This window comes from Trachemys scripta, chromosome 7, assembly GCF_013100865.1.
Source record: "Trachemys scripta elegans isolate TJP31775 chromosome 7, CAS_Tse_1.0, whole genome shotgun sequence".
NCBI classification, from domain to species: Eukaryota; Metazoa; Chordata; order Testudines; family Emydidae; genus Trachemys; species Trachemys scripta.
Window position 1 is genome coordinate 110,046,436 of NC_048304.1, and position 132,827 is coordinate 110,179,262.

The window sequence follows — 132,827 nt, forward strand, 5'->3', positions numbered from 1 at the left end:
GTGAATAATGTCATTGAAATAAAATGCTGACTGTGTAAAAACCATGGGAACATCTTTCCTTGTATTTTCTGATAACTAAGAAACAATATTATTTGCTCATGAAATGTTCTGGCTTGACAGCCAGGGAGACAAGTCCCCTATCTGCAGATCAAGTAGAGCACAGAAGGATCAGAGCAAACTTCTTCACACCACTGTCTGGCTAACGTGACTCTACTGTCTTTCCAGGCAGCCCCCTTTACAGGTATAAGGTTTCCTTGCTTTTCCTGAAAAGGGTATTAGTGCTAAACGTGATGGCAGCTAAACTGAGAATGCAAGCTAGGTTTTCATAGACACCAAACAACCATAAGGTGCAAGTAATTTTTGGTCACCAAACTACTGACTTAGGGTACACTTACATTGGTAATGTACTGTAGAGGTAAAATGCCATATATCTTATTGCCCATCTGTGACACTGGCAGACCAGGTGCCAGATCTTGCCAAAGCTTTAGGCCTCAGCCGAGCACGAACAAATTCATTGCTGGAAACCAGTCTATTTCACCTGTGTGTTAGTATGGTTAAGAGGAGTATTGGACTTATACCAATGTGTTTAGTGTTTTGACTTTATGAAATGTTTGTAAGATGCTGCATGCATTAATCTCACTTATAATACCTATATCACATGCTATAAGGTAATATTTCAGTTTTTGCTTTGTATCTTTAAAAAATGTTTGCTCTGAAACTGTGAACCTAGCAGGAGTGATCATGTCCTGCCCATCAAGAAGGCCTGTCTAAACTAAATGGGCCACTGTGGGACATCACAATACAAAGACTTTGTTAATTACCCCTTCATCCCATGAAGAAGCTATATGCCAAATTGCAGGCCCCATCAGCTTGAATTCTGAGAGAAGGGAATAAAAATAGCTGACAAAAAACTTTTTCATCTATTTTGCTGTTTGGACTCTCCCAGGGCTGGAGCTATGAAACAGAAACAGAGATCTCTAGAGTCAAGCTGGGTTATCCCTAAAACACATTCAGAGCTATGACAACTCCATTATCTTTTGAAACCATAGACTGTAACTCATTTGTGTGTATGCCAGCTTTAACCTAGTAATAACTCATTTATTTTCTTAATTAATAAATCCTGAGATAGGATTGGCTACAAACATTGTCTTTGGTGTGAGATCTAGGGTGCAAATTGACCTGGGCACCAACATTCCCTGTCTTTTTCCGTGGCTCCCTGCAGCAAATCCAGCCAAGCCAAACTCCTGTGCCCCTTGAAGGCAGGATGCTGGTAGAAATAAACTTAGGGGGTCTTTCATGCAGGTCCCCACATCTGTACCCCAGAGTTCAGAGTAGGGAGGGAACCCTGACAGCCCCTTCTTCCATACACCTGACACCTCTGCTTTCCAGCAGCTCATGAATCCCGCCTGCTGAGGTTTCCTGCTCTTAGCTGTTGATAGTTCAGTCTTTGGAGTATCCTTGTGTCTTGCTGGACCCTCTGTTGACTTCAGCCAGTTTCAATCAGTTCTTTAATGATCCTATATCTCCCCCACTTCCCTCAGCAAGGTCACACACACCCCTCCTGCCTCCTCTGCTGTTCCAGGAATAGTGTTAACTCATTTGCACCCACTGGTTAGCAATGCCACGGTCAGAGGGAAACTAAGGCATGGATTCGTACAAGTATTGCAGAAAATTCCCCCTTTGTCACATATGCATTAAATAGACATTCTGCAAAGTCTGTCTTTAAACAAGAACGTCCTGTGAAGAAAAGTAACACTGTAGGCTGTCCTGATTAACAAATCTCTTTTCCTCTGCTTGCTTGTCAAAGTTATTCAAAGTATTTAGGTTCCAGCCATAAAACATACTTTTTAAGCATTTGTAAAGGGGTATTTTAAATATTTAATGCTGTGAATATCTGTTGAATTTCAATGTTTTATATCAGAATAATACTAAAGCATTAGTATCAACATCAGCACCTGACGACAACACAAAACCTTGCTCAGCAAAAGGTGAAAAGTGTTAGATGTGAGACTCTTGCTCTGAAGTTTATCTGTTGCTTATTTCCATTTAAATGTTTTGAAATGTCAGGGATCAGAAACATTATTAAATAAAGGTGAAAAATCCACATTTTTCCTTCCTTCCTCCCTCCCTCTCTACCAAACCTTTGTAATGACCCCACTCAAAGCCAATGGGAGTTTCCGTTGTCTTCAGGGGGCTTTGGATCAATGCCTAGAGAAACAAGGTAACTTTTACATGTATGAAATGACTTTCCCAACTATTTTATTCCTTAAAAGTAATATGCATATTACTAACATTTGTGGAGTATTGTGTGGATTGGTTTCCATGTGTTGTATTCAGTTACTCAAATATTATTTAAAAGGAAAATATATTATATTAAGCTTAAGTCAATGTGTCAGTTTGCACAAATAAGTGAGAAGGATTTGGCCCTGTATGATCTGCTTCATGCTCTCTTTCTACAGTCTAAAATTACCAGACTCTTGCAAACTCTGCTATCCAGTGTATTCACAGGCATAATGATTACTTGGTTTAATTATGAATATTGGTCTTAGTTCGGCATCCTTGACACACACATAAAGGACTACTGGCAGGAGTAAGATACTGCCAGCAATACTTGAGGGACTACGCATGTGTGGAAGGGTTTCAGGATTGGTCCTTTATCTGGATAGTGGAATGTACTACTGGACAGAAAAGATGCAAATAACTTATCTCACGAAAAAAGATTCAACAATGTAGTTTCATATGGTACAGTAAGGCCAGGGCAGCTGGCATTCTGTGGAGCTTGATGTCAACTTTAATTGACTGCATAGGGCTGGGTTTTTCTTCAGTCTTACTGCAATAAAGTTCACAGAGAACTTACACCAGAAAGTCATCTGTTTTTCCTAAATGGGTTACCCAGGGAATACAAAATAGTACAATACAAAACAGTAAGCTGATGAGTAGCTCATCTTGTCTAGCAACGAACACAAAGTCCTTTATGAAGTGAGAACTAATTGTTTGATCAATAACCCTGCCTCATTATTCTTTCTTTAACACCTGCATGAGGGTTGAGTAGGGCATTCATGCCTTGATTATTGCTGGAAACAGGGCCGGCTCTAGGATTTTTGCCGCCCCAACCAAAAACAATTTTGGCCGCCCCACCCCCGTTTTTTTCTTACTCCACCCCCGGACTCGCCTCAACTCCGCCCCTTCCCCAAATCCCCAGCCCTGCCTCCTCCCCCCAGGCTCTCAAGCCTAGGAGGGAGGGAGGGAGGGAGGGAGAGGGAGAAGCAGCGTGTGCGCTGCGGCCACTCGGGGTCTCCCCCTCCCTCCCAGGCTCTCAAACCTGGGAGGGCCACTTGGGATCTCCCCCTCCCTCTCGGGTTTGAGAGCCTGGGAGGGAGGGCGAGCAGTGGCACACGAGCGGCAGCAGCGGAGGTGAGTTAGGGCGGCTGGGGCACATTTTTAGGGCCGGCATGGCCCGCGCCAGAATGCCGCCCCCAAAAATGTGCCACCCCAAGCACCAGCTTGTTTTGCTGGTGCCTAGAGCCGGCCCTGGCTGGAAATCAAGTAGGGCCTCTGCACCCTTTCATCGAGACATCCCTGGTTTAATAGTAGCTCTGTAACTGCTTCTCCCTACACTATAAAGAACAGGAGTACTTGTGGCACCTTACAGACTAACAAATTTATTTGAGCATAAGCTTTCATGGACTAGAGCCCACTTCTTCAGATGCATAGAATGAAACATATAGTAAGGAGATATATATACATACAAAACATGAAAAAGTGGAAGTAGCCATATCAACTCTAAGAGGCTAATTAATTAAGATGAGCTATAATCAGCAGGAGAAAAAAAACGTTTGTAGTAATAATCAAGATGGCCCATTTCAGACAGTTGACAAGAGGTATGGGGATACTTAACATGGGGAAATAGATTAAATCTGTGTAGTGACTCAGCCATTCCCAGTCTCCATTCAAGCCTAAATTAATGATATTTGTATATTAATATACATTTATAATATTTGTATATTAATATACAGTATATTTGTATATTAATTCAAGTTCAGCAATTTCTCGTTGGAGTCTGTTTTTGAAGCTTTTCTCTTGCAAAATTGCTACCTTGAAGTCTGTTACTGAGTGACCAGAGAGGTTGAAGTATTCTCCTACTGGTTTTTGAATGTTGTGATTCCTGATGTCAGATTTGTGTCTGTTTATTCTTTTGCGTAGAGACTGTCTGGTTTGGCCAATGTACATGGCAGAGGGGCATTGCTGGCACATGATGGCATATATCACATTGGTAGATGTGCAGGTGAACGAGCCCCTGATGGCGTGGCTGATGTGATTAGATCCTATGATGGTGTCACTTGAATAGATATGTGGACAGAGTTGGCATCGGGCTTTGTTGCAAGGATAGGTTCCTGGGTTAGTGTTTTTGAGGTGTGTGGTTGCTGGTATGTATATCCTTACACACTTGCCTGATTAACATACCTTTGTACCAAGAGCCTCACACACACCACCCCTTCTACATTAAAGGCCTGAGGTCTTGTCTACACTACCAAGTTTTGTTGACAAAACTTATGTCGATACCCAAGAGTTGACAAAACAAAAATCGTCAAACGGTGTTCACACTTGCTCCCTCTGTTGACAGATCATGTCCACATTGGGGACACCATCATCGACAGGGTGAGCAATACACTGTGGGTATGTATCCCACAGCGCAGTGTTGTGGAAAGGAAGAGCTGATTGCTGCGCGACTTCTCCAGAGCCCCCTTAGCTGTGGAGAGTAGCCAGTAGCAGAACTGGGGGGGAGCAGGGGGAGCGGCCACTCCCACACTGAGCACACTCCCAAAGGTGGCACCCTTTTTAATTTTTACACTCACGCGGACGACTTTGCGAGGTGAGACCTTGGAAGGGCCTCTTTGCTCGCAGTTGTCAGCTCGCGGCGCAGCGGCCGCGCCTGTCCCTTTAAACCACGCGGGAGGGGGTATTCCCATGTTGCCTAGCGGCAGGCAGCTTGGATCCTAGCAACCAATGGGGAGCGCGCTGGGGGCTCGTAACGCTCCCGCTCGAGGTTTGAAATTGTTACAGTGTCAGAGTGGCCGGCGGCGAGAATGGGGCCCGGAGCAGCGGGGCGAGGGCAGTGCAGGAGCTGCGCGGGGAGCCGGGCAGGGTGCGGAAGCCGCAGGCAGGAGTGAGCATGAGTGCGGTGGCTGGGAAGGGAGTAAAGCCGGCGGGCGCCGCGGAGCCAGGGAAGGCGGCCGGGGCCGGCGCGGGGGCCAGGGTGGTGGCAGTCAAGGAGATCCCCAAGGTGCTGGTGGATCCGCACACCCGCCGCAGCTACATGCGTGGGCGCTTCCTGGGCAAGGGTGGCTTCGCCAAGTATTACTAGAGATCACGGAGCTGGAGAGCCAGCAGGTGTTCGTGGGCAAGAACGTGCCCAAGTCGCTGCTGGTGAAGCTCTGCCACCAGAGGGTGAGGGAGTCGCGGGGGGGCGGCTCGTGGCTGGAGGAGCAAGGGGGGGCGCAGCAGGGCAGCCGGCAGCCAATGGGGGGGCGGCGGGCATGGCCGGAGGAGGCAGAGCGAGGGGGGGGGGTGCAGCAAGGCAGCCAACAGCGTGGCCAGCACCCGTGGCCGTAGGAGCAAGGAGGGGCGCAGCATGGCGGCCAGCAGCCAATGGGAGGGGTGGCACAGCCGAAGGAGCCAGCCAAGGGGGGGCGTGGAGTGGCCGGAGGAGGAGCCAAGGCGGGCGTGGCCAGAGGAGGAGCCAAGGCGGGGGCCCCTTTTTTATGTTTGCTCCCCCTGCTCTTAGATCCTGGCTACGCCACTGAGAGCAGCATCATGAGTAGCTCTGTGAGCTCGCCATGCTGAGGAATGGCAAAACAGCACAGCAGTCTGTCCCCCTCCCCCTGCAGCAGCCGTCTGCCTGCCGCTGTGTTCCTAGTGCCGGGCAGAACAGGAGCATTCCAATGAGTTGCTCTTTGTTTGCTCTCCAAACAGAGCGCACACAGATACTTCCCAGAGCTTTGAAAGGGGAGGGGCGCATGCCTGCAGGGCAGCAGAGATCAAAACACAGAGCAGAGCAATCAGGGCAGGCATTGTGGGATACTGGCAGAAGCCAGTTCTGTGGACAAAAAAATGAGCAGTGTCTACACAGGAAAGAGAAAAGACAAAAGTCTTTAAAAAAATAAAGGAAGGGGAAAAGACAAAAGTCTCTTGTAGGAGTGGAAGTTTTTTGTCGCCAAAACTGGGCATTTTTCGCGACAGAAGTCCCATTGTAGTGTGTACGCGCTTGCTGGTTTGTCGTCAAAAGACAGAGCCGAAGAGTCAGGGGAGGAGCACAGCAGCCGGAACCCAGGAGGGGAAGTGCCCGGCGGGGGGCGCAGGGTCCAGAGGCATGGGGGCTGCCCGAAGCCCGAGCGCTACCGGCTTCACAGTTTGCCGAGCAGCCTCCAGACCTTGCGCCCCCGGCTGGGCGCTTCCCCTCCCGGGCTCCAGCTGCGCTGGGGAAACGCCGGCCGGGGGCACAGGGTCTGGGGGCTGCCCGGCAAACCGTGAAGCCGGTAGCACTCAGGTAGCCCTTTTCACGTGGCTGGGAGGGAGGAGGGGGAATGCAGGGCGCTCAGGGAGGGGGCGGAGTTAGGGCGGGGACTTTGGGGAAGGGGCGGGGAATGGGCAGAGTTGGGCAGGGAAGGGGTGGAGTTCGGGCAGGGCCGGGGGTGGGAAAGGGGCAGGGCCAGGGCCCGTGGAGTGTCCTCTTTTTTTATTTTTTAAATATGGTAACCCTATTTTACATGCATTTGGCACTCACTTGGTATGGGTGTGCGTGACTACACAAGGTGTAGGGCAACAGAATCAGGCTGAGGAGCTGCTCAGAAGATTATTGCTGCCTCACGAATACACACAAACTGCCCTCTAGCAGAAATCACAGTTACAGAACCTCAACTTTTATTTAGCAAACAAACACATCAACATTTGGCAAGACAAATACAGACTGTATAAAAGTTCCAAGAGGAACACTAGACCTCCTCTCTAAAAGTGGAATCTCTACAGCTGTAAGTGCTGTTTAATGTCAATTGTTTTCCATCAGCTTTTTCCCCCATAGTGCATAAAAAGCCATGTCTGAGAGCTGTGACTGTTGGAACACTTGCTACAGAATTGAGTCAAAGGACTAAACCAAAAGGTTAAAAGAACAGTGTTTTCCTCAGAGATGAAATGTTTTGTACTTGCATAATTAGAATAGAGGATCATTGCTATATGGAGACTAACATTATTTGTTGCTGGCCTCTGCATTTCTTGTGCTATTATATGTAAGTTATTATGCAATGTAGGGAAAGAAAATGGTCTTGTGTTTAAGATGGAGGGCTGAGAGTCAGAAATTTTTAGTTCTATTCTTGGCTGTGTGACCTTGGACAACTCACTTAACTGTTCTGTACATCAGTTTCCATAGTATACAAGATAAAAACCAGGGGTATTCTTTAAGGACATGAGCAGATCCCTTCACCCACACAGAGCCTCCTCGAAGTCAGTGGTACTAGACATAGGTGCAGAAGACTGCCTGCAGGGAGTCAGTTAAAGAATCAAGGCCTGTATAAAACTTTTGTTTAAATATATAAATCATAGTCTTTTGCCTTATGCCTATTGTCAGGCAGTCTAGAGCAGCTCACAACTGAGAGTGCCAGTCTCAGGTCAGGCTGTCAGAAAACACGGCAGACACCCTAAACTGGAGATATTCTATCATTAAATTTTACCAAGCCAGTAACAAATGTGTGCTCCTGGATTACTATAGTCTCCAGGAGCTACAAACAGTCCACTTAGGCTTTCCAGTGCATCTTGCTGCCCAGACAAATTAGACTTTGATGAGAGGTTATTAAAACCAAAATCACTTCACATTAGGTTACTCCCAATCCCAAAGGATCAGTCACTTACCCTGGTCAATGGATACTCTTGATCTTAGACCAAAAACAACACTGGCAGCCAATTTTTCTAGTAAATTAGAGTTTATTAGCTAAGACAAAGAAATGAGGTAAAGTTTATTAGTAAGAAAAAGAAATGAGAATTAGAGAGGTTAAAGCAGGTAAAATATATCAACAGATGAATCCAAGTGTGTTAATCCAAAGTGGTAGCAGAAATATAATAATCTGATAGTTTTCCATAAATCTCTCAGGATTACCTAAAATAACTTTGGGGATCTCTATCTTACATCTGGAATGCTTCCTGAAAGTGTCCAAAGAACTCAGAGATACAGGATTGATCCCTGGATCCATTCTTCTAGCTGCTTTCCATGCAGAGCAATCTGGCAAGTGTTTTCATCACAGCATAGGCTCTTCCTTTGTTGATTAAATGCAAACTGAGTTTGTGAAATTCCATTGTCGAACACAGTGACCTATGCTTTGAAAAAAGAACAGGAGTACTTGACCTATGCTTTGAAAAAAGAACAGGGCACCTTTATCCCCACTTTGAACTTTAGGGTACAAATGTAGGGGCCTGCATGAAAACTTCTAAGCTTAACTACCAGCTTAGCTCTGGTCCGCTGCCACCATCCCCAAAATTCCCATGCCTGGGAAGCCTTGAGAATCCTTCACCAATTCCCTGGTGAATACAGATCCAAACCCCTTGGATCTTAAAACAAGGAGAAATTAACCATCCCCCCTTCTTCCTCCCACCAACTCCTGGTGAATACAGATCCAACCCCCTTGGATCTAAAACAAGGAGAAATTAACCATTCCCCTCCTTCCTCCCACCAACTCCTGGTGAATCAAGATCCAAACCCCTTGGATCTTAAAACAAGGAAAAATCAATCAGGTTCTTAAAAAGAAGGCTTTTAATTAAAGAAAAAGGTAAAAATCATCTCTGTAAAATCAGTATGGAAATTAACCTTACAGGGTAATCAAACTTAAAGAGCTCAGAGGACTCCCCTCTTAATTTGTTAGTCTCTAAGGTGCCACAAGTACTCCTGTTCTTTTTGCGGATACAGACTAACACGGCTGCTACTCTGAAACCTGTCACTATGCTTTGAAGTTAGCAACCTTCTTCATTTACATTTCCAAGGCTTCAATTGCATTTGATGGACAAATGTAAATTGTAATTACATTTGTCCATAACATATATCCCAGTAATTCACCCACGAAAGCTTATGTTCCAATACGTCTGTTAGTCTATAAGGTGCCAAAGGACTCTTTGTTGCTTTATCCCAGTAATGTAACCACATAAAACAATCCTTCATTAGTTTTCATGAAGTTCACACATTAAGTAAATTTTCATCTTAACGAAACACACACTTTTGATCTAGGGTTGTGGTTTGAGTATTGGCCTGCTAAACCTAGGGTCATGAGTTCAATCCTTGAGGGGGTCACTTAGGGATCTGGGGCAAAAATCTGTCTGGGAATTGGTCCTGCTTTGAACAGGGGGTTGGACTAGATGACTTCCCGAGGTCCCTTCCAACCCGGATATTCTATGATTCTAAGTACAGGGATATAAATAATGTAAATTGATAGCAATCAACAGGTTGAGACAATACATTTGCATTTCCTTTGAACTAAATTAAGACACACTTAACATTCCTTTGATATGCACACACAAGTTAATTGGCCTGTTGCTCTGACCTGAGCTGGCCTGTCAGTGTCACACATATTTTTTTGCATACCTTTCCCTCCATCTATCAGTTCAATTAGGCCACAATACCACCCATCTACATTACCTATACCTTCCAGATCCATCACACAGAAACTAGAGGTAATTATAAAACCTGATTTGTCTCTACAGTCTGTGCGATAAAGCTGGGAGTACTTTGTTATTTTAGCAGCCTGAGTCAACCTTACCATGGAGGATGTTTTAGAGACAAGGTCAAAGACATCCCTGAGCAAAATTTAAAAGATATGAATAGACTTGTTTGTCCAAGAAACTATTGATAAATTGTCATTTTCTTCCTGGGAAAGAGAGAGACAAAGTATTTAGGTTACAGCCATAAACCATACTTTTGAAGCATTTGTAAAGGGGTATCTTAAATATTTAATGTTGTGAATAATATCTGTTGAATTTCAATGGTTTATATCAGAATAATACTAAAGCATTAGTATCAACATCAGCACTTGACGACAACACAAAACCTTGCTCAGCAAAAGGTGAAAAGTGTTAGATGTGAGACTCTTGCTCTGAAGTTTATCTGTTGCTTATTTCCATTTAAATGTTTTGAAATGTCAGGGATCAGAAACATTATTAAATAAAGGTGAAAAATCCACATTTTTCCTTCCTTCCTCCCTCCCGCTCTACCAAACCTTTTTAGCATCCCCACTCAAAACCAATGGGAGTTTCTATTGTCTTCAGGGGGCTTTGGATCAATGCCTAGACAAACAAGGTCACTTTTACATATAGGAAATGATTTGCCCAACTATTTTATTAAATATAATTTAAAACCCCCTTTATGGTTCCCTGTTCCTCAGGCTACCAAGCATATTTTATTAGGTACAAGCTAGGACTCCTTTAAGCAGGATGGCCAGATCAATCTAATGAGCTCCCATAACTCCAACATTTTGTGTGCTTTTCCTTCCACATGTTCTCTCTGAATATGCTCCAACCTTCTCATCTGACAGAGCTCACTCTTTGTCCAGTCCAGCTCTGCTTCTCCTTCCCCATCCACCTCTCCCCAATCTACTTCTTTGTTCCCCTCCCACCAGATCACATCCCTCTCCTCCACTGTGCATAGCCAGCAAATGGACACAGCTCCTCCCCTAGGCAGGCCAATGCACTTAGGGTGGCTAAATACCTCTTAGCCAGCCAGATGCTCAAGGTCCTTCTGCCTAGAAGGCAGGCAGCCTAATTACTCTTGTTGCTGCTACTTGCTTGCCTGCTTGACTGACTCTAAAATGCACTTCCTGACATCATAGGCCCAGGACTTTTGAGGCTGACTTGCTAGGTGTTTCTAGCATATGACCTATTTATAGACCAAAACATGCAAACTTGCGTGCCTGAAGTTAGGCGGCCAAATCAGTGGCCTGATCTTCAGAAGAGCTGAAATCAGTGAAATTTGCTACTGCTGAGTACTTCTGAAAATCAGACAAGTTCTTAAAGCCCTTACCTATGGATTTAGCTATTTAATTCATAAGCACCTAGTTTTAAAATTTGGGCCATGTTGTCTTAATTTATTGACCTCTTTCAAGCCTTCGTGAAAGTTATATTTATTGCTGAGCTCAATTCACTGCCCCTTTCCTTTTGGGCATCTGTTTTTCAGACACTTGACTTTAAACAGATTTTTTTTTTCAAGAATGTTTTGTCCAAAAAGCAATGATTAAGCAGTGCAAAGAAAAATGTTCACATCCAAATCACACAGGAAATAATAGTTGTCATCCTGTTTCTCCACTCAGCCAGCCCTACAGCATATCAGAAGCGCTATCTATGAAGATGTCAAAAAAGGAAACAAACGTGCAAGCCACCAAGTAGTATTTCTCCTCTGCAAATAAAAAATTCTAAAATGAGGTTTCTGAATCTCTTTAGCTTGTGCAGAGATATTGTGCTTGAATTAATTTGTATAAACATAGGGTAGTGGTATCTGTTTATAATATTCTTAGCATATTTTCAATACTGAATTTGTATTCATCCTTTTCACTTTAATTAACACTGGAGGCCTGAGGCTGAGTTATCAGCTAAGAGAAAATTTCAGTGGATAATGTTCATTTTAACTCTGACCAAAGCAGGAGAGGTCATGGATTAGATCCTCAGTTGGTGTAAATCAGTGTAGCACTGTTAGCTCCATATGCTTTGTTCAATCTGCATTTGCTGCCTCTGGAAAGCAAAAGACAATGATTTTCAGTCAGTGTGGTGTGGTTGGTATATAGGGCTGGGAGTCGGCTCTGCTGGGTTCTGTTCCTGACTCTGCCAATGAGTTACTGAACAGCTCTGCCTTTACACGTCTGCAAAATTGGAATAATGTGTCCCTCAACCTGGTACCTGTGTGATGTTTTGGGGCTTAGTTCATTCAAGTTTGTAAAGTGGTTTGAAATCATAAAATCAAAAATGCTATGCAAGTACAAAGTACAGCCCGTCAATTACATGGCACAGCAGGAGAGCTGCTGAGGAATAACTCCTTTCATTGGGATGAGAAGGGAAATTTTGGGTGGACATTGCTTAATTACCCCCAATTGGAATGGTGATAGGACACCAAAATGCCATGGGACCAGTTGCTTAGGGTTTCAGTTTTATGTCTCATCTGAACTGCGAAGTCAAAATTAAAACGTCTACAAACAGGATGAGTGGAATGGCTGCAAAAATGATCATTAGGCTGATGGAAATGTGACCTTGTAATTGTTGTTCTATTTTCCAATCTCTTTGACTATTGATTCACTCCTTTGACCTTGTCTAACACTAACTTGTCCTCTATTTGCAACCCCATCCCTTTGAGGAAGGGTCACATCAGCTATTCAATCAAAAAAGACTGGAGCAGTGTCATGGGCTTGCTGGCCCTGCAAGGGGAATCTGGACCCAGGCCACCCATGACAAATTAATTTAAGAGAAGGAGCTTCTAATTGAAGACAAGCACCTGGGCCTGATAAAAGGCCATCAGGGACCAGTTGCTGCAAGCTGAGCTCTGATGGCCTTTTATCAGGCTCAGGTGCTGTTATCAGGCTTTGGGTTAGTGGAGTGACTTGGAAGCTGATGTGGAAACTGTTTGGCTCCAAGGAAAATGAGCCAATTGTGGACAATGGACTGGCCTTGGTAAATCATGGTAATGACAAAATAACATAATTCTAAAGGGATAACTACATAATTGGTTGTGCTTTTATAGTATCCGGGGAATAAACAGGTTGTCCTGCTCAGTGCTGTTCTTCAGAGGAGTCTGTCATACTCCCAGCTGCCATTGTGTACGATGATACTGCTGCCATGCACGTCTTCCTCCTACATATTAAGAGTGATGTTTGGCAATGGTCTACTGTCTACAGTGCTTCTCAAAGTTGGGCCGCCACTTGTGCAGGGAAAACCCCTGGCCCGCGTCCGCAGGTTTGGCTGATCGCAGCTCCCACTGGCCGCAGTTCGCCGTTCCAGGCCAATGGGGGCCGCGGGAAGTGGTGGCCAGCACATCCCTCGGCCCGCACCGCTTCCAGCAGCCCCCATTAGCCTGGAGCGGCGAACCGTGACCAGTGGGAGCTGCGATTGGCTGAACCTGCAGATGCGGCAGGTAAACAAACCGGCCTGGATCGCCAGGGGCTTTCCCTGCACAAAGCGGCGGACCAGCTTTGAGAAGCACTGGTCTACTACACATGTCTATTTTAAGAGGGTACTTGCAGGAAATTAAAATATAGAAACATGAGTGAAGAAGGCTGGAATCCTATGCTCCCACTGGTCCTCTGCAGCATGCAAGAATCATTCCAGCTCATTAGAGGAAAAATTGACCCCTGTGCAGAGTGCCAGAACATGGCCTATGCACTAGTTAAGTTCTGCTTGTTTTATTTTTGTAGACTAATGGGATTCATAGGCCTTGTGCTAACCCTCTGCCCAGGGGTGAATTTCACCTATAATGAGCTGAGAATGATGCTTGGATTCTATTACGGGTAGGGGTGTAAACACCACTTGCTCTGCCCTGGCAGTGGTTGCATCTGGGGTCATAGTTGCTTTCACGGGTCTCAAGATGAGATGATTCAAATCTTCAGGCAGCCAGGTAAGAGTTAAGATCCCATATTGTTGAGAGTTATTATGGATGTGAGTAAGAGAAACAAATGGGGTTTGCTTGTTTCAAGAGAACCCTCCAAGCAATGGTAGGCTGTGGAGGTGAAATTCTGAGGCTGCTGGCAAGTTTCTCCAACATGGAAGCATAACGTGGTATCAGCACAAATTACTTGTATTATGTCACTGATCATTAAAGTGGTTGTGGAGCAGAATTAAGCTTTGAACCCATCATGTTTCCTTACAATGTATGTATTAAAAAACTGTTCTTGACACAGATGTGTGAGGCTAACCTGGCCTCATAATAGCTCCTCCAAAGCAGCTCTTAATGAGGAAGGACCCCAGAGGTTAACCCAACAAATATTCATCCTTCATTTTGTCTACTCTGAAGTGAGACACTCAAGCTTCGTAGTTTAGGAGTCAAATCTCCAGAGAACAATCTGAAGAGAAAATTGTTGAGGAGCAGGGTCAGAGTAGTGAAAGGAAGAAGTCTCTTCCAAACAGAAATGCATATGTTACAGAATATCAGTGGTAATAAATTGCCCTCTGCTGGTTACAATGGTGCAATTCTCCCTTCCCACATTCAGACTAGTTGTTAATGTCTTAAATACATTGTAGGAGCCACATGATGGCTAAGGGTGCGAGACAAACTCTAAATCTCCCATGAACAGAGTGGGTAATGATTTATAAGCGTTTTATTCAAATCAGATTTAAGAGGGTAAAAATTGTATGTGAAATATTACTTGATGTCTTACAGCATAAGTACTATGCCTCAAAAATTACAAACCGATCGGCGGGTTTTACATCATTTTGCCCAGCAGCACCAGCTCTTGGGTTTTTCCCCAAAACACCACCTTAAACTTTACAATACGGCTAATACAAGGAATTAAAACCCCCTGTGATGTCTGCTGAGAAGGGGATTTTTTGGACGCTGCGCTTGGGGCCCAAACCCGGAATGTTAGCTAGTTCCCCGCTGGTAGAAAACATATAAGTAAAATTGGCGGATTTAAGTCTAACTTTTCTACCCACAGGGTCGTAGTTCATGACCACTTCAGGCGGTCAAGGATGATGGGCCACAGTACTGTTCATATGATTCAGTAATTCGGGTATGGACGAGTAATAACCTCGTCATAGGATGAAACTCCACGCCATATTTCCAAAGGTGATTTCAAAAGGGGTGTCTTTGTTGATAGTGTTCCAGCTGTGCGGGTATTGTATTTCCACTAACCCCACCTCCCAGGCACCAGGGAGATCCCAGGGCTTAATTAGCCGTATTGTAAAGTTCGAGCTGGTGTTTTGGGAGAAAACCCCAGAGCTGGCGTTGCTGGGAAAAGTGATGTAAAACCCGCCATTGCTCATTTCTCTCTCTCAACTAAATGTCCCAGAGTCGAGAAGCTTCCATCCAGCTGTTAAACTTATCAGGCCACCCCAACCATTTCAACAGTAGCTGCTTTTTTCTCCCTTTTCCTTTCTCCACTAGACCTTTTTCAATCCTGTAAATCCTGTCACGTTTGGGGTTTACTTTTTGTAATTCTTCAGGGTAAAAAGATCCAATAACGGTCTCACCCTTGTAATCTTTTAATCAGTATACAGGTCTCTGACCCCTGGATAAGGCTTCATCCACTATGAATATCTCATCGGTAAATGTTTGTTCATAACCTTTTTCAAAAGCTCCTTTGGTTTTAGATAGCTAATGTGCTCACCTTTTCTAAAAGGGGAAGAAACAACCGGTTTTATTTTAGAACTGTCTCTGTAAACCATTTTCCATACCTTCAGAGAATTTGAAGAGTTAACATCAGCGGGTCTGGTACATATAGTTCTGTGAAAGCTCTGGTTGTAACTCTTTATAAAGTCAGATAACATGTCGATGTAGTGAAAGTTGTAAAATGGGCTGTAAAATATCTCCACATCCTAGTGTTTAAAGTTCTGTTAAATCGCTCCACAACCCCTGCTTTGACTTCGTTATTAGTAACAAAATGGTGAACACCATGCCACTTTAACAATCTGCTTAAAGGTTTGTTTAAAAATTCTTTCCCCTGATCGGTTTGTAATTTTTGAGGCGACCTTTGCTGAAAATAGCTTTAGAGACCTTGGATACTTCACCACCCGTCTTGTCTTTTAGGCCTAAGGCCCAGGCATATTTGGATAGAATATCTATCACTGTTAAGATGTACTTAAAACTGCTTTTGAGTTTGGAGAATTGGTGCATATCCACCAAATCTGCCTGCCATTGTGCCTCCATATCTGAAACAACGGTCTTGTTTCTTTTAAAATGTATTAGAGCCGGTTTGTGTAAAGTGTAAGCGTCCTGGTCTAAAAGCCAAGCTGTTACCTGTCTTCTATTCAAAGTTTTATTATGCTTTTTGGACGTTTCAAAAAGAGGGTTCACCCCGCCATAGCTCCCAAGTTCTCCGGGGGTGTAATATATTTTCTTTAACAGAGCCGTCTGCATAGACATGACTGTTACTTGTATTGTCTTTTACTAACACAAGTATGGAGGGGATACATTCATATTGACAAATTTAAACAAGTTTTATTAATCGCCTGTTTTAACACGCCATTTTACAGACGCCTGTGAAAATGAATGCCATGACCCCTACCATTAGGGAGTCTGAGCTGGTTCATTCTTCCATTTTGTCCTTTTCCGGATTTTCCTCTTGAGATCTGTGTATCAGACACGAGCAAAAATAGCTGATGCATGATATATTTACTCCCACAGGGCTACCAATGTGTAAGTTCTCAAAGGCTTCTAGAAAGGCATTGTTGAGCTGTCGAGAGATTTTCAGAAAAGAAACAGTGTAAGTCCCCCCTCGGCTTGTTTTTAGATTTATGTAACCCTGGATTGGTTTCTAACCCCATTATACCCCATCCTTGACCAGCAATTCTTAATCATTCATTTACCTGAGCAACGTCTTTTCCATTCACCTTGTTCACTGGTGACTCCCATGAGCCATGATCACCTTCCTCCATAGGGGTGGACAAAGAGAGGCCATCACACTCATCGGGCTGCTTCACGAATGCTTGGGTTTCAGGATCAGGTTCCAGCATATCCATCAATGGCTGGGCCAAAGAGCTCCCTAGGGCCACTCCCTCCTCCTCCTCGGAACTGTTGCTGATGTAGTGCTTCCTCCACGGGTAGTTGAAGACCCTCAGAGCTCAAACAAAGTCTGGAGTTCTCACTGGGGTGGTGAAGGAGTCCATGTTTTCTCTCAATGTTTCCATGATTTCTAAAACATGCATTCTTGGAATGAAATGGCCTCTTCCATGTGGTGCTAGGACTTCTGGGGTGGTGCTGCACTCTGATTGGTAGAGGACAGTAGGGGGAGTACTTAGAGGGGTCACACAACCCTCTCTGGGTGGTCCAGGGGTCACCCCACCTGGAACTCCCCCCGATTGGTCAAATCCGCTCTCAGGGAGGTCCTCTGTGGCTGAAATCCATCCTGATTGGTAGAGGGTGGTGGGAAGAGTTCTTAGAGGGGTCACATAAACCCACTTCTGGATGGATCACAGAATACCCCCTGTTTGGTCAAATCTCCTCTTGAGGCAGTACTACGGAGGGTGAAACCCATCCTGATTGGTAGAGAGCAGTGGGAGAAGTTCTTAGAGAGGTCACGTGACATCCTTTGCTTCCAGTCATGCGTCTGTCTTGACCCCGGAAGTAATATCCACAGGGGCCGAGTCTGAGGGCTTGTCTACACCATGCAGCTTTTAGCAACAAGGCTGTGTCGACATAGCTTTGTCACTAAAGTCAGCATGTGTAAATGCTTTTTGTCAGTACTTTGTCAGCACTTTTACTGACAAAATACTTCCAGCCCCGTGAGCGGCGTTAGCTTTGTCAGCAGGAGAGCGCTCCTGCCGACAAAGCCGCGTTCACACTGCCACATGCGTCGGCAAAACTTTTGTCTTTTGCAAGGGGACTTTTTTAGGTACCCCTGAAAGAGAAAAGTTTTGTTGACAACTTTGCAGTGTAGACAAGGTGGGAGGGGTGTGAGGGGACGGAGAATACTTTTGATTGATGGTAGGCCCCTTATACTACTAGCATAATTAGTAAGCACTCACCAATTTCTAAGGACATAGGGCCATATTCTCCACTCAGTTACACTCGTGCAATCCCATTTCAGTTAATGGGGTTGCAATGGCATAACTGAAAAGAGGATTTTTGTCCATAGTATAAAATTATATAGAAGACATTTGTTAAGTATGTTTTAATAGTCAATTGTTCTTTATTTAACTGTTGGCTAGACAATGAATACTGAACTAAATACATCATAGTAATCTTCTCTCACTGTTTGGTTGCTGTCCTAAATGTCTGCATTGTCAGGGTAACCTGCAGCAAATAAAGTGCACTAGAAATTTGCTACTTCACTCACACACACGATTGACTTTCAGTTTTTTAGGTTTTGAACTGGAAAGCCCAGGAACTGATTTGCCAAAATATATCTGAAGCACATCATCCACTTAAAGACTCATAGTCAAATGGCAATAAGTGCTGTCACTAAAAACTGTCTCCACTCTGCTTTACTGCCATAAATTTACGTCAGGTCAATGCCAGCATCTGCCAACATAGGCAGCTTCTGCTATGGGACAATGGAGGCAGAAAATCTGCAGGGGTGGGGGCAGGAGCAAGGTGAGAGATTGTAGTAGTAGAAAGTGATCCCGACCTCCCTTCCACTGAGTGGGAGCAGGCCTTACACAGCCAGTGCAACCCAGAAAGTGGGTGGTGCTAGGCAGCCAACAAGGGGTATAGCAAGTGTGACAAAGGATGCATTGATTTGGTGCACTGTCTCAACAATTTCTGCTGGTAGGATCCTGTGGAGTCCCCAGCAGAAAATCTGTTGGAGAATACCATCTGTCTCCTCTAGGGGAGCACTCGCCCTCTAGTGGAAGGTGCTACAGGGAGAGGTACCCAAATCCTATCAAAACAAAACACTCCACTGCACACACAGTGCTGTCCCTGGGCAGAGGATCAGAGAGAGAACAAGCTGTGACCAATGTTAGTCACATCCCTTAATGCACTACAGGAAGGTACTCGGATACTGTGGTGATACGGGGGTTAAAAGAGCCTATATATAACAGAATAGGGTCAGAAATAAGGGGTAATGTTGGCACAGCTGTAGTGTGTGATGAATCCTAGACTTACTTGTGTGGATGGCTGTGAAACTGAAGCACAGTAAGAAACAGATTTGTATTCAAAATATAACTTTGGAATGCTCACCAGTTATAATTAAATGATTATTGTGAGAGTCTGGTGCATGACTCCTGCTCCAATTTAGCAGCTCTGACTTGGTGAGTGTGCAGTATGCTGTCTTCCTGAAAGATACTGGGATATGAAGACTGGGTGGCACTTAAAGAGGGAAGAGCAAGAGAGCAAGGTCATTAACTTCAACTTTCCTTTCATGCAGATTTATATTTATTTTTTATGTTAATCTGAAACAGGTGAGGAGGCAGCATTGGACAAGAGAGAAAAGAGCTGGAGAACAACCCAATAAATGTGACGTTTTCTTCCATATTTTACGCGTATATTAGGGATAAGCAAAAGGAGAGAGAGTTTTGAGTCTGTCCAATCAGAACCAGCAGTGGTTCAGATCCAGGTTCCATTTTATCAGGACCACCAAAGTTCAAGGGTAGTTTGGGAATTATATAACAATTTGTAATGTTGTAAAGTGCTTTGGAAAAAGGGCACTGCTGTATAAAAACCATAGATTATTCTTAGTGAATATAATATATTTTAGGGAAGAATCACTTAAATGAATGGAACTGACTTATTGAGAAAGCACATTATTCATGGTAAATAAATACATTGTTGGCTTATCATGAGATGGCCCCCATATAAAATTATGTTTTCTTCTGAGTCTATTATAGTATCTTTGTGTTACACCTTTTGCACATCAAATTGAGGCCTGTCTCCTGGTATGTGTATGGCAGTGCTTCCATCCTAGGAACCACACCGCAAGAGTAGTAATGGAATCCCACGAAAGCCTGGGGACTGGCCCTGTTGATTTATGGGACATCGCAGAGTAGTAACAACATAATCCCACTCAGCATGTTTAAGAGGCTTACTCCTGTGGATCCTTTGAAATGACACACTATGACAATGGTTCTGATGGGAAATGCTGGAGATGAATTCATTTAGTGATGTGTTCAGTCAGTAGACATTTGCTTACAGGAAGTGAGTAGATAATCATCACTGTTACAGGATGACATCTGCAAGCATAGGGGCACATCAAAACTAGAGAGTAATGAGTAATAGGGTATTTTGATTATAGTGAATGCTTTTCTATATCAGACGTAGGTGCAATCTCCATCCTTATGGATGAATTGACATCAGGCACTCAAAACACACTAGCCCTTTATAATATTGGTTGCCCACCCAGTATGTTGTCTAGCTATACCTAAAGGAGAGCAGACACTTGATATGGTTTTAATCAGACTGCAACTTTATTATTAGATGTCTGGGACTACCAGATAAACGTATACAGTGCAGGTAACTCCATGTTCATTCAATAACTATCTTGGTGGTTTCTGCCAGCCCCCACTTTTTTTCTATCCACATGCCCCAGCCAACCCACTGCTGGGATCTTACCATCCATCCCCAACTCGTACAGGGTTAAGGTGGGCTATAAGAAAGAGGGGTAGGCTCCCTGCCATACCATTCATAGTAGTCCTGAAACACCCCCGTTCCTTTAACCAACACCTCCTTTTAAAGCCCTTTACCAAACCATTTATCTGGTCACTGTATCCCTTCCCTAAGGAGTATCTGCACTGCGCATCCACCCCACATTTACATCATGAGTTGCAATGTATAACCTAACTCCCTTCACTCCTCACCACAACAAAGCCCTCCCAGAACCTGCTGTGAAGAAGGCAAAACCCCCACCCCCAATCCACCTAAGCCAATCTGGTGGTGAGGGAAAAATTCCTTCCCAACCCCCCTAAAAGAAGCAGCTAGCGCAATGCCCACAGCGGGTTCTGACCAAACTCATGGGGAGGGAGGGAGAGGGTGTGTGGGTGATTCCTCACTAGCTCCATGGAAATTGCCAATCCAATATATTATTCTGTTATGTATACCAGACAAACTGTCTCTGTTTAGCTCCTATCTGGTGGAATGTCCTCATGTTTACTAATGGTCCAAATCCTACAGAACTTATTCCGCAAAATCTCTAATTCAAGTGACTGAGTAAGGACTATAGGCTTTGGCCCAGTAAGCATTTATATAGGGCCTGATTTTCAAAAGTATTGATCACCTTCCCCTTCTATTTATTTCCATAGGAGGTACGGGGGCTCAGCACTTCTAAGGCCCACTGTGCTTTACTTTTTCAAAGCCCCATGTAGATGTTAACTCATCCTCACAACACTTTTGTAAGGGTTGTAAGCAGGCATTATTATCCCCATTTAATAATAATGAGGAAACTGAAACTAGAACCTGGCTCAATATTTTTCAATTTATATTTGCCATTTTTCCCCTCGTCACTCTGAAATGTGCCTTTTAATTGCTGCTGTAGGTTTCCTGGAAGGCTCCTTGATCCTTATGAATGCCATGATTTCATTCAGTTCCTAATAATGCAATGTTGCATCAGAACTACATTTGGCACTTGATTGTGATTCTTCTTCTGGTAAATTAGCCCTTGGCCCTTTGGAAGTTTCTGTAGCAATTTTAAGCTGGGATTTGAAAATTCCAGCCTTAATTCACCAGTGCCAGAGATCTAGGTTCCAAATATGCATTTAGAGACAAATGTCTAAGGAGACCTCAACTGGTCTCTAATTTTGTGCCCTAAATCAATAGCCATTTCAAACTGATTGCTGTCTAACTATGGGCTAAATCTGAGAGGTGCTGAGTATCTGTGTCTTCCACTGGAGTCATCAGGAACTGCGGGTGCTTTGTAAGTTTAGTACCTCTGAGACTTGTCCCCAAATGTACAGGTAGCTAGATATCTAGCTTGTATCACTTTTGTATCACGATTATAATGCAGAAAACTTAATTTACTATAAACTACTTCATTCTCAGGGCCAGGATTTCTTACACATGTGCTTAATGCATTAGCCCTTGCCAAATCTTAGCTCTGGGGTGAGGATAGGCTGGCTGGGGGCTGATTCAGTGCTTCAGCCTAGCAACGTCCTCTAGCAGGACTCCTAGGGAGTCCCAGCTGGATTTTAAAATTTCCCTGCTGAAACCCGCGGTGGAAGATGGCAACACGACTGCTGTCTGACGTCCCTTGGGGTGAATCTTCCCTGGTTATAGCTGACCCATTTTCAGCAGATCATAGAATCCTATCCGGTCAGGCTGGAAAAGCCCCATTAAATAATCTTGTCACTACCCCCAGGACAAGATTCTTCCCTTTAATTTTCTACCATTTTTCCAGTCTGATTTTAACTGTTCCAAGTAATGGTGCTTCCACTCTCTCCCTTGAGATGCTATTCCATAGCCTAATTAATTACTCCATCAGGGAGAGCTTCATGATATTCAGCCTAATATTTTCCTTTCTTAATTTTATAGTATTACTCCTGGCAATTCCCCTTGTACTAACCTAAAGTATAGGCAGGTGCTGAGATGATAATTGACCAGCGGCAGTAGCAATCTACTGCTTTATTTTAAGAAATATAATGAAAATAACCACCGCCCCTCCCCCCCACGAATCTTAACGGTAATATAGTGTCAAAGATTTTCAACAAGAGTGAAAAGATTATTTTCAGTGAAAGTCATTTTACTACCTGTGGCAGAGTGGAGTTTTTAAAAAAGTTCTTCCAAGAATCCTGGTGCAACCTCAGGGCAAGATGATGTTCCCATACTTCACATTGGGTCTGATGTGCAAGCTTCAGGGAAAGACTAGTGTACACTCCCAAAGCTTCTTTGCACTTGTCTGGCAGAGAAACCTAAGCAAACAGCCATGGAATGGCCCACACGACGAGCCAGACGAGCCATAATAAGGGGGTACAATTTGCTGCCCTTACTCTTGCAGGCAGGCTGTGCCAGGGAAGATTCACCCCAAGGGATGTCAGACAGCAGTCGTGTTGCCATCTTCCGCCGCGGGTTTCAGCAGGGAAATTTTAAAATCCAGCTGGGACTCCCTAGGAGCCCTGCTAGAGGATTTGCTAGGCTGAAGCACTGAATCAGCCCCCAGCCAGCCTATCCTCACCCCACTCCAGAGATGACCACCTCCATTTCGGCAGGTGTAGATGCTGGCTCTGGACCTGGCAGAGCAAGGTTGCGGGAAGCTTACGCTGCCATGCTACCAGTCCTAGTACAGGTCTGTCTCATCTTACGCTGGGGTCCCGTTCCGCGGTCAGCGCGTAAAGTGAAAACTGCGTATCGTCAAAATTACATTGAGTGTAATAGCGGCGGAATCGCCCGCACTACAGGAACAGTATTTGAATTGTTATTTTTCTCTTTTTTGGGGGTTTTGTTTTGTTTTTGCCAACCGCGTAAAGCTGAATTCGTGCATGTTAAATGTGCGTAAGATGCAACAGACCTGTAAACTTTCTGCCAGCAGGGGACCAGAGCCGAGGTTCCACCACTTTATTGGATATCCAGGAAATGAATCTGGCCTAATCTCTCTCTTCTGGGGGGCGAAAAGGTGAAAATTAGGCCTGCATGTGAAGGCCATTTTGGTGGCCATGATCCCATGGATAGTTTTAGGTCTGTAAGTTAGTGTTAGTATAAAAAAGCATCTTCATGTATTTTATTCATTGACACGCTTCACTGCAGCCTCAAAAGAGAGGGTTAGGATAAATGAACAGGAAGACTGAACCCATGTCCTTGCACCCTATCCAGTCACTGCCTTAATGAACATACATGGGCCTAGAAAGATTAGGTACTATTGGAAATCACCAAATTTTGTTTATTTTAACACAACACATTGGGCTGCTCTACGAATATTGTGGGACAAATCTTATCTTTGGGCCATGAGCCTGACCAGAGAGGGGATGCATTGGGAATCCTGACAGCTCAAGGCAGGGTTCTAGACAGTGAACCATAACAATACATCCTGGGTCACTTATTACTCCTGGTGGTTGGTAAATATTGTTCACTGGCTTGTTGGGCAAACCATATCCATGTAGCCCACAAACAATACTGCCCCAGGCACTGGTGCTTGCATCAGATGAAGGTACTCAGCCAGGCATGTTCATTGAACATAATTCCAGTTCCTAGTACAGACGTGCACCCCGGAAGATATTTACTTTGTCTGTAAGTGTAGATGTGGGCGGGACCTTCTTTCTGTTTGTACAGCACTTGACATTGTGGGATATTGGTCCAGGGCTGGGGATGCTAGTTGCTACCACAGAACAAAATAATAATTTTGCCAGGTGGTTAATATTATTTATATCACTGTACCACACAGGAGCCCTAGTTATGGCCCAGGACTTCATTGTGGTAGGCATTGTACATATAGAACAAAAGTGTTATGCTGACTACAAAGGATTTGGGGACTGCCTACGCCCTTTAAATCCTTGTGTCATAGCACAGCCTACAGCAGGCTCCAGCTCTGTGTAGTTGCATCACAATGGAATCATCTACCTAATTTCTTAGTAATTATACTTGAATGTTCCAAGAAGCTCAAAGATGCATCATCACAGACCTTGTAGTTTTAGATCTCAGGGACAGGTGTGGGTTTGGAAGGCATGATAATAACATTTGGTCTTATGGTGCCTTTCATCAATGAGTCTCAAAGCACTTTACAAACACTAATTAAAACTTTCAACATGTCTGTGATGTAGCTGTATTAGCCCCATTTTACAAATGGGGTAAGGCCAGAATTTTCAAACTTGGATGCTTAAAGTTAGGCACTTACTGTAAATTTATGTTTAGGCACCTAAACAAAAGCAGCCTGCTTTTCAGGCACACACTGACATCAGTGAGTGCTGTAGGTGATCTGCACCACTGAAAACCAGGAATAGGGATTCTGATACCTAATTGTTGGCATGACAATTTAGACTTCAGTGAATTGCCTAAGGCCACATGGTAATTCAGTGGCAAAGCCAGAATGTAAATTCAGTGACTCTGACAACATTTTCCTCTGTTTTAACCATTAGTCATGCTCCCTCCCAAATATTTAATGTCATAGTCAGCGCTTGTTGGTTTCTGTATGAGACTGTAAACTCTCCAAGACAGGGACTGTGTCTCCAGATGTGTTTGTACAGTGCCTAGCACAATGAGGCCCTGAGCCTGATTGGGTGCTACTGTACGAAAAATATTATATAATGATAATTAGGGCTGCAGACATGCCATGGCATTATTTTTTATCAACAATCACAGAAAAGCCACCTTGGTAAAAATCATGGATGAATAAATTTACTGTGACTTCTTTAAAAAGTGGCCTCCTCCTTGCCTGACAGATTGGGCACCGACCACCCACAACAGCACCCTTTCCTGGCACCGCAACCTGAGTGCTGGTTTTAGGGGGGATGGGAGAGCAAGCCTTGGCAGTGGTGGCTCCTGCCCCATGGGTCTGGGCCTGGTGCCCCACTCTGGGTGTTGTGACCTAGTGTATGATGGAGGGATCATAACAGGGTGACTGGGCCAAACCTGAGTGCTGCTGTCACCCCATGTGCCAGGTCTCAATGCCCAGAGCAGGGCAGGCTCTGGGTCCAGCGCCCCAGGACAGGAAATGCATGAGCTATCCATGACGTCTTTCCCACAATGACAAACCTGCAGCCCTAATAATAATGATTATTGTTATATCTTCCTTCAAGTAAATACCATACACTCCCTTCCAAATGACTGGGAACTTGTGATTACATGGCTAGTTTCTAAGGTACGTTAAATATTTTAATATACCTATAACTGCAGTATCTAGGCAGCAGTATTTGTTTGTTATAATTATATAATCCTTTCCGCCCTGTAAATTAACGCAAAACTGAAATCCTTTGCCCAGCCTAATAGAGATAGGGCATTCTGAGCTCTATGGATTTTTAATTTCCAGACCTGGTATTTTAAAATATAGAGATTACTTTTATATTTCCATAGTGTAGGGTGACTAATGGCATGTAGTGATAATCATCATAAAATATATGCTTCAGGTTGAGGATTTACTCTATGGTCAGACATCTTGTGCTGCTTTGCATGGTGCTATGGATGTTTGAGGCCCAGACTAGTGTGTGCTTTCTTTTGGGACGCTATCGCAATAGCATGTTCTGCTGAAACCTTAGGGCTGGGGGAGGTTTACAGGAACCAGAATAAGGACTTGTTAAAATTGATCAGGTATATGTGCCTCTCCACCATCTATTGCCAACATTTTCTCTCTCCCTTTCGGGACATTTTGTGTGTGTGTGTGTGTGTGTGTGTGTGTGTGTGTGTGTGTGTGTGTGTGTGTGTGTGTGTGTGTGTGTGCGCGCGCGCAGAATGCAGAGTACAAAATTCTGGTGTCTTCGAGTAATTCAGCTGAGAATAAGGGCCGAAACCAGAATCCTGATTCTGAAACCCCTCAGTTGCTTCCCTAGTTGTCTCCAACCACCTCACTTCAAGCCCCAGGAGCAGCTCTGTTGCCCCTTTTCTGCTGCTGCTGCTTTGCTGGCTGCCTGCTACATCGCAGAAGAGGCAATAGAGAATAGCTCTAGCTGCTCCATTGCGGCCGCTTTGCTGGGCTGTGGGAGCCCCAAAGAGAGCAGGATAGGAACTCAATTGGCTCTGCCTAAGTCATGAGGAGTGCCTAGCAAAAGGTGGTGTTCCTCCCCAACATGGTCACCCAGAGCAACCAGGGGGGAGATTGGGAGGGCGGGCTGGGGCGGGGTGTAGAAATTGAGAACCCACAACCAATTACAATTCTCTGATTGTCTGTCTCCGCCATGTTGCAGGTTAAAGGAGCCTGGGAGCCAAGATAACTTGCACAGGTGTCTATGGCCACTCTCCCTTCCTGTCCCCTACATGTTCTCCTGCCGGGCAGAGCCGGCTCCAGGCACCAGGCAACCAAGCACATGCTTGGGGCGGCACCTGGTAAGGGGCAGCCAATCTTGGGGTGGCGGGGGGCAGCGCGGCACGGTGCAGCATTCCGCGGGGGGGGGGGCTGCTTGGGGCAGCAAAAAAGTTAGAGCCGGCCCTGCTGCCGGGAGTGAGGCACAGAAGTGAACACTGCTGCTGGGGAGCTCCGAGCAGAGGAACTGTATGCAGATAGTCTCTCCTCCCTTTGCATGCCTGAGCAGCACAGGACAGAGAATATGCACCGAAGCACTGATCATGGATCCCTGAACCTTTTTGAAATAATATTGTGATAAATCTGCTAAGCAGTAATAGGTCAGCAAAGTGTTGGATTAAGGGTTCACTTACTCAGCAGATGGGTCTAACAAATATTTATTAAGGCAAAACACTCGGTGAGTAGTGATCATTTACAAGTGGGAATCTCATTACAGTCCCCCCCCAGCATTGGACAATACAGCTTCAGCTTCCCTTTGTTGCACAAACTTATTTATAATTTTTTCATCTTTTCTTATACATATGTATTAGTCTCTCATTTCCATGTTAACTCTCCTCCCCTGTCAGTACAAGTTTAGTGTTAGTTCAAACCTGTGTTTTCTAGCTTTTTAGCTACTTTGTCTTTTCTTGTTCTCACAAACATGATTACTCAGCAGTTTCTTACACATGCACAACACTAAACATGATTATCCTGCAATTTCTTACGCATACACAGTTCTACTTTTGCTTACGCTGTTAATTGTGATCAGAACAGACTCTTAAAATCCACAGCAAGCTTCTGTCAGGCCTAAATATGCCTTCACTCTCAACACAAAGGGCCACTTGATGAGTCTGCTATTGATAGGGTGACAAAGGCTTGGTCTACACTACCTCCCCCAATTCGAACTAAGGTACGCAACTTCAGCTACGTGAATAACGTAGCTGAAGTCGAAGTACCTTAGTTCGAACTTACCTTGGTCCACACGCGGCAGGCAGGCTCCCCCGTCGACTCCGCGGTACTCCTCTCGCCGAGCTGGAGTACCGCAGTCGACGGCAAGCACTTCCGGGTTCGACTTATCGCGTCCAGACTAGACGCGATAAGTCGAACCCAGAACTTCGATTTCCAGCCGTCGAACTAGCTGGTAAGTGTAGCCAAGGCCAAAGGGTCACTTGCTGCAGGATTCTCTGCACCTTGAAGTCTTTAAACCACAAGTTGAGGACTTCAATAGCTCAGACATAGGTCAGGGGTTTGTTACAGGAGTGGGTGGGTGAGATTCTGTGGCCTGCATTGTGCAGGAGGTCAGACTAGAAGATCATAATGGTCCCTTTTGACCTTAAAGTCTATGAGTCTATGAGATGTCCCAATTTTATAGGGACAGTCCTGATTTTTGGATCTTTTTCTTATATAGGCTCCTATTACCCCCAACCCCCTGTCCCGATTTTTCACATCTGCTGTCCGGTCACCCTAGCTGTTGGTCTTCTCGCTTCTGACTGGAGGCTGGTGATCCAGGAGGGAGGGAAAGGTTCCATGGCAGTTGAGAAGACAGTTGGGAAGAATAGGTAGAAGGTCTTGGGGCAGAACATGGCACCGATGGAAGTTGGTGCAGTGCTTCCTGGAGACCACCCAGTCTTAGTGCCTGAGGAAACATTTGTCTGAGTAGTGGTAAGCCTAACAGCATGACAGCTCTCCGGTAATCCACAGGAAGCAACAGTTACAGTATGTCTGGCGATTGATACCACTGTTTATGCTCAGTGCTTACTGAGGTAAAATTCAAAACTCCCACTGGTCCAAATCCTGTGGTCCTTACTACTGGCTAGATCTCTTCCCCCCAGATCTGTGTGTGGAGATGATCCTTGGCAAGTGAGATCTCCCTGTTTTCCAGGTAGGAGGGGGTGTCCAACCCCTCTTCATATATCTTGTCCTAGACCTGCAGGTGTGGAGGGAACATGGTTGAGGGGGATGTATGTTGTTTGCTTACCATCCCTGTGGGAAAATTTTCCCAAGAGAGTTAATGCAACTGAGCTAGCTTGACAAGATGGAAATGTTGGGCACCTGAAGTCTGCCAAATAATTAAAAGCAATAAATCAGGACTCTTATGCAAATAAGATCTATTGGTTGTTGAGTGCTGCTGGAAAATACCAACCAGGCATACAGTTCTAAGTCTTTTAGTTACTAAATATGAGTTTCTCCTCCTTGATTTAAGACTGAGATAAATACCCATGAATTTTTAAAAATGACTTTTGTGAAGCCCTGGAGATTGTGATCCTTTATTTAGCCACCGAACAGATACAACACTGCAAGATTCTTCATACTGCCCTGCCCATGCACTTCAACTCTGAGTGGAGACACCATTTCTAAGGGTGAGTGGCTATTTCATTTTCAGGTCTGTTCATTCGGTGGCCTCTCTGCTGAGCCTGTCAACGAGGGTATCAATTAATGCAAATTTTAACTGTTTTTGTGTGTGCGTGATGTGGCGTTAGAATCAGACCACTGACTCATTTCACAGAACACTGTACAACCACTGCATAGTGGTGATGGTAGGAGACTCTCATCCCAGGCAGGATTTGAATTCCTGACCAAATGTTGAAAAACTCCATAGCCCAAATCAATCCCAAATCACGCAGTACCCCTTTATAAAATCAGTGCTTATGTCAATAGGATGGAGTGAGCATGGAAATAAGTGGTTTTTGATCTCAGATGTAAAAGAAATGGAATATTAGGATCCTGTGCATTTGTTCAAAGTGAATTGATAGTTGATGTGTAGAAACTTCTTCTGAACTCTCGGTTTGAGAGTGTCCATCCTTTGTTTTTCTGAAAACTGGTAATATAATAATAGTAACATTATTTGGGGAAAAAACCTAAAGTGGTTCCAGTTCTGCAAAGGACTGTGGGTATTCAGCACCTAGCAGTACTGGGCTCCAGAAGATCAGGCCTGCTCCTACATTTTGCACATGCCCAAATTCCCAGTGGCCATAGTGTTAGTCTGAGTGTGCAAGAAATGCAGGACTAGCTCTCAAATCCTCTCTTTTTTGAGTCTTTGAAATTAGTGATTACTTTGAAACATTCTAGAACAAGGAAAGAAAAGTATTCGACAAAGGGAGTCAGGACATGTTCGCTGTTTTCCCACTAGGCTCCTGCCTTTCCTAAAATAACTCCCACTTGGGATTCCATTCATTGGCATATGATTACATTTGTATCTAGTGTTACAGAACAGTGGACAAACCGTTCAATTTGCATAGTGGCCTATGGGATGATACATGAATACAGTATTAAGAATGTGCTGCTTCTGTAGAGTTAACTGCCAAGAAATTCTACAAAGAATCTGATTTAAAGAGGTATAGCTTTCCGAGGCAGCATAAATAACATGTTTTATGGTGTTCATATGTTCTTCATGCATAGGATCCCTTTTTAAGAGGAAAGTCTTTTGCATAAACTTTTTGTTTCATGTGGACATGCTGAGATCTCTCTGTCAATACAAATAGGAGGGAAAAGTGTTAATAGGATGATTTTATTTGTGGCTAAAACTATTTTTAAATATAGTTTTAAATGCCAGCTACATTCAACTTTTTTTTTAAATCCACGTGACTTCTACTTGAGTTATCACATTAAAAATACTAAATCATGACCAATGTTACATCCTCAGGCAGGGAAGTAAGATGTAAAGTGCTCCCCTTGGTCCCCTATGAAGGCTGCCCACATCCTGGGCATAGGGTGGGGGAGAGAGAGAGCGCTTTCTGTAGTAGACTGCCATGCAGCTATGAGACTTCCTCTCCTTGTGGGTGAGGAGTGGAAGTAGCTTCCAAGCACAACTAAACATGGAGGCGAGGAAATAATCGGCACTAAGAAAAGGGCTGGTGAAATTTACTTCCCCTCTGGGGAGTAAGGGGGAACTAGGCGATGAATTGTGTCACAATGTGCTCCCTAGTCTGCTCTTGGGCAGCATTAACTGCAGGCGGCCCCTCGTTCAGGGTAGATTGGGAGTATACGGTGTAGCCATATGTAAATAGTCAAAAGGCTATATTTATGAGAAACACAATGCCTGTCTGTGGTGGTGGTTTAAATATAGAGAACAGGCCACTACTGGCATTTAAAATATCACTGGCTGGACAAGATAGTGCAATCAGAAAATAGCCCAAGCCTTGACTGTGATTCTGTCTACAGGCTTCATATATTCTTATCACTACTCTTTTGGGGGGGGGAGGTGGGGAGAAGCATACTGGAACTTCTCAGATTTGGGGGTCTGTTTTGGAGAGTTTGGTTTTGGTTTTTAACAAAATTAAATGTAGTGGCCAGTAGTTGATAGTAAATACTAGGCAACTTTGTATTTGTTACTGAAAAACCTCTGGATATTTTCATTTTTGAAAATGATTATTGCATATGGAGAGTAACCCTTTAACATAAATAACCACATACACTCTGCATTCCAAAGCACATTCCCAGTTTGTTGAGCATAGCACTACTTGGAGTGTACTGTGGATTGAGCGGTGAGGGCAAGTGTATAAGTACCTGATACTGCTGCTTGTGGAATTCAATAGCAAACTTCCATAACTAATCATTTAGCAGGGTCACACTCTGGCCCTAGTATGATAGCACAGTCATAATGGGATGTAAGGCTCTCCTTTACTCTCCTGTGCTGGCTACCATCATCATGGCTATTAACCTAGGAACTGAAGCAGGATCTGCAGAGCTGCAAGTGAGCAAGAGGGACAGAGTTTGACTTGGAATGGGTGGTTTGGCTTCCTCCCCTATGCTGTGTAGTTGGTGTGTCAGGCTGCATATGCTCATGCTTGGTGCAGTTTACTCCCTCTTTAAGCAGCAGGGGAATGGGGGGGGGGGATGGCTACACATGGACAACACAATGCCCTGCCCCTCATTCAGGACAGATCCTTCTTTCATGATATAGGCCAGGGGTTCTGTCAGCCTTCACCCCAAACCCCACTTTGCCTCCAGCCTTTATAATGGTGTTAAATATATTTAAAAAGTGTTTTTAATTTATAAGGGGGGGGGTCACACTCAGAGGCTTGCTGTGTGAAAGGGGTCACCAGTACAAAAGTTTGAGAACCACTGACTACAGCCAGATGATCAATACCATGAGTAGTATTATTGACATTAATGGAATTATATGTGGAATAGAATGCTATTCATTATGAATAGGGGAATCAAAGTCTGGCTCCTGCTCCACTTGTCAATATATTTGTCATGAAGTTTTGACTCTGCATACTCTGAATAATCTTAAATAGCATTACATGACTCATTACACGCTTCATGGGCTGCGTAATGCCTCTATTTCAAAGGTAATTATAACCTTAATGTATCTAACTGCCAGTGAAGAAATAATATGCTTCAGTAATGACAACAGCCTAAATTCTCAGATTACCTTCTCAGCTAGCTAATCAATGACATTTAATATCAAGATTTTTTTAATGTCCCACTGAGGGGAAAAAAAAGGGGGAGTCTAACTTCAAGGACTCTTGTTTATAGTTGATTTTCTAGAAGCATCCCTGATTTAAATATTTGTGTTTTATGATGTCAGAGGTATGTCTTCTCAGAGATGTAATCCTGCAGGAGGATGTGCCATTGAAGTGAGTTCCTGCCAGAATTATGCAGGCAGATTACTTTAATTTGCACCTCTTTTACCGGAATGACTACAGTGCTGGTCAGAAAGCTAAGATTAGCCAACTGGTTACAAATTGTTGTGCATATTTATGTGGTGGGGTTGATTATCAAAATGAAACTAAAGCAAACATCAACAATCTGCCTATAGATTAAAAAGTCAGTAGACAGATCATAGACTTTAGCTTTGATTTTTTTAAGAGATCTGTTTACTGCAATTTACAGGCTACATAATTCTGTTGGAATAAATTATGTAATGACAACTCCAAATTCTTAATGGCTACAAGCCTTTCATAGCCAGGATTTGAAATCGATTTAATTTATGCCACAATCTTAATTGACTATCTAATCTCCTTCCAACTTCGATCAATTGATTTCACACTAATCATTTACACTAGATGAAATACAAAATGTTAGCGTATATAAAAAGATTTTTTCTTGTCCATTTTATAATTTGAAAGAACAAGTCATAGACAGTTTGAGAATAGACAGCTGAAAACTCATTGGGCCTGAATCTCTTCTCACTTGCAGTGGTCGGACTCTGCTGCCTTTAGTGGATTTACTTCTGATTTACATGGTTGTAGCTGAAAGAATAATTAGGCCCCTTGTTAAATTATACAGGAAAGCTGATTGCTTGGAAAAGTGTTTGCATTGTATTGTTTTGCCAGATACAATGTGCGTAGCTGGCCCTGAAATAAACTCACCGAACAGAAGATGGATTTTTGTTGATCCCATTGATTGCTGTTATAGAAATTGGATGTGAATACAGTGTGTGGAGTGATAGTGAACTTCAATAGTGGAGACGACCGTATAGTGACATGATTTGCTTTGGCAAGGTTTCATATAAATATACTCTAAAAGCACTAACTCTGTTAATACCTGCAGGTCAAGCAGCAAATCTGAAGTCTCCATACAACAAAAAGTGCAGACAGCTGATAAATACAGCGGAAAGAGGGAATTGGGCGAAGGCAAGTCATTGCCCTCATCAGAAAGTAGGTGTAAGCAGACATTACCTAAACCAGAATAGGATATTAAAAAAATATATCTATTTTTAGAAGGCAGTAATTGTTTCCAAATACTCAGCTTTCTAGTTTATAAACCAAAAGACTAAGTCAGATTTCTATATTATTTTATTTCCCTTTTAAAATATAGCACTGAAGTCCTTCACACATATAAATAGCTCTACAATTTCTTACACGCTTTCTATGCATCTTTACTTAAAGTGCCCATTTATGAACATTAAAAATAAAATATTCTTGCTAGAGTGGCTACATTTGTAGAAGGGTTTGATATTCTGGTGAGGCAGGGCTTTGATTTTACAAAAATTACCTGCAGAAGAAACATTAAAATACAACATGTATCAATGTTAACCCAGAGGCATTTTTTGCATCCAGCTGGCACAAAAGTATCTTAAGAACAAGACTCGTTCTTGAAACATGTCTCTTTATAAAGTGTAAGAATATAGGATAAATGCATCATTTTCTTTATAGCCTCTCCCCCCCGGCAAGTGTGTGTCCCAAGCTGCTATGTTGATTTAAAAACCAATTGATGAAAAGCTTCTGAAATGCATGCAACTTAAAATTCACTTAAAACACACTTCAAGTTATAAAGTCTGCGAGCTTTAAAGTTCAGTATGTGGCTATGGTTCAGTTGGGTTATTAACTGTGTTTGTTGTGCTGGCAAGATTGGTAAATACTTCTTCCTTAGTTTCAGGTTGATGCCTTTCCATTTTGGTTTCCTTTTTGGCATCTTCGTTACTTGTATCTTTCCTGGTTTTGTCCGCCACAGGATCAATCTCCATGATTTCCTGTGGTGGCTTATTATTCTCCATCAAGGTTGACTGAAGTCCATAAACTTGAACTACCTCTGGGACGTCTTCTGCTTTCTGTTCAAGTCTTTCCAAAATATTCTGGACCTTCCTTACACCATCTCTCCTGGCCTGGCGCACATCTGCACGACCCTCTGGGTCAACTGAATCTAGGGCTAGCAACTCTTTGGTCAAATACTCTTCAATCATCAAATATTTTTTGTCATTTTTCTTGCCTTTGAAAGAATCAACTGCCTGTTCAAGCATTTGAACATTCTCTAGAATTGCTTCTACTTTCAAGACACCAGGATGCTTCTGGGTCTCTTCCACTTCCATCATCTTCTGTGGTGAAGTTTCTTCAGAAGCAAGCCATTCCTGTGGAGGTGCACTCGCAGCAGGACAGGGAATCTTTTTATCAACCTTTTCATCAATCTTTTCTGCAGTGGGTGGAGGTTTCTGTGGTGGTGGTTTAGAATCTGGTTCTTTGTGAAAGACTTGAATTGGGATATAAGATGAAGGCATCTCAGTTCCTGATGGGCTTGCCTTGTTTTCAGGTATGCTTTCATGTAGTGTTTCTTGGGGTGGGATTTGTTGCTGAGAAGCCTGAAGAAGGAGAAAAGTTTATTATTGTGAGACATGAAAACAATGCTACTTGGTTGTAAACAAAAATTACAATTGTCAGGCCAAAAGATTTTCAAAGGTGACTAGTGATTTTGGCTGCCCAATTTGAGACACCTTAAACAGGCCTGATTTTCAGAATGTGATGAGCACCAATGCTCTGAAAAATCAGGCCTTTTTAAGGTGTCTCAGGTCAGGAATCAAAAAAACTCAGGCACCTAAAAATCACTAGTCCCTTTGGAAAAATCTAGGTCTCAAATCTTTTCCATCATACTGAGGCTTAATTGAAAGATGCTGCTTAAAATATCAGTATTAACACCAACTTCTTAATAGACAACTAGCACTGGTAAAATCCAATGCAAACATCGCCATTACCAACCTAAGACTATTTCCAAAGGTCATTTGCTTTAACTTGGTCTTTTCATTGGGAGATTTGTTCTCCTACTCAGATCCAATCCCCTTGCATCATTTAGGAGGTGCAGTGGGCCCAGACATGGACTGCAATGGGCCAGCACAGAATCCCCCTATCCATTCTGCAAGACCTGGGCCATGCATCTACCCCCAATCTCAACTCAGCATAGGGCCTGGGGGGAGGGAGGGGGGTGCACCAAGGGCAGGAAGGAATCTGGTGGATCTCAGCTACAAGAAATTAGTAAGCTCATATTCTATAATTAAGGCTACATTTTAGTCATGGGTATTTTTGGTAAAAGTCATGGACAGGTAACGGGCAGTAAACAAAAATTCACGGACTGTGACCTGTGACTTGGGGGTGGTGGGGCAGGGCCGGCAGGCTCCCTACCTGCCTCCGCGCGTCCCCACCTCAGCAGCAGCAGAGTTTGGGTGTGGGAGGGTGCAGAGGGTTGCGGCACAGGACGGGGTGAGGCAGGCTCTGGGTGGCGTTTACCTGGGGGGCTCCCCAAAAATGGCAACATCCCCCTCGCTCAGCTCCTAGGCAGAGGCATGGCCAGGCAGCTCTGCACACTGCCTCCACCTGCAGGCACCACCCCTGCAGCTCCCATTGGCCGTGGTTCCCAGCCAATGGGAGCTGCAAAGCCAGCGCTCTGGGTCGAGGCAGCAGTCAGAGCTGCCTGGCCATACCTCTGCCTAGCTTCTATCAAGTTATGATGCAAAACCTTGAATAGTTACAACACTGAAGTTACAATCCCTGACCATAGATTAGTGTTGAGTATTTTATTTAGAACACTACTGTAGAATACTGTCACTTTTACAAGAGGAATCAGTGACTTATTCTATGTAGTCTCAATATTAAAATTTTTTATCTGCAAAGTTGAAATTATTCCATTCTCTTGTGCCCTGGTTTTAGATGTTTTAGTCAAATTTTACCTAAAATCTAGTTTCCTGTACTTTGAAAAACAACACTTTGAATGCAGTTTATCCTTCCAGAGGACTGCTGCATTTTGCTGTTTGAAAAATACTACTCAAAGGACTGCCTTTCAAAGTAAAGTTGTTAGAGATTATTATACAAACCAGTTCGAAGATATTAAGGCCCAGTCCTACAAGCTTTCCTCATGCTGAACTCACGTTGAAACAATAGATTTCAATGAGAGGCCCTAGCAAAGGGGGTTTGCTGGATTGGGCCCTTAGAGTGAAATCCTGACCCCACTGAAATCAGTGGGAGTTTTGCCATTGACTTTAACAAAGTCAAAATTTTACTCTTAATTTCTAACAAACTGACGCTATGTGCACACTACCACTTACGTCGGAATAAGTTAAGTCACTCAAGGTGTGAAAAAGCCACTCCCCTAAATGACGTAAGTTACACTGACCTAAGTGCCAGCATGGACAGCGAAACAGCTACCATCCCTTGCTGGGGCTGGAGTAGTAAGTCGACAGGAGAGCTCTCTCTCATTGGCTTAGAGTGTTTGCACTAGCAGTGCTGCAGCTACCCGGCTGTAAGGTGTGTAGTGTTGCCACAGCCTGAGATAGCATTTTCTGGAAGTGTAGGAGTTGTCAGGTTTTAACAGTCTATGCACTTTCTTGTCTCTGTTCATTTGACTTGAAAGTAACCTTCCAAGATCTTTAACCTTTTAGTAACATTTATTTTATTGACAGCGTTTCTGCTGTGGAGTGCTTACAACAGGAGATTAAGATGCAAAACCTGTTACAATGTATCTATATGAGAGATAGCACTACAAAGGTAGAATTGTCAGAATGAGACAAAAGGGCATCAAAACAAATTACAATGTATTGCCATAAAAACCAAAGGTAGCAAGGCTTTGTGGTCTGGACACAGGATTGGGAGTCACGAGAGTCAGAGCTCTTTTCCCATTTCCTTCACTGATTCATGATGTGGCAATGGGAAAGTCTCTTAGACCAATTATTCTGGATATAGGTGCCTAAGGTTAGGTGCTTAAATACTGATGTAGGGCACCTAAGTAAATGGGCCAATTTTCAGAGCTGATATGCACTGAGGACAGTATTTTTGCCTGAGTAAAGACTGGATAAAGTCTAATTAAGTGCCTTAAGGTTTGGCCCTAAAAAAAAAGAAAACGAAAACAAAGCAAGCAGTGAAACTTAGTACATGTCATTAATTCTGGGTTTTGATTCCCCCAACCCCCTTTAACTATTTTGTTCATGTTCTAGGTGGGATTTTCAAAAGGGCTCCTAATTCTGTTCCCTTTGACTTCAATGGGAAAAGCCCACCTTTGAGAGGTTTAGGGTTATTTTACAGATTTAAGTGATGGAAATCCTAGAATAAGTCAACCTGTGTTTAATGCTGAAGTCAAATCGACTCAAAATGTCCTTGCTTTGTGGCTTCAGTAGGAAGCTTAATATTATTTTACATTTTGCATGTTAATTATATTCAGTACAAGTGGCCTAATTCTATCTTCAGCTATTGGGAGCAACTGTATCTGAGGGCAGAATTTGACCCCAAGTATTGTTCCAGAATTGCTGACTGTAAATCAAACAAATACAGCTCTTTTCAGGAAATGCATCTAATCAAAATGTAGTCTTCCCTTCACTAAATCAGACACCACTCTGACTGTCATGTGACTATGCTTCAGAAAAGGCATGTAAAAAGCACTGTCGTCTAGTAAGCGCTAATCTTGGTCAGCACTCCTAGTTTCTAGTCCTGTGTCTTACTATGCGAGTTTACCCATCTGGAAAATGGATATGATAATACCCACTTGACTAAGAAGCTGTGATTCTTAACTAGTGAATGTAACATGTTGTGAAATCTTTTGGATGACAAGCACTAAACAGTAGTATATTTTAGAGTTTGTCTAGGATATTATACGCTGGTACTATATTATAGAAAATGACTGTCTGTGTGGTGGAATTTCACTGTCTTGAACAAATTGCAGAATTGGACAATTTGTCCCTGAATGAATTAAGTTTAGAGAAAGTACTGTATGTAGAAACAAACTGTAGAGTAGATTTTACCAATCTCCTTTCATCATGATAAATAATGGTTACTTTCTGGATTTGCTGCTGTAATCAATGATCAATGAGACAAAGTTGCATTGTTACTATAAAGCCCATGGGCCCGATTTGCCTCTAATGTATACTTCCCTTACACCACTGACTGATTTACATAGGGTGCAAGTGAAAAGAGAATCCGGTTCTGGGTTTCAATCAGAATTGATTCAGAGTATCCCTGAACTTTTCTTTTTCATTTAATCTCTAATTTTGACAGTTTCCCATGTGAGAAGGAGGATTTTAGCACCCTATTGTGTGAAATGCTAGTTTTGATGAGAATATAGTGCCTCAGTAACATGGTGGCACTGTCAACAACAATATTGAAGGCCAGATCCTCACAGCTGGTGTAAACTGGATTTACATGAGCTGAGGGTCTGATGCTGGAATTACATGTGTGAAATTTTGTGTGCTTATTAGTATAATCCAGATCTTTAACATTATTAACACAAAGCACAATTACTATAGAAAAATCAGATTTTTCTGCTCATCCCACATACCTGGGGTCTGTCCACAACTGTCTGTACTCTGATGGGAACCGGGGACTGTATCTGAGTAGTAACTCTGGCTGGTGAACTTTCACGACTTGATGAACCCTTCTGAGACATTCTGAATGGGGACTGCTCTCGTGCTGGCTTGGGCTCCAGCTCATCAGCTTGAATTTTGTGATACACTGGCTGGTGGACATGGTAATCACTTTGCTGGGCAGGGTAGTGTGTCTTCTGTGCTTGATGATATACTTGTGATGGTTGCCTGAGGCCTTTTTCCTCATGGATCACAGGAATTGGAATATAACCTCGACGGACCTGATGGCTTCCTGCACTGGGTCTACCTGATGACTGAGGGGAAACTGACTGTGAGTCAGAAGCTGTAGGAGAATGAGGTTGCTGTAAAAACAAGATTATTAATTAGTGTTAATTGTTTCACATTTTTATTTTATTAATATGTTGAAAGGCAGCCTTAACATTTGTTTCCCCCCTGCCCCCCAAAAATAGGGAGAGACAGTGGGGAGTAGTGGTGGAATCTGTTTGCACATCAGGATTTGGTTTCCCTGTTTTTTGCTGGACAACTGCAGAACTAGTGAGAAAGCATCACTGTAATAGGTGAAACCTGAGCTGCAGCATTCCCTGAGGAGGGAGGGGACATTTAATCACTCTATCTGAAACTCTGTTCTTGTTTAAACTGGTTAGATGTGGGGCAAAAAGTTAAGCAAACGAAGGGGAAAAAAAACCCAGTCACATAAACAATGTTGCCTTTGCCACACTAGGACTTCTTCCTGTGCTTTTGTATCTTGTTAGGATAGGGGTGTGAATGCTAGAATGACTTCCTTAATTTCCCAGTGGTGCAGCTCCACTGGTGATAGCAATACTAACGTGGTCTTAGCATTTTAATGCACTGTTGTCTGAACACTGCTCAGAATGAGTCTAAGTAACATGACAGTTAAAATGCTGGTGGCACCTTGTCTACCAGTGCTTCCACCATTGGTACTATCGGTGGAACTGCACTAACTGGATATTTTAGGAAAATAAGGCCTTGGCGACATCACACTTAAAGGCACAGTTGCCTTCTCTTGTTACAGGTTACACACTCTAGTTTGTGGCCACACCGTTTTTGTGTATCCCTATCAACTACTGTTTGTATCAAGGAATTCTGAGAATCTGGACAGCTGACCCAAAGTGCTACAATAAGGGATACTGCTTGGAAGACATGCACATTGAGTGTCATCAACATTACATGGGGCAATATACTTTTGGAAGTCCTTTTGCACAAAGTACTGAGAGGAAAGAGGACTGGCCAAAGTGGTTACACAAATATGGCTTAGGGGTCCTGGCCACACTGAACAAAAAACAAAACAAAAAAAAACAAAACACAACAACCCAAAACCCAGTAGCTGGTTCATTATTCTATCATGTGCCACTCTGGGCTTCAGGGACAAAACACAGAATTTTAAAATCATGTGGTATATGGGCCAATCATATGAAGAGTGAATTCTGCCACTATTTGAGTACAAACTCAGTTAAAAGATGTAATATGGCTCAGATTCAACATTCACTCCCCACTCAACTCAGGGCTGGGAAAACTCAAGCTCAGGTTTCAGTCTGTTGTGAGGATATTATCTCAACTCTGGCTCTCCAGAGAAAATAGGAAACCAAGTCTGGTACATCTGAGATACAAAGCAAGCAGAATCTTTTTTATGAAAAAATCTTTGTGAATATATAGTAACAAATTAGTAAAGGGCATAGGCAGAAAAATTATTTTTCGATTCATCTTTAAAGCTTTTTTTAGAATGAATTCAAACGATATATACATTTAAAAATAATATGCACTTTAAAAATATTCAGCTGCAATTAGTGCAGTTTGGTGGATTCTAAAATGGTCTCATTTATTAACAACTAAACAATAGCAGCCTTTATTTTTTGTCTGGTTTGTTTTGTTTTTAGCTTTGTCACTTACATTGTTTCATAGTTATGTCACAGAACACCGTAGGCTCAGTTCTGCTCTCATTTACAATGGTGTAAATCAGGAATAACTCCATTAAGTCAACCAGTGTGAGAGGAGAATCGGGCTTTATATGCCTCTGTTTCTGAGACAAGAGACAGAATCAATCTATGTGCAATTCTTTCTGCACAGTCATTTGTGAGTGAGACACTGTGATGCTAGATAAAATGTAAAGCATTTACAGTGAAGTGACTGTCAGCAGAACCATTAAAAAGTGCATTTTTATGTTTGTATTAATATTTTGAAAGTATTGGGGGGGAAATGTAATTCTATGGTAATTTTGGACTTTTGAGGGATAAATCAGCTGTAATGCCATTTTAGGTCACAAATGTTGGAGAGTAATGCAAAACACACCCCAGCACTACTGACAAGTTACCTCAGGCCCATGTGAGGCTGGAGATTGGGCTGTTGCAGCTGTTGTTGTCTGTCCACATTGTTTATCTGTCTGAGCAGCTTCAGCTGGTCCTCTAGCAGGGGATTCCGAGTGGGCATAGGCCCCCCTTAAAGGTGACTGTGCCCGCTTTGTGGTGGGCACAGTTTCTGCTTTGTATCGTTGCATGCCAGGCTGATGAACAGAGTAATACGGGTGCTGCTGTCTGTTCTCAGCACCTTCATGCATAACTGGAATAGCGATGTAGCCAGCACGAAGTTGAGGGTATCCCATGCTTCCTTCTCTTACTTGTGGCTGCCTTGGAGAAGGACCATTTGCTGATGACTGGCCCTCCTAAAAATTAAAAACACCACATGGGAAAAGTTTAGAAGTTAGGACCAATGCAACTCATAAGAACAAGTAATCTTAAACCTCCATCTTCAAAGCAATGAAAGAACTGTATGTCAGAACTTTAAAACTTCCTTTATTTCTAATTAAATTCCTTTGCATGAGCAACTGGTATCACATTCTAATGCAGAGGATAACTACAGCTGCTAATCATTCAGAATTGTGTGCAGGAGGGAAAAAAAGATGAACAAATTATTTATCTAGGGATATTTTTAAGTTTTCACGTCTGATAGACAGCAACTTTAAGCTTAAACATATCCAAATTTTTCACATTTCATAATTGCAATTCTGATCTGACACAGAAGCTTTATACTAGTGTAACTCCACTGACTTCAGTGGAGACATGTCTGATTTACAGCAGTGCGAGATCAGAAAGAGATCCCTCAGCAACTTTTAGAATCAAGCCCATTTATAGACAAAGAAATCCTCAAGAAAACAGGAGATTATCAGAAAAGCAATGTTCGTCAGTATTGTTCTTTCCAATGACTATTTAATTAGTGTTCTTGATGCTGGATACTGAAAAATGTATCTGCTTTCTGCTAAATGTGATTCAGTTGCAATAGCTGCTAAGGGGAGAATAACAAAAGAAGAGAGTAATAAAGGGAGGATACCAAAAGGAAATCTAACAAAGGGAATGGAAGATAAGTCTACATGGTGCAGGATTATGCTTATACTAATACTCTGCATAAGATGGAAGTGGTTTGTACCAAGCTCCCTCATAAGTCCTCTAATAAAGTTCTTCCTGCAACTGTCATTCTATTTTGAGGCCCTCCTAAGGGCCAAGTTCCAGATGTATTTGAGTAAGATCATGTAACAGGCACTCTACCACACAGAGGGTAATGTCATTATTCAGTAAAGGGAGAGTTTAATAAGAGGACATAATAGGATTTCTATCATTTCTATTGTAGTATTAAGTATTGTTGTAACCATAAAAATTACTTAGATACGTAGCACAGTCATATGTAAGCAGACCAATTCACTAAATGAAAATTAATTATTTTCCAATCAGACACTGAGTGAGCCTCCCATATGCCAGTGTCTCCTTAAAACAACGAGTACTGAGAAACTCAGTAAGCTATAGAATTGCAGAGAATAAATTATATTCTTTTAACAAAGTTAATGAGACCACATACACCTCTACCCCGATATAACGCGACCCGATGTAACACAAATTTGGATATAACACGGTAAAGCAGCGTTCTGGGGGGGCGGGGTTGCGCGCTCCGGCGGATCAAAGCAAGTTCAATATAACACGGTTTCACCTATAACGCGGTAAGATTTTTTGGCTCCCGAGGACAGCGTTATATCGGGGTAAAGGTGTATATTAAGTGCTTCCAGGAGGGAAGGGGCTTGAGTCAGAGAGCCTGAATTTTCTTTCACTGGTGTAAATTAAGAGAAATTCCACTGAAGTCAGAAATGAAAACCAGGCCCAGAAAGTTATCAGAGAAAAATAATTTTAGGTTATCTTCTACATACAATTAAAGACTATGGGTCTGATTCTGATCTCACAATGGTTTTATATTAGTGTAACTATTTATTATTTCAGACTTGAACAGATGCAAGAACAGAATCAGCACCTGCATATAGATGGTCTTGGGGCTGCTGGACTCTTAGTACAAACAACTAGGTCCCCTTCACCAATTCACCATCCCTGCTGTATCAATGGATTTCCCCTGCAAATATAAATCTAGATCAACAGTGTTCCTAGTGCTACTGGCAGCAATTCCCTTCTAGGCACTGGAGGGACATATGCTTATGTCGGCAAACTGAGTTTACCTGAAAAATCAAGAACAGTCAGGAAGTGGCAACTGAAGCCATGTGCAAAGCAGAATTTCTGCCAAGTGAGTGAAGCCAACCATGCTGCCTAGCAGTCAGGAAAATAGATGATTCAGTGCTCGGAAGAAACACCTTGCTGAGTAGGCTGAGTCATTAGATTCCATGCCTGGTTTACAGCAGCTGCTCCACACAATCCTTCTGAAGAAAATTCCCTTACCATAGAGCAGGGGTTCTCAACCTTCATTGCACCATGACCCCCTTCTGACAACAAAAATTACTACACGATCCCAGGAGGGGGGACTGAAGCTTGAGACTGTCTGAACCCCACTGCCCTGGGCGGGGGGTGGGGAAACAAAGCCCAAGGGCTTCAGTCCCAGGCAGGGAGCCTGTAACCTGAGCTCCACCACCCAGGGTTGAAGCGCTTGGGCTTCGATCCCGGGCTTCAGCTTTGGCCCCAGACAGTAGGGCTCAGGCTTCAGCCTGAGGCCCTAGTAAGTCTAAGCCAGCCCTGGCAACCCCATTTTAATGGGGTCCTGACCCACAGTTTGAGAACCCCTGCCATAGAGAGATCTACGGGTGGCTAGATATGTCTACCTGAATTATACTCCCCAGCTGGGATGACTCCTGCAGCTCTCCCCACTCTAGAGTGGAAGGGAGGTTTGTCCACTTCTGTGGTATTGTCCTTTCCTCCTGTGAACCTTGTAGAAGATGACCCACAGGGTATGAGATCAGTGCTATGGAGAGGTTAGAGCAGGGGTCGGCAATCTTTCAGAAGTGGTGTGCCGAGTCTCCATTTATTCACTCTAATTTAAGGTTTCGCGTGCCAGTAATACATTTCAACGTTATTAGAAGGTCTCTTTCTATAAGTCTATAACAGGGATTGGCAACCTTTGGCATGCGGCTCGCCAGGGTAAGCACCCTGGCAGGCCAGGCTGATTTGTTTACCTGCTGCGTCCGCAGGTTCGGCTGATCGCCGCTCCCACTCGCCGCGGATCGCCGCTCCAGGCCAATGGGGGCTGCGGGAAGCGGTGCAGGCCAAGGGATGTGCTAGCTGCCACTTCCTGCGGATGCGGCAGGTAAACAAACCAGCCCGCCCACCAGGGAGCTTACCCTGGCAAGCCGCCTGCCAAAGGTTGCCGATCCCTGGTCTATAATATATAACTAAACTATTGTTGTATGTAAAGTAAATAAGATTTTTTAAATGTTGAAGAAGCTTCATTTAAAAATTAAATTAAAATGCAGAGCCCCCCAGGACCTGGGCAGTATGAGTGCCACTGAAAATCAGCTCGCGTGCCGCCTTTGGTTGGCCATAAGTTGCCTACCCCTGAGTTAGAGCCTGGGTGGGCTAGGAGGACCCCAAACAAGATGCCTCCTGAAGATGTATTGGATCTTTCCCATGAAATATTTATGTCAGGGCAGTCCCTGTTGGCAAGGCTCCAATTGAGACACCCTATCAGGAAGCTGCTAGGGGCCGGTACAGAGGCAAAATCTTCCTTGGTATCTCAGAAGTCTGCTAGGTTTGGAGGTGGGCCTTGCAACCTCAATTCCAACCCCCAGCAGAGCAATCTGGAATGAGGTGAATCCTTGTGAAGGTTTCCTCTATCACTACCACCCTCCATAGGATTTATCTCATCCTAGATGATCATGTTAGGGTCCTACACATTTTATTTTCAGGCCCTTTAGACTGCCTAAATTTGTGAACCATCTCAGCTATCTGGCAAATCATTGCCTCCACAGCTCAGGCCCTGGTTGGAAATGCAAAACAACTAGCCCAAGAACAAAGAGGCTGAGAGGCATGTGTGTGTGGTTTTTTTAAAAATGCCAAGATTTGCCTGGAGTGAAATTTTATAGCACGCTTATAAACCCTGAAAATAGGGTTTATAATGGAAACATTGACACCACCTTAAACAGAACAGCATGAACTGTACTCCTGTAATCTGTCATTATATTTACAGCTGTAAATAAATGTAAGTACATCTTGTGGAAAATTACGAATGTAGTTAGTCCCTGTACTCAAATTCTCTTCATGGTCAATTATAAAAACTGTAGCTAGGTATATGTATGTATGTATGTATCTATCTAGGAAGGTATTTATACGGCCTTCAACACTAGTATCTGAGCACCTCCCACAAAAGCAACAAAATTCTCTGTTCCCCTCTGCCTCCAGAAGTAGCCTGAGTTGTGAATTACATAGATCACAAACATAAGGAAGGTCATCCAATTACAACTATTTTTTATAATCCTGATTATTCTTTTTAGCATTTAATTTATACTAATTTAAGCTTACTAGTCGGTGACACCGGGCTGGTCCACACTGGAAACTTCCATTGCATAGCTACATCTCTCAGGGATATGAAAAATCCACACGCCCGAGACATGTAACTATGCTGACCTAACCCCCAGTTTAGACAGTGATTGGTCAATGGAAGAATTCTTTTGTTAAGCTGACTACCACCTCTTAGGGAGCTGGATTACCTACACTGATGTGAGAAACGACCCTCCCGTCAGCATAGGGAGTGTCTACACTGAAGTGCTACAGTGACACAGCTGCAGCATCTTCTCTTCAGTCCAGATTCTCTTCCCCCTCCCTCATTTTATCCCTATCATTTCATTACCTCCCCACTTTTCATCTCTCCCTATGCTTCTGACTTGCCCTTGCAACTGCACCTCGGATAATAATAAAGTAAAATGTGATGTATGATTCATCACCAAGAAGTCTACGTAACTAGCTGCAATCACAATCTTACTGATGTAACTGGTTTTCCAACTGCCACTGACTTGTGTGTCACGAAGTCAGTTCCCTTTATCCTTTATCAGTTTCCCGGTCTATAAAACAATTTCCTGTCTCTGCGGTATTAGGAGGCTTAACATTTGTTCAACATCTAGAAATCATCAAATTGAGTGCATTAATTTCAGTTTTTTTAAAAACTGATTACAGAAAGCTTTTTAAAACCTTGTTATTACTGATTTGTGATTTTTAAATGGTAGTAATTCTCAGTTGTCAAAACAAAAGATATACACATTGCTATAAAATTTTAAACTAGCATTGTCAACAAATAGCAGCAGCATGTAAATAATTAACCACTACAAAAAAATTTTAATCATTAAAGTACAAGCAAACTGTAAATAATGTCTTTTCTTGAATTAACTAGAAACACTAGAAGATCATTTACAATACAAGTGGCTGAATTTGGTCTGAAGCTATTGTTCCTGGTGCAAACATAGTTAACACTTTCTTTTCATATAAAAATAAATATGGATTTACATTAAAAAAAATAACTCCCTTTTCCCTGTGGTCTTCCAAAATCTCTTTGCATGGTTTGTGGTATCAGCAACCAGCTAATTCAGTAGCTTAGCATGGCCTTGTGTTAATAAGGCCTTGCCTATGCTTAAGTTTGCTGCTTTAACTAAACTGGCATCGTTAAAATGGAAAAAAAAACCCTCTAGTGTAGATGCAGCTCTACTGGTATAAAAGTGCTTATACCAGTAGTTTACTGTGGTTTGGTGAAGCAAAATAAGCATAACTATGCAGGTAAACAAAACCCCCCAAAATCACACTCCTTACCACAATACACGATAAAACCGTAACTACAGATCAGCCCTTGCAATATGGCCCCCAAGTTTGGCCCTCCACTCAGGGTCTACGATTGCCAGTGCAATCTCACATCCAGAGTAATGCAGGAGAATTTTAAACATTAGTCCTTTATGCAAGATCTTTCCATGTAAATTCTGTTGGAAAAGGCACTTTGAAGAGAAGGATGAGATACCTCTTCTAGGTAAAGGTACCAGTTTAAGGGCCCAATCCTACAAGAGTCTGAGCACTCCTGGAAGGTGCTAAGTACCAACTCTCATTTATTTCAATTGAATTACAATTTGAAAGGATTCTTCCACTTAAAAACTCAATTATTTAAATATTTATTCTGTTGAGATGAGCATCTACTGTCACTTTGAACCATAAAGTCCAGTGTGACATCATGGCGTTGCTGTAGTCAATAGGAGGTCTGTCATTGACTTCAGCAGAGCCTGGATTTCACCCCAGATATACAATGGACCCAAAATCTGTTTGCATTTATTCCTTTCACAGCTGCTGTTTTCTTTTACATTTGTGGAGAATGAATTTAAGGACCATCAATGTTGAAGTTTCAGCCGTTGTCCTGGTTTCTGCTTGTAATGGCCCGATAGCAGCAAAGCTTCATTCTACTGTGGACTCTCCTGTCCTCTCTCTGATGCCCCCAGAATTCATGCTAAGTGACAACTCCATAGCCTTTAGTAATATTAACTGAAGGGGGAATTTACTGCAGGGTTGGTAGAGGGGAGGCTGAGAGGTGAAATGATTTGCTGCCATCTGTCCCCTCCACACCTGATGACCTGAATCTCTCTGTCATCTCTACAGAAAGGCTTTTGTGCAGTATAGGGAAGGGAACAATGATGCCAGAGGCATCAGTCCTCTCTTGATTAGGCACCCAGCACAGAACTCTGAATTTTCATGACCCTAGTCTGCTGATAGAATGATCTGCCCCGAACTACTTACTTTTAGGTCCAATTCTGTTCTCTCGTTGATGTTTGGACCTTAGCATAGTAAATAAGATGAGATCTAAATGATAATGTGAAATTCATCAGATCCTTGATTATTCCTCTAATTCAGAAGCTCTAGAAATAAAAGGTTTTCTTAGTGAAAAGAGAAGTCCTTAAACATAAAAATAAATCTATATGTATGTAAAAAACATATTTAAAATCTGTCCAGAGGGAGTCAAGACACTATCCCAGAAAGAGAGCAGGCTTTTAAAAATTAAATCATTGCAAACTGATTTTGGTTCCATTGCACAGCTGGCCTTTTATTATGATTAAGGTTAGATTCTGTCACAGGTATTTTTAGTAAGTCAGGGACAGGTAGCGGGCAATAAACAAAAATCCACAGAAGCCCATGATCTGTCCCTGACTGTTACTAAAAATACCCTGGGGGGGGTAGGGAGAGGAGACGAACAGAGCACTGCTGGAGCTTGCAGCCGCTCCAGCCCCAGGGGGGCTGACCAAACCCCAGCCACTCCGGGATCACTGCTCCAGCAGGCCTGGGGGCTGACTGCTGGTAAGTGGTTCTGGCGGCCCTGGGGCTGTCTCAAAAGAAGTCACGGAAAGTCATGGAATCAGTGACAGAATCGTATCCTTAATTATTGTTCAAAATCATAGTAAGTGATTAAAAGAGAACAGAGATTTCAATAACTGGGTTTTTAAGTCAAAAAGGATCTTCTGAAATTGCAATTCACAGTGCTATGCACAAAAGGCTGAAGTTTCTCATCTCACACACAGGAATCTTCTAGCATATTTAAAAGAACAACATCACAGCTAGGATACTGAGATGGGGGAAGAGACAGAATTTTCACTGTAGTACCATGACGGTGAGAGCATGGGAACCCCTCTAAAGGATGTTCAGTCTCAGGGTTCAGCTTAGGAAGAAGTCATGCTTGTCAGTACTTTTTATAATCAGTTCTTATGTGCTATTTGCCTTACAATAAACAATGTCTGAACACGGATGTTTACACATGCCAGAGTCCATATTCAAGACACATGTATAAAAAGAAATGATTAAACAAAATACAATGAGATTAAAAACCTAGTCCATGACCCTTCTGGTTCAAATAAAGCAAGCAGAAATCCAAGTCCTATGCACCAATGCTGCATAATGGACTAAAAGGAATCGCTCTCTCATCTCGCTGCTACAAAGGTAAAATGTGCCACAGAGTATGCAACTATTTTTAATAATAATAATATTGATAAAGTCCCCATCCCCAGTAGTGGATGGGCAAATTAACATTTAGTACTTTAAAAAAATGATTATAATTTAAAAAAAATCATCTCAAAACTAAAAATAGAGGAGGCCAAGATAAATTAATAAAAGGGAAGGTTAAAAAGTAAGGTCCAACAGTGGTCTTAAAGGCATAGAATAAACCTGACCATCTGTTCTCTTATATGTGATGGGACGGACCTGAAAAGCAGGTGGAATGTGAATGCAGAAACCCTTCAGAAAGTGGTTCAGAGATTTTAAATATAGCCTTGTGACGGGTTGGATCACAGAAACCCCCTTGGGAGCTGCCACCCGATGTGCAAAGACTAACCCTGCTTCTGTTTTCCCCTCCAGCTCAGGACTCCAGCACCCTGTCTTGCTGAGCCAGACACTCCCGTCTGGCTCCAGACACAGACCCAGGGTCTGAATCACTTGTCCCAAAGCTCCAAGTTTATCTGAAAACAGCTCACAGTAGTGTGCTTGTCTTTAGCACTCAGATGCCCAACTCCCAATGGGGTCTAAACCCAGATAAATCCGTTTTACCCTGCATAAAGCTTATGCAGGGCAAACTCATAAATTGTTCGCCCTCTATAACACAGATAGAGAGATATGCACAGTTGTTTGCTCCCTCGGGTATTAATACATACTCTGAGTAAATTACTAAATAAAAAGTGATTTTATGAAATACAGACAGTAGGATTTAAGTGGTTCAAAGTAGTAACAGACAGAACAAAGTAAGTCACCAAGCAAAATAAAATAAAATGCGCAAATCTATGCCTAATCAACCTGAATACAGATAATCTCACCCTCAGAGATGCTTCAGTAAGTTTTTTCTCAGACAGGACACCTTCCAGGCCTGGGCACAATTCTTTCCCCAGTACAGCTCTTGTCGCAGCTCAGGTGATAGCTAGGGGATTCTTCATGATGGCTCCTCTCCCCCTTGTTCTCTTCCACCCATTTATATATCTTTTGTACAAGGCGGGAACTCTTTGTCCCTCTGGGTTTCCACCCCCCCTCACTGGAAAAGCACCAGGTTAAAGATGGATTCCAGTTCAGGTGACATGATCACATGTCACTGCAAGACTTCATTACTCACTTGCCAGCACACACATATACAGGAAGACTCACAGGTATACAGCCATCTGCAGACAATGGGAGTCATCAAGATTCCAAACCATCCTTAATGGCCCACACTTTACATAATTACAATAGGCCCTCAGAGTTATGTTTTATATTTCTAGTTTTAGATACAAGAGTGGTACATTTATACAAATGGGATGATCACACTCAGTAGATTATAAGCTTTGTAATGATACCTTACAAGAGACCTTTTGCATGAAGCATATCCCAGTTACATTATATTCACTTATATTTTTATAAAACCATATAGACTGCACAACGTCACAAGCCTACATCATAAATGGCTTTAAAATCAACAGTGGCAATTTAGAGTCAATCCACCACTTTATAGGCAACCACATTAAAGAACATTGAGCAATCATGATCATATAATGCTTGCACTAACCAGCAAGGAAAATGTGCTCCTGCATTTCAAACAAGCTGCAAGTGAAAGAGATGCATAGTGCTGGGTAGCTCTGCTAAAGGGCAATTACAATTATCACACCTCTTGGCGAAGAGGGCATATGCTGCTGTGAGGTCATCACCAGGATAAATAAAAGTGCAGCAAGCACAAATGCTTCATGCCACCACATCCTATTCTTGGCTTCCGATGGGGAGGGTATGGTCAGAAGTGACATCAAGATTCTCAACCTTACTCCCAGCTTTTAAATGAGTTCCCTCAGCAAGCAGGGCATGACGGAAGGGAAAGAATCCTTATGACGACAGTCTCTACACACCAGCCCTCTCTTCCTGGTGTGGAGGATGAGGTAAGGCCAACACATCAAACTGATTCCTCAGAGCATTCCTCAGAAGCCAAAATTATCATAATTAGTCAAATCCTGAGGTCATGCCTGAGCTTTCAGTCACTCCTTACTCTTCCATATTGTTCTATCAACAGATGTTGAAATTTTCCAGAATATGCTGGATGCAAACTATAACACACGTCATTATAGCAGGTCTCTTAAATCGGAAACGATTTGCATGAGTAAGAAGAGTAGGACTGAACTCCAAAATGTACAATGCTACAAGGATCTACAGGAAAAAAGTTGAAAAGCAACGTTTTTGCTTCTTGCAGAACACACGGCCAGTAACATTTTCCTAAGCTGTGTTCTAAAGAAGAGAGGTCCTCTAAGACTTACATATTAATTATAATACTTAGCTTTTCCATAGCTCTTACAGAGAGGTTGAAACAGATAGGCACTAAGGGGAAATGTATGTACTGTATGTGTCTGTGTTAGATGAACATTCACAGAAACCACTGGGATTTCTCTTATAGGGTCACCAAAGGAGAAAGTTTTAAGTTATGATGCAGACCTTGAATCCGCTCTGGAACCCTCACCACTGGCTTCAGGGAGACTATGGATTTGCTTTGGCACCCACTGAAGTCCATGAACACAGGATTAAGCTCTATTTCATATGAGTGAGAGTTGCAGGATCTGGTCCCATGTTTTCAGGGAGCCAGGAGTCCCACAGGTCAGGAGAACAATATAAAATAAACTGAAAAGTGCCTGCCAAAATTGATTGTGACATTTTAGTAACCTAGTATTCTTTGTACATAAGTCTATTCCACTTTCAAACAGAAGTGTCATTATATGATGATAATAGTAGTTCATATTCTGAACTAAGGAGGATGCACCAGTTCCATTTACATGAGAATATTTTTACCTTATAGGAAGTGGCTCCAACTCAAAAAAATCCTGACTGCTTGCCCACTTGGAATTAAGTTATAGCCAAACCAATATTCCCCCTCTCCCCCCAAATTGTATAACAATTGATCTAGATAGCTAACTTATCAGTGTTAAGAGTCTTTATTAAAAGTAGAAATCAGTACACCCCAGACTGTCTACACCAATGTTTCCCAAACTGTGGGGCGTGCCACCATAGGGGGGCAGCAGGGCCTGGGCCAGCCCCCTCAAAGGAAAAGTTTAGGCACCACTGGTCAACAGTAATTTACTTAAAATATTAATTGAAAGCTTTAATCTAACCAGTTTCCTCAGCGATGCTATGTTTCCATGGATTAATAATAATAAGTACTTACAAAGTGCTTTTTATTCATAGTTCTCAGAGCATTTTACAAAGGTGAGTAAGAGGGGCAGAGAGGTTAGTTGACTTCACCAAGGTCACATAGCCTCTTAAGAGCAGAATTACCATCTCCTAGGTCCCAGTCCAGTGTTCAATCCACTGGAGCATACTGCTTCTACTGCTGTAACTCAGAAGTTCACCTACTCAGGATTTTCATATTCTCTCACTCACTTACAGTCAGTGTTCATATATACTGAGGGAGGCATCATTAGCTAATGACTGAAGAAAGATAGAATAACTCATGAACATGTTTAGTTTCATGAATTTGTCTTAATAAGGCATCAAATCAGTCACATCATTATTTATAGAACAGGCTGCTTGCTTTTAATGTTTTATTTGTTTAATGCTGGGGTTTTATTTCATGCCTTTCACATGTGCAGGCAAATAAGGCTTATTGTTTGTTTTTCTGTTAACCAAAGTAGTTAATATATACCTTGTAAGTATTCCATTAATGTATACGCTATCTGATGGATAGTGACAATATGCTGATGTGGATCAAAAAAAGCGAGGAAACAATCTAACCATGAGTAAGTTCTATGTAGTTCAAAAGTAGAGACCAATGCTTCTAGCTGTAAAGTCATAACTTGGTGTACTATGACCTAATCTCATCTTAGGAATTATAGCTATAATTTTCTTGCTCACCAAGCAGATTCCTGTTAGGCTATCACATCCTGGCCTTCCACAGAACATGAAGACACTTGCCCTTTATGTCCATAAGTAGGAGCTGGCCTGCATGAAGATTGCGTCAGTTGGGCTGAATTGAACATGTTCTGAGAAAACACTCACACCCACAAAGAGAGAGAGGGAAAAATTTGAAGTAAAGCCCACTAAGACGCTGCCAACAGGAGTTTTCTTGCCAAAGATCATGAGAATGACAACGTGCTCTACCAAGCTACTTCTGTTCATTACGTTATTTTCCCTAAGAAGCAGGTGGCTGTTTTCTGTGTTCCAAATACTGGCTGTGTCCCATGAACTCAGAGCACAGGTGATGGTATGAATCTCAAGAAGCAGCAACATGCTGCCACTCATGAAAGGAAAGCAAATGCGAACAAGTGACCAGTCAGTCATTCACTTCACAGGACATCTCTACTGCCTGAATTTTCATCTTGATTTAATTGTGCATAGGGTAGTCCTCTGGTATCACTTCCTAAAATAGCACTTCATCCACATAGATTATTTTTCCGCACTGTAAAAACACTTGTTATGCCGCACCCTATTGACTGATAAGATTTCCCTAGCACCAGTTGCAAAAAAAGCCTCTCTTTAGACACCTCTCGGGCTTGCAGCCCCTTTTATTTTTATATTTTCTTTGGAAGCAGAATCAGGAGGTGTAATTTGGGGTAAAAACAGGGCAAGAATGTAGTACTGAGGCCGCGGAAGAGGAGTGAAGAGGGGGTTAATAACATAGAAGAATGGTACTGTTAGTCCATCAAAACTCATTTCCGATAGGTATCTATGTTAGAAAGAAACACAGGTATGTCAGGGACGGTCTAGGTATACTCGGTCCTGCCTCAGTGTGAGCGATAGACTAATTAATCTCACAAGGTCCCCTCCACCCCAAACTTTTCTACACCTGGTTTACTATTGTCTAATCAAATACAATGCTGTTTATCACATAGGCATAATGAACAGTCATGCTTGTGCATCAGTTGTAGGTGTTAAAGACAAGACTCCTCACTAGGAGGAACACTGGCACAGATCTTTCCTACACCTGTAGGTAAGAGAGTGTATCACTACTAATCCAGTTCCAAAATGTATAATTTAGGGATTTCAAAAAAATACAGTTTCTACACCCTTGGAGGTGTGAATCTGTGGATCTTCATTGCCCTAATTCTCCATTGCCTTGTGTAGTCACTCACACCAGTGCAAACTCAGTGTAAAACGCTTGCAAAATAAAATTTGGTAGCATTTTACAACCACTGTGCACTTACCTTGACTGGAGTAAGAGATGGTATGAGGTGCAAGGCAACAGAGAAGCAGAACCAGTGGGTGGGATTTTCAAAACTGTTTACCACCGGCCAAATTCTTCTCTTATTTGAGTCAGTGGGAATTTTACCATTGACTTGAATGGGAAAAGTGTTAGGTCAATGCTGAGCATTTTTGAAAAAAACACCCATGCATGGGTCTAGTCAACCAAGATTGGAGTTTGATGAGGAATTGAAGGGAGAAAGTTAAATACAATCAGAAATTAATTATAGTGGTGGGGTGGGAGACTTTGGTAATTCGAGCACCTGGGGGAATAGCTGCATACACCTGTCGGTCTTTCTAAGCAATGCAGTTTGTTTGCATCATTTCAAGGAAATCAGCATTGTCCAATGATGTGAGTTCTTTGCTAGAAGGGCCGCTTTCAGAAGCGTTACTTTTATGGCAGATGCCATTCAATGCGACAGGCATCTAGGGATTCCTAACTCTGAAAGATAGCCACAATCCCCAACCTACTATGTCTCTGAGCCATTGATGACCCTCATATCCGTTCAGTGAATCTCTCTGCAGTTAACACCTGTGACCCATCTTTAGTTAAAATAAACATCAAAGGGGAGTAGTCCATGTAAAAAGAATACACAGGAGTGGGGGCATTATAGTTAACACTTATTTAAGCCTTGTCTATGTGTTCCCTTTCCTGAAAGCATTCAAGCCCTTCCCTGAAACCATCCTCCCCAGCTAAATTTGGTCCATTTCCACTTTCAAAAGTTCAGGGGCTCCCACTGAACAATTTAGTAGACTGATCCACCATTTCAAATAATCTTGGCAAAAGCCATGCTGAGTTATGACATTAATTACTCAGGAAAACAAATGACATACCTGCCCAAGGGAAGATGGTTATAACAAAGAAACTAAAGGAAAAGCAATGGCATTTGTTGGAAAACACTTCTCTAGTAGAAATGTAATAAATTATGTGGTCCACGCTATTGAAAGTACCAGCAACTCATTCAATAAATTAGTAGTTAGTATCCTGGGAGAAAATAGCTGTTAAAGAACTTGCCTTAATACTCTAAATGCTTTTCAGTCATTACCAAAAACATTTCTTCTGTTCACTTCAGTCTAGTTGGAGATTTTATATTTCTTGATCTCCGGACAATGTCCCTAATCCATTCTGACATTCCATTCCATACAAATTCCATACAAATAACTGGGCCATAAACTGTTAAAGTTGAGAGACTTACCTACAACCACCACTCCTCCCACAAAACCTAATAAACTGCATAAACATATTGTCTGTTCTTCATATATATGGGGGAAGAGAGCAACAGTAAATAATGAAAATAACCAGAACATCTTCACGTGGTTGCTGCCATGTATTGTACTACACAGTTAACTGGTAATCAAGGGCCTTATTCCATTGACTTAAAGGGGGCCCGGATTAGGGGTTTAAGGGATAATAGGTCTAGTACGCCATTGAAATCAATGAAGTAACACCAGTGTAAAACCAGAATAAATGAAAGGAGAATCATGCCCAACATGACAGAAATAAGGGGGCTTCATTATCACTAATGGTCTCACAAAAGTTATTATTCAGTTAGCTACAAAATGACTTCACACTTCGTGTTCCATTTCACTGCTGTAGTCCTTTAAGTTAATTTCACTGCACAGGTCACACAAAGGGATGAATTATCATCAAGAGGATGTGGATAATTTTAAACTGATGTTTTAGCACCAATACCAGGGTGATCCACAGTCAGTGGTTTCACTATCTGCTTTTATGAGCTTTTCAAAAGAACAGGGCATCACTGAAATCTCAGAAAACATTTTGTCTCTTTTGAATTATCCAAGTGTAGCAGGGTAAAGAATGAACATTTCAGCTCTTATACTCCTCAACTCATCCTTGAGAACAAAACAAAACTTGTTCTTCTATTTGAATAGTACTAGGTAAATGAGGGAGAAAACAAGGAAGCTGTTTGAAAGTATTCCTCCTCCTGCCTACATACAAAGTCTGATCTCAGTCATTCATGAACACAAGAATCATAATTAATGCCCCTCCAGAAATTTTTTTGTATTTACAGTTGAATGTAAAAGCCAGAGATTATTTGTTAAATTATGCCAATTAAGTAGCAAATTTGACAGCTCAGAATTCTTATTTAGGGACACACAATATCCCTTGAGGGCCAGAATTTAAAACCTTTATGACCTTACTCCACAAATAGTTCCAGTGAAATCAATAGGACTACTAGTGAAATATAATGCTACTTAAATCAGAGTGAAGGTGCCAGAATCTGCCCCCTAATTTGAATAGGTAATTCTAAATTCAGGCCCACACTCCAAGGGCCCTATCAGGCCATTCATGCAAAACTTGTATTGAAATCAATTGGAGTTTGTGTCTGTTGTCAGGAACAGAATAGAACACTAAATCAACAATTTTCCTTTCCTTCTCAGGAAGCATTAACCTTGACCTTGATAAGAAGTTCCAAAGCATGTAAATGCCTGTTTTGACAGTACGCCTCTACCCCGATATAACGCGATCTGATATAACACAAATTTAGATAAAAAGCGGTAAAGCAGCGCTCCAGGGGGGCAGGGGCTGCGTGATCTGGTGGATCAAAGCAAGTTCAATATAACACGGTTTCACCTATAATGCGGTAAGATTTTTTGGCTCCCAAGGACAGCGTTATATCGGGGTAGCGGTGTATTTTCCAAGTTTTCCTATTAGGAAAATTTGTTTCAGAATATCTCTTCAAAGGTAGGTGCAACTGTTTCTTCTTTTTATATAGACGCTTGTACATTTTCCCACAAAACTACTTCCAAACTGATTTGTAAGATAATCCTTTCCTGCCAGGTTTTAGGGAGTTACTTTCCATTACCACAGATTTCACATCAGATAAGGCTGGAATTTATTTTGTTTCAGTCACAAAGAAAGAACTCTGATCCACTATAATTCAAAATTTTCCTGTTTTCAGATGATTATCAAAAGCAGCTTAAATCTGACTTTTTATCTTAAACAAGTTAGAGGAGACATTTGTTAATTTCCCAAGAGATGGCAAATTTATAACAGAGGTCATTCAAAAATTGAACTCTTTACTCTTCAAGAAAGTGTTATGGTTACACAAAACATCTATCAATATTATTTGTTTACAGTAGTGTCAACCCTGACTGGGACCCCATTACTCTATGCAGACAATCTGTCTGAAGATGATCTAAAGTGGTTTATATATTATTTGTTTAATACTGGCCGATTTATATTTTTCTGAGATCTTCAGAATAGTACAAAAATTACATCATTTACTGCATCTGAAAAAGTGAGGTTTTTTACCCACGAAAGCTTATGCCCAAATAAATCTGTTAGTCTTTAAGGTGCCACCGGACTTCTTGTTGTTTTTGTGGATACAGACTAACATGGCTACCTCTTGATAATTTACTTTGTCATTAAGTTAAACAATGCCCATCAAAGAATTTGAGAAGAACATTTACAAAAATGAAAACAAATGAAAAAATTGTTTTGTAAAATCTGGATTAAATACAGAGAATCTCCTTTCACATTGGTTCTATACCCATGTAATTCCATTGACTTCTGTAGAGTTACTCCTGATTCACACCAGTGTGAGAGGAAAAATCAGTCCCTCTGGCTTCCCTTAAGTACTGCATTGCTCATACTCTGAGTTCTCAGCTATGACCTGCATTCACAAACTGTGTAATAACAAATTTTATTCAATTATCATTCTAAAACTAAGGAATTTAAAAGAGTATTCCCTGTTAAATTTAGTATTTGAAGCTCCAATATTTACATTAATGAATAAGGTTAGAGTGTCAGATTGCACCAAAAATGGTGATCATTGGTCAAAGAAAAGAAAAAAAAATTACTTTCCATGGGCTGGTTTATAAAAATGCATTATAGACCTCTACAGAATTGTCTATTTTACATGTATTTCAAATATATTTTAAAAACAAATAAATGTTGTTACAGTGGGCTTCTGCTTATATATCAACACAGACAACAATACTGTCCACTAACAAGGCCCTAAGACTTTCCAGTGTGCTGATAAAATGGTGAAACAATAGTTACCTGCAGGGTTAGTCTGAACTGAATGTTGTCCTGATGATCTAACTCAGGGCTTCTCAAACTGGAGGTTGGGACCCCTCAGGGGGTCGCAAGGTTATTACATGGGAGGTTGCGAGCTGTCAGCCTCCACCCCAAGCCCCGCTTTGCATTCAGCATTTGTAATGGTGTTAAATATATTAAAAAGTGTTTTTAATTTATCGGGGGGGGGGGGGGATCGCACTCAGAGGCTTGCTATTTGAAAGGGGTCACCAGTACAAAAGTTTGAGAACCACTGAACTGCTTTGGTGCTCTGCAGTAACTTGATACCTTTACAAGCCTCAGACCACCAGCACTGCACCATTTTTAGGACAACAGTTGGAAGTTTTAGCTGATTTCTGAAGTGTCAGGAACCTTCTCTGCAGCAGAAACAATCAGGTGTTCAGACTATCAGTCCAATATACAGTAACACAGAGCCCAACCAAACTTTTTTCAGCACTGGCCTGAACAGCACCTTCCATATTTCATTGGGAGCTTTCTTTCCTCTGATGTGCTGCAGAGTTCTGTACAGCCCTGTTCTATGTAGGCCTAATTCTGGAACTCAGTGTGTAAGGATAGCAGAATTGGGCCCTGTGTTAGTCCTATGACAGTAATGTTTTATGACCATCAGTAATATGGTGTCAAAAATGAAGGCAGGGACAAAGGTTAGCATATCAGAACTTGAAACAAAGTAAACAAACATCTGACAAACTCTTATTTTCCACCAGGCTCTTAAAAACTTCCTAGTTCATCTAGGGGGTTTCCAGCTCTGTCTCTCCTGGTTATTGCTTAAATCTAACAAAAAACCACCAATTCTGATTAAATGTAGGGACATTATAAATTCAGCATTTCTTTAAACCAAGACATGTTTACTTTAAAGATTCACTTATGAGGGCACCTAGAAAAATCATGACTGCTCTCTAACTCTCAGCTGCTTCTCTTTACATGGACATATTTGGAGTGAGAGATAGGTTTCCTGTAAGCAAGCTTTAAAACAAAACCAGAGAGCAAAATTACTGAGGCAGTTAGTAAGGAAAAAAAAAAAACCCTTGACGAGGAAGGGTTTTTTAGTGATGTCCATTGTTTAAGCTATACACATCTGAAAAATAAATCAGAGTTTGTGTCTCCCCAGGCAGGCTGGGTGGACTTAACCAACTTTAAATAAACATTACAGGGCTAAGGTATCAAATGATTTAATGCACAAAAAAAGGACTGCAGTGCGTCAGAGACAAAAGGCAGCTCCTGGCCTCACTGCATTGCCATGTACTGAGGAGAGAAGAGGGCAGATGGCCCTGCCACTGCCCCTCACCCCCACTGCACTACCATGTACTGGGGAGAGGGCAGGCGGCTCTGCCACTGCCCCTCGATCTCCCCCCGAAATTAGCACGTACCAAGGGGAGGGCCAGCTGGCCGAGCTCCCCACCCGCTTTTGCCATGTAGGGAGGGGAGGGACGCCTGGCCACCCCCCCCCCCCCCCCGGAATTTTAGGTACTAAGGGGAAGGCCTGTTGCCCCCCGCTCCCTTTACCATGTACCGAGGGGAAGCCCGGCTGCGCCTCCCCCCGCAATGGCCATGTACCATGGGGAGGCTCGGCAGCCCGTCCCTTCGCCCCGCCGCCCCAGCTCTGCCCTCTGCCGTGCCCGGCGCTGCGCAGGGAGCAAGCTCCGGGCCCTTCACTACAAAGTTCCCACCCCCGCCCCACCGTGGCTCCCCAGCGGGCACCTTGTACGGCTCCGCCAGCAGCCGCGGGTCGCTCCAGGTGGTGGTGCGGCTGTTGTGATCCACAAAGAAGGGCCAGCCGGTCTGTGGGTCGATCTTAACCTCCCATCCCGGCGGCAGGGGCTCTCGCTCGGCGCTGCCCTCCATCTGCACCACGGGCGAGTGAGTGGCGGCGCTCATGCTCCGGCTCGAGCAGCGGCCGCTGGGACATGCACTGTAGAGTCAGGCGGGGAAGCCGGCCAAGCCGGCACCTTTATCAATCAATGGGCGGAGGGAGGGGGCAGCGAAGGGGGTGGAAGTGTCTGGAAATAGCTGCAAAGGGGCAAGGCGGAGGAGGAGCCGAAGGGGGGAGGAGAAGGAGGTGGAGAGACAGAGCAACTGGCCGGCTCGGCTGGAAACTTCTGGTTGCGTCGAGCAGAACTTGGTTGCGGCGGCTGGGCGGAGAGAGCCTGTTTGAGTCACCCTCGGGCACCGTCATGATTGTTAACGCGCGTTGTGCTTAGCGAAAGCCCTGAGCGCTGTCCACCCCCAGACCTGCCTCCTGCGCTCTCTGGGGCCGCTGAGCCAGAGCCAGGGGGAAAGGGGCTGAAAGCCTTTTCCCACACTTGGAACTTCTTATTCATGTGTTCACCTCCCATCCTTTTCTCTGGGGACTGGCTCTTACATTCTGTGATTGCACAGAGCCCAGCACAATCCTGATCAGGGACAGGGGCTTTGGCAGACGTGGCGCTAGCCTATTGGGGGCCATAAACAGGAATATTTCTCTCCCCCCCCCCAACACTGACAGCCAGCGTTTGGGGCTGAAGTCATGGAGGTTATGTAAAAATCTCAGAATCCATGACTGCTGTGATCAACTCCTAGCCTTAATAAAAAGCAAATAGAGGGACCCCTATTTGAGCTGCCTGGGGCCCTAACAATTGCTTGGTCTGCTTATGCCTAGCACCGGCACTGGTCTTTGGGCATTACCATAATATAAATGATTAATAATCTGGGTGCTGGATACCTTTGCATACAGCAATAAACCAGGAGTTTCTGAAATTTTACACACCTAAAACACTTAAACAGCCATATTCTCCTCTGAATCACACCCCTGCAAGCCCACTGGATCAACTTCATCCTAGAGTAACTTCATTGTGGCCAGTGCACAAGGGATAAAAGTACTTGGCCTGATTCTTCTCTCATTTACAAGGTGTAACTTATTCACTTCAGAGGAGCTACTCAGGCCCTGATCCTGGAAATGCTTACGTGTATGCTTAAGTTTACTCTTTGAGATGCCTTTATCCACACAGATTCCGCTGTAGGTGTATGCACCTCATGCGTGCTGCAAGCCTGGAATGTTTTAGCCAGCTGTGTCTATTGGGGCTGTGCAACAAATGCAACATACATACACCCTGCACACTCTTGCGCCCGCTGTAGGAAAGGTATAAATTGTGGAGCAGCTCTAACCCCCACTCAATTCCTTCTCACCAACCACGGTAGCAAGTCGGATCCCACAGTGTCCTCCTGCTTCCTTGTAGCTCTTAAGTAGTTTAGGACTATAGTGGATAGCTTAGATAGATAGCTTAGTGTAGAGTTTGATACGTTTTATTTAAGCCCATTGGCTAAAAACAAAAAAACCTTTTTAGTCTTGCCTTGGAACCAAGAAATAGGTCTGATGGTGGAGAGCAGGTCTCTGGACTTCAAAATCTGTCCTGTCTCTGAGATTGGTGTGCCTGTTAATGATGCACACTTTAAGAAAGTGCTTATTGTTGTTTGGGAGAATCACACATACTTAATAAGTGAGCCAGTTTTTGCTCTTTTTCTGAGTGCGCACAGAGTACTTATGATGCCTTTCTACAGTTATTTTTTATATAGAAGTCTATGTGAAATAGGTCTGACTCCACAGTACCCTCCTCAAGAGCAACCATTTCTTCCTGTGAAGCCAGTTTCTTCAAGTGCCCTGACTTCAAGAGATGTCACTACAGGACATGAGATCTGCTTTTAAGAGAGCACCTGCTGCTGGCAAACACTCAGAGCCTGCTCATCCCTCCTCAGGTGAGTCAGTTGTTCCTGCTACCCAAGGCAGGAAGGGACAGAGCTCTACTGATGGGCTTCGGCTTGGCACCGAATGCGGACGAAGTTCTGCAACTATCTAAGGAACTTGCTTAGGAGATCAGAGATGAACTGAGAGAAGAGGCTTCAGAAGACCAACTTGTAACAAAAAATGCATTGAAGATCTCATTGGATGCCTCTGACACTGCAGCCAGATCAATGGCCACTGCAGTCTCTCTGAGAAGAACATCTTTGTTGCAGTCATCAGGAATTCTTAAAGAAGTTTGGGCCACTATTTGGACACCTACCTTTTATGGTTATGATCTGTTTAATTCTCAAATGGATGAGGCACTCTATGATCTGAAGGATTCCAGGGCGATGCTCTGGTCTCTTGGTCCATAAGAGGAAGCAAGCAAGACCTTATTCATTTTCTAGGCGGAGGCCTCCATCTTTCTCATATCAATATTGTGACAGGGTGTTGGGCAACAGCAGGTGATCCTGCACTCACACTTGAATATGGGAACTATGCCAAATTGATAGATTGAGGATAAACTGGAGAGAGTTAAAAGCTAATTACCTCATGAACTCAGAGGGTACAAAGGTACCGGAAGGAAGTGCAAAAGGAGAGAGAGAAAGTGGAAGAGCTGTAGGCTGGGCTCAGGAAACCTTAGGGTATTGTCTACACTGCAATAAAAAAAACCTGCCACACGAATCTTCTGGACTGTTTAATGACAGTCATCAGCCAAACAAATGCAACATGGAACCTACCTATGGAAGTTTCTCACCACATCCTATCACCTCTCATTTGGTGAACAGATCTTTTAAATGACTACCAACATGTTCTGTTTCATCCACTGCCCCTCAAGGACTCTGGTGACAGATGTGTCCAAGATAGGCTGGGATGCTCATTTGGACTCTCTGAATTCAAGGCACGTGGTCCTGAGCACAGTCTCAATTGCACACAGATATACTAGAGCTCAGGGTCATTCATTTAACCTGCCGGGCATTCCTTCCCCTCTTTGAGGGGATCACCGTTCATATTCTGATGGACAATATGACTGTTATGCTCTGTATAAACAGAGAGGGGCAAGCAAAATCATCCCTGTTATGTCACAAAGAAATATACCCCTGGGACTGGTGTACCCGACATCTGTTCAACCTAGTAGGTCTCCATCTGCCAGGTACCCAAAACAATTTAGTAGATCACCTCAGCAGAAAAAGCTCTGACAATCATGAACTGGATCAGGTATTCAAAACTGGGGTCTTCATTTGAGACAACTGTTCACTACCAACGTGGATATGAAATATACAGTGTTCTTATCCTGGGAGGAAGTAAGCCCATGTTCTATCCCAGATGCAGTTCTGTTTCAAAGGGACAATGATCTGCCTTATGCCTTTCCTCCTGTTCCTTTAGTCCCCAGAATTTTTAGGAAGATTTGCTAAGACAAAGCTCAGTCTGGGCGCTAGTTCTGGTACTCAAATCTGAGGCAGCAGTCAATCAGTTCCACTTCATAAATCTGCTGGACATAATTTCCCAGAAACAAGGCCTGGTGCTTCAACTGAACCAGAATTTCAACACTTAATAGCATGGAATCTGGCTGGCTGAATTCTGTGGAAAGATCCTGCTCAGCAGCTGTACAAAGATATTTTGATACAAAGCAGAAAGACCCTGGGCGGCGGATGAAGCTTCCCCTTGGGGAGGCTAGCCCTCTGCCTTGCCTCTTCTGGCCAAGGCCCTGCCTCTTCAGGTTGAGGCCATGCCTCCACTTGTTGTTTTAAACCCCTCAGTGGCTCAGTCGGGGTGTGGGGGGAGGGAGGGAGAGCTTGGTCGGGGCCATGGTGAGGGCTAAGAGCTCAGCCCCGGCCGGGATTGAGCTCTCAGCTTTGGCCCTGGCTGGAGCTCCAAGCTTAGAGCCCTTCCCCCATTCTGCCCCTTCTGCCCATGGCCCCACCCATGGCTCCATCCCATTCTGCCCCTTCCCTCGTGGCTCCACCCCCATTCTGCCCCTTCCGCCACAGCCTTGCCCCCACTCTGCCTCTTTCTCCCGAGGCTCCGCCCCCACTCGCTTCTGCGCCTCTCCCCCGCTGTGGCCCCAAGACTGGAAAAGCTCGGTGTCTCTGCCATGGCCCCAAGAGCTCCTCCAGCCTCAGGGCTGTGGGGGAGATATTTTTCCAGGAGCCCCAAATCTGCCACTGCCCCCCTCCTCCGGTGGTGCAAGGTTTGGGGAGGCTTAGCCGCCCCAGCCTCCATTACGCACTGCCCAGGAGAAAGACCCCTCTACTAGAAAGATGTATTAATTGAAGTGGAAACATTTCTCTTCATGATCTCTTCAGAATCACCCAAGAACACTTGGACTCTTCTATATTGTCTTTAGACTTTCAGCCGGGTCCACTTAGCTGCTATATCAGCATATCGTTCACTTGCAGATAGTCACTCAATTTTTTCTCACCTTGCAGTATCTAGATTTATAAAAGGTCTGATTCATGTGTTTCCACTAATTAAGGAATCGTTGCCCCATTGGGACTTGAATGTAATACTCACATCATTGATGGACCCTCTATTTGAGACAATGGTAACATGTTCTTTATTTCATCCTTCTGTTAAGACAGCGTTTCTAGTAGCTATTGGCCCACAGGATGGGAGAAATTCAAGCATTAATGGCAGGGCCAACATATATTGTCTTTCATAAAGGCAGAGTCACACTCAAACCATAACCAATGCTTTTTGGCAAAAATAGTCTTGGACTTTCATATGAACCAGTTTATACACCTACTAGTGATGTCCCTTGCATCTCATGATTCTCCTGGGGAGATTAAACTCCACAGACCAGATGTATACAGGGCTATGTCCTTTTATCTTTCTAGGATGACGTATTTTCATAAATCACCTAGACTTTTTGTGACTCTTACTAATAAGTCTAAAGGGCAAGCTGTTTCCTCTCAAAATACTTTCTAAATGGATTACAGACTGCATTAAAGATTGCCTACTTTCTGCACAAACTTCCTATTCCAAGTTAGGGCTCATTCTACTAGGTACCAGTCAACAGCTGTGGCTTGTTTAAGAGAGGTTACTATTCCTGAAATCTGTAGAGCAGCTACGTGGAGTTAGGTACCTGTTTTCCTCTCACTACTCCATTGTCACAGCTTGTAGATCAGATGCTCACTTTTGCAGAGTTGTTGTATAGTCATTATTTTAAGAGGGATTCAATGAGCTACCTCCTTGGAAGGTAGTTGCTAGCCACTTACCTAGAGTGGGTCCATGTGGACAAAAGCTTGAAGAAGAAAAATAGGTTACTTACCTTACAGTAACAAGTTCTTCTAGATGCCTTCTCTGTAAGGGGTGCACGGCACATGCATAGCCCCAGTGGACCCCACTGGCTAAAAGATTCCCAGCTTGTTCTTGTAAGGTGCACACATATACAATGGAATTTGTGAGGGCTAAGGCATATTGAAAAACTCCATTTACCGTAAAGTAAATAACCTTCTTTTAAAATATTTGCAGAACCAGGCTGTTATGCTAGTGTAACGGAAAGTAAAATGTGGCCCCATGCTTGGGTTTGGCAATACTGCCACAGGAAGATGATTCAAGAAGGAGTAAAGTCAGTTGGCCAAGCCTTTTGGTGGCTTATTGTAGGCGGGTCAGATCACATGGTGTTGGCTTCTCCTTCTTTCCTTCTGCTTCTCCATGTATCCAGGTATCTAGTTTTATTACATTACTAATCTCTATTGCTTTCAGCAGCTGGAAATGAGGAGGAGGAGGAGCCAGGGGAAGTCCTAGAGTTTGCTGCTATATAAGAGAAGAAGACAAAACAAAAAAGAGTCCTTTCCAGGACAGACCCCTTGTTGAGCTGCCAGCCACCATCAGCAACTGCCTGTGGAAAAGAAATAACCAGGAAAGAAAGGAACTAGGCAATATGTGCAAGCAGGGCCAGCTCCAGCTTTTTTGCCGCCCCAAGCGGCGAAGGGAAAAAAAAAAAGGTTGAGCTGCCACTGAAGTGCCGCCGAAGAGGAAGAGAGGGAGTGAGGGATCTGCTGCCGAATTGCCGCCGAAGACCTGGACGTGCCGCCCCAACAACGGACCGACTGCCACCCCTTTCTGTTGGCCACCCCAGGCACCTGCTTCCTTCGCTGATGCCTGGAGCCGGCCCTGTGTGCAAGGGAGGAGGGGACCAGATCAAAGAGAAGCACATGGAAGGAAAAAGGAGAGCAGAACACATTCAGAAGAGAAGGGGAACAAGCTGCCAGGCAGCATGGGGAAGAAAGCAGGGGAGAAAGGAGATGAGAGGTCAGGCAACAAGTGCAAGAAGAGAGGAGGCCCTGCAGCATAGAAGCATGTAAATGAGAGCAGGAAAAAAGAGAGAGAGAAAACAGAACAGATGGAAGGGGAAGATGAAGCCGTATTCATTATATTGATGGGTTTTGTCCTTTGCTAACTAAAGAAAGCTCCTTGTAGCTTAGAATCAGGTTTGGAAGGTTAATCTGAATCTGGTATCAGTCTGATGATCCAGTATGTCCCCAGAGGCTTACTGTGCTGGCCAGCTGAAGAGGAAGAGGGACAGTGCTCCTAGCACCAAGGATGGACAGCTAAAGAGGAGTTGCTGTGCTTCCTGGAACTGAGGGGAACTCCAGGTAGGCTTCCTGGATTAACTGAACCACTAGTTATCTGATGGTTTTGGTTGTCCCCTGAAACCTTTAGCTAATCAGGATATCACTGCATTGTCTACATCTAGGCATATTTTCCAGTCCCAGAAATACCATATATTGATGCTAGTAAGAGTTACACACTCATCATGGGGAGAATAGACTTAAGGCTGTGCCCCATCAGCCCCATTTGCAGCATTGATTCGAACCATAGGGTTCTACAGATAACATTTCACTTGGTGTGCCTTATAAGCAGGCCACTGAGAAAATTAAATCTCTTTAAAAATAGCTTCAGAAAACATATACAGAAAATGACAACGCTAGTTTTATTCCATTGCTAATCTCTATTGCTTCAGCTCTTATAACCTATTCTCTGGGCAGTCTCCATCACTTCAAACACTTTTCATCACAGTGAACACTCATTCTTCTGGACAGCTTGTTCCTGGTACAGACACGACAAATTCTGTCCTGAAAGCGTTCCTGAGACATTAGGAACTACATATGATAAATCAAGACATATGGTCACTTTAAGAGGGTCCAAGTGGCAGCTATTGACATAGGGATACTGTAGCCGCATGGTTCCATTAGAGTCACATTGTCAGGGAGTGGGGTAGTGCAAAGACAGTGCAGAAAGATGAGGCATTTGCATGAAGAGCCCTGGCCCTTGCTGATCTAAGAGATGGCTCTGTGGTTCATTCCATGGGGGCAAACCCTACTTTCCAACACAATATTTGAGAAGGAAATACATGAAGGGTCTTCCTGGAGATTTCAAACCCTCTTAATCCCCTTCTATGGGGTTTTAAGGGGGAATCCAGCTCTACAATATACAAGTTATTCTTACATTTCTTTTTAAAGGGACATCAAGCTGATTTGTCCCTGCATTTGAAATAGCTTAAAAGATGCATAACTGTTCTAAATGACTTCCTGGTCTACAGTAAAGGCCACATTTTGCCCCATTTATGCCCCAGGTAACCCCATTGTTCTCAGTAGTGTTCCTAAGAGCAGCACAATTTGGCTTTAGTTGTTTATTTTTACAAACAACCACTGCAATGCTGAATAATTATGAATACAAATCACTACCTTTAGGGGGTCTGTTGTCACCATGCTGTTCTCTTGCAACATGTATATGACGCCCCTCATTTGAAATGCTAGTACTTCTAATCATGCTCCCAGTTCACAAGAGTAAAGCTGTAAAAGAATTAATGCCTGAACAGAACTCCCATTAACTTTAATGGGAACTGCACAAACACTAAAGGGGGACTAGACACCCAAGTATACATACTACACAGGAACAAAGCTGTTCAGGCCTGCATGTTGTAATCACAGTGCACGTACACAGCTTGCCCTGATCAGAGCGTATGGGGATTCACAAGGGGGACAGTCAGCTCAAATTTAGCCCCAAATTTCAGATTTTTTTTTTGTATAATCAAACTTTTCCAGTAGAAAATATCCCAAGAGCTATACAAAATATTTCCTATGTTTGTTTCCACTGCAATTTAAAAAACAAACAAACATGGCGTTGCGGTGTTTGCAGCCCACTCACTATAGCACTCAGATACTGAAAGTGAACCTGCGAACAAAGTAAAACTGACAGATTTATGAAGTCAAAGTAAAACTGACTGTCCAAACTCAGAGAAATGCAAAAAGTAAACCAACAGCATTGGCAGTGAAAAGTACTCTGGATTTTTGAAATTCTTTCATTTTACTAATGTAAGGTATTATTAATAACAGGTCAATTAATGTATTTGTTTACAATATGTTAATTTTAGGTTGACTGTGTCCCTTTAATCTTGGATAATCTGGGATGCACTCTCTCAGTCAACTATTGGCTTAGGAGGAGGTATTTGTGCCTACACAGAGATCAGGAAAATCTGCCGTCTTTCATAAGAAATTAGGAGATGTAGGGAGCAGATTCCCAGCGTCGGGTTAGTGTTACAGGCCTCCACCTAGTGGATAGATTGGTATTCTATACTCATACTGCAACTGGCAAAAATAATTAGGATTTGTTTTTGCCATCCCAGGAGACTACTGCACACTTGGATTGGCCCAGCCAAAACTATTGTAGGAGCTGACAACAGTGGTGATATCACTGCCTTAAGAAAGACACAGGTCCTAAATGAAAACCAGTTGAAAAGGGAAAGTGAGAGGTTTCTTTCAGCTTCATTAAAAGCAGTGACAGCAGGAGGCCACATGTGAAAGCACAAGACCCAACAGTAATGTATGTGTCTTTCTCTCAACTTTTCCACCAACTTCAAAATCCTGATCTACCTATTACAGCAGTAAATTTTAAAAATCTTTTTTCAGAAGCTGCCAGTGTCACTGCCATTGCTCTGGCCTCTGCTTTGCTGCTTTGGCACAGTTGTAAACAGGGACTTCTTTTTGTGAATGGATTCAAAGTGGTGCCTCTAGAAAGGCCGATCCAGAAAAATGCAGACCAGCATGTGACAGGGGCTCTGAGTGCCGAGCCAGGCCGCCCCCGTTGGTCCAGTGCAGGGTTGGTACACACTATCGTTGGGTATTCCTCCTACTACAGGGAGTTGCAGTAAGGTGAGCTCCAGTCCCCTGGTGGGGCTGCGTAAACAAATAGTCCATGGCCCCTGAGCCTCTGGGCTGGGACCGACACTCACAACTGGAGTCCTGTCCCCCTTGGATGGGGCAGAACAATGATCCGCCTGTAGCCCCTGGACAGGGCAAAATGAACAAGCAGTCTATAGCCCCTAAGCCTCCTGGGTGGGGCGAGTAGTAGTAATTGGGGAAATTGGACCTTTTTGGGCAGAACACACCAGCACTCAGTGTGTAGCCCCTGGGCAGAGCAAAACAAACAGTCTATAGCCCCTATGCCTCAGAGCTGGGACATAGAGCAGACAGCAGTCACGCCTGGTGGCCCGTGGAGGTGGTAGGGAAACCCAGGCCCGCCCTCTCCACTGGAACTCCCTGCTAGGGGTTGAGGCATAAGCTTCTACTACCTTCCCTGGGTCACTAGCTACCACAAGTTGTGTCCCGGGCACCTCCTCAGCTTGCAGCCACCAGAGGCATGTTATACATACACTAAGAGTCTCAAGGTTCTGTACGGCTTCCCATCACTGTAGTATCTGAGTACCGTCCACACAAAATCAATAGCAATAGTGAAGTCCCTAGTTGACTTGTTGGAGTCTCTAAGACCCTTTTCAGGGTCAAAGCTCTGGATGGGGTAGGATGGTGGGTTTTTTTGGCCATGGGGTGCTTGTTTGGTTGAGGTTTGGAAATAGAAATGGTGTTCAAATGAGTCAGCTCCTGTCTTGTTTCTGACAGAGCTGGGTCGTTAAGCTTAGGCAATAGAGGCACATGTTTTTAGATCCAAATCTAGGGTTCAGTTCCCACTGGTGACAAACCACCAAGGAACATCACATTACACTTTCATAAGTAGTCCCGTTGAACTTACCAGAGTGGATTCTGGCCCCCTTATGTTGACTCTGTGGGGTGAACATTTAGTAGACAGGTAGGTCAATCAACATTTTAAGTGTAGACCAGGCTGTAAAAAAAAAAAAACAGATTTGTATAAATAAGTGATTATTATCAGTGACTTGTAATCAGGATCCTTCAGCAATTAGGGAATCCACACAAGAAATCTCAATCTACATAATCTTTAGAAACCAAATTGGATGTGCTGTGGAAGTCGGTTGAGCAGAACTACAAATCTAGCACTTGCAGAAGGCCCTCTGACCAGGGAAGGTCTGCCTCACCTACTCTTTAATCAGTGTTTCCCTAGACTTTCTTGCCAATGGAACATAAGAAGCCATACTGGATCAGGCAAATGGTCCACCAAGGCTCATACCCTATCTCTGGCAGTGACTAATACCCGGTGCTTCATGGGCAGACTAAAGCTTTGATAATTCACCTGGCTGATTGTTCACTGCTGCACATAGGGGAAGAATGTTTTTCTGACCCTAGTAATTAACTTACTCACTGAAATATGCAGGTCAGATTACCCTTATCTTAGCTTTCAGAGCTACAGTTATTATAAATAGTGGTAACGTGATCCAGTCCTTTCTAAAATCCAGTCCACAGTACGGTTTCTCTTTTTTTTCAGTGCTTAACTGGTTTTTAATCCCCAACAAGACTCTTCCTTACACAGTGATTATTTTTCTGAATAGTCTGTTATGATAGAATTTATCAGCTATTTACAATCCAAATAAATTATGTTCACCTTTACTGACTTCAGTGGTCCCTCACTATCAGGCTAGGAGGGCAGCCACTCTGCCTTACTGTGTCAAACAGCAAACAGCCAGTAAACGGTCTAGAGGTTTTGGCCCTCTGGATAGGGCCAAGCAATACATAGTCTTTAGCCCATGGCAGGGGCAGACAGCAACACACAGTCTATAGCTCTGGCCCCCTGGGTGGGGCAGAGCAAGGAGCAGTATTCAGCCCAAATCCTCCTGGCTGGGGCAGACAGCAAGTAACAGTCTGGGGCTCTGACCTCTGTGTGGAGCTGAGCAGCAAGCTGTCTTTAGATTCAGTCTTTGGGCTAGAGCAGACAGCAATCACAGTGTAGGGGCCCAGAGCTGCCTGGCTGGGATAGGCCACAAACAAGGCACAGGCCTTCTGGTCTAGGGTGAGTAGGTCAGATCCCCTGGTCAGACGGCCGAAACACACTGACTCACTTCCTAGCAGCACAACTGGACTAATGTCTGGTTCCCCTGGGCTATTTGCTACCGCAGTCTGTTGGCACGGCTCCATTGGCCACATATCCTCAGTGGCTTACCCCAAAACCATGCTGGTAGCTAATCCTTTAGTAAACTAAAAAATAAAGGTTTATTAATATAAAAAAGAGAAGAGAGCTATTCAAAGGTTAAAGTGAATTATAAACATTACAGTTGATTTCAGGGTAACAGCAGTGATGTTAAATTTGCTAGCTTGCAGTAAGTTCCTCCTAAATATTGGGATCCTCAGTCCATTGTTCAAAGCTCCCTTTTGTTAGAACTCACAGTCCAGAAATGTGGAGCAGGAATGAGGCAAGGAGGTGATGTCACCATCCCCAATTTATAGTCCCAGAAAAGTACTGGCTCAAACATGGAGTCATAGGTCACATTTCTTGCATGCCTTGCTGAGTCACGGAGTATCCATTTTCTCTGTGCTCTCTGAGGCTATCTACACTACAGTTTATGCCGACATAATTTATGTCACTCGGGTGAATAAAGAACTCCCCCGAGCAACATAAATTACACCAGCATAAGTGCTCATGTGCACAGCACCGTGTTGGCAGGCGAGCTTCTCCCACTGACACAGCTTCTGCCACTGGTGGAGGTTTTTTTTACGCTGACAGGAGAGCTCTCTCCCGTAGGCATAGAGTGTCTTCACCACGCCTGCTGCAGTGTGATGCTGTATTGGTACAGCTGCGTAGCTGCAGCGCTGTATGTATAGACATGGCCTGAGGTGTCTTCAGGAGGGGCCCATTGGATGAGTTGATTCTCCTTAATGGCCCATCAACACATGGCTGGCTAGTTTGATGTAAATGTGTACCCACAAATACAACATGTTTAATAACAAGCATACAGTAAAATGTCATCACTTCATACCCAGTGATGACATACCCACTTCAATAAGATATCACTGTTCAACAGATCACAACTTTTCCAGTGATACCTGATATGGCATTTTTTGTACAAGATTTAATGCAATTGTGTGACAGTGGTAACAATACTAGTGTAAATGGTCAACTTCCTTTTTATACAGTATCACACTCTCTTGCTGCAGCTTGAGCCAATTACTTCTTGTCCTGTCCTCAGAGGTTAGGGAAAACAATTTATCACCCTCTTCATAACAAACTTTTCTGCACTTGAAGACTGTTATCATGTCCCCCCCTTAGTCTTCCTTTCTCCAAACTAAACCAACCCAATTTTTTCAGTCTTTCCTTGTAGGTCATGTTTTCTAGATCTTTAATCATTTGTGTTGCTCTCTTCTGGACTTTCTCCAATTTCTCCACTTCTTTCCCAAAGTGTGGTGCCCAGAACTAAACAGAGTGCTCCAGTTGAGGCCTTATCAGCGCTGAGTAGAGTGGAAGAATTACTTCCTGTGTTTTGCTTACAACACTCCTGCTAATACATCCGAGAGAATGATGTTCACTTTTTTTTTTTTGCAACAGTATTACATTGTTGATTAATATTTAGTTTGTAATCCAGTATAACCCCCAGATCCTTTTCTGCAGTACTGTTTTCAAGGCAGTCATTTCCCGTTTTGTATTTGTGCAATTGATTATTCCTTCCTAAGTGTAATACTTTTCATTTGTCCGTATTGAATTGCATCCTATTTATTTCAGATGATGTCTTCAGTTTGTCAAGATCATTTTGACTAATGCAAACATTCATTCATTTTTTTCACTGCTTCATCCTCCTCTTGAATTGCCCCGTTCTCAGAAAAATGTGTTTAAAAACTCTGTACAGCAGTGCACAGCTCACTGACAGAGAACCCAATCCTCATAGAGTTGGGGTAAATTAACTTTGCTGTATTGAACAAAATGGCGGTATACTGATTTACCACCAGGTGAGGATCTGCCCTCGAATATATTCAACATTCCTTGTCCCACCAATTTCAGTTTCTTGGGGCTTGTCTACACTTACCGGAGGATCGACACTGCGGCAGTCGATTTAGTGGGAGACCCGCTGATCGCTCTCCCGTCGACTCCTATACACCACCTGATCGAGAAGAGTAAGAGAAGTTGACGTCTCCCGTTGACGTCGTATAGTGTGGACCCTGCGGTAAGTAGATCTAAGCTACATCGATTTGAGTTACGCTATTCATGTAACTCAAATTGCATAGTTTAGATCAACTTTTCCCTTCAGTGTAGACAAGACCTTAGTCAATAACAAGGGAAGGAACCCAAAATATATTTAAGAGGAACTTCCACAAAAGGGCAAGTTTAAGGGGAAAAAGAAGAGAATATTTGTTATAGTTGTAGCCCTAGTAACAGCTATAGTTAAAGCTGCTAAATATAGCCATTGTATCTTTTCAATCATTCATAATTTTCCAAGTCTTTTGACCAACAGATTGAAATTTACCAAATTTTATCTCTGCCTGAAGGTGAATTTTTTTATTTAAAGTTGGAGCCAAAAAGATTCAGATGTTACAAAAGAAGTTTCAAAAAAATCTTCCTTGTTAAAAGTAAATAAAAATGGTGATTTTAAAAAAAAAAAGCCCTTGCACCATAATGGCTGGGAAGAAAATTAAATTTGGCAGAGAAATAACCCAGTGTGAAGTATACATGGGTTGTAATACAACTGAATTATGAGCCTTTGAAAATTGCATGCCCAGTAATTTTTTTATGACAGTGATATTTGTAATGGTCACTGAGCATTAGGAAGGAAAGGGTGCTCTGTGTGTGTGTGGCTAATTTAGCTGCATACACAAGTGTTCACAGAAGGCAGGTTCTATAACTGCATTTCTGAAGGTGTGCACTGAATGAAGTATTAGCTTGCACTGTTGAAAAACATGCATTAAGGCCTTGATTTTGCACCACTGAATCCATGAGAGTTTTGCCATTGACTTCAATGGGAACAGGATCAAGCCTTTGAGGCCCCAATCCTATAAGCTGTTCCATGTAACTTTACCCCGTGCCTCTTCAGGGAGTAGTAAAGATGCTGCACATGGATAACTAGAAATTGTGGCTTTCCTTGACTTTCGAGTGCTTAGCTAAGAAACCTGCATGCTTTCTTAACATAGCTGCTTTTATAGTGTACACAGAACAATGCCAGAAACGTTTTGAGCTCCCATTTCTATTTTGTAAGCCGTTGTGTTGTGTACATTTTAAAACCTTTTCCCTCACAGCCCAGCTTTTCTTTCTGCCTGATCCAGCACTGAAATCACAAGGCCAGTTCCTCAGCATGATTTTTTGGAATCATGGCTGATTTATGCCAGTTTAGGATCTGGCCCAATATGCTGCATTTATAGTATTACTTGTGGGAATAACAGGACCACCAGTTACTTTTTAACTGCAGGATTAATCAAGAAGGAGTATAGCTAAGGCATTTGAACTGAGTACAGCATTTTGGATGCTACAAACATTTTTCATAATTAACAGAAATGGCAAGAACAAATATGAAATACACATGATAGAAACAAATCCATTTGATAAATATTACGTATTATACAAGTCTCTTTTTAAACTTATCTTAGTGTAAACCTGGGAGTTCGGGGAATGGTCCTGAACAGTGTAATAAAATCAAATAAGAGCATATCTGATTACAGTGCCATATCATACTATTGACTTCAATGGGGAGTTCTTAAAAATCAGTGGAACAGTATATCCAAAGATATGGGGAAATTTTGAAGAGAAGGGCTAAGAAGATCAATATCCAGATCAAGTGTCAGGAGATTTTCAAAGGGATTGGGGTTATATCAGATGTACATTTTATGATCAGACTTGGAGGAATAATATGCCAGATGTTGGCACATTTGGCAAGGATTACTTGGAACTAGAGTCAAGAACATGAGGTTACAGCAGTCTACATCCAAGCTCTGAGCATATTAGAATTGGCCCATTCCATTAGGATTTTAGTAGCTGTACACTGCAATAAGAGATTTTATTTTGGATCTGGTCCATATTCCATTAGTTGGAAATAGATCTGTAGTAATATTTCTGCCGATATGCTACTGAGAACCAAGATTTTCAGGGGATCGTGTGCTGTGAGACTGTTTTAGTTGGGTTTAACAAAACAATAAATTAAAGAACTGTGAGCGTGCTAATATTTGAGACTAGGCTAATGCTACAGAAGGAGCCTGAATTCTGTTAAGGCAGAAACTCATCATGTGGTCCTGCAATTTTTTTTTTGTTATGTTCAAGAAAGCAAAAGTGCACCAGTCTATTAATATACTAGCTCACTGATTTTGGCAGTTTGGTCACATTTTGGTCCTGTTAACTCTGCATCCAAGTTATTTTTTTTTCCAAATTGTAGACTGTGATCAAATAGGGACAACATTGCATCTCAAAAGGTATTTTGTAATTTGTGGGATCTGGGTCTTGGGGAGAGGGGTTGTTGTTATTGGAAGCAATAGATACCAAAGCACAGACAACTTTCATTTACACTGTCAAAATCATGATGTTTATTTTTGGTGGAATGACCTTGAGAGGCATAAAGTCTCTAGAAGATGTTTCCTTATTAAATTATACTTCCTGTTGAATAACACTTTCAATGATGAGGAAATTGGTATTGGAAACAGTCATGGAATTATAGAAATGTAGGGCTGAAAGGGACCTCAAGAGGTCATCTAGTCCAGCGCCCGACACTGAGGCAGGACCAAGTAAATCTAGACCATCCCTGACAGGTGTCTCTCTAACCTGTTTTTAAAAACTCCCAGTGATGGGGATTCTACAACCTCCCTTGGAAGCCTATTCCAGAGCTTAACTATCGTTATAATTAGAATTTTCCCCCTAATATCTAATCTAAATCTCCCTTGCTGCAGTTTAAGCCAATTATGTCAGGTCCTACCTTCTAGACACGGAGAACAATTGATCACCATCTTTTTATAAGAGCCCTTAACATACTTGAAGACTGCTTTTCTCAAGACTAAACATGCCCAGTTTTTTAACCTTTCCTCATAGGTCAGGTTTTCTAAGCCTTTTATCATTTTTGTTGCTGTCTTCTGGACTCTCCACAAGTTTGTCCACATCTTTCCTAAAGCGTGGCAGTCAGAACTGGACACAGTACTCCAGCTGAAACTTCACCAATCCCAAGTAGAATGGGACAGTTACCACCCATGTCTTTTATACAACACTCGTATTAATACACCCCTGAACAACATTAGCCTTTTTTGCAACTGCATTGCATTATTGACTAATAGTCAATCTGTGATCTACTATAACCCCCAGATCCTTTTCAGCAGTTCTACCACCTAGCCAGTTATTCCCCAGTTTGTAGTTGTGCATTTTATTCTTTCCTTCCTAAGTGTAGTACACTTTGCATTTGTCTTTAATGAATTGCATTTTGTTCATTTAAGGCCAGTTTTCCAATTTATCAAGATTGTTTTGGATTCTAATCCTGTCCTCAAAGAGTTCTAGCAACCCGTCCCAGCTTGGTGCCATCCACAGATTTTATAAGTATACGCTCCACTCCATTTTATCCAAATCGTTAATGAAAATATTGAATAGTACCAGACTCAGGACATAGACAGAGACCCATTGATAACTACTCTTTCCCCCACGCCCTCACAGTTCCTCATATCTCCTTGTCAATTGCCGGAAATGGGCCATTTTCATTATCACTACAAACAGTTCTTTTTCTCTCCTGCTGATAAAAACTCACCTTAACTGATCACTCTCCTTATAGTGTGTATGGTAACACGCATTGTTTCATGTTCTCTGTGTATATATATATATCTTCTTACTGTATTTTCCACTACATGCATCCGATGAAGTGGGCTGTAGCCCATGAAAGCTTATGCTCAAATAAATTTGTTAGTCTCTAAGGTGCCACAAGTACTCCTGTTCTTTTTGCGGATACAGACTAACACGGCTGCTACTCTGAAATCTTTGATTGTAGTCTTTCAACCAGTTTTGCACATGCTTTAGAGTAATTTTATCTCAACCACATTCCCCCTCGTTTTCTTATAAGAATGTCATGTGGGACTGTGTCAAAAGCTTTACTAAAATCAAAATTTAAGATATAACCAGGAGACAAAGATCCTGTGTCTTCTCCACAGACTTCTGGTATGTATTGTGGGATGTCTGGAGGAACATGAACCTAAACCATAAGATCCAAAGGTAATTTTCTTTGTCCAAGTTGCAGCTTTCATTGCTATCTGTCATCATGGCCAGATGACTTAGAAGAGTTATGATTCTTCTTGTTTTGGCTTGCTCTATAGACAAGTTTCTTCCTCAAAGCAAAAGGTAATTGGTGTCAAAAGGCAAACAGTGCCTGCAGGCAGCAGTTTGAGCCCTTCTTGTGTTTTTAAATTTTTTAATCTTCAAACAGTTGCAAATTAATTTCCCCCTCTCTTGTGCACTGATGCTAATCAGCTCAGAATATTCAGTTCCATGTTCTGACCCAGCTGTGACTTACTACATAGCTGCGTTTAGGAAAGCAATTAGTTCAGACAGGGGTGTGTATATGTGCGTGTACTGCAAAGGTGAAATATTACAGGCTACCGGCCCTAACTCTTTAGAGCAGGGGTCCATCGGGGCATCCATGTGTGCCCGCCTACTAGCCACCGGAGAAGCAGCCGCCGAGAAGCGGCAACGTCAAGAAGCGGTACCGCCGAAATGCCACCAGATTTCGGCGGTGATGCCTCTTGACGTTGCCGCTTCACGAATTTCGGCAGCAGGGCCGTAGCAACAAAGAACATGACCCCCTCCGAACATATGTTCGGGCGGGGCCCCTTACAATGCAGAAACTGGAATGCGGTATTTATTTTATACAATATACAGGGTTCATATTATGTATACATAGGCCCACAGTGTACATGTATTCCGTATTTACGCAAAGCGCTTCTTTCGAGCCTTGTTCTCCGCAAATTGGTTAATCAATGCGTCATAGTCCAGAGATCTGGCAATCTTGTTTTCGATTGAGATAACTGCAAGCGCAGAAAGCCTGTCATCTGTCATGGTTGAGCGCAGGATATTCTTGATCAGTTTCATTCTGCTGAAGCTCATTTCAGTACCAGCGACAGGAACTGGTGTGGTCAGAAGAATTCTGATGCAAATGCAAAGATTCGGATATATGTCCTGAAGGCTGTTCTTGTATATGTACGTTAAAAAATTGTTTGCCGTGACAAGTCCTCTCTCTTTCTCGATGACATAAAATGATTCAATTCCATTATGAGTTCGTTGGCATTAATGTCTCCCATTTTTCTTTCAAAATTTTTGCTGTGATTCTCCAGTTCATTTTCTCTGTGACACTGCTTCAGGCTGTTAGCGTTGTACAGAAATCCAAACAACTTATACCACTCCACAAGTTGGTCATATCGCGACGAAACAGAAGATATGGCCTGATCAGTGAGAACAAGAAAGAACTGCGATTTGAACTTTTCTTCGGCAGAAAGACGACTCGAATCATCAGCACATTCGTAATCAAACATTCTCTTCTTACGTCGCACACTGGATTCTGGAAACACCTGCTCAATACCCATATGCTCTGCTATTTCACGTGCATTTGTGACCACAGAGATATATCCTGTATTTCGATAGTCTTCCAAAAACTTCTTTGTAGCACCGACTTCTGCCTGCAGTACGTCAATTGACACATCTGGTGACTGAATTAATTTGCTGGTTTTATTGACGTGAAATAGTATATCGTACCACGTGTACAGATTCAGAACAAAAGGCCACGTAGTAACATGGTCTAAAAGCGCACCGGCTTCTGTTGCTGTATTGCCATCTTTCTTTTCGAGCGCATATTCTCGCAAAGATGACAAAGCATTGCACAATTCTTCAAGGTGATAATGCAATGGCTTCACAGCATCAATTCTTGACTCCCAACGAGTGTCCGATAATCCTTTAACAGATATTGGCATATGTTCTTGAAGTATATCCCAAAGTGAAGGTAAAGAAGAAAAGATAACGTATATTCTGTTAATCAGACCGAAAAAGTCAATGGCATATTTCGATGACTTTGCCGCGTTTGAGATCACAAGATTCCAAGTGTGAGTTCCACATGGTACATACAAGGCACAGTCATTTATTTCTAGCATGCGGGCTTGAACTCCTTTATTCTTTCCTCTCATATTTGCGCCGTTATCATAAGCTTGGCCTCTCATGTCAGCAATGTCTATTCCTAAGTTGTTTGCCTTTTCAAGAAACGCTTCCAATAAGCCCTCGCCAGTTGTATCATGAACATTAAGAAAACCAACAAACGCTTCACGAATATTGACACCATCTTCACCGTTGCATTCAACAAAGCGTAACACCACAGACATCTGTTCTTCATGTGACACGTCGGGAGTACAGTCCAAAATAACTGAATAATATTTTGCTTTTTTAAGCTGCGCTATATTGGCCTCTTGAATGTTACTGGCAACAAGTTGAATCAGCTCGTTTTGGATCTGTGGACTGAGGTACTGAACATGTGTCTCTGCCTTCTTAATCCTCTGTAAAAGTTCGCTGAGGACAATATCATACTTTGCAAGCAATTCAAACAGTCCCAAAAAGTTGCCATTCGAAGGATTGCCGAGCTTTTCATTACTTCCTCGAAATGCCAAGTTTCTTTCGGACAAGAAAATAATGACATCAACCATGAGTTTGACAACATTTCTCCAGAAATCTCTTTCTTTCAGAAAAGCCTGCAATTCGAGTTGGTCAATAGATGTATGGTTTACTATGCCTGACCGAAGGTCAAACCATTTCACCATACAGTCTTGATGACCTTTGCCTGTTTCATGCTGCTGAAGTCTTTTTGACAGTGCTTTCCAAGGAGATGTTCCACGATGTAGCGGTATGTCGCCAGTGCCAAATAATTTACAACAAAAACAAAAAATGGCATCTTTCTGAACTGAGTACATTAACCATGAACGTCTTATTTTCTCGACATTTGCCATGGTTCGATAGAAATGAGTACTTGTGAACCTCCGTCTTTCCTCGTAACTTTCATTCTGCTGCGGTGGGCCACGTGCAACAATATCACATGCTTGCCTGTCCGATATTATAGCCGGCCAATCTCCTGGATCATCAGTCAGTGGTTCAGATTCAGATACTTCTTTCCCGGCAGCAGCTGGAATATCTGTCACAGTTTGTTTGGTAGAACAACTGGCTTCACCTTCGACCTCACTTGAAGCACTTCTGGGTACTTCTGGATACGATTCGTCGCTGCTAGCGCTGTCCGTTTCATGTGCCTGTACCTGTACGTTGGATTGCAGCGCAAAATATGTTGACAACTTTGGAATTTTCTCAAGTTCCTTCTCGGCATCTTTTGCTGCCTTTCGTTTACTAGCTCCGCTCTTATACGTTCTCTTAGACATCACAAAGCAACGATAAAAAATTAAACAACTAAATTAATAACATTTATCCGCCGACCGCCATTATGAACGCAAATACACATTCTTTGAATGGGTCCAACTAAAATTCGAAACTGACCGACAGACAACTGATGTAGCCAATAGCATTATAATATATCATAATAACTTCACGGTTTTGTCAGTAAAACTGACCTGGATCGTGCAATAGCGTCAATGTCACTTACCTAGTTATACCTTAAATTTTTTTTGCCACTTTTAGGGGCCCCCTTCCTTGCAGGGCCCCCTGCGGTCGAAGGGTATGGAGGGCGCTCGCTACGCCTCTGTTCGGCAGCATTTCAGCGGTGACGCCTCTTGACATTGCCGCTTCATGGCGGCATTTCGGCGGCTGCTTGTCTGGGGGCCACGGTCCTTGGCGGCTAGTCCGGCGCCCGCCCCATGGAAAACGTTGGGGACGACTGCTTTAGAGAAATGTCAGCCTTTAACTGGAATGAGCTATAGCATAAATTTGATCTCAGAAGATATTTTATTTAAATCAAGCATTCTGATTTCTAAGAGTGTGATCAAGAAAAAGAGATCATTTTGTATGCAGTAGAGGAGGAGAAGGATGTGTGTACAGAGTTTAATTTCCTAATTAGGGGTCAAGTCCAAGTTCCCTTCTGTTGTTACTCCATAGTTACTCTGGTAAACTCCCATTAGCTTCCATAGAAGTTTGTGTGAATAAGGACTAAGTAAAACCAATGTAAGGATTTCAGGATTTGGCACTAGTTTTTTTTATTATTACTATGAGCTCTCACAGATTATAAGAGCTTTGTTATATCTCATTGCACATGGTGTCTTTTGAGAGGCTTGTGCAGTTAGGAAGGGAATATCTACAAAAGTAATTAGGTTTAAGAGAAGGGGCCAGATCCCCAGTTCCAGCCCCGTTGCAGTTGGTACAGGACTTAGGCTGGGTGGAAGGAAAGGTGATTCTTGGATTAACCTGATGTTGAATTAGTCACCAGTTTGTCTAACCCGCTACTATGCCTGCTAGAGTGGTCCCTTACAGACCACTCACCTGGCTGGGGATCACAAGAGTGCACTATACTCTGACTCCAACCCTTCCTATCTGCAGCTCACTCAATATGCCTGAGGGGAAGCAGAGGTGTAGAGCAGTGGTCCTCAATCTTTTTCGTCTGGTGGGCGCCAGACGACAAGCCACCACGGACCGTGGCGGCGGACGAGCATCCGCTGAAATGCCGCCGAGAAGCGGCAACGTCAATAGGCATTGCCGCCGAAATGCCGCCGACAAGCAGCAGCATCCAGAGGCGTCGCTGCCGAAATGCTGCCGGTGGCATTTTGGCGGTGACGCCTCTGGATAACGCTGCTTGGCGGCAGCATTTTGGTGTATGCTCATCCGCTGGCCAGTTCGTGGGCGCACATAGATGCCCCGGCGGGTGCCATGGCGCCTGTGGGCATCGCGTTGGGGACCACTGATGTAGAGGGTATGCTGGCTTTGTGCCACCTGAGGATTCCCCTGACGTCAGGGGAATTCCAGTTTTCTCTCTTGGGGCATCTCTCTGTCCCCTTTGACTCAGCAGATCAGTGCAAACTGGCCAGTGTCAGGGGGGCAGCCTCCGGCCCGAGGTCTTGATCAAGACATTAACTCCTTGCAATGGGTCAGTTTCCTCCATAAACCAGAAATGTGTCTGTTTCATCAACAAACATTTCACTTTTAGAGACGAGATGAAAACTAAGAAGATATCAGAGCTGGGAAATCATCTCATCCCAAAGTTTCACAATTGCAAAGTAGCTTCCAGGCCTGTCATGGGTAAGGATATAATTAAAAATGAGGGCGTAGAAGCCAAACAAGTTTTATAATATAAACTGCACATATAAAGAGAGAAATCAAGAAGTTTCTTCATAAAATTCCCCCAGTAGAGTCTATAGCTAGTGAAGGTACCTCAAGTGGGCCTTATTGTGCTATCTGTAGAGCCCTGCTGGATACAATAATTTGGATCCACATCCACAATAATTAACTTCTGTCCAACCCGCGATCCGCCCTCCACCTTTTATATGTATCTGCATCAGCACCCTTTCTATCTCACCGTTAGAGCCCTCCACAGATACAAACATTTGGATCTGCATCCGATCCGCAAAGATGGTAAACAATACAACCACATCTGCACACACGAATATCTTCGGATTTGCAGGACTCTATCAGCTTTCCATTGGAATCAATGTGCAGTGGTGCTGGACAACTGATATTACACGTGTGGGCCAATGTGTGTAGGACTGGATGACTGATACATTTCCAGGACTATGTTAACTATTTAGTCCCAGAAACAGAATTAACTGGCATGGATTAATCAGAGTAGCTGATTCGTTGAAGCATTGGTCTGCTGACCACCAACTGAGCATCCTAGAGATTCTGCTTGCCTTCTGCTGCCGAAGGTTCAGCATGATACATTGATGATACATCCACCATGGAAGAAGTCTTTCTCACAGATGTCACCATTTAATTAGGAGATTAGAGATATTCCTGAATAAGGATCTCAATCACACAGAAGATTCTGTGCGTCTGATTTTCAGTAGCTTTGTTCTAGCTAAAAGGGGGAATGGAGAAAGAAACCACACCATACAAACTGATAATCATTTAAATAGAACAGCTGAATACATTCTGTGTTCTGGTCCCATCTCTGGCACTGATTTGCTGCGTGAGCTCAGGTAATTCACTTAAGCCTTTTGTTTGTTTCCCTATCTATAAAACAGAGTTAATTATACTTATTTACCTAGTTGGAAGGAGTCTTGTTGGATTAATTAATGAGTGAATAGTGTTTTGAAGCCATAAAATGCTAAGTGTTATGCAATGAATTTAAATGGCGACATGCAGCTGTGAAAATGCTCAGTGCGCAGTGCTGAAGTTGACCTCAAGGCATTTCCTGGTCCCTGGGCTGCTCCAGCAGTGCAAAGAAATCAGATGAATGGTGGTTACTAGATCTTGGTAAGTCTGACACCCATATGTTCAAAATCAGCTTCTGATTTTTTTTCCTGAAGTTTTATCTCCAAAAGACCCCCCTCCACTCCCCGCGGTATTATTTTTAGACGTGCAGCCCAAGCCTTGCCAAGGCCTTTCCAAGCTCTGAGACTCACTGCTGCGGGTCTTTTATTGCAGCATAGACATACTCTAAAGGCCCAGAAAGGTTTATCTCTTCAAATTTAGCATCTGTAAGAATAAGTTTGCAGACAAAGGGGCCAGGATGTTTTTCCTTGTCATGAGTGCCAAAATCATGAATCTTCACACACAAGAGATGCTCTCCTTGAAAAATAAAAGAAGCTTCAGTCACATGAAATACAATTTTCCCCACAAATTTCCCTGTCTTAACTGAATAGAATGCCCCTAACTTGGTCTATGACAGCCCTGACTGAGTTTCAGTGTTATGTTCAAATGGGCAACAGCTGAATTATAACTTTTTTATCATTCTTCAGTGTTAAAAATTAATAAAGTATAACTATTTAAGACAGGAGTCAAGTTTTTGAGATACTGTATAGCAAGCTCAAGTGTCTCTTGCCTAAACATGGCCTGCACACTCTTTGAATAGCTCATGTTCACTGCTGTACCATCTAAATTCAGACCAACCAATGTTGATAGGAGTTCTTCTCTCCTGATCCTCACAACTTCTAAAGCTGCTGTTATTCTTATTTGATACTATCATCTGTCTCAGATTCCAGGTCTACTGTTTCAGTGAAGATAACAGAAGTTTTCCCAGTCCATGTCTACAATTACAAGCTTACAGCTGTACTGACACAGCTGTGCCACTGTAAAAGCGCTCATGTAGCCACGTTATGCCGACGGAAGAGAGAGCTCTCCCACCGACATCATAAAACCAGCTCAGTGAGTGGCATAGCACTGTCACACCATGCTTTTGTTGGTGAAACTTTTGTCGGTTAGGGGCACAAGCGCTGACTTTCCAATGTGCCGGGGGTTGCTCGACCCCCAGCTCTGCCTAATGCTCTGCCCCCACTCCACCCCTTCCTCCAAGGTCCCACCCCTGCCCCGCCTCTTCCCGTCCCCTCTCCTCCCCCACCTCCACCTCTTCCCTCCCCGAGCATGCCGCCTCCTCGCTCTTCCCCCTCCCTCCCAGCCTTCTGCCACAAAATAATTGATTAAAGCCATTTTTGGCCTGCAATTTGAAGAGAGTTTCAAAACCTCTAAAACTGAAGCCATTTTTAGTGGCTGTACAAATGATGTTAAACAAGGTGGCAAACTTTTGCTTCTTCTTATGTTGTATTTTTTGGCAGAGTGCCTTTCAACTAAAAGTCTCCATCCCCTTCCCGGGCCCAGACTTCAGATTGTGCAGAGAGGTCTCTCTGCAAGACCCTGCCATGGCGTGATAGAATTGGTGCTCGTAAGAAGAGAGATCTGGGTATGTAGGGTCTCATCGATGTGTGGATATAGGAGGCATGATGTGGTTGCAGAATGTAAAGGAAGTTTTTTCGAGATGGTTAATTTTGGTAATACAAATTACCTCAGCTCTTAGTAGAGTTCATAAATTCTCTCAAAGGTCCAGTTAAGTTAATTTGGAAACTCCTAGGGTGTACAAATGCACCATCATATTTGTCTGAGTTCAGGTTTCACAAACTACTTTAATTATCTCTTGTACACCTCTAGAAAAACTAAGACCTGCCCTCTCTAAGTGAATGGAAGCAAGGGTTCTCCTCAGTATATACCATGGAGAAGAACATCCCCTTAAGGAACAATAATCTGATGAATTAATTTTCTTCTGGGAGCTTCCACAGGAGACCATACCCCATCAATATCACCTTCCAAGACATAGCTGCATCACTTCTTTACATCTCTTTATGTATCCACTTCACTTTTTTCCCCCGTTCTATGTTTCTGTCTCATTCTCTCTTCCCCTGCTCATCCTCTCTCTTTCTTTATACTACTAGTATTTTACTTAACTTTCAGCTTTTAAGTTTTAGGTATCAATTTAAGTAACCCACCAAAGTAGCATCAAAGTGTGGTGCATAATCCTTTTGTCTACTATATTGATATTGGTTATCTTTCTACACCGTGACATTTTTAATCCTTCAACGGGTGATCAGTGGTTTTTTTTGTTGATGTTTTGTAACCAAGTACTATTTCTGCATCTGTATTCTTTAATTTCTTCAAAAAAAATCCTTATTTTGTTAATTTTCTTGCTTTTTAAATGTTTATTTATTTCCTTGCGTTTGAATTTCCAGTCTTTAATTTTTTTTTTTCTGTAACTACAATATTCTCAACAGTTACAGAAAAAACATTTTAAAGACTGGATGATATATATATGTTAAAGTTTTTTGCCTGAAAGTTTAAGGCTATGTCTATACCAGGGATCGGCAACTGGATTTTAGGTGTGTTGCAAGTAGGTAGTATAAAATCAAAACTTTGGGGTACATACTACCCTCTGCTGGGAAGTTAAAAACAATGTACGAGAAAATCCCTCGAATCTTCAGTGGGAGTGGTTGTGAGCAGTGATTCTGCTGCATTTTCCATCCTGAATACCCAGTTGAGGAGTAGCTGCATTCTGTCGCATGCTTCTCTCAAATCCTGATGGATTTCCAAACATCAATTCACTTAGCAGTTACTGCTAGATAAAAGTAACTTCCCTTATGTTAAAACACAAACCCATTGCTCCAAGTGTAGATTTCTGTGAAGCCCCAAGTTAGGGGTTGTACATTAGCATGTGCTGCGATGGGAGAGATTAAAGAGCAGGACACAGGCCATGGGCTTCTGCATGTATGCTCTGAGTCTTTGGAAATGTCCCAAAATCTGTGTGGATCTTGGCACATCTATAGGTTTTGTGGGTCAATCCCCTTTCTAGTTCCAGTGCTCCCTCAAATGGAACTATTCAGAAGAAACTTTGTAAGATCCTTGCACAGTGTTCTACCTTCTGTGTGGGAACACATACACCAGAGTAGGATATGGCTCAGTAATTCTAAGACCATTTTGACACACTGGTTGTTAAATACTATAAAAAATGCCAAGACTCAACATAGCTGAATGGTACATAGAATTTGGTGAAACTAGTGAGTTATAATATATGGAGATATACCTATCTCATAGAACCTTGAAAGGTCATCAAGTCCAGTCCCCTGCCTTCACTAGCAGGACCAATATTTTTTTTTTGCCCCGATCCCTAAATGGCTCCCTCATGGATTGAGCTCATAACCCTGGGTTTAGCGGACCAATGCTCAAACCACTGAGCTATCCCTCCCCCCTAATTATCAGCTTATTAATAAAACAGGATTTTAATTAAATGGATGGTCTCACTTTCTTGACATGTAAGATTAAAGGCTAGGATATTTTGCTGAATATATGTGTGATTCCTATGATATTGTATACTGTAATAGTATGTCATTTATATTTTCTTGTATTCTATTACCTGTCATAGTTGTCATTTATATCTTCCTTTTTCCCTGCTTCCCCATATCAAAAGTTTTCCATGGGATTTGGGATTACTACCCTCAATTCAGCATGCTGACAGTCTGTTCAATATTAGGAGGAAGATATGTAATGTCTTATGTAATATTTTGAGATGTCAGAAAAAGAGATTCACACTGGGTTCTGTCACCTCTACCAGTCTTTTAAAATGTCATTAAACTTGACAGTACCACAATGTACGTAGCAGTAGCTAATTTTCAATTGTTGACATTTAAATAATAAGGCAATGCACTAAGTAAAAAGTGCTAGGAAAAATTGAATTAAAATATTGTTCAGATCTCAACTTCAACCGCCTTTTCCCTCCTCCCTTTTTACCTCGTAATGTATTAATCCTTCTGCTGTTAGTTATCTTTGTAACTGTAGAATTTAATAATGTACAGCACTTTGAGGACATACAGTTTGTAGAAATATGCTATTCAAAATAAGAATCTGATCCTGCAACAGAACCAATGAGACTTACTACTGTGAATTCAGCTAGATTGTAGAAAACACAATATTTGGTAGTACAATAAGTGTTTACAGGATCAGGTCCTCAATTTGCATGCATCATTTTGTATTGTTAAGTATTCATACATACAAACTGGCCCTGGTAGAGGTATTTGTTTTAGCAGTGAAATGCTTCAAGCACTTCTATGAAGCCTTAGTTTCAACAATCCATCTACAAAATTGAAAATGTTCTTCACCTTTAATTAGACCTTCTAGTCCTTGGCCATCCAGTAGACTATTTTTTCTGAACTGTTTTCTTTCTAACTATTGTCTGTCCAAGTTAAAGTGTAAGACAAAGGAATTTACACTGTGTTTTGTATAGAGCCAGGTGTAATGGTTATTAACAAATTTATAAAAATAATCAATTATTGATTTCAGCTTATTGCAGTCTTCTTCACCCACAAATTCAGGTCTGCCTAATTTTAGGTTGCTAAAACAGTAGGCAGTAATAATATTTTACATTTGTTGAGCATCTCAAACAAGCCCAGAGCAGTTTTTTATAGACATATGAAGTTATATGTGTAAACCTCAATGGTCTCTCTTACATGAGTAAAGTTACTTATATGTCTCTAGAGGATCAAGCCCTATATACTGCACAGTGGGTGTTTTCCTTAAAAAAAAAAACCCACCTGTGGTAGTAAAATTTATCTCCATTTATCTCCATTGTTTACATTCTAAGGAGTATCACACACACTCCAGCATAGCAAATGGCATCACTTTTTAATGGTTCTAATTGTGATGGTACATGTAACAGCATTGAAATAGATTTTTTTAAAAAGATATGCTTTAGTTCAAAAGGAGTTATTTGGGGTAAATTCTATGGCCTATTATACAGGAGGTCAGATTAGATGGGCCCTTTATAGTGGAAGAAGCTGGAACCCCAAATGCGTTACAAAATGTCGGTCCCTGAGTTTGGGATACCTTCTGCCTCCTGCTACTAACACTTTCAGGATGGGCTGGGGTGGGCGCCTGCCTTTCCTGCCCCGTGGCTGCGGGGGCGGGCGCTGGTGTGGGGAGCCCGAGTACTAACGCTACGTATCCCCCCTCTGAGATCACACAGAAAACGGCGCTCGGCTTCCTAAGCATGTTCCTGCCCGGCGGCACACCCGTCCCGCAGAGCGAAGGCTGACACAGGGGCTAGAGGAGCGAGTGAGGCCACCAGCTCCCCCGCCCTCCAGATTCTGGTAGCTGGGGGAGAAGCCGTGGTGGCGTAAGCCCTCGGATCTGGGCTTTCACCATACACTTGGCCTTTCGCTCCGGCAACGAACAATCTGACATTTAACAATATCTCTGTTTATTCAGCCCAAACTGGGCGATTTACTCAAGGTTTAAAAGGCCACAACGCAACCCACCCAGGGTATGTGGGGCGAATTGGCTACTGCGAATTATCGCCCCGCTCAACGGGAACGAACTGTGGCACCAGGCATTTCAGAGACGGGTCGGCGGATGCCCTCCCTACGTGCTCCCTAAAATGCCTGGTCCGTCCGCCGCTGGCTATGCTGGGAGTTATAGTCTTTTGCCCTCCCATCCTTTCCAGTGATCTCGGGGTATTGAGAGAGTCCCAACCTCCTAGAACTACAATTCCCAGAAGGCCGCGGGGCTACCCCATCCACCTACCCAAGTCTTAGCCTCTGTGACTACGGCCCCCAGACGGCACCGCAGCGCTGTGGAGGGGAATGGGAAGGAGAATCCGGCCGGAGAGGGAGCGGGCTGCGGCTGCGCAGTTCGCGGCTTCCTGAGTGGCTGGCGGCGGCGGCCATTTTGTAGTGCTGCCTCCCTCTCCTGCTCGGACTGCGGTGTCGGGACCTGGCGCGGGGGCGAGACGGAGCGAGGGGAGCTGGGGCCCTCACCTTGCCTTCTCGTTGCGCGGCGGAGCCCCCCCCAGCGCGCCCCCCGGAGACAGCTACGAACGGCCCTCACGCCGGGATGGAAGACGACGGGCAGCCCAGGACCCTGTGAGTGAAGAGGGAGCCGGAGCCGGGCGGGGAGTGGGGGCCCAGGGGGCTTGGCCAGGAGCAGCCCCCGGGTGGACCCGGGTTTGGAGGACGCCGGGGACTAGAGGGAGGATATTGACGGTGGGGAGGGAATTCAGAGCGCGGCGCGGGACGTGCTGCCACTACATGAGGGGCCTGGCCGCGGGAGGGAGGCGGATATTGACGGGGGGGCGAGGAGAGACCGCAGAAACTGGGGAGAGGAAGGGGAAGGTGGAAGATGTTGACGGGAGTTGGGGGGCGACCGAGATTGCAAGAGGGAGGGAACAGGAAACTGCAGAAAGTGGGAAGGGGGGGGAGAATTTCGGGGGAGAGAACAAAACCTGGAGGGATGGAGGAAGGCCGAGGATATTGGGGGGGGGGGGGGGGCCGGGTAGTGGGAGGGGGGGGAGGGGGGGGGAGTAAAATACCGACGGGGGGGGGGGGGGGGATATTGACTGGGGGGGGAGGGTCCAGCAACTGAAAGGCAAAGTGCAAAAATTGAAGTGAGGTAGGAGGAGGAAACTAGTCAGGATGATACTGACTTTGGGAGGGAAGTGGAGAGCCAGAAGCCGTGTGAGTATAGAGGGAGGCCCTGGAGACATCCAGAATCGTGAATGGGGTGCATAATCAATGGCTGACAGTTTCGCGGAAGGCATGCTCTTTATTGTACTCTTGAGGTTATTGCGACTAAACTCCTCCCTTCACCCACCTGAATTGTATATGTGGCAGAAGAATGCCCACAACTACCCCAAGGTAAATGGATTCCTCATGGTTCTAGTTTGTGGTGTCATGAAACAGATGTTCATTGTTTCATCTTCTTTCCTGGGTTGAGGTGAAGACCATTGTGAAAGAGGGTTCTTTCCCTAAAGCTGGGGGTTTAGAAAAGTCGTTTATCTTTTTCTCTCGTACTTGTATAGTATGTTTTTTTGCTATACACTGTCATGAGAAATCACTACATCTTGAGTTTTGTGTCAGTGTGTGGTGACTTACTAACAGCTTGAAGGTTTCCTCCTAAGCAAATGAGCTTAATCTTACAAAAATTCCTTAAAAATAAACAAATGTGAGCTTTTGAATTGCTTAGTTTGCTAATAGTCATATTGAAATCGGCTGTGCTTTGGTTACATTGGAATATTTTGTTGTATTTTAAAGTTATATGGGGGGTACCTGGAAAGTATAAATAGGCGCTCTTTATATTTGCTTTAAAAAGTCTAAATAAAATAAGTTTTGTTCAAACTATTTTCAACTAGTTTATAAACTCCGCTCCCTCTGCCAGTTTTGTGAAGAACAGTATATACTATATGAAATACAAAACATTCAGACTGTACATGTGGGCAAGAAAGAGGTTGTCCTTTTGCCTGCCTTGGGAAAATAGCTTTGAAATGGCCTTTGGGGGCTAATTTGGGTTGTTAAGACACTTAAAAATGCAGACTGAGTTGGGAATAAAATTGGTCTCTAACCAATTTTATTTTTCTAGGTGATATTGTCTGTCTCTCTCCCGCCTCTTCCCCAATCCACAAAAGTTGGATTTGATTATTCCTGATTTAGCATAACAATTACCAGGCCTGCCTTTGCTCTTTGAGGTGCATATTTTGAGTCCTTCTACCCCAAATAACTTTTAGAAATAGATATTGACTGCCTAAAGGGACTTGGAATTCACTTATGACAATGGGGAATAATCTTAAGAATTATTTTTTTTTAAAGTGGGGGAAGGAGAAAGATTAAGGTGCACAGTGAGGTTTAATTTAGTTTATTTTTAATGAATTAGATATCCTCCTGACTTCCCCTCTAAAAACAAAAACAAAAAACTTTTGGGAAAGTTAGAACTAGGCTAAGTTTTAAATGTGCTCTTACTGCTGCTGCTGTCAAGTTCTGGTGTTGAATTAGTAGTTTATACTTTTGATTGAGGTATCAGGAAGTGAACTAGTTTAACCCCTAGCCCTTTAATGACAAATTATATTTGTGCTAAGATGTCTGAAATAACACTTCAGAAGAGCTGCAGAAGAAGATTGAATAATCACATATGATTATATCTCTGCTTAATTTGTGAAGTTAATATACAGTAAGTGCTTTTCTTAAAATACAAAATTTTCTCTTGCATAATAATATCAAAAATCCTGCTGTAGAATTGCTTAGACATTCCACTCACCTCTAGCTTCATATGAAATGCCAATAATGTTTTTAAATTTAGGATTCTCACTTAAATGCTCAGCTTGTGGGTTTTTTAAGGTTACTGTATAATATTCATGCCTTTTCAGTTGAACAAGATGCTCACTGACATCTAGTACCAAATAGTAATACACATTGAACTCTAATTTTTTTTGTAAAGTAAGTAGTAGGTATTTTATCTTTAAACCCAATTGATCAATTGTATAATCACGTGGTCAATAAAATAAGTGTCACGGTTCTGTGCCCATGTGGTATTTCACTTATCAGAGAAAATATATCTCAGAAGTTCTAAATAAAAAATAAAATATATAGAGATATACCTATCTCATAGAACTGGAAGGGACCCTGAAAGGCCATCGAGTCCAGCCCCCTACCTTCATTAGCAGGACCAAGTACAGATTTTTGCCCCCGATCCCTAAGTGGCCCCCTCAAGGATTGAACTCTCAACCCTGGGTTTAGCAGGCCAATGCTCAAAGCATTGAGCTATCTATCCCACACTGGAAAATACTGTGTGTTACCATTTTTTATCCTATAGACACCTGCAAGTTAGGGATCAAATGTTTTAATTGGAAAAAAAACCCAAAGGCATTAGGTCCTAAGTAATTGTTTTAAATATTAATTGCCTACAGTATTAACTTATTTTGCAGTATTTCAAGTGGTTTATATTGCTTTCTGGTGTTTAATGACTTCTTAAGGGTTAAAAGTATCTGAAATACTAGAAAATAAAGGCCATTTAACCTCTCACAGCTTGCAGGCTTTTATATAAATCTGAAAAAAATTGTTGGCTTACTTGTCAAAGGAAATGGTAGTATTTTGATAAATTGTCAGCTTATTTTTATAACTCAGCATAACATAGCAGTATGGTAAAGAAGAGAGAACTATGTTTACCTCTACAGTGCCTCATATAATGGTGCCTGGATTCTGATCAAAGTCTTTCCTTATTAACATTATATAGAAAGTAACAGCAAAAAAGTACTTTTAAATTTATCCTCAACGTCACATTAGTTGAGACTGAAATCAGTAATAAAATATATTAGACTAACAAAAAATTAATACAGTTTTTGAGGCCTCAAAAGCTCTTTTGGTAAGAGTTCTTTAGAACTTACTAATAACACATCTTATTGATACAAAAGTTTCAGTTGGAATCAAACGTACTCTTGTAAAGTCTGTCAGATCCTTATCCTTCACAAGCAATAGACACTGAAGTCTTATTACTTTGATTTCCTGGGAAGCTAGAACGTGATTCCTGCCAATGATCTGTTCTCTGACTTGGGACTGCCCTTTTTGCACACTAAAGTTGTTCATTCTCCATATTAGCAGTCTTCGAATAGTCACCACTGTACACAAAGGTGTTATATCACCCACTATGCCAAATTATGTATTTCGGAATGTGGAATCTGATCCATGGGGCACTGAGCTAAAACTGTTAAACTTTGAATCTCAAACTTCACTTAAAGCCAAGTCTCATAGATAAAGGTAATTTCTTTTCAATTTAAATTTTTTATAGATACTTCCATTTCTGGAAGCTACAATATGGAATTTCCAAAGCATTTCCTCTTTTCCTGCAGCTCACTAGCAGTATCTGTGAGATGATGCCACTGACCAAGTCAGAGAGTTAGAATTTGTGAAATTTTCACCATATAACTTTCCCCTTTTCTTACCCCTTCCCGCAAACATTCAGTATCCTCCTTTAAAGTAGAACCTAGAAGAACTTTGATGGGCCAAAAAGAAATAGCTATGAACATAGTTGTCCTCACTTGCCTGCTGTACAGCAATAAAAAACATGTCACCCCCATAGAGCTCTTTTTGATCCTCAGCCTAGTTGATTGTTGGTGTACTCTGCTGTTAGGATTTTTCTTCTACTAGCTTAACAGGATCTGTGAACCTCAGATATTGTTTTTTTGGGGCTGGTTTTCACTATGGGGAGATCCACACTGCTGCAATTGATGCAGCAGGGATCGATTTAGTGGGTCTAGTGAAGACCTGCTAAATCGACCATGGTCGACCCTGTTACTTCAGCTCCTTGAGAAGATTAAAGTAAGTCAATGGGAGAGCGTCTACCGTCGACGCAGTTCAGTGAAGACACCAGGGTAAATCAATCTAAGCTACGTTGACTCCAGCTACTTTATTCACGTAGCTGGAATAGCAAAACTTAGGTCGACTTACCCCGATAGTGAAGACAAGTCCTTGGTCTGTAGACATTGTCAAAATCATTCAGTAGTACAATGTCTTGGACTTCCAGTATCTGGTCTAGGTTTTTAAACTATGCCCATCAGTGTAGTATGCAAGTGCCACAATTTTATAGAAGTGAACACACTGTACAAATATGTCAATGTGCATGGAAGCCACAGCATATTGATGTCCCATGAATTAAGGAGACAGCCTAGAGAGGTATAATAAGTGCCTTTCTCTACTGTATAATGTTTCAGTTTTGCAAAACCATACTACTATCCTGTGGGTTATAATAATATAAAAAGCTTGGAAGACCTTGAAAATGGTATTTTTAAAAGCACTTGCTTTGCTCAAAACATATTGCATAGTTCTGCAAACTTAGTTTTTATAGTCTAAATACATAGTACAACTTTTAAACTATACACAATTTATATTAAAAAACCTTTCTAGGCTGGCTGCATGTTACAAGTAGCTGTTTCCCTGGCTGTTGTGAAGTCACAAGTTTATTGGCTTGCCACTCAAGCCAAGCTGGTGTTTTGTGGCTTCATGGAGTGGATTTTGGTAACATAAGACTTCAATTCCAAAGGTATTGAATGTCTTCCTTACCCTGGCTATTTGAGATAGTTAAGTACTTTACACCAAAGTTGTTTGATATTTGTATTTTGTTTTAAGTCATCTTTGAATATAGTGGGGGCAGTGCTAATATTAAGTACAAAGACTGCATAAAATATTAAAGCTAAATCTTGATCTTTAACTCCCACTGGCCCAAACTTGTATAAGTTTGCATGGCCAAATTGTTCATGTAGTTGTAGAAATCTGGACTCTGCGGATATTGCTATGCTTATGTTATTTAACATCATATTACAGATTGGTCTGAGGGTACATCTACATTGCAAAACCAAACAAAACCACAACATCGAGTCTTAGACCATGGGTCAGCTGACTTGAGGTAATGGGGCTTGTGCTAAGGGGCTAAAAATAGCACTATAGACGTTCCTGTTTGGGATGGAGCCTGGGCTCTGAAACCCAGCTCCAACCCGAAACGGAACATCTACACTGCTATTATTAGCCACATAGCCTAAGCCTAAGTCAGTCGAACTTGGCTCTGAGACTTGCTGCTGCAGTTGTTGTTGTTGGTTTTTTTTTTTTTTTTTTTTTTGTAGTATAGATGTACTTGAGTCTACAGTACTGCAGTTTCAGAATGGTAGCAATTTGAGAATAGTGTTAACTGCTTTTGCCTATTTTTTTTTATAACACTGAAAGTTGAAGGAAAACACTACAATATAGAGTGATGCAAGTATCTGATATGCATTTAGGGAATTTTAAAAAACTTGTTCTTAAGCCAATAAAGCATTACACTTCCTTCAAATCTAGAGTAGTATTACTTTTTTCCATAAGGAAGCAGCCTACAAAATGGCTGCAACATGAGTTATAGCAAGTTCTTAAAAATCATTTTGCAGAAGGTTTAGTAGTTATATAAACCTACCTACTGTCCTTTTTGGAAATTTATTAAATTAGTGTGGAGTAAAGCTTATGCTAATTCCTGAAGAATGATTTCTCTAGTTTCTTGCCAGCACAAAAGAGATTCTATTTTGTATAGTTTTTGCACGTATTAATATACACTTTGGAATGATGCTCTTTCTGATCTTTTACTGTATTGCAAATGTCTTCTTCCCTCATTTCTTTGAGTCAATGGAGATGAAGCCAACATGACTTCATTGTGTTTAGGATCTTGTTTGTGCAGCGCAATTGATGAGTGTGGACTATGTACACCATTTGGGAATGTGTTAGCTTATACTGCTGCAGCGCTAGCAGAGGAAACACAAGTGCTCATTATGTAGGTCCTATAAAAATAAGGGTTATTTCTTGACAAGGATTTTTTTTATTTATAATCTGGAGGTTATCTTTTTTGTCTGATTCTAGTAATATCCTCAAAGGTTAAATTTTGGGTTCAGACTCTGAATAGTCTGCAGATTTTTGAAACATTAAGTATCGTTTAGTCCAGGTGTGGGCAAACTACAGCCTGCGGGCCACATCCGGCCCGCGGGACCGTCCTGACCAGCCCCCGAGCTCCTGGCCCGGGAGGCTAGCCCCTGGCCCCTCCCTTGCAGCCTCAGCTCGCTCGCTCACTCCACCGCCAGCACAATGCTCTTGGCGGCAGGGCTGTGAGCTCCTGGGGCAGTGCAGCTGCAGAGCCCAGCCTGACCGGTGCTCTGAGCTGGGTGGTGGCGGTGGCGTGGCCCACCTGCAGCCGAGCGGCGTGGCTGTAGCACTGCCAGCCACCGGTGCTCCAGGCAGCGTGGTAAGGGGGCAGGGAGAAGTGAGGGTTGGATAGAGTGCAGGAGAGTTTGGGGTGGTGGGCAGGGGAGTGGATAGGGGTCAGGGCGGTCAGGAGGGAACAGGGGGTTGAATGGGGGCAGGGGTCCCGGAGGGCAGTCAGGAAGGAGGGGGGATGGATGGGGCGGCAGGGGCAGTCAGGGGCGGGGGTTCCAGGGGCAGTCGGGATGGGGAGAAGGGGTGGTTGGATGGGCCAGGGGTCCCAGGGAGGCTGTCAGGAATGAGAGGAGAGGTTGGATGGGATAGCGGGGGTCGGGAGGCAGTCAGGGGACAGGGAGCGGGTGTGTGTGGATGGGGTAGGGGTCCCAGAGGGGCCATCAGGGAATGGGGGGGTTGGATGGGGTAGGAGTCCGGGGGGAGGGGGAGCGCACGACCCCCTCCCCTAATCAGCCCTCTATACAATTTACGAAACCCGATGCGGCCCTCAGGCCAAAAAGTTTGCCAGCCCCTGGTTTAGTCTATTTTTTTTTAAATTTAAACTAATTTTAGTATGGCATATATTTATGTAGTTTGAAAAGACAATTCATGTTGTTGTGGCTAGGTAACCTAGAAGAAAGTTCTAAATCTTATGTTGTAATTCAGTGAAAGATGTGATATGTATTGGCAGCGGTGTTACAAATAGTGACAGAAGTGTAGGTCTGAGAGTTTGTGTAGTTGGCTGCTGTATATTTGTGTGTGTGTGTGTGTGTGTGTATATATCCATCCATCCAAATAGCTGGTTTGTCTGGATAGCTTTTTTTAAAAAATTGTTTGTTCAGTGAAATTTATTCTAAAATGTTATGAACCATTAGTTTCTGATAGTGAGTTTTCTCTACCATATATAGAATTTACTTTGTAAATATGCATACATATTCTAAATAGGAAAGTTTATATCCAGGTGATATCTAAAAAAGTTATTCTGGACCCCAATTAAAATTTAAGACCTCATTGAGAGATTAGAGAAACAAATACATTACGTTCACTGAAACAGTAGTTAACAAATGCTGTTTTTAAACCTAAAAGGTTTTCTCTTGATTTAGATTTGTGTGGTACTGGTGCAAAACCAATCAAGTAAGTAGTGTTGATTTCAGCGCCATTGGAGTAGAAGACTGACCAATAGGAAACTATAACATTGGCAGAGAGTTTATTTCAGGCTTTTCAAAGGTAACAAACAGACAAGAGAGTAAATGTAAGTGTTTAAAAAGTAATTTTAAAGATATTTGATGTTTCTCATTTGTTAGTTGAAGGAAGCAACTTTTCAAACAGACTTTAAATGGCTTTCACTTAGTATATTTCTGCCTTCATTTTTACCCATGTGAATTAAACATCATAGTGAAGTTGTTTGAAAGTGATACATTAATGTGAAATGTCTGTGATTTAACAGGCACACTTGAATACTTAAAGTTGGGTGGTACTGTGATACTCTTAAATTGTAAATATACCTACGTGATGTGAATGTTACTGTCCTCCAGATTGGAGGCTTGATTGACAAATGAACACACTAAATATCTTTGTACAATTTTTACATATAAATTCAGTTCCATACCTGTGCATTTAATTACTGAAATTTGATCATTCAAATTAGAAAATGTGGATTTTCAGCAGTTTTTCATGACATGGTTTTATCTTTTGTGGAGGTGAATTCTAGATTCTCTAATAGCTTTCAGTATTGAAGAAAGTAGATGAACTTTCCTGTTGGAGTTTGAGTAGGAAACTTTTTTCACCTGAAATTGACCAACTGATACACTTTTAAATTTGGAATTATAATGAAGGTTGTGTAAGTACTAAAAAGTTCTTAAGTCGGAAAAAAAAAAAGGGGGTGGAAAAGGGCAGTGTAGTAGTTGGTATGAGAATGACTTTTGGTCAAAACTTGCAAAAGTATGTGGTGCATGTGTACTTTTTTTAATACATTTACCCTCCCTCTGGAATTCCCAGTTACTACAACAGACACCTAATGGAATACTCCTTGTCTATACTACCCTCTAAGTTACATTGCTTGTTTTCGGGTGTGGTGTTTCCCCCCAAATGACTAGATGCAATAGAACCAAATAATTGAGCTCTCTAATTATGAGAACCTGTCATCTTCACATGTGGCTGAGTTATATATCAATAAAATTTTAAGGAATATGATGTTGAATATATAAAAGAATAATTTTTCCTACCCTTCAAAATCGTGTTAGGCAGGTAGTCAGTGGATACCAAAACTTGATTTTAAACATCATTCTCAACTTGATTGCCTGATCTCCCTTTTTGTTGCTGCTGACAAAAGTAATACTGCTTTGTACTATTACATGACTGTTTCTAGTTTCATGATCTCAGTTGCATTGCCAATCTTATAATTTAGGAAACTTGTTAATTTAGTAACTGTGAATAAGTTCATATGCAAATATTGTAAAATATTTTGTTCAGTGTGCGATATTTAAAAAGAGGTTTTACATAGAAATTGTATAATCTATTATAAACTTGAAGATAAAGTTGCTGGATTTAAAATGTTGTTTATTTCCTTGTGTAGCTATGTAGGAAACCTCTCCAGAGATGTGACTGAAGTACTTATACTTCAGTTATTCAGCCAGATTGGACCATGCAAAAGCTGTAAAATGATAACAGAGGTAAGGCCTTCCATTTCCAAATGGTATCAAATATAGCATACTGGTTTTGTATAAAAATGCAGAAAATCAGATTGGCAGCATATCTCTGCAACTCTGGTATATGGTAGAATGTAGCTTCCTAAGCAAACTGTATTTGTAGAGCCCTGCACAGATACAAATTTATATCCACGGATGCAGATATAAATCGGTAACCACGGAACCACTGGGCTCTCCCAGGAGCCGCAGCGGTGAAAGGAGCAGAACGTGGGGCCACCACTCCCAGGACCCAATGCCCACGCCAGCAGCTCCTCTCCTCCTCCGTACCGTCCCCAGCCCTGGCCCTTCCACGCAGCTATCTGCGTCTCCTGTCTGGGGGCGTGCATGCCACTTGAACACAAGAGCGCGACCAGGAACAGCTGCCAGTGAGCCTGGTACCCACCCCAGTAGGCAGGGATGGGAGCAGTCCAGCCGCACTGAGGAGCCACTGGCGCAGGGCGCTGGCTAATGGGAGCAGCAGCCCCACGTTCTGCTCCTTTTGCTTCTGCGGTTCCTGTGAGAGCTCTGCAGTTCTGAGGATACTGATTTATATCTGCGGATATCCGAATCCGCGAGTGTAATTTTGTATCTGCGCAGGGCTCAATGTATTTGGACTCAACACTATGCATGACTCAGCAGTTGTCAGCTTGTGCTCAAAGGCTGTCATCTGAGTTTTTGTTCCCAGGTACTCTTTAGGAATAAGCTCCTTCCAAGACAATCTTCAGCTTGTACAATTGAGTATTGGCATCCTTTGGTTTCATGACAACTTAATGGGAATTTCTAGCACTGCAGACATCTTAACCCAGTCTTTATAGTTCTACATTTTTAATAACCATGGATGGTTAAATGGAGTTATAGTAATAAATCTACTGTAGATAAATTCTCAGTCACGCATGTTCGCTTCCTTACCCAGTGACTTTAGCAGCTGTCAATAAATAATCTAGAATGGATGAAGGATTAAGATATTCCAGCATCTTTCACTGACCCAGTACTCTTCAGCCAGTCTACTAGTTATCTGATTTAGCTATCTAATATGAAAGAAAATAGCTCAATAAGAGTAGAATCAGTGCCATTTTCTTAGTCAAATTACAGGTTTCACCTGTAATAAAGTATCCAAATGTGCGGTGCCTATTTATGGCCTTTAAAGTGTGTGTGCATTCAAAGTTCACCCTGAATTCGGTGGCCTGTAGTAATACCAAATTTAAATGCTTGCTTTTAGAAATTATTAACTGGCATCTTTGTCTTGTCTGAGTTTTCAGATTGAGAGAAAACAGAAAATGGAATGTATGATGTTTCTGTTAGGGTGGTTCACTACAAACAACATGCTAACACTTGTATTTTATATTGTATTTAATAGACTGCAAATGTCTGTGGTAGTTGCATCTCATTCATATTTAGATTGAAATATTATGCTGGTGGTACAGTGGGTCAGTACAACAGCCTTTAATTTGTGGAAATGCATTTCAAACCTAGTTTGAGTAATAGGTGCCTTAAAACACTTGTTTCCATTTGTACACCTTGAAAATGAGTACATAATTCACATTCAACTGGCACACTCTTTCCCAGAACTAGAATAGTGGGTGTATTGCAGGTGAAGACATGGCAAAACTATACTTCTGTATACAGGTTGAGCTGCACCTGCCTATTCTGTCCTTCTCTCTAAAATCAGTGTTTAGTCCTCATCTTTTCACAGACACTAAACTAGCTCTCCTATTTAAGAGCATCTTGCTCAAGACCTAGTCACCAACTTATCTCTCATCTCCCCCAGTGGAGATAGTATTGAATGTGTCCATCTGTGATGGTACATAGTTTCTTCTCCAGGACTAATTAGCATGCTACTTCCTTTGCTCTCAGTTTTTTTCTCAATGCTTCCATTTTTGTTATCCCTCTTGTAGAAGACATGGACCAAATAGTCAAAAATGACTAGAGATTTTGGGTGCCCATCTTGAGATGGCCTAAATGGGTTTGATTTTTTTCAGAGAGTGGCTGCTCAGTAATTTTTGCAAATTGGGACCTTTAAAGGTATCTTGAATTGGACACCCAAAAACTGAGGTATCCAAAATCACTCCTTAAAAGGCCCTTTAATTGAAATGAGGGTGAAAATTGCGCAGGTTCTAATGGAAGAATAAACTCAAATACATGCACTATGGATACTTAGTTTCCTCCATTCTTCCTCTTCATGCAGCAGGAATGTGATGGGGAGAGAGAGATAGGGGGCTTTAAACCTCACTTGTATCTGTGGTGTTCTGGGGCAGCTGGGCACCTACCCCATTCCTGGTGGTTAGAGAAGTCATGAGACTGTGCTAATTCTAAGATTTGCTTCCCAAAGCCTCCAGCCACATCCTGTCCTCCTCCTGACGTGTCCCTATCACAAGGGCTGAGAAGATGGCCAGCGTAGAGACTATGTGGTGGCTCTGTACCAGTTGGTAGATGCCCTGTACTGAGCATGTTTTGGGGGGCTATTTCTGTCCTCTTTATTGTCCCTTAGCGCTACTTTAGGGCCAGACTATCCAGTTCTTTTATGTCAATATTAGAGATGTGGGTGAGTGACTGCCTTCCTTTATATCCCTCTGGAAACTATATTTGAGCACATATTATCCCTTAAATAGGCATTTCTTTGTATCTGATACTTCGTATATGAACCAACATATTGGCTAATAACGGTTATAGCAGTGTGAAATAAAGACCCAGTCTCCACATTTTTGGTGGCATTACTGGAGAAAGTGCTGCTGTGCAAGCGCACGGTGGGTTAGCAATTAATTTACAACAGAAATTTTGCTATACATCTGAAAGAAGGCAGAAGGGAAAATAAGGTTCTTGCAGTGAACTTAATTTTGTTTTAAATTAGCTGTTTTTCAGACCTTGCTTTATGAGCTCTTTGGTCCTGGGATTGTACATGCTATATCAGTAATGCAGATATACCAGTGTAAAACTCCAACTTAGTGCACACTGCAAACATTTTTCACAAAGCTTAAAACCTAGTGTTTGAATTTCATACTGTAATGATTACAATTTGATTGGCTTCTCAGAAGTCATTGACTTTCTTTACATTTAATATCGCTGTTGTATTTAATAAAACTGTTTAGCAATTAGTATTATTTAAAAGTGACCTGAAGAGCAGATGGGGCTGTTTGTACCCTTCTTTTTCCCTGCTTCAAAATGTCTAAAGAAAGTCCGACAGGTTTGTCTGCTTGATTTTACATTACAATTTCAGGTCTTTCCAATCCCAGCAGTTCGTAGCATACACTATGGATGATAGGAGACCATGTAGCATTATGATATCATAAGTATCGAGATTAAAGCTTGACCAGTTGTGAAGAGAGGATTTTTAGTCACTTTTACACTTTACTATTAACTTATTGACTCCTTCAAAAGATATTTGCATCCAACTGTTGACAAGATTCAATATTTTCACTTGTTGGAGCTAAGAGATCTCCCACTCCAGTTTTCTGGTCTACCAAGGAGTCCTTTGGCAAATAAAGGAAAGATTTTGTCAATCAGGAGGAGAAAGAAGAAAAACTTGGAGGGGATAGGAGTGAAATGATAAACCTTTCAGGCTTTCTTTGTATGTGTTAAAGATGCAGAATTTCCCAAACCCATTTTTCCCCTCTGCAGGTAACCTTAAGGTAACTTAGTATGTGTTAAGCTTAGCAGTCTAATGCTAAATGAAGACTTAAAAAATGGATTTAACTTTGATAAGAAATGTCCACATTTGAAATATCTTCAAAAAGAGTTCAATTTTAAAAATTAGAGTTCAATGTATTACATTCTTAATGTTATTTTAAAGGTTATATCTGATACTAATGAAATAACATTGTTAAAGTTTCTAGCTATAAGTAATATTTTTTCCTGGATTTTCTTCTCAGCAACCCGATAGCAGAAGGGTCAACTCTTCTGTTGGATTTTCTGTTTTGCAGCATACAAGCAATGACCCTTATTGCTTTGTGGAATTTTATGAACACAGAGATGCAGCTGCTGCATTAGCTGCTATGAATGGGAGAAAAATTTTGGGAAAGGTAAGTTGTATATAAAAATGCTAAGGTTTAAGAAATTAGATTTGTCAAATATATAAATTATGATGTGAAGAATTTCACTGAAAACGATTAATCACACTCTTGCTTAAAAAAATACATCCTCTGATGCCTTAAAAAAACTCTTATTCTTTCTATTGGGGGAGAACTTGTGTAGGTTAATATTTGTAAGTGGCCTTTGAGTGTACATTAATTTCTAGTTTTATGAATTTATGCTAAATCTTACATTTATTTTCAGGAGGTCAAAGTAAACTGGGCAACAACGCCGAGTAGCCAGAAAAAAGATACATCCAGTAAGTAATTCCACAGTATTACATTGTGAAATATTTGTATAAAGATTAGTGTAAAAATAGGTTGCAGTGACAAATGTCTAAATATTATTGTATTTTACTTCTCATGCTGAGTTTTAATAGCAGAAATACCCACATTCGTGTTTACAATTGAAGTCTTAAAAGGTTCCCTGTATTTTACTCTATTTTACAAATGGTAGAAACTAAAGAACATAAGAGTGACCATCCTGGGTCAGACCAATGGTCCATGTAGCCCAATATCCTGTCTTCTGACAATGGCCAATCCCAGATGCTTCAGAGGGAATGAACAAAACTGGGCAATTATTGAGTGATCCATCCTGTCTTGTCCAGACCCAGAATCTGGTAGTCAGAGGCTTAGGGACAGCCAGAACATAGGCTTGAATCTCTGACCATCTTGGCTAATAGCCATTAATGGACTTATTCTCCATTAACTTACCTAAATCTTTTTTGAACCCAGTTATATTTTTGGCCTTTACAACATCCCCAGCAATGAGTTCCCACAGTGCGTTGTGTGAAGAAGTGCTTTCTTATATTTGTTTTAAACCTGCTGCCTATTAATTTCATCGTGTGACCCCAATTACTTCTGTTATGTGAAGGGGTAAATAACACTTCTTTATTTCACTTTCTGCACACCATTCATGATTTTATAGACCCCTATCATATCCCCCCTTAGTTGTCTCTGCTAAGTTGAACAGTCCTGAGTCTTTTTAACCTCTCCTCATATGGAAGCTATTCCATACCCCTATTATTTTGGTTTCCCTTCTCTGTACGTTTTCCAATTCCAATATATCTTTTTTGAGATGTGGCAACCAGAACTGCATGCAGTATTCAAGGTGTGCGCGTACCATGGATTTATATAGTGTCATTATGATATTTTCTGTCATTATCTGTCCCTTTCCTAATAGTGCTTAACATCCTGTTAGCTTTTTTGACTGCCACTGCATATCGAGCACATTTTCAGAGAACTACAATTACTCCAAGATCTCTTTCTGGAGTTAATAGCTAATTTAGTCCCTATCATTTTGTATTTATATTTGGAATTGTTTTCCAATGTGCATAACTTTGCATTTATCAACACTGAATTTCATCTGCCATTTTGTTGCCCAGTCACCCAGTTTTGTGAGAGCCCTTTGTAGCTCTTCACCGTCCGCTTTGGGCTTAATTATCGTGAGTAATTTTGTACCATCTGCAAACTTTGCCACCTCACTGTTTACACCTTTTTCCAGACCATTTATGAATATTTTGAAAACAGTTCTAGTCCCAGTACAAATTCTTGGGAGACCCTGGTATTTACCTCTCTTCACTGTGAAAACTGAACATTTATTTCTGCCCCTTGTTTCCTGTTTTTCAACCAGTTCCTGATCCAAGCGAGGACCTTTATCTCTTATCCTATGACTCCTTACTTTGCTTAAAAGCCTTTGGTGAGGGAACTTGTCAAAGGCTCTATGAAAGTCCAAGTACACTATATGCACTGGATCCCCCTTGTCCACGTATTTGTTGACACCCTCAAAGAATTCTAATAGATTGGTGAGACACGATTTCTCTTTACAAAAGGCATGTTGACTTTTACCCAACAAATCATGTTCATCCGTCTCTCTCATAATTCTGTTCTTTACTATAGTTTTTACCAATTTGCCTGGTACTGCATTTAGACTTCCTGGCCAGTAATTGACAGGATCACCTCTGGAGCCTTTTTAAAAATCTGAGGTGGAGAAGTTAAATTACTGTTGAATGTCTGATGGAATCCTTGAATTAAATTTCCTAGGAGTTCCTGGATCCCAGTTCTTTGCTCAAACTCACTTTCTCAGAAGTATGCAAGGAGTTAAATTGCTAGATAGCAGTTAAATATTTGATTAGATAATGCTTTATTTGCAGATCACTTCCATGTGTTTGTTGGGGATTTAAGTCCAGAAATAACAACAGAAGACATCAAGTCAGCATTTGCTCCTTTTGGTAAAATATCGTAAGTATCATAATCAATATTGCAAACATCAGTTCAGGGAAAACTCTAGCATAAGTTTGTTTTTTGTCTGCAATAGTATTTCTTCATCTTTTTGCAGATTGTGTGATAAGGTTTTCATTATATTGGGGTGGATGGTGAGATGTCTTTATTTCAGGTTGTGCATCACATGTTTATAAATACATTTAATGAAGTCTGTTCTCCAATCTTGTTGAAAGCAGTATGCTTTTAACCTAATTTACATATAAAGGTCATTCCAGTTTTCAATTGAATAACCAGAAAAATAACACATCAACAGCTTTTGTTAGTGTGACTAATTTTTTTGTTTAGTGTTTGCGTGCAGAATAGTGATTTCAAAAATGACAAGTGGTGTGTATTCCATCAGACTTGCCTATAGGCAGTATAGGAAAGCAGGTAAATATCAAGGTGTAATTTTGTGATGCAGTAAGTGTAGCTAGTTGTAAAACTTAGCTAAGTTGTGAACATATCTTGTATAAATGTAAGTTTTGTTTTTTTCCCTGAAGTATGAAATAACTTTTCAATTAATAGAAGGGGGGTTAAGTTAAAAGTGCTATATTTCAATGAAAAAATGCTGTGTTTATATTTGTGCACACTTCTGCCAGTTAAGGGATAAATACCTATCTATATTACATATTTAAGGTTAGCTTTCAAAACATCAATTGTGTTTTAATTGAACATGTTAAACATTACAAGAATTCTTGAAGTGCTAAAGCATGTATGTCTCTTTGAATAAGGTAGTGGCTTCAAAAAAGTACATTGATCTCATATAACTTTCTTTGTAAAATCCTTAAAAAAAAATTTAAAAAAAAGTTACACGTGAACTTTTTGTGCTACTTTACAGGACTATATTTCTGCTAAGAACAAAAATTCTCATTTTTCTTGCTCTGTACACTTTTAAATGTACCATAAACCTTATTTCTTATCTTCTGCTATTTTGTTGTTTACTTTGCTTTTTATCTCTAAATGTGGTAAGTAGTACTGTTTAAAAATCAATATAAAAAGAATACAGGTTTCTATTTCTCAGTCTATATTTATACCTGAGACCTGCAGTTTTTCTAAAGTCCAAGTCACAATTAAAAGTAATAGCATTCTGGTTATTTTGCAGAATTGCTCATAAGAATGGACAGGATCTTGAAGGCTAACTGCAAGGAACTGTGCACACTGGAACTCAGTTGTAGATTTTTTCTCATTTCTATTTATTCTTATTATACATTATTTATATATACATATTTTAGTATTTACATTTTAACATTCTATATTCAGTGCAGTTCTATATTTCCAATCATTTTAACTTACTCACTAAAAATTTCTGTGTAAATTTGTTGTTTTCGTACTGGTGTGCTTAGCATTGTTGTTAGTTTTATTATCCTTTCTTAAATTTCTGAAAATGTCAATTTTTCAAAATTTACAGCTGCCCAAACTCCAAAATGATGGTAGAGAATTGACCAAGAAAAATAAAGAAATCTGTTAACCAGGCCATGTATGCCTTTTAATTCCTATTTTTTTTCCTCTTTTTCAATTTTTTAATATTTCATATATTTTGTATCACTAGGCAGGAGACATTTAACTATTTAGAAAATGCATGGTAAAGTAGATAGAACTGTTACAGTAATTTATAGAACAGTAAACCTTAGAGGACCTTAGCTAATAGAATTTTAGAAAAGGAAACTTTGTTCCTTTTTAAACTTCGAATTTGAACATTTTAGTTTTAGCCAGAAGAGGTTATGTGGATAGGTTGCATGTTTATTACATGTTATTTTTTTGTCCTACTGCTTTTTTCTAACAGGTAAAGAAGCAATAGGGAGAGTTCAGGAATGGCTATAGTTTTAGGGCTAACTGAATTTATAAAAAAGAAAAACAAATATGCTCACAATACAGTGTGTGTGGTTCCTTTTAGTTTTTATTTTGAAGGTTAATAATAATTCCCTCATATAGCTGTGCTTCTTTTCACAGGGATGCACGGGTAGTTAAAGATATGGCAACTGGAAAATCAAAAGGCTATGGTTTTGTATCATTTTATAATAAACTGGTGAGTAACCACACTGCAGGAATAATCTCTATACAGACTAGTATTTATGCAAAGCAGAGACTTGAAGTCATCTATATTTAAAAAAAAAAAATAAAGTTGAAAGTTTCAGGTACTAATCCTGCCAGAGTCATCCCGCCAATTTTTGTAATTTTACAGATTCTCTCTCCCCCCCCCCCCCATTTTTTAAAAAAAGTTTCCCCCTGCCTCTTTTGCTGTGATACCTTTACTAGGGATCCCTTTCCTAAGGGAAATGATTTGATCATTTAGGGGAAAATATTGAAATTGACTATAAACAAAGTCCTGTCAAAGAAAAGGTAACAGTGAAGAGATTCCCCCCCCTCCCCCAGTAATCTTAAATATAGTAGTAATGGGTAAAAATAGTCCAGACAGAAGTGACTTACATTGACCAGCCCTTTAATAGGATAGCTAAAAATCTTATTTTTAAGAATTATATTAAATAAATAGTGTCCATAGTTAATGGTACATCCTCACTATTTATGGCAACAAGGTGCTTTTTATAAAGAGTAATTTTAAGTTATACCATATGCTAACTAGAATATCTGAGAACATATTGTGAAACGAATTGCCCACACAAGGTAGCTATGAGAAACAGAGCTATTTTTATACAGAAGTACTTGAGGGATTGTTTACATAGCTCCTCCATATTGCTTTCCTAAGCTTGTTCTGTGTATTGAAAAAGAGACAAATGTACAAATATTTCAGGGGCTTGGGATTATAACAAACATACGTCTAGTGCTTTGTTTATGTGAAATACTTCCAACGTTTTTTCATTTTTGTAATGTTGAATGAAGTTCAGTGATTTCATAGTTAAAAGGACGTTCCATGGTGAAAATAATATTAAGAAACCTTGGTTTATTAAAATTGAAAACACTAAAACCCTAGTTTACATTTTACCGCTTATGCTTTGTCTAATTGGCATTCCTTAATACAGACAGCAAAAGTAGATAAATCTTTTTTATTTTCTGATTCTCTTGCATTATCATAAGGTTGTTTCGGTTTCCAGCCCTGCAGAAAAAATGCTGAGACTGTTTATATAGAGCCTAAATTACGTGATTGTTCCTTTTTAAGAGTGTACCAGTGAAAATACAGTTCAGTTTGGAACTTGGTATTTTCTTAGTGTCAAATAGGAGCACATAATTTTATACCAGATACTTTAATTAAAAAACAACAACAAAACTGTAACTGATAAGAATACCAAAAAAAGGCTGGGTTTGTTACTTTCTTGAGCGGTAGTCTATGTAGATCAGCCACTGCTTATTTTAAGTGTAAATAAGTGTTTTAAAAAATACTCCCTGCATGTGCCCGCCTGCTTTTCTCTGGTATCCCTCCCTTTCTCTGTCATATTTGAGTCTTATTTTCTTCCAAAAACATGAAACACTTAGAGCCAAACGTACAAAGTTCTGAGTGCTTTGTGCTGTTCAGTCTTGAAAGTGCTCAGCACACTGTAGGACCAGGATCACTGTTATATCTCATCTGCTTCTGTTCCTGCTTTTGTCTTTAAGTTCCTCCCAATTTCCACCCACGTATTCAGCTTTGCACCTTGCAGTTCAGGGAGATAGAACCTATCCTAGCCCCCATGACTTTGAAACAGTCTTCCAAGCTGTGTGCCATGTGACCCTGTCTCTCCTCCTTCAAAGTATCTGCATTCAGGGTGCACTTGTGAATTACGTCTGAATTAAGCTGTTCAGGCTGTTGGCTGTGTTTATTTTCCATGTTTGTCTGATGATGTTTGCTCTTATGGCTCTGTAAATGTTGGACTGCGTTCAGAGGTGATGTAAGTTGAATACCACGAAGGGGCAAATGGGAGGCTATAGCAGGGAAAAATGGGTGACATGAGATTGTTAGGTTGGGTGGTAGAGAAGGTGGGGCCAATCTCAGCTTTGCAAATTCCTCTTACCTACAGTTCTGCCTTCTCAGAATGTAGTATTTCCTCTTACATCACCATTTACTACCAAAATTTAACCAATATGCAACCAAGTTGATAATGGTTTTGAACATGAAGATGCAATACCCTTTTGCAGCAGTTCCTTCTTGATACATAATTTGTCACACTGGTAATCTGTGGGTCAGAAACGTATTCATTATGAATATTCTAGATAAAGCAATAAGATCAACAAAATTCATAATTATGAAAGTTTTTCTATATCCAAGTATAATAGGTTCTTGTTACTTTCCATCTGTTTGTTAAATGCGTTTTTGCATACATTTCCCATATAGTTGTTGGTAAGAGACTAATTATTATTTGAGCTTTGTAAACTAAACTCTTATGTTTTGGTTTAATTTATTTTAGTTAAGATTGCTTTTGGTAATCATATGACCTTTGTATAATGTTGATCAGGAGACCACTGGGTATTCAATTATAGGCTTTGTTTCTGTTTGCTTGTCTAGCTATAATATCCTTGCTATATACATGGCTTCCATTGTCTTCTGTTGTGTATTCTGTGCATTGGAAATAGCAGTTCACTAGTGAAGTAATTTTTTCATTACTGGATTTTAATGTTACTGCAAAATTTTATGATGTAGCTGCTTTAATATATTAAATGCCCAAAGTCTTGAAAACTGCAGTAATTTTATTAGTAACTGGTATTGCTGTTATATGTAAATTAATCCCAATGACAAATGAGTACATTCTCAAAAGTAGTAGGCTTACCTATCTTCTCTCCTTGTCCATGAATGTTGAATGAGTCTTAATTCTGATGTCCTTCAGGATGCAGAAAATGCAATTGTGCACATGGGAGGCCAGTGGTTGGGCGGCCGTCAAATCAGAACTAACTGGGCAACACGAAAACCACCTGCTCCTAAAAGTACACAAGAAAGTAAGATGCTTTTATTTACCTTGTATTAGCTCTCCAGCACATGTACTGTTATGCTGGACGTTACAATGTTCAGTTAGCAATACGCTTAAGTCATCAAATTCACTTACCTTGTAAGTTAGTATGTGTTTGACTCCCAGATATTCAGGAATAAAAGGCCTAGTATATTAAATCATGATTGTTCTTATTTTTCCTGTTGATTTGTCTTAAAATATTGAGCAGATTTGTCAAATGTATAATTTTGTAATTATATAAAATTATTGGAGCAAATCCTCTTTTAATATTTTAAAATGACCCTTTCTATGTATAGATAGCACGAAGCAACTGAGATTTGAAGATGTAGTAAATCAGTCAAGTCCAAAAAATTGTACTGTTTACTGTGGAGGAATTGCCTCTGGACTAACAGGTATGATTCACTTTTATTGGGGGTATGGGAGACGTGTTAAACAACTAATGCGTTTACAGCCCCAAGGTTGCTAATGAATTGGTTGAAAATATCATCTGTTGTAGATCAACTTATGAGGCAGACGTTTTCACCATTTGGACAGATTATGGAAATAAGAGTTTTTCCAGAAAAAGGTTACTCATTTGTCAGGTAAGGCTGTTAAACTAAATCTACGATTGTTTAATATATTAGTATTTCATGTATTGTTCTGTAACATATCCTCGAATTAGCAGTGCTGTTAAATTAAAAGCTCTCGTTGCAGTATACATTTGTAGGAGAAATTGAAGCTTTAAAGGTTATGGGTATTTGCTCCTCAGAAAATAAAGGCCTACAAAGGCAGCCACAATTTGGTGTAAGATTTTTTGCATTTCTTGTGATTAGAGTTGTCTGAATATCTTTCTTATTGATTTGATGGTCATTGGGGGTAAGGTTGGGTCAACCCAAAACAAAACATTTTAAACTTTCAGCAAACTGAAAAGTGTAAAAAAATCAATAAAACCTCAAAACTTGTTTAGATTTTGAGTTAATAAAAATGAAATTGAAGTAAATTTCTAACCAAAATTACTTGGATTTCTTTCTTTTTTTTTTTTTTTTTTTAACTAATTTGGTGAATTCAACACGCGTTCACAGATGTTTTGATTGACCCAAATCTGTATTTGGGGGATAGGGGGAAGAAGGGGAGGAGAGTTTCAGTCAACAATTTTTCACCCAGTTCTACTTGTGATGCACGCATGCAGTCGCAGTTCTTTAAAGTAATAGCACTATCAATTATAGTAAAACATAGTGTTAATTTCATTTCTATCTTATCTCTAGGTTTTCAACCCATGAAAGTGCAGCACATGCTATTGTTTCAGTCAATGGAACTACAATTGAAGGACATGTTGTTAAATGCTATTGGGGTAAAGAATCCCCTGATATGACTAAAAACTTCCAACAGGTAATTAAATTTTAAATCTATTTTTAGTAGTGTAAGTGTTTTTGCATAAGCCAGCTGTGTTAAGTGTAAGCCTATTATCTCTCCCCATTGATAATTACTAATTTAATAATAATGTAAGACAATTAGTGAAATTGCCTGGTGTGGTCTTTTTGGTAGTGTTCATTGCAGTACACTACCGGGTTGGGCTTGCGGTTTTGTAGGAACATAACTTCTTGTATGATTCAAGATGGGAAGCAGCTTTGGGAAATATCTGAAATCTAGTTAATTGAGCTACTGAAGACTAACTCCATCCCCAGTCAAATATTTTGTGGTGGTAATGAAACATTAAATTCCTTATTGCAAAGGCAATTCTTTTTTCAATAATTAAAGCAAAGAATTGTAACTCCATAGATTTAAAGGTTTTGCCCTTGCCAGAAACCTTAAATTTAATATGTCTGTAAGAGTTGTACTATGAACTTTTTTTTTCTTTTTTTTTTTTGCTTAGGTTGACTACAGTCAGTGGGGGCAATGGAGTCAAGTCTATGGAAATCCACAGCAGTATGGGCAATATATGGCCAACGGATGGCAAGTACCATCTTACGGAATGTATGGTCAAGCATGGAATCAACAGGGATTTGGAGTAGAGTAAGTGATTATACTTGTTTCATATATTTAAAAAAAGGTGTGTTGCAGTTCTCCAGAAATGTTAACTCTTCAGTGATCCTCACTTCAGATTAATTTGGTATCAGGAGTGCTCTTGGCTTCAAGCCTTTCCGACCAAACCCTCTGCACTAGGAAGCTTAAGTCTGTTGAATTTCATTTACCTAAGTGGCATATTAACTCTGAAGGGCATGGACTGCATAACTGATCATTCATCCGCTCTTAAGAGTATTTAAAATATATGTCCAGAACGTGTGGTGTTTTGTTTGGTTTTTTTTATTTTTTTTAATTGTCTTACTTTTGTAATATTCTCCTGAGGATTTCACGGTAATATTTTTCACTGCTGACTTATCAGCATGTTCCCCCTCTCTCACCCAGATGTTTCTCCATTATGTTTTCCTTTTTTATACATATGCATCAGTGATGTTGGTAGAAGTTTGCACAGCTCTTGGAATAATGTTAACTCTTGCTGTAAAATCAGCTGAAAAGTTGATATTGTTTGTCTGTACCCAAGTGTGTTTCTTCAATTAAGTGGCTTCAGACTGATTATGTTGCATTTATATTTCCATTTGAAATAAAGCCAGAGAAACTTGAGTATGGCTACAGCAAGAATTTATATTTAAGTACTACACAAAATCTGTCTAACTTGATTAACTTAGATTTAAATGTAATATAATAAAGGATTTCTTGCATTTGAATATTAATGGAAAAGGTGCAATACATATTGCTGAGTTTATAAAATTAAGTTCTCCAAATGCTAACAAGTTGCCAAGTCATCAGCTCCTGTAGATAAGAAAACTGTACAGGGTCCGGAGAGCTCTTGAAACGAATGAAATGTTTCTTCTCCGTCTGAGCTAAACCAAATTCTGTCTGTTTTGTTTAACTTGAATGGGGGCATTTAAAATTGATTTCCTTAATAATTCCCTTGTATGTATTTGAACAATACCTTTCTGCTTTGGGGCTTGCTAATCCGTGCAACTAGTATGTAGGTTTCTTGGCTTGTGGTTTTTTCCAAAGGCAGGCATATTTTAGGAGAAGAACCTGCTCTAAAATCTTCCTGTATGTGCATTATTTTTGTGAGAAGTTGGGAAGCTTTTGAACTTGGCAGGAGTAGAAGGTAACAGAAGCAATATCAGATTTTGCATCTCTTTGTAAATAACTTGATTGGCTTGCTTTTTTTTTTGTTTGTTTTTAAAGCCAATCTCCATCTGCTGCCTGGATGGGTGGATTTGGTGCTCAGCCTGCCCAGGGACAAGGTGCTCCTGTAATACCTAATCAAGCTGGATATGGTATGGCAAGTTACCAAACGCAGTGAGCTGGGACTCTGTTTAAACGTGTGTATTTCATGATAGGCTTCAGTTTCCAGTGATACTCTGAAGACTGGAATGTAGACACCGGAAGAAGAAAATATTTATTTTAAAAATGGAAATGTTTGGAACCTTTAGCACAGCTTTGCTTTGGTGAAGAACACACATGTCTTCTAGTTCTGCCTTTTTAAGTTTTTGTTCATGATGGATATGAACATGTTTTTCTTTGTGTACAAAAACTAAAATAAAGTCAATAAAGACAATTCTGACTACAAATTTTGATATAGTAGGATAAATGGCTAATGAATTTGATCCTTAGATTACCATTCCATTTTTTTGTTCTGTCTTCAGTGTTTTACATCCCTGTGCTTTTTAAGAGAAATGACATTTGAAACACAGTAAGTTGCTTTCAGTTAAACACAAATCCTGAAATTTAACTGTGGACCATTCATTACACCCTGTAAGACAGTAGTGGTTTTTCAACACATGAGGGCATCATTCAGAAAACATACATGCTCTTGGAAATATTTTTTTTTTAAATATTTAATTTTTCTATGTGCTTAAAGAAGCTGAAGTCTGATACAAAATAAACTTTCAATCTAAGCTGAAAAACATTACTGTCTGAGTTATTTGAGCAAATTTTGCTGTCCACATTCAGGCACATACTAAAACTTTTCAAATCTGGTTTGCTTTTTAAAACTGTAGTAATTGCATTTAATTTTGAGAAGCAAAAATGTTTTTGCAAGTATGGTGTTTGTATTAGTCAGGCAATCATACTTGTGCTTTTTACTTAGTTTGAAGGCTACACATTGTAAATATTTAATAACTACAATGTTTCAAAAGCATGCTCAAACATAGAAGTAGCTTGTAATTATTCAAAGTAATACTTAATATACTCTACTGCTTTAAATGCAGTAGACTGACAAGAATGTGCAAGACTGACATTTCCAAAGTTGGCTATTATGTAAAGTTACATAAATTACTATACAAAGAGCCTTAATTTTAATTTCATAAATCTTTAATGCATCACATTTTGTCATTAGAAATCTGAATTTTTTGCTTTACATTATTGGGTATGTAAATACCTTCGTTAACCTTGTAAACCTATTTCAAGGTTATTATAAGTTGTATAGTATCTTGAGTGTTTTGAAAAATCTTGGGATGTTTTTTAAGTCTAGAAATATTTTGCCCAAGAATTTTTTAACAAGATTGTTAAAAACATCTTATTTTACAAAATATTCAATGTGCCATTTGGTAAATGGAGATACAGTTGAAACAGTACACTGAGTTGTGACTTATTTTTAACTAAAGTTTTTGTCTTTATGGGTGGTTTGCATGTGATGAACCTGTACAGAGGCTGGGTTGTTTGTGTACTGAGTGTGTAAATGGATAAATCATGAAGATGTTTAAATGGTAAACTTGGGTTATTTCTGAATTATTTTATGGATACATTGATATAAACTGCCTCAATAAATTTGAAGTTGAAAATGAATGTAAGTTAGCTATAAGTACTGTGTTTTACCTGTGACAGCTAGGGGGTGCAAATGTTTCAGCTGTATATTTGAATATGCTGAGACAAGCACTGATTTTAAAAAAGCATATAGGACATGCTCTGGTAGTCCAGTGAAGTAAACTTGCATTCAAAATGGATTGTTGCATTTAAAGGGGTTATAATTCCAGAAGAGAGTCTGAGAATCTGAATATTTTAGTCTGTTCTATTTCTTTCATATATATTAGTTTAGTTTCAAGTTAGAATAGGATTTTGAAATGGAAAATTGCTTTAATATTACAAATCTAGCCAAGTAGTTAAAATGACGACACATCTTACTGTTCTAGATAATCAAATGGTTTATTCATTCCTTTTGCAGCCAAATCACTTATAGAACCCTTATCTCTTGGATCAAGTTGAAAGGAAGAGGTTCTAACAGAAACTAGACAGTGAGCTAAATTATAACTGCAGATACAGATATGCAACTCTGATGCATGCAATAGTGTCTGGAGTCAATGTGGAACCCCAAGTACTTGTGATGGCAGAAGTTGGCCCTTTATCTCTCTGTTTCTCCTATACCTGCTGTTCTACTCAAGATAGAAATTTGTCTAAATTTTGTATATATGTATATCTTTAAGCGAAAATCGGCTAATCCATTGTAGTCTAAAAATTTCACAAATAAGTCTGACTTTTTATAACGCTTATCTGGTTAAAAAAATTTAATGAATCCTGAGTTATTTGAATTTGCAAGTTACTTTAAGGCTTATTTGCTTCCATGTGAAGTGTGGGGTTTCTCCTTATGGCTAGGTGTTGGAATATAACTAAAGCGGTAAAATTGTTGATGTGTTTTGAGTTTGTACTGTGACTTGAGCAGTATGTTCTTTCATGAGTTTACTCAATATTTGATGCTGCCGTTACATCACCACATAAACACCCAATCGAAATTGGGAAGAAAACGAAGGCCTTGATCCTGCAAGATCTCAGCACCCAGATCTTAGAAGTCTGATATGCCCACTGCGGGACAGAGCCCTAACTGATGAGCCCTAACTTTTCCTCCTCCTGAGAGCCACAGTATTCTTCTCTTTCAGTTAATTAGTTTCTTCTAATTGTTTGTTTTTTTATGCAGCTTTTCTTTAACATTGATATTTCTTTGCAGAATACTCAAGGTACAGGAGTCTCCAGTGTCTTTAGACTAATGATTCCATAGTACCATGAGGAAGAGTTTATACTTTGATTGCTTTCTTCTCAATAACATTCATAAATACACCAGTGACAGTTACCTTTCATTTTTTTTGGCACCAAAGAGCCCCTTGCACCATTTTGTTTTTATGAATTACTATGTTGTAATCCACCATGCTCTCCAGTTGCCAAAGTCAACCACTACATTACCCCTTGCCACTAGGATTCTGGATTTCAAAGAACATTGAATTTTCGTGGCTGAAGTTGATTGGTGAACTTGAGGCAAGGTTGTAATCAATGTTTTCAGAAAACATTTAAATAAAAGCAAAAAGTTATAAATGGTTTATCCTGTATTGTCATTTAAGTTGTCATCCCTCTACCTCTTACTGTAAATTTTTAGCAATAATACAAGACTGACCTTGTAAACTATGTGCATGCATTTATGTGATAAGGTATTTTATATACATATAATTTTAAAATATTTATTTCATACAGATCACTGTTAAATACGTTAATGTCACAAAGTTTAAAGTTGCACATGAAACCTAACTCCTGCCTTCTTAAGACTATTGGAATTCAGATGCTCCAGTTACTGTCTCTTTCTGCAGGACCGTCCCATTCCTCGTGCATTGTGAAAGGTTGATGAGATCATTTTGTTGAAACCACTTCACTCATTTCATATATCAACTAACTTTTGCAGTGAATGAGGCTGGGTCCTGCATAAAAAGTAGTATGATTGACTAATTAAAGGCTATTCTGTGTCTACACAAGGAGCAGAGTTAAGATTCAGTGGGGAACATAACCTTCTGGCATTTTGAGTTTTGAGTGCTTCATGTGTGGACAGTGATGCATTTCTTTTATCATGTAGAACTATTTTGTGGATAGCATTGAAATACTCTGTCCTGCACAATATGTATATTCCAGTGAAGCAAGCAAGGGCTCTGTTCGCTGTAATTTTATTTTACAGTAGATTAGACAAGGTTCTTTCAAAACCCTGCTTCATGCCATTTGAACTTTCACAGATAATCTCCCTGCATCTACATATGATATAAATTATAGTTTCCTGCTAGTACAACATCAGTAGGAAGCTATTACATTGTAAGCTGACTGCAAATTTATACCATGTTTATATTCATGTGCAGTACCTTTCCAACATTCGCAGATTGTTACTATTTTTACTGCATAACTGTGCTCATATACACAGTGTCTTTTAAAACTTCTTCTCAGCCAAATCAAAACAGATTATTCCTAGATTGCTAAAAGTCACATTTAAAACCTAGAGATTTAGGTCCTGTCAAATTTCACATCAACCAATTCCTGGTGAACCTAGTCAACCAGTTCCAAAAAGACTTGCAGTTTTTTTAATTGCAAGTGTTTTTTCACAACACATCAAAATGATAGAACCAATTTTTCCCTTGACTTCTCAAGCAAAATCACTTATAACCTGAAAACAAAGATAGAAAATTTCATCTTCAAAGGTAAGTTTGACAAATGAATAAGCGACTGAAAAAGACCCTCCAGAATGGAAACACTTGTGTATTCCTAACTACTTCTTCGAGTTGTGCCCGTGTGGGTGTTCCACTGTAGGTGTGTCTGTGTCCCTGCGACTCTGATCGGATATTTTAGGTAGCAGTATCTGTTTGTCCCGCACATGCGCTCTCATGCTCTGCCACAAGGCTAACTAGCATTGCGCAGGCGAACCCCTCTTAGGCCGGGGTGGTCGAGAAGGAACTGAGACCTAATAGCAGTCTTTCTCTTTACCTTACAGTATAGAGTTAGCTTTTTAACTCCGATTAGAGTTTCCGCTTGTTTTTTTTTCTTAGTTATATAATGTTTCCGTTAGGATTTTTCCCCCTCTTATCCCTGTTCTCCCCCCTCCCTTCCCCCTGTCTGGGGATCACCCCCAGTAAGGGGTATGCTCTGCTCCCCCAGGTTTAAACAGTGCCTCTCCTGTAGTGAGGACACGCCTGCTGCATCTGGTCTCTTGGAGAGGCTCACATTCCACAGAAGAGTACCTTCTGCCAACAATTGAAGGTTGGATCCTGAAAGAACCGGGAGTTAAAGATGAAACTGCTCTTCATGGAGGGGGTACCCTTAAACCGGCTTCCGACCCCGGTCCTGAATCCCGTCCACGGCGAAGATCATCCCAGATCCTTCCACTTTTAAGGAGGGGAGAGCCAAGGAGGAAATCAAACTGACCCCTGACCAGCCAGAGGAGGAGATTGCCATTGCGATTGGTCATCTCTGGACCAATGACTCCGAAACATAGTACCCACAGGACATATCATTCCCCCAGTGCAGGCACTGCCTATAAGCATAAAGGCCTGAAGGGTTCAGGCTCTGAGATGGTGGCACCAGCTGTCAAAGGCAAGAGCAAGACTATCTCTGCAAAGGTGGTTCCAAAAGTTTTCCTGTCAGTACCAACTACTTCCAAACAATCCTTGTTGGACCAACCATTTCATACAAGATCTCCACTGATTTCCTTGGTACCGGCAAGTCTGCATCAACAAGCCCTGATGGTACTGATCACCACGGTACCACAGGACTTTTGTTTTTCCTGAGATCTCATAGTGAATGAGACTCCAGAGTCCCTGTTGCTTGGTACTTGCACATCTTGATCCCTGGAATCACCATGGGCCCCATGGCGTTTGCCTCCAGTCTGCTTGTCAGCTCCACCACTATCCAGCAAGTACTCAGATAGTGACAAGGATGATATCTTCTCACTACACTCACACCATGGTCCATCTCTACATCAACCAGGGCCCGCCCAGTCTGAGCCTCAACTTTCTTGGTATGACCACCTATAGGTACCACCACCCATGCCCTTTACCCCACCCCAGTGGCCATACTGCGACCCGTGGGAAGCCTACAGGCACCATACTACTTGGGCATTTAGTGTCTCCTACCAAGGATCAATAGGATGGTCTCCTTAAGCCTCTATATTTAGAGCCCCAGAACCTCAAGAGGAAACTTTTTTGAGGAAGAAGAGGCCAGACTAGAAGAGGAGGCTATGGCACTAACGAATATCCCCCCTGACGAGGCGGTGATGCTCCCTCCGCCATCCAGGGCGGATGATTTTAAATAGTTTCAGGATCTCACAAAAAGGGTGGCAGATACAGTACAAATTCCTCTTGAGGAGGTGAAAGAAGCCCACCATAAGTTGATAGATACATTGCACACCTCCTCTGCCGCCTCCTCAAGAATTGCTCTCCCTGTCAACAAGGTACTTCTGGATCCTGCTAAGGTCATTTGGCAAACGCCAACCTCTATCACTCCAACATGTAAAAAGGTTGATTAAAAAGTACTATGTGCCCTCCAAGGATGCAAAATTCCTTTTTTCGCATCCTCCACCTAACTACATCATTATGTACGCTGTGAATTCCTATGGCCAATGCCCTTATGGCAGAAAATGGAAAAGACATGATTTATTTGATAGGAAGGCATACTCCTTGGTGACTCTACAATTCAGGATTGCTAATTACCACGCTTTAATGGTGATGTACGACCACATGAACTATGCTAAATGTAATGCATTTATTGATCATCTGCCAGAAGCACAACGGGAACAGTTTCAAGCCATCATCCACAAAGGACAGTTAGTAGTGAGAACAGCACTCCAGACCACACTAGATGTCGTGGATACAGCAGCCCACTCAGTATCTATGACAGTGATGCGACGGGTGTTGAGGTTACATGTCTCAGGACTCCTGAAGGAGGTGCCAATGATGATTGAGGACCTCCTTTTTTTGAGGACTCTAAACTTTTTGCAGACTAGACCAACTCATCACTCCATACTTAAGGACTCCAGGGCCACACTATGCTTGCTAGGGATCTACACACCAAGACAGAAAGGGAAGTTCAGTCCCCCGTCATCCCATAGATCCCGGCCACCCCAGTACCCACCACCATAGTTAATATGAGCCATAGCAAGAGGCCTAGGATTCAAAAGTGAAAATTATCAGATCCTCAGTCCTTAATATCTCAGCCCTCATCCTCAAAATACCAGTTTTGATGCCTTGGTCAAGGCCCCAGAGGCCACTCCCCACAACATCAAATACGACCTACGGATCTTCTACATCCCTTTTGGATGTCACTTCACTCTTTTTTTTTCTTCAAAATTGGGAAAATGTAACTTCCGACAGATTGGTCTTAGAGTACCCATTGGAAATGATCTCCATCTACTTCACTTCCATCCCTCTTCAGGGACCCTTCTCATGAGAGACTTAAGGCAAGAAATGGATCACCTGCTATGCCTAGGCACCATAGAACTTGTTCCTGTATACCTCGGAGGCAGTGACTTTTATTTCCAATATTTTCCAATTCCCAAGAAAAAAGGAGGTTGGAGACCCATACTAGATCTAAGAGCACTGAAAAAATACATGAAGACCCAAAAATATCACACTAGCATTGATTATTCCATTTCTTGAGCAGGGAGATTGGTTCTGAGCCCTGGACCTCCAGGATGCCAACTTCCATATATCAATCTAGCCATCCCACAGACAATTCCTCAGGTTTGCCTTCGGTCAGGACCATTACCAGTACAGAATACTTCTCTTCAGACTCTCATCCGCACCTATAGTATTCTCCAAGGTCCTCTGTAGAAGTTGCTCATCTGTGTATATAAGGGATCATGATTTACCCTTACTTGGACGACTGTCTTCCCAGGGCATCTCTGAAGGAATGGGCTCTACAGACCACCCAAAGGACTATGGATCTATTCACACAATTGGCTTTGCAAATCAATGCCTAAAAATCTACCTTGATTCCAGTAGAGTGCTTGGAGTTTATAGGGGCCGATTTCAACTCAGTACAAGTTAGAGCACTCTGGTGACACAGATTTCACACCTTGACCACTCTCATAGAGACGGTTCAAACCAACCCACAAACACCAGCCAGACATTGCCTCCAGCTACTCAGGCACATGGTGGCATGCATATTTTGTCATTTCACGCCAGACTACATCTGAGGTGCCTAAGCATGGATCAGGTTGGTCTACACTCCAGATAAACAGACTACACAAACCTGTGTCGATACTCTCCAGGGTTAAACACTCCCTGAAATGGAGGAAAGACCCTATGAACATCTGTGCGGTGGTCCCATTCACGCAGCACCATCCTCCCCACATTGCCTCTAACAATGGATGCATCCCTATTAGGCTGGGGAGCCCCACAGGTTCAGGGCAACCACCACAAGGTTCAGGGCAAATGGTCCCCCACAGAGTCGACTCTTCATATCAACCTCTTAGAACTAAGAGCAGTCAGAAATCCTGATGCACACTTTCTTCCACTAATCAAGGACACTCGTACGAAAATCATGACAGACAAGATAGTGTGCATGTTTTACATAAATTGACAAGGTGGCGCCAGATCATCCTCTCTGTGCATGGAACCACTAAAGTTAGGGAATTGGTGTATTTGCCACAGTGTTCTCATATCAGCCACTTACTTGCCGGGAGTACAGAATATAAGTAGCAGATAGTCTTAGCTGCAAGTTCTCACATGAGCATGAATGGGAAATGAACCCAGCAGTGCTCCACTGCATATTTTATCACTGGGGAACCCTAGTAATAGACTTGTTTGCCATTTACCTGAACAGGAAACACCCACTCTATTGCTCCAGAGCCAGCCTCGAGAAACACTCATTAGGAGACGCTCTCCTCCCATGGGACAGAAGCTTTTATATGCTTTTCCTCTGTTCATTCTGATGCTGAAGGTTCTGATAAAAATAAAGAGAGAAAAAGCAAAAGTTATACTGATTGCTCCCACCTGGCTGAGACACTGTAGCACCCATACCTGTCACAGCAAGCAATGTGTCCATCAGTCCCTCTTCAACCCACACATCACCTCCTCTCCCAGAATGACAGACAAACCCTCCATCCCAACCTATGGATCCTCCAGCTCAAGGCTTGGCTCCTTCATGGTTCCAGCACAGAAAACTGCTGCTCCGAGTAGGTGCAAGAAGTATTATTACAGAGTAGAAAATTGGCTACCCAACGCACTTACCTGAAAAAAATGGAAAAGATTGCAGGTTTGTTGTATTTCCAAACAAATTCCACCGGTATCTTCCTCCGTCCCCTTCATGCTAGACTACATACTAGACCTGAAGAGTACGGGGATATCTCTTAGCTCCCTCAAGGTACATCTTGTGGCCATAACAGCCTTCTGCCAAGTGATACAGGGATATTCTGTTTTTACCCATCCACTGACAGAGATTCCTCAAGGGCATAGAAAACCTCTTTCCATAAACAAGGAACCCTGCTCCAACCTAAAATGGGACCTAAATCTAGTTCTAAAGAGCCTGACTAGAACCTATGATCACTTGTTCTTTTAGCATCTATCAATGAAGACCATGTTCCTAGTAGCCATCACCTTGGCACAAAGAATAGAGGAAATAGCGGCATTAATGGCACACACCTCTTCACAAATTTCTTTAAACAGAGAGTCACTTGGAGGCCACACTCAAAGTTCATCCTCAAGGTGACCTTGTCTTTTCACATGAACCAGCTCACCTTCCCACCTAAAGTCTCATCATGGCAACAGGGAGACTATATACTACATACGCTTGATGTTAGGAGAGCCTTGGCCTTTTATTTGGACAGGACAAAGCTCTTTAGGAAATCCGCTAAGCTCTTCTAAGCGTTGCAGAAAGGTCAAAAGGTACAGCAATATCCGTTCAGAGATTTTTTCCAAATGGATCTCCAGTGGTATTAACTATTGCTCTCATGCTTGTAATTTGCTACCTGCATTCAGAATCAGTATACATGCCATGAGATTGGTTTCCACCTCCGTTGCCTTACTTTAAAATGTTCCCATACTAGAAAACTGTATGACAGCAACTTGAGTGTCTGCTCATACTTTCGCAGAATACTATGCGATTACTAGAGACTCAGCTTCTGGTGCTATCTTTGGAGTCAAGTCTGTTATTGATGACAATAAGCCAAAGTCCCAATCCTCCATTGGGGATACTGTTCGGGAGTCACCTACAGTGGAGCACTCATAGGGACACTACTTGAAGTTATCTTGTGCAGTAACCATGGTTCTTTGAGATGTGTGTCCCTATGGGTGCTCCAGACCCCACCCTCCTCCCCTCTACTTCAGAGTTCTCAATAGGGGCTCTGCAGTAGAGAAGGAACTGAGGGTGGTTTGCCCATGCAGCACTAGTTAGCCTTGACGCAGAGCACGAGGGAGGAAGAGTGCATGTGTGGGCTGAACTGATACTGCTAGGTAAAAACTCCAATCGGAGGCGCAGGGATGCAGACACACCTACACTGGAGCACCGATAGGGGGACATCTTGAAGAACCATTGTTACTACACAAGGTGAGTAGCTCCCTCTTGTAGTCATTACTAAGCATTTTTCCTGTAATAAAATAGGGACAGCTCTTCTACTATTCCTTGTGACTACAGGAAATCTCTGCTGTAGCTGCTCACAGTTTGAGCTCAAATTGTGTAAAGAGATGCCTACGATTTCCATCAGCTGAAACATAAATATAGAATTCAACTTGTCTAAAGAGTAAGTTGAATTTCTCGTCGTTTTAACTATGCATCTGGCAATTGAAAACAACATCTGGCAAGGGGGGGGGGCAATAGCTCAGTGGTTTGAGCATTGGCCTGCTAAACCCAGGGTTGAGAGTTCAATCCTTGGGGCCATTTAGGGATCTGGGGCAAAAATCTGTCTGGGGATTGGTCCTGCTTTGAGCAGGTGCTTGGACTAGATGACCTCCTGAGGTCCCTTCCAACCCTGATATTCTATGATAGTTAAAAAGCACATGCTTAGTCCTGATCTCCTAAGTACACAGGCATTAAAGCAGCTGTCTATAAATGGTTATGCAAAAATGAATAAACACACAATGGAAAAATTAACTGACGCTTTGGTTATAAATTGTGAAAGGGAAAGGCTTTGTTTACATTTGGAAACAGTAACTGCAGCTATGATGCTGTTTTAAGATTAATCCTGCATTTCCCCACTTTAAATAGCTTATGGGTAGTGCATGTTTGTTTCTTTGTTTTTTAAAAAGAGTTCAAATATGGTTGTTTAGTACCATGAGCAGGGCCCCATTCCATGATCCTGTGCTGTAATATATTGAGTTTTCATTTAAAACAAATTCTCTAGTTCTTTGAGTGGTTGCTCATGTGTATTCCACAGTAGGTGTGTGTGCTCGCCACATACACCGGTGCTGGAAGTTTTTCCCTTAGCAGTACCCGTAGTGGGGGAGCACTGCTACGACCCCTGGAGTGGTGCCTGTATATCATGTCATAAAGGGGGCTGCACGCTCCCCCCACCCACGGTTCCTTCTTGCTGCCAGTGAAGGTAGTTAGAACTTTGTGCTCCAGCACTTCTAGCCTTAGTGGTACTTGTTCATCAATAGATAGCTTCTCTAGTTGGTAGCCTGGCTTGGGGCATGCCCCGTGCCCCAGGCTTCAAGTTGTGCGACTCCTGTCGCAATTCCATGCCCAGAAGCGATCCGAACTCCAAGTGTCTTTGCTGTCTGGGCAAGGCTCACATAAGTGAGCGGTGTAAAATTTGTAAATCGTTTAAGCCCCAGACTAAACACGAACGCGAGATCCGACTCCAGGCCCTACTTATGGAATCGGCATTGGCCCTGGCACTGGTGCGCCAACCCGGCCCCAGGCACCGCATCCTCGGTGCGGAGCAAAGCCCCATCCACCAGTTGGCACCGGGCGTGGAGACCTCTGCCCGATCTGCCGGGCCCTCCCGTAGCCCCAGACAGACCTCCACTCCGTTGTCGGGGTCACCTAGGAGCGAGTCGCCTGATTCATCCTCGACCCGAAGAGGCAGCACGCACCAACGTGGGAAGCGTCGACGTTCTGTGTCGAGTGAGAGCGGATCTCAACGTCGACGGCACCTGCGATCATATCACGAGGATCGCCATGTTCGGCGTGCACTCCGGCACTCACTGGCACCGCGACGCTGTGCCCAGAGTCACCAAAGGGACTCCAGGGATACGACCTCCAACGTTTACTCTTACTCGTCATCGAGGTTGAAATCCCGGGGCAGGACCCGACATGGACGGCACCAGTCGAGTCGCTCCTACAGCACCGTGTGATCCTCGGCCGCCTCGGCTCCCAGCCGCCCCTCCCCAGGCCACACCATTCCCCAGGAGCAGATAACTCTGGTGGGACCCCAGGCGGCGCAGTGGCAAGGGGCACCCTGGTAAGGACAGTGGTGCCAGTGGGCACCGTGGCCCCAGGCGCCCGCACCGCAGAGGCCCCGGTTTTGATGCAGGACCTGCCATTTGATGGCAAAGTATTGTCTGCGGACCAAACAGACACCCGTCTGCACGGGATGAAGGACTCCCGCACCACCCTGCAGACTCTCGGTCTGTATGTCCCGCCAGCCAAGGACAAGCCCAGACTGCAGCCCTCGGCTCCCCCGGCACGGGGCAGATATGAGCCCCCGCCCAAGAGGCCTAGGGACCAGAGACGCAGGTCTCAGCATCAGTCGCAGTCAGCCCCACGCCCCGGTCCCTCGAAGGGCAAGAGGCAGTTTTGACTGTCTGCGGGGGGTCACCGGGCCTATTGCCAGGGACCCCCTCCTCCCTGCAGTTAATAAAGTTGGTTTTTGGCAACCGTTTATCTGCCTTCATGGTACATTGGTCCCATATAACGTCGGATCGGTGGATCCTCAGTACCATCTCCAAGGGGTACAGGCTGCAGTTCGTTTACACCCCACGGAACCACCCACCACCCCGGGGGTCCCGGAGCACGCCCTTCTATTAAGTCAGGAGGTGTCGTGCCTCCTCACCCTGGGCGCGGTGGAGAGGGTACCGCAGGAGTTTCGGGGCAAGGGGTTTTACTCCCAGTATTTCCTGATCCCGAAGGCAAAAGGCGGGCTCAGGCCCATCCTCAATCTGCAGAATCTCAGTCAGTTCATGGTTCATTGTAAGTTCCGCATGGCCTCTATTGTTCCATCCCTAGACCCGGGGGATTGGTTCGCAGCCCTGGACCTCCAGGATGTGTATTTTCACATCCATATTTTTGAGGGCCACAGGCGCTTCCTTTGCTTCCTGGTGGGGACAGACCATTACCAGTTCACAGTCCTCCCCTTTGGTCTTTCTACGGTCCCCAGGGTTTTCACCAAATGTATGGCGGTGGTCGCAGCCCACCTCAGGAGGAACGGGCTGCAGATTTTCCCCTACCCGGACGACTGGCTGCTCAAGGGCAAGTCTCGGTCTCAGGTGCAGGCACAGGTGCAATTCCTGCTAGACACCTGCACGAGGCTGGGCCTGGTGGTAAACGAGGAGAAATCCACATTAGTCCTGGTTCAGCGCATACATTTCATAGGGGCGCTGTTTGACGCTCGAGGGGGCCATGGCCTCCCTCCCCCGGGACAGGTTCAAGATGCTCAGAAGTCTCATAGCCTCAGTCATGACCTTCCCTGTGACAATGACAGGAATGTGTCTTCAGCTCCTAGGCCATATGGCAGCCTGCATCTTCATGGTGCGATGTGCCAGGCTCAGGATGCAGCCCCTCCAGCTTTGGCTGACCTCCCAGGCCAGGGACGGCCTGGGTAAGGTAGTCACACTGCCCCCCCATATAGCTGCCGACCTACGATGGTGGTCTTTCCCAGGCAACATGCTGCAGGGCCTCTGCATTTGAGGGGCACTGACATTTGAGCCCCCATACACGGTCTTCCATAGGGATAAGGTCCAGCTCCGCCTGCATCCTGCTTTTCTGCCGAAGGTAGTCTCGGCTTTTCACATAGAGCAGGACATTTTCCTCCTGGTCCTCTGTCCTAAGCCCCATTCCTCCAACGGGGGCTGCACGTGTTAGATGTGCAAAGAGCGCTGGCTTTTTACCTAGACAGGACCAGGCCATTTAGGAAGTCCCCCCAGCTGTTTATTGCATTGGCCGAGCGCATGGGGGGCAACCGGTTTCCACCCAGCAGATTTCCCGCTGGATCACCTCGTGCATACGCACGTGTTACGACCTGGCAGGGGTTCCCCCGCCTCCTATAGTGAAGGCTCATTCGACAAGAGCTCAGGCCTCGTCAGCTGTCTATGTGGCTCATGTCCCTATTCAGGACATATGCAGGGCTGCTACTTGGTCCTCTGTCCACACCTTCGCTTCACATTATGCGATCGTCTCCCAAACGCGGGATGACGCCGGGTTTGGTAGGGCAGTGATCCGTCCGGGTAACCCTTAAACTCCTTCCACCTCCGTCAGGTATAGCTTGGAGTCGCCTGCTGTGGAATATACATGAGCAATCACTCGAAGAAGAAAGGAGAGTTACCTGTTCCATAACTGGCGTTCTTCAAGATGTGTTGCTCAGGTGTATTCCACATCCCGCCCTCCTTCTCCTCTGTTGGAGTTGTCTGGCAAGAAGGAACTGAGGGTGGGGGAAGCACGCAGCCCCCTTTATGGCGCGATATACAGTGGTCGTAGCGGTGCTCCCCCACTATGGGTACTGCTAAGGGAAAAATTTCCGGCACTGATGCATGTGGCGAGCACGCACACCTACTGTGGAATACACCTGAGCAACACATCTCGAAGAACGCCAGTTAGGGAACAGATAACTGTCCTTTATTGAGTATAAACTGATTGCAGATTCAGAAAGAGAGCGCTAACAATCTCAGATGATGACTCTGAGAGGCTTACTCTACCTCATTTCACTCTGATAACCCTGAAGTGTAACGATGGCAACTTTAATGTCAGTATTAACTATTTGACCACTGATCACTTTAGCTGCATTAACCAGAAAATGAGTTTACTCGCCAACCACCTACCTAGCACCTTGTGGGTTTTTTTGTTTTTTTAAAAGTCCTCTGTGTATGTAGCATGGGAAGAAAGGTTACTGCATCAGTCTACCAGGGTTCTGCCTATATTCGTAAACTATTAAAATTCCACTAAAACTTCTTATGTATCGGAGTAAACATAAAAAGTTTTGCAGTAGGGTGGCTTTAAGGAATTAGAAGTTAGTATTGATCTGATTGGATTGTTAGATTTCAAATAGGAATTTTTATCCATATCTTGTAGACCTTTTAAAACAAAACTAATTAAACAATACAAAAAAAATCCAAGATTAAATTTCACTAACAGCTAACTATAGATTCTTTTGTTTTTTCTTCTGGGAAAATTTGGAACTAATGGTTGGAAGCCAAGTTGGAATGCATGAGTTAATGAAACATGAAGGAAACAAATGCTTTTGGACAGCTGTTTTTAAAAACAAACAAACATGGTGTTAAGTGGTCATGGTAATAGATCCAGCTGCAGTTGTGTGTTGGTGTCTGTGTGTACCTTCTTGCACCTAGCTCTTATGTTCCTAGGCACTGGTAGAAGTTTGAAATATTCAGGAATGTCTATTTTTTGAATGCCTTAGAGCAGGATTCTTATAAAATATAGCATTCTCTCTGGAGCAGAGTAGGGGTAAAGTCATGTAAGATAACCAGAGCAGCACCACTGCTAACCCATTTGGTTTTTTGGAGGGTGTAAGAGAGGCGGGGGGAGGTGAAGTAAAGGATGAAGCTAGCATCTTCTATATGAAAACTGGCCTGTTAATGCCACATGTACAGCTGTTTAAATAGCACACACAGATGTTATTTACAAGCTGTTGTATAAACACATAGCTTATGTTCCTGTGGCTAGTTCTTGGTTCCCACAAGGAGACAGGTAATTTCTAGGAGCTCTGCTCCCTTGTATCTATTCATGCTTCTCAATTTATTTTTTTATTGTAGCTCATCTTTAAAATCGGTGAAGTTTTAATCTCCTGCAAATTAAGCCCTTTGTCTAACTGTGGAGTATTAAAGGGCCAAATTAAAGTAACTGGTTGTGGGCCAAAGCTCCATATACCAGCCACAATCTGTAATTGATATCCTACAGGTGAAAGTAGGAGGTTGTAGACTGATCCTTTCTGTAGTAACTAGACTTTTTTAGTTATGAAAGATATTGTTACATTCAGCATCACTCAGCGGGGTATGTACTTCTGTGATGAGTGCTATTTTGCCATTTTTTGGCTGCATTTTGCATATGAAAGTACTTGATGTGGGTACACAATTGCCCCTGATGCTGTCAACACTAATCTTAGGAGTCAGCCATTTCTCTGAGGCCATGTCTACACTACAGCACCAGAGCTATGGTGGTATAACCCTGTAGTGTAGACTTAGCCTACAGTGATGGAAGGGGTTTTTCCATGACCAATGGTAGTTAGGTCAGTCTAGCTGTATTAACACATGGGTTTAGGATTTTTCACACCTTTGAGTACCATAGCAATGTTAACTGAAATTTTAAGCATGTACCAGGCCTGAGTCGGTGAAGACCACTGCAGTGGTTCCTATTCAGACATTTATCTTTGCAATCATACGGGCTATAAGTTTGGTATTTTAATGAAGCACAGCATTATGCAGAATGCTATGAAGGGTGTGTAAATACATATAGGGGATAGATGTTTAGGAGTTAGAAAAGTGGTGTCAAATATATAAGTATCAGTTAAGGATAGGGAGAAGGCCTACCTTACAGAAATCAAAAGCCATGCTGCTGTAGAGAAAACCCCTTCTACAGGTAAATAAAAGGTCAATGAAATCTTTTCAGGCCTGTTAAAAGACTTTGTAGCTATTTTCAAATAGACATTATCAAAAATATGAACAAGTCTGGTAGTTTGAATATTCCCTGGACTACTCTTGAAAGTACAGTAGAAATTCTCTTAAAACTTCCCCTTGAAAACACCAATTTTTTTAAAGTCGAGTCCTATTGGCAAAACTAAGCACTATTTTGATATCCATAATACGTTACAAGTCCCTGTTTCCACCACAATAGATAACAGCACCAACTGCTGGTGCTTGTAACAGTGTGATAGCATGATATTTGCGATCTTTGTATTTTAGCTTTCAATTTTTAAGGACAGGGGAAAACTTTTTGTCAAGGAATTAGAGGACAGAATGAAAAATGACATTTTTATAGCAGCCCATTCAGTATTTGGCCATATGGTGTTAAAATAACTGCAGAGCCTGTTGATGAGGAGGCATGTACTTGATTGCTCAGGGCCACCGAATGTGGACAGCTGCAGAACTTTAACCTCATATTGAACCTATTTTACAAGGTCCAAGCATTTTGCAACAGATCTAGTGTATCATTTTTTCTGTCTTTTTCTGACAATGTACATGTGGTCAATGTACTGAGGAATCTTATTCAGATGTTTGTGCAGTCATCCTCCCAATTGTCACATCCTCCTGAATTCCCTTTTGTCCTGTATTAAGTGACTTTTTTCTAATTCGATTGCTTTTCTTTTTTTAACAATAATTGAAAAGGCAATATACCATATTAGATACAAGTATAATAGCTGTCATTTTTAATCTTCAATTTTGCATATTAGAGCTTAGAATTTTACAAATACCACTTAATCCATTACCAACCAAATAAATTTCCCTTTATAGGGAATTTTTGCTGATATTTTCTTGATTAGCATTTTAATAAATGCGAACACTTATGCTTGCATGGATCCCTGGACCATAATTCAATGAGAAATTTCTCTCTATAGTTTACCAGATAGTGTATAGCTTATTCCATTTATACTATATTGTTCCTTTTCATTACTAATATTTCCCAACACAGTTAAACTTAACATTTGTCTACAAAAAGGGACAGTCTTGATGCACTAATATGTCCTTAGCAGCCATTATTGACTGCTTGTGTTGAGATCATTTGTAATGTTTCCAGTATAGGCCTAGGGTAAGTGAAGACCATGCTGTCCCTTCCACCCTGGCCCACAAATATATGCTTTCCTATCCCTATGGCTGCTCTGTATGCTTGTAAATTTATTTTAAAAGGGGAAGCGGCATGCCTCACATCTTTAGCTTTGAATCAGTCTGGATATGATAATTAATCCATGAATTCTGAAACATATTTGAGATGGTTTTGTCATCAGTCCTATGACTAATTGAAAGGCCTTTAGAGTGTGTGTAAGCATTTGACTCTTATGTCTTTAAAGTAATTCATTTACAGCTGAAGAAACTGCATTGACTCAGAGTTGAGTTTTGCACTGAGGTTTCTGTTGACTCTTTGAAGCATTATCAATACTATGAAAATAGCTGATTAGCAGAGGTCTCCCCTATCCCTTCGTTCTTCCCCACCCTGTTCGTAGTGCATTGTGCTACTTTGAGTTTTTTTAAAAGGTTGCTTTGAAGTCTTGCAGGTATGTTGGAGGAAATGAAACAGACCAGCCTTCCAAGGACATCGCTGATCCTTGGAGAGGTGTCTAAAATTACTTCATCTGTAATTCAAAAGTAATGGAAAAGAAACATAAAGTGCTTTCCCCTCAACCTTTTTCCTCTGTTTAGTCAGGATATGGATGAAGGCCCATTGGTGTTAATGAGAGAAGCTACAGAAAAGTAAAGGTTGATGTTATTTTTAGTAGTGAAGCATTTAACGAGCATGACTAATTAGTACTTAACTAGCCAATAGAGGTTTTTCATTTCCCTCATTGGCAGGCTCAAATAAGAGCCACAAAACTTTGCTCTAAAAAATGCTTGTTCCTCCCATTATCATTCATAATGATAAGCATATTTATGGAATTGTCTGTTACCCAAACCAGATGTGTGCTGGAAGTAGATGCAAAATTAAAATGAGTGGAGGGTGCTTTTTATCAAACTGTAGAAGTCTGACAACTTATACATTTGGATTTGAATAACTTTTCAAAACCATTCTGCATGCAATGGATTTTCAGACTGGCAGGCCATATAGTACTCTAAGTGCTTCTGCAGGCTACTGCTGCATCTGAGGGGAAGGCACAAGAACCTTGTCAAAAACTAAAGCCAAAAAGAGGGACTAGCTTTGCCAGCCACTAGTGGGATCTGCCAGAAAAGGATCCAGGAAGTGGGGTGGAATACATGTGAAGGAAGAGATGGAAGGTTAAAGTAGTTAATTTACAAGAACAGGTAAAGGATCAAAGCAACAAGGGGTCTGGACAAGGACATGAGGAAAAACCAGAGTACTGTACGATCTGCAGGGGAATGGAGAGTTAAGTCGTAAGGAAGCATTTGGAGGAGAGCAAGACAAGGTGGCAGGGAACTGTGTGCTAAGGAGCAGCGGCAGAAAGAGTGGGGAACAAAACTGATGGAGTATGATTTTTGTTTTGAAAAGGACAAAACCTGTATCATGTTAAATACTTTCCTGATATTTTACTTTTCTATGTAAACAGTGATGTATGCTTGTGAATGAGTGCGGGGAGAGGGCACAGTTCAGAGAGGAGAGATGGCCAGACAACAATCTCTGCTCCACACTGGAAAAAATCCAGAGACTTTCTGAACTAGAGATTCCTAGAACCTTGAGCATGTTCAGTGTGAGTTAAGTGCTGATAGAGTGAATAGTAATCCTGTGCCTGCTCCCCATCATGCTGCTCTCATGACTGCAAAACCAAGTATTTATTATTTGAGAATTTGAGCCTAATAGTCATTAGAAAGATCGTTTCCCTTTAATTTGCAATGAGGTCTCACGTTTGACCTTAGTCAAGAGATATTCATGTGGTTGATCTCTATATGGGCATAAGATGCAGGCTGTGACCGGGGTCCCTATGGGGAGACAGCCGAGGTCACTTAATTAAGGTGAACTGCAAAGAATGGGGCAGACAAACCCCAAAGCTGGTGGATAATCAAATACTTAGATTTACCAAGTCAGCACTAAACAGCTTCTATTATACCTTACTGGTTACTCAAAAGTCCAAACAACACAGTTCCCTTGAAGTAACCCAGCCTCAGGCCTCCATCCAGGTACCAAAGTCAAATATGATGATTTCTGAAAATCCTATTTCATCATATAAAAGAAAAGGCTCTACCAATCCCAAAGGATCGGACACATTACCTCCCCAGTTATTGAATAGTCCAGATCTTACCCAAAAACATGCATACAGCCAGTTCTTATTAACAAAACTAAAATTTAGTTAACCATACTCTCCTCCCTTTTCTTATTAAAAGATCAATATACATACAGACATGAGTTCAATTTGTGAGGTTCAGATACATAGCACCTTTCAGACTAACAAGTATTGGGAGCATAAGCTTTCGTGGGTAAGAACCTCACTTCTTCAGATGCAAGTAATGGAAATGCCTCTGGAGATTTCCATTACTTGCATCTGAAGAAGTGAGGTTCTTACCCACGAA

General features: G+C 42.0%; 2 protein-coding genes across 5 annotated transcripts; one reads left to right on the forward strand and one right to left on the reverse strand.

Moving 5' to 3' along the window:
- Window positions 1–33,238: 33,238 nt before the first annotated feature.
- BAG3 (BAG cochaperone 3) lies at window positions 33,239–59,998 on the reverse strand. The gene is made up of 4 exons (XM_034776814.1): window positions 59,755–59,998; window positions 40,865–41,212; window positions 38,490–38,876; window positions 33,239–34,536 (listed from the first exon to the last, which is right to left on the reverse strand). The coding sequence occupies exons 1-4, from the start codon at window positions 59,929–59,931 to the stop codon at window positions 33,766–33,768; spliced, it is 1,683 nt and encodes a 560-aa protein (XP_034632705.1). The 5' UTR covers window positions 59,932–59,998; the 3' UTR covers window positions 33,239–33,765.
- Window positions 59,999–89,013: 29,015 nt separating this feature from the next.
- On the forward strand, window positions 89,014–116,063 carry TIAL1 (TIA1 cytotoxic granule associated RNA binding protein like 1). 4 transcript variants are annotated; one of them, XM_034775437.1, is made up of 12 exons: window positions 89,014–89,241; window positions 98,426–98,522; window positions 102,404–102,553; window positions 102,807–102,861; window positions 104,755–104,842; window positions 106,814–106,889; window positions 109,618–109,726; window positions 110,034–110,129; window positions 110,234–110,318; window positions 110,982–111,105; window positions 111,590–111,729; window positions 112,942–116,063. In XM_034775437.1, exons 1-12 carry the CDS (start codon window positions 89,213–89,215, stop codon window positions 113,057–113,059), a joined length of 1,167 nt encoding a protein of 388 aa, XP_034631328.1. In that variant the 5' UTR covers window positions 89,014–89,212; the 3' UTR covers window positions 113,060–116,063. The 4 variants fall into 4 exon arrangements, with proteins under 4 accessions (XP_034631328.1, XP_034631329.1, XP_034631331.1 ...); XM_034775438.1 differs by having other exon boundaries at window positions 102,455–102,553; XM_034775440.1 differs by lacking the exons at window positions 89,014–89,241; window positions 98,426–98,522; window positions 102,404–102,553; window positions 102,807–102,861 and adding an exon at window positions 106,272–106,340 and having other exon boundaries at window positions 104,827–104,842.
- The last annotated feature ends 16,764 nt before the right edge of the window (window positions 116,064–132,827 follow it).

Coding starts and splice junctions, on each gene's coding strand:
- TIAL1 (XM_034775437.1), top strand. CDS start 89,213: ATGGAAGACGACGGGCAGCCCAGGACCCT. Junction 110,319..110,981: donor AAAGGTTACTCATTTGTCAG/GTAAGGCTGTTA, acceptor TCTTATCTCTAG/GTTTTCAACCCATGAAAGTG. Junction 111,106..111,589: donor TGACTAAAAACTTCCAACAG/GTAATTAAATTT, acceptor TTTTTTGCTTAG/GTTGACTACAGTCAGTGGGG.
- BAG3 (XM_034776814.1), bottom strand. CDS start 59,931: ATGAGCGCCGCCACTCACTCGCCCGTGGTGCAGATGGAGGGCAGCGCC. Junction 41,213..59,754: donor TGCTGGCGGAGCCGTACAAG/GTGCCCGCTGGG, acceptor TTTAATTTTTAG/GAGGGCCAGTCATCAGCAAA. Junction 34,537..38,489: donor CAGTTGTGGACAGACCCCAG/GTATGTGGGATG, acceptor CTCCTTCTTCAG/GCTTCTCAGCAACAAATCCC.